The sequence below is a fragment of the Pelodiscus sinensis genome, chromosome 3 (assembly GCF_049634645.1).
Source record: "Pelodiscus sinensis isolate JC-2024 chromosome 3, ASM4963464v1, whole genome shotgun sequence".
Lineage (NCBI taxonomy): Eukaryota > Metazoa > Chordata > Testudines > Trionychidae > Pelodiscus > Pelodiscus sinensis.
The window spans coordinates 153,996,859-154,141,037 of NC_134713.1; the positions used below are offsets into that span (position 1 = coordinate 153,996,859).

At 44.0% G+C, this 144,179-nt stretch overlaps 1 protein-coding gene across 1 annotated transcript; it reads right to left on the reverse strand.

Moving 5' to 3' along the window:
- Positions 1-6,413: 6,413 nt before the first annotated feature.
- DUSP10 (dual specificity phosphatase 10) lies at positions 6,414-46,892 on the reverse strand. The gene is made up of 4 exons (XM_006115588.4): positions 46,320-46,892; positions 43,619-44,467; positions 16,588-16,959; positions 6,414-11,673 (listed from the first exon to the last, which is right to left on the reverse strand). Exons 2-4 carry the CDS (start codon positions 44,421-44,423, stop codon positions 11,408-11,410), a joined length of 1,443 nt encoding a protein of 480 aa, XP_006115650.1. The 5' UTR covers positions 44,424-44,467; positions 46,320-46,892; the 3' UTR covers positions 6,414-11,407.
- Positions 46,893-144,179: the final 97,287 nt, after the last annotated feature.

Sequence of the window (144,179 nt, forward strand, 5' to 3'; positions counted from 1 at the left end):
TGGTACCTTACAGTAGATTATCATAAGTTAAATCAGGTCACCCAGAGGCTTGCCCCCGTTGTGTCAAAGTAACTGGAGATCACGGCAGCCAAAATCAGGCACAGGCGGTTCAGCATTCTGAACCTCTCAAATTCATTCTTCAGTAGCCCTGTGCATGAGTCTCAGCATGACTTCGTATTCACCTTTGAGTCACGAGTCCCCATTCACACAGATCCCTCCGAGCCTACACAATGTCCCATGTAACCGATGACAAAAATATAGAAGGGTCTCAGCTGCCAGGAAGCCATACTGTCAGGTTGGCAACATTCTAATCACATCACAAATTAGGCAAGAACATTGAGGGGTCTTCGTGGTCATTTTGGAAAAAAATCCTAGAACCCAGATTAGTGATAAACCCAGGAAAAGAGCAGCAATCAACACCAGAAGTAGCTTGCTGGGGGATGAAACTGAGGGAGAGAGGAGAAGGCTGGACAAAAGGTGTGGAACTCCTATGTAAGTTAGCCGATCCTCAGGACATCTCCTCTCTCTGTTCATTTCTTTGGCATACTGGGTTTTCCCGCAACTTCATGGAAAACTACGCTGCAATAGCCAGACCCCTCTACTAACTGTATGTTGTTTTTTGGTCTTAATGTTGGAGCCCTGATTTGTTAGGGTGGGGAAAAGAGTGGGAAAGCAGCCATTGTGGGGTGGATATAATTTGCCCAGCAGCCAGGCAGTATTTAAGGACACTCTGCCTGATAGTGGAGGTCTGACCATCCCCAAGGCAGACAGTGAGCCATGGTTTGGTCACATGTGTAGGATACAAAGCTTCCATAGGCTATCTAATAGCTGTAGTCACACCACCATACAGGATGCCACAAAGGGCAGGGAGGAAGGAAAGGTGTAAGGCCTTGGCTCTGACAGTTGGAACCTCACTACATCGAAGGGAACACTGCTTACCTGTCTACGTGGGTGCACCTTGCCTTTACAGCCGTTGCTCCTCCCCAGCCCATTGAGTGCGAATGCAAGAAGCGGTAAAAGGAGACATTGTCCATATGGCATGAGAGTGTACGCCAGTCACAACAGCTGTGTTCATTATCTAGTTCTCTTGTAAAAAAAAAAACCCTGTACCCTGGTTTACTTCATCTTGTTGCCTGTCATGCTGACAGAAGTATAGGCAAGAAACCCTGCCTGTTGCACAGATGTGAGGTAGGGAGATTGTAACAATATGGTTTTTCTGTAACCACGATGGAAAGCCTGAACCCATATTGGCAGCCAAAGCCGCCTTCTGCAGCCAGACTGAAGAGCAGTCATAGCTGTAAGGTCTAGAGTCACAAACTCACATTCCATCTATTTTGTATTAAAATGTCAGACCAAGCTGTGAGAAGGGGATTTTGTCCTGATAGCTCCCCCATGGTCACCAGATAAAGAAACAGATCTCAAGATGGGTAAAGAAAACTTATGTAACACCATTCTGCCTGGAAAGAAACTGCTTATCAATAGAGAATGTGGAATCCGCACTCTATGGTTAAGTATCCTTACTTTTCTATTGTTTGTCTGTATGATCTCTGTCTGGTTTGTAATTGTTTCTGTTTGCTGTATAATACATTTTGCTAGGTGTAACTCAATTAAGGTGGTGGGGTATGATTGGTTAGGTAATTGTTATGATTGGTTAGTAAAATTATACTAAAATAATTGGTTAAGGTATAGCTAAGCAGGACTCAATTTCATTATATAAACTGGGGTCCAAGAAGGAGACCAAGAAGAAGATCAGAAGTAACAGAAGCAGAAGGAAAGAAGCAAAAGGCTGGAAGAAGACCAAAGGGAGACAAGGAACACCAAGGAAAAGGAGGAAGACCTGGAAGAACTCACCTCCGTGACACAGCCTAAGACCAGACCGTTACATGCAGCAGCTAAGATCCAGAGAGACTCAGGGCCAGCCTTAAGCAGATTCGGGCCCCGTGCTGAAGGGGGCCCCACGCCCCTGAACCCGGAAGTGCTGGCGAGTTACAGAGCCGGGGCCCTGCTCCACCAATATCTGCATGGAGCACTTTTTGCGGAAAAGCTTCCGTGCCAATCTAGACGCGGTTTTGTGCAAGAAAGCTCCGATCGCCATTTTCGCGATCGGGGCTTTTTTGCGCAAAACAATACCGCGTTGTCTACACTGGCCCTCTTGCGCAAAAGCATTTACGCAAGAGGGCTTTTGCCTGAACGGGAGCAGCATAGCATTTCTGCAAGAACACTGACAATCTTACATGAGATCGTCAGTGTTCTTGTGGAAATTCAAGCGGCCAGTGTAGACAGCTGGCAAGTTTTTCCGCAAAAGCAGATGATTTTGCGGAAAAACTTGCCAGTCTAAATGCAGCCCTCCTGTTTATTCTTTTCCTAAGCCAGGAGGGCACAGTAGTTCAGATGGGGGCTCTGAAGGAAGGCAGCCTGCACCGCCCCCTGCCTGAAACCTTGTGCAGGTGTTAAACAGTTGTCCAGCCCACCCTAGAGGTAACTGCATTTCAGCATGCCTGAAGCAACACAGCACCAGCAATGGATGGGAGAATGGCTCCCGGGCATGGTTTGCTCATGACTGCTTCAGTCCCGTTGATGGGCCTCGGCCTCTTTCCTTCCACTCCCCCACTTTGCAATGGGGCTGTACATTCTGGGGGAGAGGGGTAGAGGCAGGCAGAAGTGTCTCCCTGCAGCAGATGTAGACATGTCTCTGTATTAATCATTCTCTCATTGAAGTTTTTAGCTTTGTAGTGAGTCCTTTTACATGGAAACTTTGTATTATGTCTTGGTAGAATAGTCACTAGGACAAGTGAGGCAGAGACTGTCCCTGTGGGGTGAATGAGGTGGGAATGTATAAAGCAGAAGGTGAGCACCTCTGGGCAGTTGCAAAGGTTGGAGAGGGGATGGAAGCCAGATCCAAGATCAATGAGCCCTGGGAAGTGGGCCCATTGAAAGACGACTGGACCTGTGGATTCCTTGGGGGTCTGCAGCAAGGGCCTACTTTGGGAAGCCCCTTCTTTGTAGGTGATTGTGGCAGCCTTGAGACACCACCCAAAAGCAGGCACCACAGACACTAACTGCAGATTCATGGAACGGCTCTCACAGATGTTGCACATGCATAAGATGATAGATCTGCAGGGGGGGGCAGTGGTGTAGTGAGGGGGCCGGAGGGGTCAGTTGCCCCTGGGAGAAAAATAATATAAAATTTAGTTAAAAATAGATGTCACACATTTTCAAAAGGAATACCCTATCTCCTGCCTTTTGTCTATTTTTGTCTCTTTAGGCCCCCAGTTAAAATTTTCAAAAGCACTTGAGTGACTAAAGTCATTTTTGAAAATTGGACTTGGAAATCTAAGCTCAGATTTTCAATGGTAATTAAGCTCCTAAAGAGACAGTTGCCAACTCGGATCTTCAAAGATATCTATCTGATCTTTACACACCTTTGAAAATATGGTCATAAGTATCATAGTCAGTTCTGAGCGTAAGATGTAGGAGCCCAGTCCTAATTCCTTCAGGCTTTTTTTTTTAATTTGAACATTTATCTACACTAATTCCCCTCCTTTCTCTTTCACTATCCAATAAATGAATGGATCAAAATTATAGGTGCTTTGTGAATATGCTGACTTGAGAGTGGAAAGATTTCATATTGTCATGTATGATTCCTGATAACCCATCTCAAATATGAAAAACTAGGTTGATACCTGTTCATATCAGGAGCTGTTGAATTCAGTTCACCATTTGCAGTATCTCATTAGGATGTTTAGTTGAGAAGATATTGTTTGTTTTTTTATTTATACTGTGGGGAAAGCATGGGCTCACAAGAATTCCTCCATTGTTTTACCATGAGTCTCAAAACATTTGGTGTTTTTCTAAAGGTCTGGAGAAAATTGATTATGTAGGAATCTCAGCTTCCATTTAAAAAAAAGTTCTCTATACTTCTGGGCCTTACAGCTAAGGAGGAAAGCTTTAAAACATGAATCCTAAATACTCAAGAAATAAAAGGCCAATAAAAATCCAACATGTTTTATTTTTAAAAAAATCTTATGATTTGAAGACCATTCTCATAACTTTGTGTAGGCGTTCCTTGTGATTTTTGGGTTGGCAATACTGCTCTTTGACTGGTGAATTTAGAGAGGTCTCTCCCTTCAGTTTCCTTTTCCACCCTCCTTTTTTGTCACAGGTCATCAGAGAATCAGAGACACAATGAAGGGTAGGGTGAGTCCATGACTATGGTTAATGACTGGTCAGGGTGACTAACTATTATCAGCCAGTGGTCTGAATGAGCTATCTACTGCCATCTGTTAATCAACTGTAGAAAAAGGCTTCACGAGCAGACCGTATTTATATAGACAACCTACTTTGCCTCAGAGATCAGTAGACACAGTTGCTGTGTCAAGGTGATCAATTTTGGCTCTTTTGGGTTGAAATTCACTTAAGACTTGGAGCTGGGAGAATGAAATGTTGTTATCCATATTGTATGATTAAGAAGTAAAAGACCTGAACTTAATATGACCTGGCTTAGGGTCTACCATAACTTGAACACCAAGCAGAGGATAGTGAGTCACATCTAACTGAAAGTCACAGAAGATGGAAACAGGTTTTATTTCTGGTGGTGTAGAGTTGATTTGGGAGACCTCAATTATATCTGACACTTTACATCCAGGCTGCGTCTAGATTGGCAAGTTTTGCGCAAAAGCACTGACGTTCTACTGCCCGAAATCAGTGCTTCTTGTGCAAATGCTTTGACGTTCCCGTTTGGGCAAAAGCCCTTTTCCAGAAATGCTTTTGTGCAAAAGGGCCAGTGTAGACAGCTGAAAAGTGTTTTGCGCAAAAAGGCCCCGATGGCGAAAATGGTCCTTTTGCAGAAAAGCGACCATGCCAATCTAGACGCTCTTTTCCGCAAATGCTTTTAATGGAAACACTTTTCCGTTAAAAGCATTTGCAGAAAATCATGCCAGTCTAGACTAGAATGAATTGAGAGTCCTTGTCTTGTCTCAGTGGTTGCTTCAGCAAAAATCATTGATAAAATCTTCTGTAGACTGACCTGGGACTCAACATGCAGGCAATGTGTTGACGGGCAGTGCAAAGGAGGCAATGGTGGTGAGGTACCATATTACCTAGTGAAATCATTGGTACTGAAATCACTAAGGACTGGAATTTGACCACGGAACTGACACTTTCTTAATTAAGACTCCATTTTTGCTATTTAAAAAGTAAATCAATGTAACACAATTGCAACACTCTCTGGTAACTTTTTTTAAAAAATCACTTCAAACGTTATTGAAAAAATTGGATAGTTTGCAATTGAAAATATTTTTCCTACACTTAAGGCAACTGATTTAATTTTGTGTAAAATTTTACATAATAAAGGATGACTTTTTTTTTTAAATGTTCAACTATATTGATATACATTTTGATCAGATCTACTTCTGATGTGATATTTGTGTGTAGTTGTGGGTTTTTGTGTGGTTTTTTTTGCTCAACAAAAAACCCTGGGGGGAAGAGGAGGCGCCAAAATGGTTCGAATTGGGCCCTGCACTTCCTAAAGCCAGCCCTGGAGAGACTGACCTTGCCTGACCAACAGGGGAAGTCTGCCTGTACCAGGATTGGTGAGCATGACACTGTGTGCTTAGCATGTATATTCTGCTTGTTTGGGAATTATCAATGAACAGAGGATAAGGATATTACAGTAAAACTCCATTAGTCCGGCATCCAATGCTCCGGGACTCCTGATGGTCCGGCACCATAGGAACCTGGAAGTGCTGGGGCAGCCGGACAGGCTTCCCCCAGTCAGCAGCTGAATCGGGGAAGCCGGGAGCAGAGCAGCTGGGGTGCTGCCAGGTTGGTCCCGCAGCGCCAAGGGGCGGTGCTACGGGACCAACCCGGCAGCACCCCAGCTGCTTTGCCCCACGTGTGGGGATTCCACCGCTGCTGAAACTGACCAGCAGCGTCAGTTTCACCAGCAGGCTGAATCCGGACGCCTGGGGCAGAGCAGCTGGGGTGCTGCGGGGTTGGTCTCGTAGCGCCGCCCCTCGGCGCTGTGGGACCAACCCGGCAGCACTCCAGCTGCTCTGCCCCAGGCGTCCCCAAGAGCAGCTGGGGTGCTGCCGGGTTGGTCCCGCAGCCCCGAGGGGCAGCACTACAGGACCAACCGGGCAGTACCCCACCTGCTCTGTCCCAGGCATCGCCAAAAGCAGCTGGAGTGCTGCTGGGTTGGTGCCGTAGCCCCACCCCTCGGCACTGCGGGAGCAACCCGGCAGCACCCCAGCTGCTCTATTGCAGGCATCCCCGATTCAGCTGCTGCTGAAACTGACCAGCAGCGGCTGAATCAGGGACACCTGGGGCAGAGCCGGACTATCGTAAGGGGAGGCTATGAGGGGTCTGGGGTGGCATCCCCTCCCACCCCACTCCAGACCCCTCATAGCCCCCCCTTCTGATAGTCTGGCATATCTGATAATCCGGCACACCCTGGGTCCTACAGGTGCCGGATTATCGGAAGTTTACTGTACTGTGTAAGGCTCTTTCAGTGGCTAAAGATCCTGCCAACCTGCAGGAAGATGTGCCCTGAGCCCTAGGAATTGGATAAGGGTGGGTGTGTAAATTAACAGGGTTGCACTTTGAGCCCTAGGAACTGGGTAAAGGTTTGTGTCCCTACAGTGTGGAAGGGATAGAGAAATTGGTGCGGGTAACAGGATGAACTCAGGGACAGTGCGCCATGGCCTTAAGCTTAATAATCTAATCATAGAGTTCCTGAGTGGGCACTTCCCACCCTAGTCACTCCTAATCCTCTCCTCTCCTGATTTTCCCCCCCTCCAAGCCACATCTGTGAATGTAGCAACACATAGGAGTCACACCATAGACAAGCAACTACACAGAGAAAGGACATACTAGAAAGGAGACAACAGTTTAACTTGGATTGCACCAACATCACCCAAACTCAGTTCACTTGTGAACTGGTATAGTTCTGATCTTATGTCTCAGAGTGGAGATGTTAGCAAAAGCCTGACAAGTTTTAACCTTCACTATTGAACTTTCAGCCACAGAGCTAAAAGCATTTAAGTTCCTTTCCACAACAGTAGTTACAAGTATAGAGAGCAAGGCAAGCCCAAACTAAACATCTCTGGGTGTGACAATAAGGAGAAATTTATCTGCTATCCTCAGAAAAATCTGACAGGTACGTTGTAAAATAATTTGTTTGCTCTACCATCAGTCACCACCACCACATTCTGGGCTGCCAAGAAATTTTTTTTTTTAAAATGGCTTTGAAAAACCCACAATATTAATTTCAATTAGGGATGTCAACATGATTAACTAATTAACAATGGTGCTTAACCAGTCAACCCTTTCAACCGGAGGCCCGCTGCCCAGCCCTGCCACAGCTGTGAGGTTCCACTGCCTGGCCTGCTGTCATTCCTGTGGCTGGAGTTGCTCTGGCCTGGTTTGGCTGGCTGCCACCTGTGTTCACTTGCAAGGGCCAGTTAACCAGTAAGCATACCGATAAGTCTCATGCTCACCAGTTAATCCCTAACCTGAATCTTGTCTAAAACAGCACAGACTGGCTTGCATGAAATCAGTTAGAAGGTGGTGGAAGGTTATACCAAAATAGCTGATCTGCATCTTACTTGTCGAGATTTAAATTAAGTTATTCAGTATTTGGAGCCAGAAAGCTAGAAGAAGAGAATAGCAATTTGAATCTTATGCATACAGGCAGGGAAGGATGTGTATCTATAACAGGGGTCAACAACCTTTTCAAACCAAAGAGCCACCTACATCAAAATTCAGAACAAGTACTCAACAAAGAGACAATATATAAGAGTGCCCATTAGCATGACTGAAAATATACAACTTAATATTATTGATAATTGACATGATTAATAGCATAAATGAAACATTGCACTCATGGATTTTATTTAATGGGACTTCTGCTGCTGCATTTTTTCACAAGTTTTTGAAGTTTACATCATAACTGATCACATTCAGGTTTATGCATGCATTCAGGCTACAAGAGGATAGTAAAACCCGTGTTACCCAGCACGCTTGGGGATTAGATAATGGGAACGCCCTAAAAATTCCAGTTATCTGAGGGTTCTGTCAACCTAGGAAAAACCAATGGACAATAATAGTAAAACTCGAGTTTTTAATATTGGTAGTTTTGTAGCGTGAGGCCATTGGCCTCACATTTCTATTTTGAGTTAAAGATTAGTACAAGAAGCAAAAAAAAAAAAAAAAGAAATTAAAAATTAAGCCAATCATGGTAAACCAAGCCTGAAGATGTGACAGTACTGTGGCTGGGGGCAATGCCAGTTAAAATGTTCTGGTTAACAGAGTGCCGGATAACAAAGGTTTCAGTGTAATTATACATCAAATTGCTAGCAGTGTAGACAAACTAGAACAGGGTCCCAACCTTATTTTCATTTTAATTTTAAAAGTTACATATATTTTTGGGAATGACAACAAAAGCCATATGTGGTTCCACACTGAGCCATATTTGGCTCCGGAGCGATAGGTTGCAGACCCCTGATCTATGTAGGATGTGAAGAATAATTTATTTCAGTAGATATGGGTTTTCACTCACCTGTGACACGGGCTGATTTTGAGCATATTATTGTTATCCCCACTTATTTCGAAAAAAGTGGAGCAAGCCCTAGCAAGCCCATTATTTTGAAATAAGGGGTTGATTATTTCAAAATAATAACCTCTGCTTTCCATAAGGAATAATGCTCTTTTCCAAGTAGTTATTTCGAAACAACAATAATGTGGATGCTCCATTGCTGCTATTTCAAAATAGCTACTCCCCAGAATCATTCAAAGCAATTACACCCCAGTGCTTCCTGAGGCTCTAAGTTGAGGTAGCACATTAAAGGGAGCCTGACTTGGATTAATTTCCATGCTTCCCTGTAGTGTGGACACGCTATTTCAAAATAGTTATTTCAGGAGTTATTTTGAAATAGTTTCCTGCTGTAGACATACCTATGGTGAACCGCAGACACAAGCAGATTTTTACACCAACTGAGTTATGCCTGCAAATAGGTAGTGAAACTCAGCCACAAACAGCTGCTGCCATAGTTGGGGGCACAAAAATGCATCACTGAAAGTTAGGTCCAAGAACAATGAAACATACGCAAGAGGTCTCTTTCCTTAATAGCACCCAAGTGCAAATACACCACTTCACCTTTCAATAGAATGCTCTCTGTTAAAAGAGCTACATTTAATTGGTCCCAGGCATGGCAGCCGCAGATGGGTTTCACTCTACATGCAACAAGGGTGAAATGGAAAGAGGGCTAAATTGTTCAGAGAAGGGGGGGGGGGGGGGAGTCAATTCTAGTAGAAAAATAATTTAATAAAGGGATAAGTTTCAAGAAAATTTTGTATAGTAACAACATTGAAGCAAAAGTCCATAAAAATATACATCTAACATGTTTATACACAAGTTTTGCTGACATGTCCTGTTTTAATTCAGTCCAGTCCATGTAGATTTTGATTTGTGAGGCACCACCACTGCTACTAGGCTTCCTGGGATGTTTCAGTTTGCACAGAAGTCACACCAGACAGTTTTCCTAATCATTCCAGGTTCATACAAACACACAACACATTGGGCTGGCAACAGACCACAGGGACACCAGCTTATACTGGATCATAAAAAAAAAAAAAAGAAAGATTTGTAAGAGGTGATAGCCCATCTAATGAAAAATTAGTGTTAAACATTGAACCTATAGTGCACACCACACTTCTACACTATGATGTGGCCAGGAAGTGAAAGGATCAGTGGGGAAGAGGAGGAGGAAATAAATGCAGCAAAATTGGAAAATAAACCCAACAAGGATTTTGAATTGTGAAATTAGGTACCATTCCTCTTTAGAGGGCAGTACACTGTACAGAAGAGCATGACATAGAAGAGAATAAACTGGGTGTAGGGGGGAAGAAATCAATGGAAACTGCAGAGACAAACAGATCTTCCCCTGTTCTAGTTTAGTGGTTCTCAAACTTCATTGTACCATGACCCCCCCCCTCCCCCCCCAACAACAAAAATTACTACAGCCCCAGGAAGGGGGACCGAAGACAGAGCCCTACCACACTGGCTGGGGGTGGAGAGAGGGCACAAACTGAACCCCCACATGCTTCTGCCCTGGCAAGGGGCATGTATCCTTAACCCTAGGTAGCAGGGGTTGGGCTTCAAACTTGCTAGGCCGCAGGATAAACACCAGCCTTGATGGCCCCATTAAGATAGGGGTTCTCAAACTCTAGGTTTGACCCCTGTTCTAGTTTGTCTAGACTGCTAGAAATTTGATGAATTCTTAAAAGGGGAGAGGAAAGGGGGGAGGGGGAGAGGAGTAAAACAAAGCTAGGGATACCCATTTCATCCCATCCAATTCTGTAATGCAAAAAGCAAAAGAAAAAAAGAGAAATAAAAAAAGTCACACACTTTTCAAAAAAAATTTCATTTTTATAATCAAAATTGTTTACATAGACAGAAACACACCAATATTTTGTGCGAAAAATATCTTAAATAAAACTTTGCTTGTTTTTGATTTTGTACATTCTGATATACATATGTAACAAAGGTTTATGGCACTGTAACCAGAACCAAAGGAAACGAATAAAAAGGAAAATATAATTGCTTTTGTTATTCCTTCTAAACCAAGCCAGCTGCTGACACACTTTAAAATTATTTTTTATTATTGGGCAGCCAGCTGTAATCAGTTTGCACTCAAAATAAACCCCAAATTATTATTGCACAAGAAGCCAGTGAAGGCATATGGCATAGGATGGTCTAAGTCCCTTGCTGTTAAAACCTCTTTACACCCTAACATAGAAAAATAGAACCAGAACATGAAACACGCCAAATAAATGTGAGGTTTTTTTCCTTGAATTTCTGTCAGGAGTGTGAAAAAGTGCCTTGCAGGCATTTTAAGCTGCTCTGATTTTCTTTGCACCCGTGAGCATTTTGCTTTATCTTTAGCAAAGCCTTTGCAGAATCAAGGCCCATATGCTTCAGAAAGTCTTTTCTGCTTTATTTTGGCTGTTTGTGTGTTGTTTTAACATCGCGTTCTTCGGTCTATGAACCTGCACAGACTATATAGCCATAAACTCTACAAGTGGCTAAAAAAAGAAATAAAAAGAAACAAAGAAGCAGTTGTTTTTTTCCTGTGGTGTTGATTTTTAAAAAATCATTTTATTTGGAAGCCTCCCTGCTTTGTCAGTTTTTAGGAAGGGAATCTCAATGGCCATTCCATCAAATGTAGTGAAGTTCTTGGGATTCGTTTTAAAAACCTTTTCCTGTCCTCCCCCCCAAAAAAGTTTAATCGCCAAGTTGGTACAATTAAAAAAAAAAAAAAAAAAAAAAACACAATCCAGCCACACCCACCCCCCATCGAGTGAAGAGTATGATAATCCCTTTATTATACGTCCCCTCTTAACTTCACTATCACACTACAGTCTCTACCCCAATCAGCTTTGGTGTGAGGATTCGTGGTGTAATGCCATTATTTAGATCTTCTTCAAACTCCAGTAATTGTCCCATAAAGTTAAGATTAGGAGAAATGATTGGTCGTTTTCCTTTGACAAATTTGTATGCATCCGTCATGGTCATCCGCGTGTGCTTCATTAAGTAAGCTATGACAATAGTGGCAGAGCGGGACACGCCAGCCTGGCAGTGAATAAGGAGGCCTTTTCCACACTGGTGCGCTTCCTCTGGAAACAAACAAAAACAGAAAAAAAGACAGAAGTAACACATTGCTGGAAAGGGGGAGTGTTTTGTTTTTCAAATAAAAACAAATACAAACAAAATCAGATCTCAATCCAATTTACAATGAATTGGAAGGAAAATCTCAGTGAAAACCCCCTTATTTAGGTTACACACACAGCAAAATTTTTAAAAACTGGGAAATCAACTGGACTGTAAAAAAGTCCTCTACTTTGGCTCAGGTAGACTATTTCTTATCAATTGCTGTTATATGGGCACAACATTACAGTGGTTGTGTTGCAGACACTGCAGAGGACTATTTAAAGATCCTGCTACTTCCTGAATAGTCAAGGCATAGGACTAGGCAGCAGGATATTTATGCTTGAAAGGGAACAGAGTTCAACTCTCCTATTAGGCATGTGACTTAACACCATTTAAATGAGGAAAACGGAGGCCCAGAGGTTAATACCACCTCCCATAAAGGTGTTATAAGCTTACACTCACTACTCATTGTAAGTTACTTGGATGGAAACATTCTATTTTTGGAAAGATTTCTACTGATCTGCACTTTGGATGAACTATTGCCTGACATTCTTTCATAATCTCTTTGCAAAAGCACCAAGTATTAGACCCATTTTGCAAAAGAATAAGCTGTAAAGAAGTTAAATTAATTTGCCCGGGTCACTCAGCAAGTCTCTGGCAAAGTTGGAAAGAGACCCCAGAAATTCTGACTCCCAGTTCCTTACTGTGTAAGACAAGAATGGTATGCTCCAACTTCCCCTCAGCGCCTTGCTCAGTCTTAGTCACCTTTAGCAGTGTAAAGAAAGGTGGTTATGATGAGTCCTATACCCAATTTCGGTTCTAAGGATTAACCGAAGATGTGTGTTCCTTGGTGCAACACAGTAATGGTGAGAGAGGGTACCTCAGTAGTATTTGGGGGGACACTACACTATCTGTCCTCCCTCCCCTGAATATTTTTGGAATGATCAATCCCTAAAGCAAAAGCAATAGAACCATAATGGATGTTCCTAACTTTAGGTTGGTAGTTTTTTTCCCCCACACAAAAATTCACAAACCAGGTACATGCACTTCACATGGGTTTGAGCAAAAGGAAACAGCTAACAAGTGTGAATAAACAAGCATCAAAATCAGGACTTTTATTCTGACAGAACAAATTAGGCTACACTCCCCCAGGATATTTTTTTGCCACTTGGCATCGAAGGAAGTAAAGCTGGAGATTTATAGCTACATGAACTCTTGGGACCTTTTCACATTTTATGACTTCAGCCTGAAAACCCCCAGATCAATGGATTTATTTTAAAAATACACAGTTTAAGATGTTTCCAATTCTTTTCAAACTGACTTTAAAAATTTCCCCCAGGGGAGAAAAAAAAAACAAAAAAAAACGAGCAAGCCCTGACTGGTTACTTAACGGCAAATGTAGCTACCTAATACAAGATAGCTGTTTAATAAACCTGTAAAAGCCTTCAGGCTGCCATTACAAAAAAAAAAAAAAAAGGGAAACACTTTCTGCCAGTGCGAGGCCTTCTTGTACTTCTCTGTGCACTTGGATCAGGTAAGAGACCACATGTAGCCTGGGAATGGTTTCAATGGGCTCTAATCCTGCAATTGATATGAATGCTGAATATAGACCCTCTTCTCAAGAATGGATGAGACCTTCCTAAATTCCACAATATAAACAAGGACTCACTGTGCCTTCTGTTCCTCATGAAAGAGAAATTCAGGGTTTACCTGGTTACATGACCTAGCTTCTCTTTTTAAAAATTAACAATATCAAACAAGATTTCTTCCCTCCCTTGTGTTCACCTCCTCACCTTCCAGTGAGGCCATTTTAGCTTTTCCACCCCTGCTGTAATCCAGGTTTAGTGAAGCTAATTTAGTACAGTTTACAGGAGCATAATTGGTTACATGTGACCAGTTATGTGTGCCAAGTACACAAGGAGACAGTACACTTCAATATCCTTAATCACTGCTCTGCTGCTACTCCTGGTGGAGCCAAGCGTAGGGCTGCCACTATAGGAAGCAGACGGTAAATAAACTGGTGAAATATGGTTGAAGAACAGCAACCCTGAGATCTCTAGGAAGTACCAAGATGTTAACCTTATTGTGCCCTAGCTGAATTCCAACAGTCATAATTACCTTCTGTCTACTTATTTTATTAACAGTCACAAGTAACTTATTTATAGTAACAGTCACAATGATGTAACCATTACGTGAGATTCTTGGTACATTGGCATAATTAAAAAAAAATACATATGGACTGAGCAGAGTGAGAAATTCTCCATTCTCCACACCCTCTCTAAACTGACACTAGCCTTAGCTCTGCCATGAAGGAAAAACCAAGTAGAATAGCACAGTATGCTGAAACGAAGGGCTTGTCTACATGGTCCCACAGTAGAGACGGCAGGGTATGTGTTGCAGCAAGCACTATAGTGTTGCATTGTAACAGCCCCATACAGACCCTGCTAGTGCAAAAAAAAAGGTTTTGTTAATGTAGCCACATTTCAAACAGACCTCTACAGTACAATACAAATTAGGTACCTTTTCATTTGCACTAGCAGGGTCTATGCAGGGCCATTACAACACAACATTTCAGCACGCTTACTTTCACACATGTGCACGCGCACACACACACACACACACACACACACAGTCCACACCATGTGGCCTATTGGCAAATCCTTTGTTAATACATGCAACTTCCAATTGGATCCACTAGTATCAACTCAGCAGAGTCCTAATGGAGCCAACAAGGACCTGGTGTTCAGCACCTCTGACATCCCAACTACAGAGCAAGTCAATTAGAGCTATGAAGATGCAGCTCTTCTGAAACTCACAAGCACTGGGGGAGGGATGGGGAGGACCAGCTAGCAGACCCAACTGTGGGCCTGGGAATATCGACTAAAACAGTGCTACTGTGTGCTCCTAAAGGATATCTTCGCAGCACATTTGTCCCAGGGGACTTACAGCTGGATTAGCAAAGAAAAGCCCTACCACAGTTAGTGCATGCTGACTGGTAACACACTCCCTCAGGTGTCACACTGGGGCTTCTGGTTCTTTGTGCTGCAGTAAGCAGAGGCACTCTAGGATTCATTAGCAGGGACTTGCAGGTGAACTGGTCTATCCTGGGCATGTGAGGAAGAACTGTGGGAAGAGACTGGAAGATCATTAAGACTCAGATTGAACCTATATTCTGACAAAAAAACTGGTGGGCCTTTGGCTGCATTCATTGGCCTTAGGGTGCATTCACAATGCAGCTGGGCGCATGTCCGTCTACTGGAGTTGAGAAACATGACCTAGCTCTACTCAAGCAGAACATAAATAGTAGCATAACCTGAAGTAGCCAAGGCTGTTTGCCAAGAGTAAAAACCTGCCCAAACTCTTCTGGTACGTACTTAAGTGGCTAATTTCAATGTTATTTTTACCATGCTAATGGGAGCAGAGCTAGCGAGTCTCTGCCAACCCGAGCCCAGAGGCACACTGGCCACAGTATGTGCGGACGGGTCCTTTCTGAAAGCAGGCCCTGGACTCCAAACTCTACTCACAGCCTACAAGAATGCTATGAAGATGAATGAGCACAGATAAAGCATTTTGTGCAAGGTCTGCCACGGTTCGAAGGTTGAAGACTATTTTTTAAGAGGAAAAAAAAAAAGACCATCTCTTGTCATTGACACACAACCAGCCAGAACAAGATTTTTAAAGGGGCAGAGCAGAAAAGTGGTAAGTATTTGGCTTCAGAGAAAATAAAATATGGACTGTTCATCCTAAATGAGCGTACCTAGCAAGCATGCTTTTAATCAATATTCTTGTGCAGTCTTCATGGTTTAGCCAGCAAGGATAACAATACAAGAAAAATCTCAGCAAATTACTTTTGACAATGTCAAGATTGTCCATATGGTTAAGTTAAGTAATTAACTGTTAAAAAAATTACAATTCATTCCTACCAAGCATAGGCCTCAAACAAGCCAACCTACTATGATAGGGCTCCAAAACATTACTGCAAGGTGTAGTGTTTTCAATTACTAAAGAATAGGGCAGAGACTAAGGGGTGGGTTAGGGCACCAGAGGCATGTCTACATTAGGAAACTATTTCAAAATAAATAACTCCCAAAATAACTCTTTCGAAATTAGTTCCCTTACTGTGCATGCGCTATCTTGATTCAGAGTCCCAGGAAGCACTGGGGAGTAATTACTCTGAATGACTCTGGGGAGCAGTTATTTCAAAATAGCAGCAGTAGAGCATCCACACTAATGCTATTTTGAAATAAGTGTTATTCCTCATAGAAAGCAGGAGTTGTTATTTTGAAATAATCAGCCCGTTATTTTGAAGTAACGGGCTTGGGAGCGTGGATGCTCTGCCTGTTATTTTGAAATAACTCCCTAGTATAGACCAGGGCTAGGTGAGAAAAATTGAGCTATTCTGTCTACCCTCCCGGTTATCAGGTTGGCATTACAGTGTATTGGGAAAGCTAACAAATGTGGCCACCTCTTAAAATTGTACCACCACAAGTAAAGCCTCCACTTCTGGCATTAGACTCTCAGTTCTTTAAAGAGTGCAAGGTTTTAGCCCTTCTGACTAGTGAGAAAACTGGAAAATGTGACACTTAAGAACTCAGAAGGCAAATACATTTTTTTAAAACCAAATCTCACGATTACTCCTTTGTTTTGAACAGTTGGGGTTTGGTAACATTGCCGCTGTGCGTGGCTAAAGAGGACTTGAAGCCTGAATAAGCAGTGCTACAATTCTGAAGTGAAGGGGCTCTGAAGGTGGTCAGTGTTTCTCACAATAATTCAGGTCAGAAGCTTTCTGTGCTGCCCACAAAGCACTATGTTCATTCAAAGGTTTTCATACAGGTATCAAGGGTTATAACAAGAGCAAATGGCCAAGCAAAGAAAGTTACCGATGAATTCAAAAGCCTCTTCAAAGTACTGCCTGAGATTCTGCTTGTTGCTGTCGGTGGCGGGGAGTCGCTTATAGTTGAACAAGCCTTTCTCATAATGGTAGAGGGGAAGGTGAGTGGTCACGTTGATTACGTAGCCTATGTTCATCCTCTGCATCTTCTCCAAGTCCTGAGCATCGTGCTCGTTTCCGAGGAAGAGGAAGGGCAAAATGGGGGTCAGCTCAGCATTCTCTATGTCTGGAGTGGTGGGGATGGACTGAGGTAGTGTGGCTGGCACCACAGATGCACCTCCTCCTCCTTCGGGGCACTCCTGAAGTTGGAGGGAGTTATCGCAGAGGTTTTCATGGTTCTGTTTAAAACTGCTGAGTCCACCTGAGAGAGGGAGAGAGAAGAGGGAGGAAAAGGGTGAGTGACTGGGAAGAGATTTCAGCTGGAGATAACGGAGGAATATAAATCACTCACATAGATTTTCTTCAGCTCTACACTCTGCCTGAGGGTTTGCCTCCCCCAAACAGGTTTTGCTAACAGTGGTAAGAGTGCCTGATCCCCTATCAGGGCTAATGCTTACATTTTTGCTACCATCCGAGCAGCTGTACCATTGGTAACAGCTGCTGCAATTTATTCCAACTATAGACAAGACATACCAGGAAATAAGTTAACAGACAAACATGTTTTCATGCAACACATCAGTACACAGTCGCACCCCATTTCACTGGAACGTCTAATTCTGTAGGGTGATTGCAAGGAATTGACCTGACCAAAACTGTACAGCATTTAAAGCAAAGTGATTAAAGACTGCAGGATGGGAGGGTTAGACATTTGAGCTGTGATATACAAAAGTTAACTTTATCTGTTCAAGGCCTTTATTGATCTGTTCAGTCGAGACAACCCAGCACAACATTTTCAAAAGTCAACAAATGGAAGGCAACAGAATCCATTAATTCTTCATGCCGGGCAACAGAGTGATGAAGTTTTATTTAAACAGCATATTCCTGATAAAATTATCAAGGCCAAGCAGGTCACTTTATAAACAGCAAACACCAGCCCCCCCCTTTCTCTGCCTAGTCTAGATGCAAATATTCAACAACCTTTATTATTTTACAAAATTAAAAGGGTGAGGAAGTGGCTTGGGAAAAATAGGTTTAAGTTATACTTCCCCTGTGTATGTATTAGCAGTTTGGATTGGAGAAAAAACCACTGCTTTCAAGAGAATGGCACCACAAGACACTAGACGAAAAGCAGAATCATTTTTAAATTCTTTCTACACCTCATTCCCCGATGACATCAGCTCCAGGCTCCCCACCTGCCTGGTTTCCATAGCAATTACACAAAGGCATACAATGACATCAGTTGGCATGACATCAGCTTTTTGCGTGCAAACAATACTAGAAGAACTACTTTGTTTAAGGCCTTTGGTACAACTGTGTTCTTGGGAGTCAATGACGTAATGCTAACAGGTGGCTTGGGACCGCCTTGGCCTAATTGGGGGGGAGGGGAAACTGACATGATACCCCTTTAGTACACATGTAAGATTGTGTGTTTTATTGAAGCCATGTGGAATTACATGCAGCCAATATTTAGAAGCAATCAATCAAAATGTTTGGATTCAAATGAACTTTGTGTTGTTTTTTTTTGGCTTAGTTAAATCTAAGACAAAGATATAAAAAGGTTACCAGAAAAAGCTGCACTAGCCAAAATAAATGCTTAAGCATCATCATCTTGCTAAATTAAGTTTAAATACTTGATTTTTGTCTGCTTAGTATTTTTGTCTGCTTGGTAATTCACTGCTAGGCGAAAAAGATTTTAAATTATGGAAACCTAAACACACAGTCATTTTGACAGTGATAGAAATGTAGCCCTGTTAGTCTAGGGTAGCTGAAACAATGTTTCAGTCATTTTGACAGACTTTGTTCTTCATTTGCTGCCAGATGGTTTCAACAAAAATACCGGACACACTTGACATTACATCATCACGATCTACATGACATCTTATTTAGAAAGTACCGGACATTTATATTCTCAATTTATTTCCCGAACAGAAAGCTCAAATACTGGACTGTCCGGTTCAAAACTGGACGCCTGGCAACCCTACTGGTAAGTTAATTTTGCCTAGAGCTGACAGCAGCATTAGACTGTAAGGGTGCATCTACATTGCACGAGTCGCTTGAAATAAGCTACACAATTTGAGCTATGCCAATTGCATAGTTTATTTCAAGTTAATTTCAAAATAGCTTATTTGGCGCTGCCTACACAGCGCCAAATTGCAAAATAACCTGCTATTCCAAAACATCTCTTACACCTTGTGGAATGAGGTTTACAGGGACGTTGGAATAGCAAGCCCGTTATATTACCTTCTGTATCCCAAAATAGTGCTGCAGAGTGGAAGTAGCCTAAGACACCTTTCCTAACCTTAAACTCCAACTCACACATTCTATTCAGTTGTTTTAAAGACACTTCACTCTAATAGTTCTAGGACAAAAACTGTGTAGAGCAAATCAGGCTCTCTAGCAGGACTTTTACAAGTCTATCTGAGAGGTGAGGTGGATGCAGGAAAGCGAGAAAAATCAACATGGTTTAAATTGTCCAGTGAAAAGAAACAGTTTCGAGGAGTTGTGGCACAAACACTTTTTACTGGTCTTATAAAAGGAACAGGTTTTTGTTTTTTTAAGTAAAAAAGGTAAAGATGGGACATCAGAAGAGACTGGGAGTAAAGGTTAGGCTAGCCTGTTAAGTATTTGAAGTATAATACATGCTTCCAAACTCACCCCTAAGGTTTGGGTTCTGCTAAGATCCAAAGTATTGAAAATTCCTCAGTCCATGCAAGAAAACAACTCCTTTAGCTCAAGATGTCAAAAGACTCATGAGTAGGGCCCTACCAATTTCAGTCATAGGATTTTAACCAGTTTCATAATACTGCATGCAGCTACTACCACCTCCTCCACATTTCTTGCCAGTCTGAAACCAGCAGGTGGAAGCAGAGAGGGAGACACAATCTGAGTGTCCAAAATTCCTCTGCCACAACAGACCTGTTGGTTAGGAGCGGAAACCGCAGGGCAATCCCCAATAAGGCAGTCAGTCCTCCCTCCTCCCAATAATTAGGTGCACATTTCCTCCTTGGCTTGGTTTTTTAAAGAAATTAAAGCAAGCACAATAGCTTTCCAAAGGCATTTTCAGAGTGCATGTTTCCCAAACATACAACGAACCAAATTTTATACAGAATCTCTGTGTGTTTTTACAGCACTTAACACAATGAGTCCTCGATACTAGTAGGTAATTTAAACAAGTGCTTTGTGAAAATGTCGGAGTGCAATTTATACCATTCGATTGCTGGAATAATAAGAGATGCATGACAAGTGAATTTCCTGATTTTCAAAGTTAAGATGGAGTCCCCATCTGCATGTCCGTGTAAGTAAAACCCCTTTCAGAGGAGAGTTGTTATGCCAGAATGTAAAGTCAACCCCAAGACAAGACAAGGTCGATAATGACCTACAGGGGGTTCCAAACTTAGTGATAAGGATCTCACCATGTCATTGCTATCAAGGAAAGAACCTCAGGAAAACTAGGCGGTAGGAGGGGAGGCATTTCAAAAGCTCCATTTTTTTTTAAGCTATAGGAGGAGCTATGGATGACACTGATCTGTACTGTTACACTTCACTTCCAAAGCTTCCCAGGTCATAGTGCAAGAATGGAGGAGTGCGCTGAACAGAGAGGTGAGGGCGGAGAAAAAAAAGGGGGGGGGAAATGCATCATTATATAAAAAGTAAACTGCACATTAAAAAAATATATAGCATTATGCAAAACACACACACGCACGCACACGTGTCCAGATAAGCAAACCTCAAGTCTGAAGAGAAAAAGTGGGTTTGCTGGCATGGGAGTCTATTGCTCAGGTACCACTAAAGACATGTCTATATAATTAGTGTGACTAAGGGTACTGTATCTAGCAGAGTAGTACCTTGTTCCAGGAAAAGAGTTCCAACTCAAGTGAGTGAAATATTCTGGCAGAAGATATACACAGCTATAATAGCAACTATGGCTGGTTTTGATGAGCCTGAGAGCTCTCAGGCTCAACATTATGTAACACCTTATTGCTGGTTTTATCCACCTACCTGCATGCAATGAACAGTACAACCTCATTCTGTTATAATCAGATGCAGCTACTTCATTACAAAGCATTTCTGCAGAGATTGTATGAAACTGCTGGTAGGTACTCTTCTCACCCTACGTGCCTGATGAGCAGATTTTCAGGTCACACCACACCCACATCTAAAGTCAATGGGATTTGCAGGTATGCAGGACACCTAGAAAATCCAGGTATTTGAGTGAAATCAAGGAAGCCATACTCTTAATGACAGACAGGCTGGCACAGGTAGGTCAATGGAGACTTGAGCCTCAGCAATTTTTAAAAACTAGAAAAAAAGCATACTAACAATGTGGCGGACATTCAGTGGGTCTATTCGGAGATTACATTGTATTGTATTCACTAAACAAACAAAATGGTTAGAGCCCTGCATGGACACAAAATTTTCGTCTCTGCATCTGTACCCACAAAAATGAGCCACGGATATCCGCATCCATGGGTGCGGACATCTGCAGATTTACAGGGCTCTAAAAATGATCTCATAACTAATTAGCAGGAATTAGGAAACTTTCATTGGCAGAATCATCTGCAACATGAAGAATTAAGAGCGACTTCATCCTGTGCTGGTGGTGGTAGCGGGGGGGTGGGCGAGGAGTGGGTCACTAAACAGTATCTTAAAGAGCTACCACCATGCAACATCTGTACCCTTTCAGAAAAACAAAAGAATATTTGTTGCTGACTTACAGTTAATGCAGATCTTTACATTCTAATTTTAACAGGAACTGCATGTTCTGGTTGAGTTACAAAACAGGAACATATTTCTGACATCACACCGCCTGTAGATGTAATGTCCAGATTTAGACGGGACATGTGACCCCCTAGTGACAAAACAGACCTTTTACATATATATTTCAGAACTACCCTAGATTATTGTAAGACAACAAAACTTCATTCCATATAAGTGAAGACTACAGGAAAATACTGGCTGAGGTGATTGTCTAGATCTTCATTTCATACTTGCTCCAATCTATGTATTCCACTAGCAGAAAAACTGCAGTAGAGAGTAGTACCAAATTTACGAAAAAACCCTGTAATTTTGTTAATGCAGTCCACTTACACAAACACACACCCCAACTCTTAACTTCAAAGCAGGATTTTGTAATTTCTAAACAAATAAGAGTCTTCAGCAGGTAATATCTGGGGCATGCCAGGAGCAATAATAATGCCATATTGCAACAGGCATGCACACAGGCTACGTCTACACTGGCCCCTTCTCTGGAAGAGGCATGCTAATTTCGAACTTTGGAATAGGGAAATCCGTGGGAGATTTAAATATCCCCCGGGGGATTTAAATAAACATGGCCGCCGCTTTTTTTCCGGCTTGGGGAAAAGCTGGAAAAGAGTGTCTAGACTGGCGCGATCCTCCGGAATAAAGCCCTTTCAAGTAGGAATAAGAGATCCTCCAGAAAAGGGCTTTATTCCGGAGGATCGCGCCAGTCTAGACGCTCTTTTCCAGCTTTTCCCCAAGCCGGAAAAAAAACGGCGGCCATGTTTATTTAAATCCCCCGGGGGATATTTAAATCTCCCACGGATTTCCCTATTCCAAAGTTCGAAATTAGCATGCCTCTTCCGGAGAAGGGGCCAGTGTAGACGTAGCCACATTGTTTAAGAGGACACTTTGGATTTGTGCAAGTACAGCCTGCTCCTTTAAACCAGTGACCTCATTTATTTGCATTACTGCAGAAAAGCCAGAAGCAACAGCTGATGACAGTCTTGTGTATTTTTCCCCACTAAAACCACCATTAAACTGCTTCTGTGTTATTAATGAACAGATGACTTCATGTCAAATTGATTCAAAGTGCAGGATGATTAAAGGGAAAGTCAGTCACACACACACACACACACACACACACACACACACACAGTGGGGCATGCATTGCACTGTTTAATTTTAGTCTGTTCCAACTGCATGAACAATGTCCCAGATCTATTGGAAAAGTCCTCACCTTCCACTATCCCAAGAACTACACTAGCAAAATCATACTTCAGGCTGGCTTCCAAGATCTATAAGAGTTAAAGGACTGTTTTCATAACTATCTGCATGTCTAGGGAATCAAAGTTGTTCCGTGGGGAGGGCTGATTTCTGCTTTTTATCATGATCCATGATCTGGGGCAAGCAGTTCCCAACCACTGGACCGCGGCCTGGACCACTAGGTGCCTGCGGGTGGCAGTCATCTGCGCCAGCGACTGGGGGTGGCAAGGGCTGCAGCCATGGTGGCAGCTCTAAGCAGCCAGGGCTTTGCTGACCCAAAGCTTGCAGGGAAGACAAGCTCTCTTAAGAATTAGGGCAGGCAGGCAGGCAGGCAAGCGAAGGCACTGTTGGAATTTTCCCCACATCCTGGCAAGTTAATTAATTCCAGTAAATCATCCAAAATAATTGTAGTGAATATTAATTTTTGGTGTGAACTTCTCCCTGGCTGCACAGGAGTATCTCTGCCAACAGGGCTCCCTAATTCTGCTAATAGGAACAGATGGGGAATAAACAGGCTCTAGGGGTTAGGGCTGGTACAGGGGGCTCTGGAGGCCAGGGCTTTTGGTGACCAGCAGCATTTTATTTGCATGTTCATTATTTGCATAATAAATATGCAAATAAAATGTTACTGGTCCGCCAAAAGTTTGTGAATGGGTTTGCCGATCCACAGTATCATATATTGTGAGCAGGGAGCATGGGCATTATTTACTTCCCCCTATCAACTTTGCTTCAGTCTTTGATCTCAGAGTCGAGGATCTGGCCACAATGCGTAAATATTGTTGCTGCTACCATAGTTTCAGCCATAATAGGACCAATGCTGCCATTTAACAGTGGGGCCACAAGCACTATGTCTGGGATTAATCTCAATCCACTGCCTTCACAGCTCTCAGCTCGTGCAAAGAGAATGGAAAGAGTCCATAATTCCTCCAGCAGACAGACAGCTAGCAGTCAGCCTCCCTTCCTTGCTCCTTCACCACTGCCCATTGTGCACTAGGGAAGGAGAGCCACTAGGGCAGAAGATAAGCGAGCTAGAACTGTTCTTCTCAAGTTCTCCTCAGGGCCAGGTTATGACATGCTCTTGACATACCTTAGGGCCTGAGAAAGAGAACTCACACTATAAAATCTGCAATTATTTTCACATAAAGGACGTTGAATATATAAACACAAAAGCTATTTGTTCTCACAAGAAAACGAGAAGATACAAATCTTTTTATGCCATGAATAATGAAAAGTATCCTTCATATGAATAAATGAAAAAATGCTCAATTATGTTTTGAAAAAATACAAGGAGTTTAATCCAGACTATATATATGTATATATAAACACATACTTACAAAGGTTTATTCCGATTTAATTTTCACTACAACATAATGAAGTGTTGGGATTTTTATTTTGCCATACTATAAAAACAGTGAAAGTTCTTGAAACCATGGAGGGAAGCCAAGACAAAAATGTATCCTCCTCAAGATCCATAAGATGATCACCTGCAAACTCAATCATGTGAAGCATGAATAGTGCATTAAGCAGGAAGCTGCACACACACTAAAATACACAACAGCACACATGTACAAATCCAAAGAAGAAAGAATACACTAACAAGAAAGAAACTGCAGAAAACAGGAGTGAAGGCCTTACAAGAGCGAATGCGCTGGACCATAAAAAAGATGGTGGCCTTCCAGTTTTTACTGACCAAGGAAGATGCTATACACAACATCACTGCTAAGATGAGTTGCGTTCAGGATTACTTCACAACACTGCATCTCTGACTTCACATTTCCCCCCAATTTTATTGCCGGAGAGATTTATTTAAATAAGTAATGAAGGCAAAGTCAGAATTTTACCAGTAGCAGCTGGCCAACAAAACACTGCCTTAGGAGATGGCTAGCAGACTTATTCATGGAAATACTAATTTTACAAGTGCAATTATTTCTCTCTCAGCCCTGGCCTCCTGCCTATCAATAATGAACAGCTAACAAAGGCTAAGAGTAGGGTAAATGTATTTGTGTAGCCAGATGTGTATAGTTGTCATATTTGAACAAAAATGTCTATATTTAGAGAGAATCTCTCCCCCTCCCTTTCTCCTTTATCGACCAACCCAATTTTGATAAAATTCAAGATGGAAACAATTCTCTTTTTAGAGGCCCCAAACTGTAACTTAACTGTAACTTAACTAGTTTATGCCTTAATCCAGCACTGATTCGCCTCCTGGGCTGTCCGAGGAAGTGCTGCTGGGAGGGCAGACATGCAAGTAAATAGCTCTGTCTGATCCATCACCTATTTTCTCCACCCTTCTTGGTAATACAGCAGTCACTTCCATTCAACCACTGTAGGAGGTGCTGCACAGCTGTAGCAAGGATAGGTCAGCAACTGTTGAGACTTCCAGGGAAGCATTAGGTAGTTCTGCCTCCCAGTTATCCCATATTGACAAGTCTGATTCAAACTACTTCAAATTAAAGGCAGGATTTCCCTCCATCAAATACTTGTTAAGACTTGGACACCATTGCTACAGAAGCCCAAGTCTCCGGAACCTGTACTGCTATTGACATATTTGGCGCTGTGGGGAGTGTGCGATGGCAGGGGATGGAAGGCAGAGCAAGGACAGCTAAAAAAGAGGGACCAATTCTGATCTCCCTTACCCTGGTAAAAACCAGAGTCACTTTGCCTTCCATGGAGTTACACTAGGTTTTACAGAAGACAGATCAAAACTGGGCCCATCTGACTGTATACAGATCGGGGCACAGATACAATAGGACTATTTTAACTACATGTTTGCCCTGTGAACGGAGGGGAAAGAAAATCCAATTTCACAATACAAGTAGATTTTGATGCATCATAATTGCCTCTGAAATCTTTGAAAGAGAATAATAATAAAATTAGAGCCATGATTGATTTACACCTTTCTATTTACATGGGTTACTAAGAAATTAGATGAGTTCTAAAAGCACTTTTTTTTTGCCCCCTCCATACTCAGCGCAAAGTGTCAGTCCTGCCACAAAAAATTAAGCTTAAAAAGAAACGTAACACTAAACAGTTGTTTAAAGAACAACTTTTACCTTGATATACCCAATCTAATCTAGTTTCACCCTCTAATCAAGCTACCAAGGTGAAGGCTTCACAGCATTTACACACACACACACACACACACACACACACACACACACGGCAAAATAAAAGCACATTCCAGAGAACCTGCAAGGTGAGCTCACCCCTGCCCCACCCATATGTGAACTACCTAGAGAGGCTGTTTTATAAACAAACCGTGGCCTACAGGAGGTTAGAGAGTTCAAGCACATCCTCAGCAGCATTGCTTTGAAGTCCTTTCTGGTTTCTAAAGAGGGACCTGGAGTAAGATTCTTACACTTCGGTTGCTTATAGGTGTATTTCGAACATGTCTAACTCTTGCCAACTCCTCACTAACAGACCTCCGGTTCACAGGACATTCTCTCTGACCTACTATAATTTTGTCTACAGTAGATAGACTTTGTACTATTTTGCCAACAATAGTGCAGCTGGCAGACCAAGCTCCATCGCTTTCCTTCTTCAACCATCCAACAATCAGCCAATAAAACAAGCTTCCCTTCCCATTTCTTGCCCTGGTGGCACTCATACCTCAAATCCTCTCTCTGGCACTATACCCACTCAAAAGTGGTGTGCAGATTCACCAACCAGGTGAACCTAAATGCTCAATGTTTAGTTCTATGTCCCCTTCCTTAGGGCAGGCACCCTGATGAAATCAAAAAGACTCAAAATACTTAAGCAAACCAAGACCCTCCCCACTTTTTAGTGTCTGTACAGTACTATGCACAGTTATGATGCTTTATAAAATCAGACACTGAATATTTATGACTGCCCCTCCACACACACACACACACACACACACAAAACCCTAGTTTTGAATCTAGATTACCTGTCAGCATGCCTTTACATGTCATCTTGACCATCTAACAATTTGACCTTAAAAGGTTGATTAAGGTGCTCATTCTACTCCAAAATAGTACGCCAGGGACAATCATTGGTCACAGGCATGTTGTGAAAGACAAAAAACCTACCACTTTTTTATTGGCATTTTATACCCTCACCCTGTGCCTCCAATAGACTATTATGCTATTCTATGATTGCTCAGAACTCCAGTATACAGGCAGTCCCCAGGTTACATACAAGATAGGGACTGTAGGTTTGTTCTTAAGTTGAATTTGTATGTAAGTAGGAACTGGCGTCCAGATTCAGTCGCTGTTGAAACTGACTAGCGGTTGACTACAGGAAGCCCGAGGCAGAGCTGCTCTGCCCCGGGCTTCCTAGAATCAGCCACTGATCAGTTTCAACAGCAGCTGAATCTGGATGCCTGGAACAGAGCAGCTGGGGCACTGCCGGGTAAGTCACCTCGGCACTGCGGGGACCAACCCGGCAGCGCCCCAGCTGCTCTGCCCCAGCTGCTCTACCCCAGGCGTTGGCGAGAAAACCCCGGCCCCTCCCCCTCCAGCAGACCAGGCTTTTCTCGCCAACGCCTGGGGTAGAGCAGCTGGGGCAGAGCAGCTGGGGCGCTGCCGGGTTGGTCCCCGCAGTGCCGAGGTGACTTACCCGGCAGCGCCCCAGCTGCTCTGCCCCAGCTGCTCTACCCCAGGCGTTGGCGAGAAAAGCCTGGTCTGCTGGAGGGGGAGGGGCCGGGGAAGGTGCACTAGCTGCACCCTCCCCCCAGCAAACCAGGGAGACGTGGGCAGCGGGACCGCCAAGACGCGCCGGGGTCCTGCCGCCCGCGTCCTCCGCAGCTTTGTTCCGCATCTCCCTGGTCTGCTGGGGGACTCCCCCCAGCAGACCAGGGAGATGCGGAGCGGCTTTTCTCGCCGCAGAGGACGTGGGCGGCGGGACCGCCCGTCTCCTCCGTGGTGAGAAAAGCCTGGTCTGCTGGGGGGGGGGGGGGAGCAGGCGCACTAGCTGCACCCCCCCTTCCCCAGCAAACCAGGGAGACGCGGGCAGTGGGACCGCCGAGATGCACCACGGTCCCACCGCCCGCGTCCTCCACAGCTTTGCTCCGCGTCTCCCTGGTCTGCTGGGGGGCCTCCCCCAGCAGACCAGGGAGACGTGGAGCGGCTTTTCTTGCCGCGGAGGACGCGGGCGGTGGGACCGCAGCGCGTCTGGGTGGTCCCGCCGCCCGTGTCCTCCGCGGCGAGAAAAGCCCCGTTCGTATGTAGGGATCTGACATAAGTCGGATCCACGTAACTCGGGGACTGCCTGTATAGAGGGAGAAAAACCTGTTGAGAGTCTATGGGTTAAGTTTAGAGGAGCAAACAACAGCAGTGATGATGTGACTGGTGTCTACTACAGGCCACCGAATCAGGTGGATGAGGTAGATGAGGCTTTCTTCAGACAACTGAGAGAAGCTTCCAGATTGCAGGCCCTGGTTCTCGTGGGGGACTTTAAATCACCCTGACATCTGTTGGGAGACCAATACGGCAGTACACAGGAAATCCAGGAAGTTTTTGGAGAATGTTGGGGATATCTTCTTGGTACAAGTGCTAAAGGATCCGACTAGGGGCCATGCGCAGCTTGACCTTCTGCTCACAAACAGGGAGGAACTAATAGGGGAAGCAGAGGTGGGTGACAACCTCGGAAGCAGTGATCATGAGATGGTAGATTTCAGGATCCTGACCAAAGGAAGAAAAGAGTACTAAAATACACACCTTGGAATTCAGAAAAACAGATTTTGACTCCCTCAGAGACCTGATGGGCAGAATCCCCTGGGATACTAACATGAAGGGGAAAGAGTCCAGGATAGCTGGCAGTATTTTAAAGAAGCCTTATTGAAGGCACAGAAAGAAACCATCCCGATGTGTAGAAACCATCCCGATATGTAGCAAGAGAGGCAAACATGGTAGGAGACCAGATTGGCTTACAGGGGAAATCCTTGGTGAACTTAAGCACAAAAAGGGAGCTTACAGAAAGTAGAAACTTGGACAAATGACCAGGGAGGGGTATAAATGTATAGCTCGAGAATGCCAGGGAGTTATCAGGAAGGCGAAAGCACAATTGGAATTGCAACTGGCAAAGGATGTGAAGGATAACAAGAGAGGTTTCTACAGGCATGTTAACAAGAAGGAGGTGATCAGAGAGGGTGTGGGGCCCCTCCTGGATAAAGGAGGTAACCTAGTGATAGATGATGTGGGGAAAGCTGAAGTACTCAATGTTTTCTTTGCCTCTCTATTTATGGACAAAGTCAGCTCCCGGATTAATGCGCTAAGTGACGCAAGATGGGATGAAGATGGACAGCCCTTGGTGGGTAAAGAACAGGTTAGGAACTATTTAGAAAAGCTAAATGTACACAAATCCATGGGTCCGGACTTAATGCTGAGGGAGTTGGCAAGTGTCATTGAGGAGCCTTTGGCCATTATCTTTGAAAAGTTGTGGAGATCGGGAGAGATCCCGGATGATTGGAAAAAGGCAAATGTAGTGCCCATCTTCAAAAAAGGGAAGAAGGACGATCCAGGGAACTATAACCTCGGTCCCTGGAAAAAAATCATGGAAAGGATCCTTAAGGAATCCATTTTGAGGCACTTGGAAGAGAGGAAAGTGATCAGAAATAGTTAGCATGGATTGACAAAGGGCAAGTCGTGACTGACCAATCTGATTAGCTTCTATGATGAGGTAACTGGCTGTGTGTACATGGGAAAGACAGTGGATGCGATATACCTTGATTTTAGCAAAGCTTTTGATACTGTCTCCCACAATATACTTGCCAGCAAGTTAAGAGAATGTGGATTGGATAAATGGACGGTAAGATAGATAGAAAGCTGGCTAGTCAGGATGGTGGTCGGTTTCTAGCGAAGTGCCCCACGGTTCGGTTTTAGGACTCGTTTTGTTCAATATCTTTATTGGATTACACCCTCAGCAAGTTTGCGGATATCACTAAGCTAAGGGGTGAGGTAGATACGCTTGAGGGCAGAGATAGGGTCCAGAGTGACTCAGACAAATTAGAGGATTGGGCCACAAGAAATCTGATGAGGTTCAACAAGGACAAGTGCAGAGTCCTGCACTTGGGACGGAAGAATCCCAAGCATTGTTACAGGCTGGGGACCAACCAGCTAAGTAGTAGTTCTGCAGAAAAGGACCACGGGGTTACAATGGATGAGAAGCTGGATAGGAGTCAGTGTGCCCTTGTAGCCAAGAAGGCTAATGGCATATTAGGTTGAATTAAGAGAAGCAATGCCAGCAGATCCAGAGATGTCATTATTCCCCTTTATTCGGCTCTGGTGAGGCCCCATCTGGAGTAGTGTGTCCAGTTCTGGGCTCCCCTCCCCCACTACAAAAAGGATGTGGATGCATTGGAAAGGGTCCAGGGAGGGCAACCAAAATGATTAGGGGGCTGGAGCACATGACCTATGAGGAGAGACTGAGGGAGTTGGGTCTGTTTAGTCTGCAGAAGTGAAGAGTGAGGGGGGATTTGATAGCAGCCTTCAACTTCCTGAAGGGAGGTTCCAAAGAGGATGGAGAAAGGCTGTTCTCAGTAGTGACAGATGGCAGAACAAGGAGCAATGGTCTCAAGTTGTGGTGGGAGAGGTCCAGGTTGGATATTAGGAAGAACTATTTTGCTGGGAGAGTGGTGAAGCACTTGAATGGGTTACCTAGGAAAGTAGTGGAGTCTCCATCCCTAGAGGTATTTATGTCTCAGTTTGACAAAGCCCTGGCTGGGTTGATTTAGTTGGGATTGGTCCTGCCTTGGGCAGGGGGCTGGACTTGATGACATTCTGAGGTCTCTTCCAGCTCTATGGTTCTATGATTCTATGCTTTGGGTGTATCTGTGGATTCCAAGAAGATTATACTGGCTTTGATTCTGGAAAAATCCCAATATGCTGCTGGAGAGTAAAGTTTGCTTACATGAGAATTCCCTGAAAAATATATTCCTAAGAGCATATTACATGGCACTTTCTTCTAATTCATTCATTTTATGTTGTTCTTAGAGGAAGAGAAGGCAGCGTTCTTTAGTCCAGACGCTTTAGAACAAAACAAACCAAAGACACACTATTGTGATGCTTGGAGAAAGAAGTTCAAGTGAAGACTGCTGTGGGTCACCACCCTTGGATTCTGGGCATTTATAGCAAACACTCAAAATTAGGCCCATCAGCTTCTCAGTGCAAAAGTACACTTTCCACAGGGATTTAAGTTTACATTAAGTCCAATTAAATAGTCACTGGAAATGCCAGAGTAACCCCAACAAAGGTCATCCAGAAACATTTTTCCCTCTTTAGCACATAGTTTAACACAGAAAATAAAAAGGCACCAAAGCTATTACATAAGCTAGTGATGGTCAACCTTGAAAGCAGAGTGAGTGAAAGAGGACTTGGGGGGGGGGGGGGGGGGGGAAGAGAGAAAGACAGTAGGAAAAAAACCTCCATTTGGGATTTTATTGATGATTCTTTCCTATACCTAGCCATCACCATATTTATATCTAAAGCAATAAATGCCCATTTGCCCTTCATGGAGGAAAACATGCACATTAAGGTAATGAAAAAGGCTACTGACTCAGCACATTCAAAATATGGAAGTTAAAGTCACCATGGTAATTCTGGTGATATTTCTGCTTAAACAGTAGATTTTAGAGAAAGCCACAGTTTCTACAACTCATCTAGCTACTTATTCACTTTATGCTTTTAAGTGAAATATTTTCTTAACATCAAACCTGGCTGTTACGCTATGGGAGATATTGCAGTTTGTTTCTTCGGAGGACATAGGCCTCTAATATCAAAATAGATTTCGAAATAACGGGCTCACCATTCCGACGTCCCTGTAACTGTCATTCCACAAGGGTTAAAGGGACATTTTGGAATAGTGGGTTATTTCTAAATTTGGCACTGGGCAGACAGAGCCAAATTTCAGAATAAGCTATTTCAATCTAATTTTGAAATAAGATACACAACTTGTGTAACTCAAAGTGTGTATCTTATTTTGACCTATGGATGTAGGGTAGATGCACCCTTAGTTTATAGGGCACAGTTTGCTTTCATTCACTTAAGTTCTGTGCAAAGTTAAAGAGAAGAAAGCAGGTAGTCCAGCAGCTGCTTCTCTTACAGAAGAGACTTCCCTAGCCCTGGTCCAACTCCTTCAAAGAGTTCTGCCTGCTGCACTCACAAGCTTCCCTGTATCTACCAGCAGTTCCATTGCATATAAAAGCTGTGGGAGCTCGGGCAGGAAGAGAAGACCCCCTCCTTCTCTCTACCCCCCCCCCTCTGGACAGCCAATGCCACTCTTATTACAGAGGGTGCTGACCATAACTGCATTAGTCACCAGGGCCAGCTCTGTGGCTGGCAGGACTGAGTGCATTTTTCTGACCTGTTCCACATAGAGAGCAAGTGTGCCTTGCCACTACAGCTACTAGGGCATCCTCAATCACTGAGCAGCTCAAAGGGATCCAGGCTGTGAACCAACTTCAGATCTCTGCACTCACTCATTTTCCCTACTGGAGTAAGCAAAAAAGGAACAAGAAAAAGAGTTCTGGACCCTAAAATTGTCACATGCACTGGGAACAAACAAATGCCTGTTTCCCTTCTCCTCCTCCCCCCCCCCCCCATTTACAACTTCAAACAGGAGTCCCTCTAACAGAATGTGTCCACAGAGTGGGTCTCTTAAGATGCTTCCCTCAAATACGTAAGGAATCAAAAACGTATTGTGTCTGAACACTGGGCAATGCATTCTCTTCCCCAAACTTGACATCCAAGGGGCCCATCAGGTAGCAATAACTAAGTAGCATGGAGCGGTTCCTCCTCCCCTCCCCCAATTCTTGTGGGAACAGAAGTGGGGCTGTATCATTGCCATCCACGTGAGTATTCATGACTGCTGCTGAAGAAGGCTTTTCTATGGGAAGATGATACTACTCTGCCTGTGAAGCTGGTTCATTTAAGCTTTAATCATAAAAGTGATATATACATAGGACAGGAAGAGAGAGATGGGAAAGAGGAAAAACAAGTAATAGGAGAAAGGCAACAGTGACTGAGAAGGTATGGTCACGCTGCTTTAAATAGATATAATATCTTGCACTAATAGCAGAAACAGAACCCTGAATGCAAGCAAGTGTGGAAGAAAATGTGTCTGCATTATCCAGTCAGTACAGCATGGCACTGGGAACAAGGAAACCCAAAATTCTAATATCTCCCCCAGACTCATGGAATTGCCTTGGTCAAGTCACTTCCATTCAACCTGACTCTCAGGGCCTTGATTCGTGAGGCATTCTGACCCATTTACAAGTGTATTTTGAAGAATGTTTGTAGCATTGTCAGTATTCTACATAGCTCACTATATTTTAAAATTTGAAATTTAAAATGAGCTGCTAGCGATGTCTGATTGTGAAAAGCAGAAAATGTAGGGAAAAAAAATATCAAATTTAGTCTTAAGTGCCAGTGAATTCTAATGGCTTCAGTAGAGAACATAGGAAACACTTGCAATGTCGTTGCAGAGACCAAAACCAAGAGTACTTCATTATTTGAGAGGAGCTAGAAGCTGTCATGGTTGCAGTACAGGTCAATTGCTTAACAATAGCTTTGGTTTTAGAACATTATTGGCCAGTCATTTATATAAGAGCCAGTTGCAGGCTTTAGCACAGTAAACTGACAAAACCATTGCATTCAACTAACGTGGCAGACACTTTCAAGTTACTCCCAATCCTCTGATTTTCTGGATTTCTCCAAGGCATTTTTAATAATAATAATCAAAGTGCATAATTCTTGCAAGGGCAAGGGACAACAATTCCTTTTATTCCAGACATCTTCAGTGTCATCTTCTCCCTTTCAGTGAATCAAAAGGGGGCTAATTCAAATAATCTAAAGATTTTCAAAAGCTTTACTGTAGTAAGAGATTTGAAACAAGTGTGTTGATATCACTCAGTTTCATTTCCTTCTTGGATTCCCACCAGTCTACTATTATTAGAACTAAGTGTTTTATAATCTTCAAAGTGCTCACTAATAGTAACTGGGACAGTAGCTGCCATTTACCCACTGTTGCTCAACTGTGGTAGCTCAGAGGTAGTATTGCCAATTCATGATTTTATTGCAAATCTCACTAAATTTGGGGGGGTTCCCTTATGGTCCAGCTCCTGAAGACAGAACTACATGTAAAGCTCAGTGTATGGTTTTTTAAAAAGGGTTTTTATCCTTCATTGTTGCAGAAAGAAAAATGGGGTGGTGGGAAAAAAGTCCCAGTACATAAATTGCCAACATTTATCACTTGTTTAAAAGTCTTATGATGGACAGAGGTAGGGAGGGAAGAGTTAACATGATTTTCCAAGCTTGCGTTTGGCAAGGCTACAGGTGACATAGTACTAAAGCATAGGAAAAAAATATTGTTGATAATTCTGAGTCCATTATATGTCATAGTAACCAACATAGGCAAAGCATTAGCTCTATTTTACAGATCACGAGCTAGAGAGATTAAAAAGAAAACAGAAAAATTAAAAATGACTCCTCTAAAAATTAACCCTGCAAGTCCTTCATGGAGGTTTAATCACACGGGGTAAAGTTATCATGGCAGTGACTTGGCATTTGTAGCCATTGGCACAGATAACACACCCATGATCTATGCGCACCTATAGATCTCCGTTCCTCTCCACAGAGGAGGATGCCACCTCTACTATGATACGGCCCTTGCACCACAACCATCCCCCATCAGAATCCTAGCAAGGATATTCTACAGGTGCAGGGCCTACCACAGGGTAGGAAAACACATTCTCCTTAGAGTTTAGGAGAGGGGTACTGGATATCAATGGTGAAACTTCCCCACACAGACAGATTTTCCAGGCTTGGTATTGCCCTGAAGGTGAATTTATAGATAATCCTCTGTACAAAACAGTTCCAAAGATATTGGGGGGGGAGCGGGACAAAAAACAAAACAAAACCAAGCTTTAATGATGAAGCATCTTAGGGAAACAATATCATCCTGGCAGACAAGTGCCCCTCATTGACTGTTCTGGAATGCTCCATGGGCAGAATTGGCCAATTGCAAGACTCTGAAAGTTAGCATTGTAAAACATGCACATAATTTTAAAATACCAGCATAGTGTTCTAAGCAATGGCAGGATGCAACTCAGAAATGCATGGCCAATCTAGTAGTGTACCTTAAAAATGCTGGGTTTTTATTGGGGGAGGGAAAGGGTGAGAGTAAAGCTATTATATGCACATTCATAGGATCAGGAGGACCTTAATATGCAGTCAGTGAGGTGTGCAAGAGAGACATACAGGTTGCATTTAGGGTTGCCAGGTGTCCAGTATTCACCTGAAATGTCCAGTATTTTCTGAATTTTTCCCCGGCCAAGAGGCGAAACCCTACAACACTCAGCACCTGCCCCTCTGAACCCCCCCTCCCCCGGCCCTCAACCCCCAACCCATCCAGCCCCCCCAACCCTCATGCTTACCTGGTTCCCCAAAGCTGCCGGCACAAAATGGCTGCCAGCCAAAAGACCTAGGGGAAGCAATGCTTCCCCTGGGTCTTAGTGCTCAACCACTCCCCTGTTCCTAGCCCTGCACTCACTCTTAAAGGGGACATGCTGGGTTTTTTTTGGGGGGGGGGGCTCAATAACTTTGGTCCCCCCATCCTTTCCCCTCCCTCCTTCCCATCAACATAATTTTTCCCTGGTGAGCTTTTGGGGGGGGGGGGGGGGCACAAGAGGGGAAGAGGGGGTGTTGGGTATTTTTGTTTCAAGCATCTGGCAACTCTAGTTGTATTATACCAAAACAGAAATTCAGTGATATGGACGGAACTGTTCTCTCTTTTGTTCAGTATTCCCTGCAACTCTTGCAATTGTATTGTGAGCTTTACAATATTTTGCTTTTTTTTCCCCCCAAAAGCCCAGAGCTGGTACCCTGTTACTGAGAAGCTTCACTTTCATAAAAAAAGAAAGTAGCCTTTACAGTAGCAGAAAAAAAAGCTTGGAACATCCCAAAGGCTCAGAAACAAGGCAGCAAATAAAGTCTCCAAGGTGTTTTTTGGTCAAATTTTAGGTATTTAAGTAAAAAAACAAAAACAAAAAAAAACAAACACACAACCTCATGATTTTTGGAGCTTGCAAATACTGTTCCCCACATTACCTTCTAGAAAGGAACAAAACTGAGACAATGGTAGAGCTGCACAGTTCAAGATGCATGCTTAAGCTTATGTCTGTTGTCTCATGCATCTGTAGTAAAAGATTGTTATGAAGAAGACAATGATCACTTTGTCCTCCATATCCCCTGAGGATACGAAAAGTAGTAATGAGGTTAGTTTGTAGCAAGGGAGTTTTAGCTTCTGCTGGGAGTGAAGAGGACTCTAATTATAAGAATAATTAAGCACTGGAACAAGTTACCTTTGAAGACACTGGAATCCCAGTCATGGGTGGCTTTTTAGGAATAGGCAACAAACATGGGTCAGATAATCTGGGTATACAACTATAGCTTCAGCATGGGAGTGAGGAACCAGATGACCTACTGAGGTCCCTTTCAGCCCTGCATTTACATTAGATGATCACATATTTCCTTAAAACAAGGCCATGCATTTTCTTCTACAACTGGTAAACTGCAACGTGTAGAATGTGTGAAGTAAGTAATTGTCATAGGATGCCTGCATAAACAGAAAATGGCAGCAGGATGTGATCCATTCTGTATCTAAAGTTGCTAAGTTGACTGCTACACTGCATTACTTGACAGAACACTATCATCATGAGAATAAAAAACAAAGTTAAAGTTGCATCCATGCTCCTACTTCGCATATTTTAGGATTCAAATGCCAAATCTTTATATTATTACTCATTCCATTTAAAAAAAAAATCAAGAAGTCACAGCTTCAAGGCAGATGTCCCACAGCACATTTCAGATTCATTATAAAGCCAAGGTAATCTTAAGAGCTTGATACAATGTCAGCTTTGAAGGGGGGAGGAGAACAGACCTGTGTTTAAAACTTAAGAGGCATGATGCAAACCTCTCTGCATCAAACAGTATCCAGGTTACCACTCAAGCCTAGAACATAAAGTTATTTTGTTAGCAGAGTAGATTAGCTTTTGTACCTCCATGTGAAAGAAAAAAACCCCACTAACGCTCATGCTGGAAGTCTCAGTAGTGGCTAAATGAGCCAACAGGTGAAGAGACTCATCTGTCTTTCATTCTTCACTGCTTCAAGAGGCTTCCCTCCCACCACAACCTTTATCATGTTAGTTACCCTGAGAAAGATCTCACAAGGTGGTTTTTTGTTTGTTTGTTTGTTTTTTAAAGCCATACACAGTGAGGACGAGGCTCTGGCTGCTTACCTCATTTCATTGTGTTTTTACCTCAGGACAGCTCACACGGGTTACTTCCGTTCCCCCACCCCACGCTCTCCCCATGGGTTAAAAGCAACAAACCTATTTTTAAGCAGTTAAACAAAAGGCCAAGCAGTGTCTGTAGTGGACATCTTAAGTATGCAATATTACCGAGAACAATGAACTTTAGTAGTAGGTGTTACTGAATATCCCATACCAAAGAGGGTAAAGAGAATGACTGACAGTATTTGCAATTTAGTTATCCATAATCCAACTCAGCAGTCTCTTGCTGTTTCATGCACAGCTATTCTCTTTCTCCCTAATGCCAGCTCTTATCTAATGCTAAACCTGCCATTCACATTGCAGGGCATGTCACACCCAGTATTACAAAGATGGACTAATGGTAAATCCAGATTGTTCCTCCTCAGTACTGCAGGGATGGTTCTTTAAAATAGTTTGCTTTTTTAAATATTCTCTTACTGTGGAATCCTACGACATAACATTGAAAACCTTGGAAAGAGAAAAATTCAGAATTGGAAAAAAAAACAGCTCTTCTTACCTCTAAATAGTCCAACTCATCTGATGAAGTGGGTTTTCCCCACAAAAGCTAATTACCCTATTTTTTTTAAGGCCATGTCTATACTAGGAAGCTATTTTGAAATTACTGAATTTGACAGCTCCTGATTTAACAAATTTGAACTACTGGGAAGCATGAAAATGAGTCTGAGGCAGGTTCTGTTAATGTGGACGCTCTACCTCAGACTTAGAGCCCCAGAAAGCACTCTGGGGAGCTGTGGGAGACCTCCCAGAGGCCATAAATTCAAATTAGCGGCACCAGTGTCTCCACACCAACATTTCAAAATAATAACTTTGAAATTAGCATTACTCTTTGTGATGAGCAGGCATACAGAGTTGAAATAATGGGCTGTGGAATTTGGAAATAATGGGTGTGGTAGTGTGGATGCATGGCTTATAAATTCAAACATTGGGGGAGGAGGGCTATGAATAAGGTCCTATAGTAGACCAGGGCTAAAGTGCCACAGGATTTCCGCTCCACAGAGGTAGTCTCCTGCTTTTTGCAAGGTCAAGTGTGAGATCACCAGCACTGTGCATGCAGACACACTACACACATAAAAAAAAAGGTCAACCTCAGGAAAAAGAGTAGTAGTTTAAACATGCTTACTAATATATGTTAAAATCTTATGGTGAAATCCTGGCCCTAGAAAAGTCATTGGGAGTTTTGCTACTGATCTCAGTGAGGCCAGAATTTCACAAGGCAAGGTTTATGTTTAAAAATCAGACTAGAATTTTCATGTGTTAATTAGCTAAAAAATATACCTGTTTCTTAGTGTAGTTATGGTCTTATTCAGTGGGGATACACAGATTTTTTGAGAGATACATCTACTTATCTAGATAGTCACCTAATTTTACCACAGGCTACATTAAAAGCACTAGCAAAGTCAGTACAAACTAAAATTTCACTTGTTATTACTGTTCTACATACTACAGACTGAAATGTAAGTACAATATTTATATTCCAGTTAGAAATGTGAAAGTAGAACCATGCAAACAATTAACCTTTATGGTTACATGCAGGCTCCTGTCCCACTTAGTAGCAGGTATTACAGAGGCTGCAACATGGGGTGACAGGCCTACAGGTGGGAGGTGAAGTGCACTCAGAGCCAGGGGCTGCCCTGCATTGCTGGTACAGGTAACCGCGGAGATTCCACAGTTATACGTTTACTCAATTACCCACTTTAACATCCTTAATTCCAATCCATTTATGTTAAAATTACATGGCAAAAAAGAGAAAAACAATATTTCAGCAATGTGTTCTGTGCCACTTTTGTATTTTTAGGTCTGATTTTGTAAGCGAGTTGTTTAAAGAGGTGAAACTTCGGGGCACAAAAAAGAATAAAAAATAAAAAATCTGTCCTGAACAGTAGAGTAGGTGGTTCTCAACCTTTCCCATATAACTGACCACAGTACATCAAGATTCCTGACAGATACATGCCAAGTATTCATATACTCTACTGAACAGTAGTTGTGTTCAGTCACCAACAGCAGGATTTGATCCATAATTACACATGTGCAATTGTAAAGTAACTGACATCAGTGGTGTTACTCTACAGTTTCAACAAAACAGAAATCATGTATTTCTCAAGAGAAAGTTAACTAACATCAGGTACAGAGAAAAAGCAGATAGCTATATTTCACAGTCAGTCTGATGTGAATCATTAGGTGGACATTTATAGTCCACAAAGCTCTGCATTCTTTAAGAATTATTTTAAATTTTTTGCTACTTCCTTAAGTTACTAGTCTAGAAATTATTTTTAGATCATGACAATAAGCACAAAGCAGCTTGGGAGCAAGGATTACTCTCATCACTATAACAAGGCCTGAAACACTTCATTTATTCACCCATTAGATCAGGGGCGGGGAACCTTTTTTTGAGTCAGGGTCCTCTGACCCACAAAAAAAATCAGTTGGGAGCCATACACAAGGGAGAAGAAAAAAAAAAAAAAAAAGAGAAAAGCAAGTCTTCACTGACGTGGCTGCTGACTGAGGACACTCCCCACATTCCCCTCACACACCAGAGTCTAGGGGGCCCAGGCTAGTAGATTTTGTGTGTTCCAGCCCCACAGCAAAGCTTTGGATTTAGTCAGGATACGATAAAAAGCATTTCACGTTTATAAACAATTTGACGAGAATGTTAAAAATATTATATGATAAACACTTCTGTAAATATAGAAGTTCTCATGTGTTATTCAAAAGGCACAGCAGCATTTCAAATGTGGCTTTTGAAGTCCTTTAAAATTAAGCTAAGGCTAGCATCGGATTTAAGTGGGGGGAGGTACCCCAAAACCAAAAGAAGTGGCTAAGAAGTAGTGGAGGGAATACAGGTGGGAGGGGAAGAACACTGGAGAGATTAAAATCCCTATGTAAGAGAAAGGCCAATCACATTCAATGCTTCCCAGCTACATGTTTTTGTTAAACCAGGTTGCCTTTGTGTACATGCCAGTGGAGAAATTCAAAGTGTATTTTTTATCAATAGATCAATCTGGTTTTAGATAAGCACACAATATTTCCTCATGCCTTTAAAAAAGATCGACATCTAGAACAAAATACATCATAGACTTAGTTCACCAGCCAGAAGAACTGTAAATTAAGGCAGTAATTTAATCCCCAGGGCCAAGGGCCCTGAGGTTCTGATCAGTTTCTCCTCAGTGTGACACTGCAACACTAAAACGGCAACAAGGCTGCTTGGTTGACAAGCAGCACCATACATGGAGAACATGGCACCAGATCAGGGCGACATAAATTTGGACGGCAAGGTTAGCAACCAGTGTTTACAAACAAACCAGAGGATCAGATGGGCCAGCAATAAATTATGACTGGATTGCGGTGAGCAAAAGAAAAAAAAAAAAAAAAAAAAGCAGAGGCTTTATATTCTCTCTTCAATTTTAGTTCTATCCCTAAACACACATACATACATGCACGCTATTGAAGCAGGATAGAAAAATCCTGAGACCTGGAACTAAATTACAAGCACTTCTGCCACTTTCCATGCACGGAAGCCTAAGCAGAGCCTTATTAGTTACTCTCCAATATCCCCAATGCCACAAGGTCCCTACTTAAACCCCATTTCAAACTGGGGTTTGGGGGGAGGGGAGAAGAGTGCTTAAAAATTCATGGAACTAATTTAAAATCGGAAGGCTCTTGGCCTTACTCCACTAGGTGCATTTTCCCAAGTGAGTTCCATTCCCTCTAGACTACAGTTAACACATGCAATTTTTTTCTTCCGTTGTCCTCAACCCAACCCGCCCCCCGCCACCCCCAGCAGAGGCCATGTGATGGGTGGAGCAGGGAAGGAATCCAAATTTTAATAAGAGAAACTTCTGAGCCAACTACTAAATATTTTTCACCATCTTCAAAATGATCTGCTTCCGAGTGGGATCCAAGCAGTGTGTGTTGGGTGAAGTGCTATGGAATCTCAGCAGAGCAGCCAGCAGGTAGAATCAGGTATTAAAGCCAGGTTTCAAGCATGAAACCAGTGCAGACTTGGTCACTACTGTTACAATTGCCTAACATCTCACTGACATCAAATATCTACACAGATAAACCATAGCTACTGTACATGAGCAGCCTGGAATTGCCAGGATAGGATGCAATGTAACCATATTCTTCCTAAAGAAATAGAAAGAGATCTGGTTTCTATAAACCAATTCTTTGCTGAAAAGGTAGGAGTGCCAAGATAGGGAATGAAGGGGGGAGGAAGCGTGGTTAAAACAGAACTATGGACAACAGTGGTATTAATTTAAAAGGAAGCTTCACTTCATCGTGTACTTCTCTGCCCCTTTGGCACATACATGAATCATCACGGTGACCTAAGGATTCCAGTGAAAGTCTACTGGGAAGTGGTTGCAATTGCCCAAAAAAAAAAAAAAAAAAAAAAAAAAAAAAGGGTCAAATCTATGTCACTGAGTTGCAATTAAATGCAGAAGAAAGCCAAAACAGGATTCTAAGGTTTAAATTTCTGAGTGAAGACTGTCACAAAGTCTTGAATTCAGCTCCACAGTTTTAACCCATTTACTTCCACAAAGTCCTATTGCAACTCTCAGTACTGCAAATTTAGCTGCCATAGTCTTTGGGGTATATTTGCAAGGTTAGAAGTATTGACTTCTGAGGAGGATTAAGGGAGTACTAACATGTATAGTTTGGCTAAACAATGGCTAAAGGGAGGGGAGAAGCAGACAACGGTCAACGAAGTATCTAAAGAATCTAAATATCAAGCAAGGGGAAGACAATTTGGACAGCAAAATGGTTATAAGTAGAAGCAACAGAATGAGGTAAGTATCTTCAGACAGTACTAGAGTGTGGAAAGCTTTTCAAAGTGGTGGAAGCCACATCACTAGAAACACTGAAAGTTAGACTTGACAAACTTATAAACAGTAACTCAAAAATGGTTTTTTCCCTTGCAGACCACTTCAGAACAGAGCAGAGCAACCATTTAATGGGTCCCTTCTCCAACATTCAAACCTTGCACAGCATGAAATATTCTGAGCGCCAAACCATCAGCCAGCCACCAAAACAGATAACATACCATGGTAATTCCCAGATAAGTCTGAGCTCTCAGCTCGGCTAACCTACCAACTCTTCCTCCTCCCCTTTGCTCTATCTCCAACTTCTATCGGCTAAGTTTTATAGAGACTAAAATAACGGACAGCAAGACTTCTAGAAATACATAGTCCCAAAGTATCAATTTGCTCTAAAACATTTGGGTAGAAGTGCAGCATTTTCTTGTGCCTTTGCCCTTCTAATAAGTATTTCTAGCCCAAGTAATAAGAGCTAAGGAAAAATTAAAACTCCACACATCTAGTAAGTCTCAACCATCACCCCCAAGTAGTGATATTCAGTAAAAAACAAAAGCTAACAACAAAAAAACAAAACCACAACAAACCCTAATACTGAGCTCTATAAGCTCCATGTTTTAGATACAGGATACATGTTAAAATATTCCTCCCTTCTCAATCATACACTCATAACAAATGTAGAGGAGAAAGAGCTTGCAGAGGTCAACCCTCTATGGGACTAAGTATCTCTAGACCATCTCCGATAGATGTTTGTCTACCAAACAGCTCTTAAAAGCCTCCAGTAAGGGGGATTCCACAACCTTCCTTAGAAGCCTATTCCAAAGCTTAACTATTCTGATAGGATGTAAGGTTTTCCAAATATCTTCCTAAATCTCCCTTGCTGCAGGTTAAGCCCATCACTGGAGGTAAGGCAAAAAGCAGAATAATTTGATCATCCCCCTCTCTGAAGACTAAACATGCACAAGTTTGTTTGAGATCTTTCCTCAGAGGTGAGGTTGTTTAAACAGTTTATTGTTTTCGTTGCTCTCCTCCCGACTTTCACCAATTCATCTACATCTTTCTGAAGTGGTGCCCAGAACTGGACACAGCACTCCAGATGAGTCCTCATCAGTGCCATGCAGAGCAGGACAAATACGTCCCATGTCTTACATATGATGCCCCCAAATATTATTAGCTTCTTTAGCAGTTGCATCATAGTGTTACCTCATTTGGTTCCTGATCTACTGTATCCTCCAGATACTTTTCAGCAGTTCTATCTATTCTCCATATGTTAGTTCTGCTTTTGATTTTTCCTTCCTAAGCATAGCGCTTGGACTTTCATAATGCTGACTTAAGACAAACTGGAGAATTTGTCAAGGTTGTTTTGAAATCTACTCCTGTTCTCTAAACTGCTTGCAACACCACCCAGCTTGGTGTCACTGGACATTCTGTAAGAATGATCTCCAGATCCATTATCTAAGTGTTTAATAAAAATATTGAATAGTGTCAGCTCCAAGACAGACCCCTGTAGGATCTCACCAGATACATCAACCCCCACCCTCCACCCCCAAAGTTTGACAGCAAGCCATCGAGAAGTACTTTGAGAATGATCTATCAACAGTTGTGCACCCGCCTTATAGTAATTTCACTGAATATTCCTTTTGCTATTGATGAATCTATACATATAGGATTCCCACCCACACAGATTTAAAGTGTACATCTTTCAAGCAAACAAAAGAAATAGGAGGCTTATGGGGGGGCAAGGGAGTGAGAAGAGAACACAAACCAGCAGATTACTTTGTGGTAGCAGGTAGATGTACCTTTCAGAACTAGAGGTTCCTTGCCTTCTCGCTTGAGTGACTCCAGCACTATGTGGAGCGGCTGGGAAGGCATTACTCGGCTTGGCTCATTGGTATTCTCATCATAAACTATAATTTCTTTGGAAAAGATCCTCTTGAAGGAGTCCTTGCCTTCCCGGCAGGAGATCAAGTCCAAGACAGTGATCTTGCCTTGCTGGAGCCTTCGCCTGCTGATCTTGTCAGAACAGTTAATGTGAACAGCCCCTTGAATGTGACTCTTATTGTACTCCATGAACGGCCTGCAGTCAATGATGACAGGCCCTTGGCTCTGTTGGTGGCTCTTGTTGCATTTGGTCATCTTTTTAGCCAGGTCATTAGGGTAGATTATTTTTATGCTGGCTAGTTGCTTGGTTGTTCCTGAGGCCGGACTTCCCACTCCACCTGATGGATTCAGTGTGCCCGTGTTCTCATTGTTGTTGACCATTTGGTTAGCAGGGCAAGTGGTAGAGGTTCCTACGTTGGTGGTGCTACTGGTGCTTGCTTGAGTTTGGGCCTGATTGTCCTTGTCGTAAGTTGCCACAGTGCAGCAACTGGTGCTGCTGCAGCCACAACTCAAGGAGCGTGCAGAGCCGTTGGATGAGGGCATATACGGGAGATTAGCAGCCTTTAAGGACACAACAGCTGTACCAAGGAGACTTGTGCAACTCTCACTGGCAGAAGAAGCAGATTCAAGGTAGCTAGAGTCTAAACAAAGGTTGAGATCCTGAGGTCTTACTGGCCTTGAAAGTGCCACTACTACCCTGTCGTCTAAAGGAGATGGAGGCATGAGGAGGCTGAGAATTGGCAAGTCAAGAAGAACTCAAGATCTGTCTGCAAAGGGAAAAAGAAAAAAGGATCACATTAAACATACAGAGCCAGAGATTTCTAAAAGCAGTTTTCAATACTCATCAGTGATTTTCAGGGGGATCAGCTCAGTGCAATTTATGAAGGCACCAGGTCCTGCAGCAAAAGCTTCAACTCTTATCCTGTACTCAAAGAGAATGCAGAATATGCAATTGGCCTAGACACAGTTAAGAGGAGACATTCATTTACATGCAGATGCGGAGTTATTCTGAAATCTTTGGGCTGCAAAGCATGCAACTGATAAGGGCAATAAGAAGGCATGTTCTTTCGTTTCCTCTGCTTACAGCAAGGGACAGAACTATTGGCATGGCTCAACAACTTATAGAATGCATAGCAGCCAAATATGTCACAGGAAGATGTACAACTTTTCTAGCAAGCCTGAATAAAACTAGCTTTAGAATAAACCCTTGAGAAATCCATTTGAAAACTTAATTTCACACAGACGTAACAAGGAGGTAGAAGATGCCAGAGATTGTTGTGAAAGACACAAACCTGCATCCCAACTGCATCTCCCTTTTCCAGATGCTAGTACAATTCTAATAAAAATAAAAATAAAGCCTGGAAGCTTGAGCAATCCTAGAGGCAGAAGCACCCTCTGCTCCTCAGAACAGTTTTGGAGACTCCAGGAATAAAGGCCCCTTCTGCAGCCCCTAAATTGTGATCTTCACAAGCTTTACCAAGAGACACTATATAAAATTAGAAGCATTTCTCCCTGCCAAAAAAAAAACAAACAAAAAAAACCACACCAAAACAAAACCCACCTTCAGAGCATTGGAAGCTCCTCTTCAAAATACATTCCATCAACCAGCTAACAGATTAAATAACTCTAACTAGAAGCGACCAAACACTCCTAAAATCAGTTTTTCTCCGTCCAATTATATCATCCCAGTCTACAATCCCTATTATAGTATCCTTTTTTACACTAAGGAGCTATCCCAAGGCAGGCCCTCCACTCTTATTTTCTTTAAAAATCTCTTTACTAGGTGAATTTGAAAATAGCTGAACAAGGAAAAAATGTTTACCATCCACAGATGAAAATCAGCATGGACTCACATAGCAGAAAATTATATTGTAGGGTAGAGACAGATCAACCTTTGCAAAATGACCCAGTAGATTGCCTAGCCTATCCCTTCTCCCCCCCTTTAGAAAACCAGCACCCAACAGAAAACTGAAAAGCAATATCCTTCTGCTTGTAAAGAAAAAACAGCAACACAATTAAAAATAAAAGGCAAATAAACATATAAACCAGTAATGTTACAAAAACACGTCATAGGATTTGATCCCAAGTACAGATGATTGTTTTCCTTCTAGAGACAAGAAAATATGCAGTTTTGGAAGGTCTGCATCTATGCAGCAGAGGGTTGTATATTTCCAGCAAAACCATGAAGTCAGAATAGAACTAGCACTGCCCTGTATAGGACCGTTCGCCGCCACTTTCTCTTCACCCAGGACCATACGAAAATGAAGTGTGTGTCTGGGGTGGAGCGATAAAGCCAAGGAAGAAGATGCAAGGAAAGCCCTCCGAGCACTCTAGTCCCTCACCTTTTCCCCCTCCCGACACACTGCAGCAATCCCAAGACGAGAAAAGCCTTTTCTCCCATCCCACCAACACTCACTAGAAATAACAGAGGTTGCAATCAGAGGCAGTAGAAGCACAACACTGTTGGCCAAGCTTCCTACACCGACCCCTCCAAAAGTAGCATTGCGTACAGATGAAAGTATGTCCTTCTCCGTTACTAGGTATCTTATAGGTGCTACTTCGATGCAGCTATAGACCCGCTGCCCTCCCCTATCACTATAAGCATAGCCTTTCACTTACTTCATAAATAAGTAGATCCCTTCAGCATCTGGCGCTCATCTGTGGCTACAGAGTTCTACGCTAAGCCCCCATTCACGCGGCTTCATTGATCTCCAGCGGCAACAGAGTTACTTTCTCTTTTGCTACACTGTAAATGTAAGGTTCGAAAGGGGCGGGACAGACGGTGTCCGCGCCCAATAGGGGCTCTTTCCAGGAAGTGGGCGTGCTTCCAGCGCCGGGGGGCCAATGGCTGGAGGTGGGAGAGTGGAAGGAGGCGGGGACCTGAGCTCCCCGCCGCTTGGGGATGGTTTATCCGACGTAGCTTCAGGTCCGCTGTTGGTATAACACAGGAGGGGCAGGGGTGATGTCATTGGCAGCCAATCAGACGGTTGGAGGAGCCGGCCGGAGCCGGAGAGGAGCAGCTGTTCTGTATTTACATGTCCACTGAGCCAGCGGCGTGTCCTTAACCCTTTCCTAGGCTGGACTGTCAATGGGGCTCGCTCGCCCCCCAGCCGTCCCGCCTCACTCGCTTCCCTGTCTCCAGTCCTGCTTCTCTCCCCTACTCTCGCGGCAGCTTCTTCCACCCAGCCCGCCGCGCCGGCAGGTGGATTTGTTCCTGTTCATCCCCCTTCTCACGTAAGCTGCCCTTAGCCAAAAGACGGGGGAGGGGGAAAGGGAGCCCGATCCAGCATCAGCTCCAGCTGCCCCGCTGGGGCTCCCCGGCACGCTGGAAAAGGCAAAGGCTGGGTCCGAGCCCACGCGGGCTGGAGCTGCGGGTGATGAGCGCGGAGAGCCAGCTTCCAGGTCCGGTGCTGCATCCCCGCACTCGCTGCTCAGGCTCCGCAGCGTCCCCCGCTGCAGCCCTGCCGGGGTCCCCCAGGCAGGGAGGGAGGCCTCCTGTCACGCCAGAGGCATTGGCCAAACTTCTCCAGCTCACGCTGTTGGCTTCGGCACCCATGCAACTCCGGAGCCCTGCCCAGTACGGCAGGAGGCAATCAAATAGCAGCGCATACCTCCGGCAGCAGGCTCTCGGAGAGTGTCTATCAACACCACGCCGAGCCCCGTCCCTCGCCCGCATCTCCCCCAGCAGGGAGCCCCGTGACCTTGGTTGGATCTTAACCACGACAGACGGGGTCTGTGCGATTATTGTTGTTAAACGGGTAATAAAGATTGAAGCGGGCATAGGGACAACAGTGCTGCCTGCCACTGTAGCAGCCTGCCAGCAGGGGTTCCAAGCAGTAAGCCAGTGTGCCTGGGATGGCAGAGACCTTAACAAACGAATGGGAGAGGACTTTACCAAACACCATTTAATAAGTCCGTGTACAAAGCTGCGTCACACAACATCGCGTTTCAAAACTTGCCTTTGCCAATTGGTTTTAAAAAGCCTGGCGCCCCACTTTGGCTGCCTTTCCAGCCGTTGGCTATATCAGTCACTTTCCTGTTATGGAGTTTGATACTGAAACGATGGGATTATCACAGCTGGGGTAATTTTAAGTCAATCTGTTCCAAAAATATTTTATAAACATTACACATACATAAGGAAGCACTTCACCCACCACTGGAAAGCAGCCAGCGCTAGAGCAAAGCCTGGTTAATGTTTCACAGGGCTGAGCAACACTACACAATGGTTTTAGATACTGTATCGAATTGAAGATACAGGGGAATTCAGGTAACTGCAAGGTAATTAACAAGACTAGAATTTGACTAGGACACTAGAGGTTTCCCTATTGCAGAGAATTCTAGCATCCAGAGCATCAGCAATGCTTGTAACACACCCCATTGCCTCGCACAAAAAGTGTTTGCAACAGCATACAAACAGACCCAGACAGCACTAGACACCTTGATTCACTTGGACATGGTCAGCCAGTGATGAGAGAATGTTTAAAGAGCACCTAACCAGGAGCTAAGCCTACTCCTAAAAATTAAGTGCCTTTAAAAGCTGTCTCTGTTGACTACTAACGCATGTCAGCTCCCATCTCTCCAGTTGCACTTGCTATGAGTGATCTTATTTAGGAAACATTAAACTCCATAATTCAGTCACCAGTGGAAGTTATAGTTTAGACAAGACTCACACCCTTTTTATCATGGTGTCATTTCACTAAGTAGTTTTAGGTAACACTGACAGGGTGGTGGAAATGCCTGAGTTATCTCTGAAATACAGTCACCACGACTGCTACCATCATTGGAGCTGATTGGTGGGAATAAGTCTGAATTTTCCTTCTTTGGATACAGCCAGCAAACAATTTGCATGACTATAAACTGTGAAAATTTCATTTTTATATATAGAAACTGCACAACCAGTCTGTTTACAAATGTTAGAAATATATTTTTCCATCCATACAAAATGTTCTAGGGATAATCTGTATGGTCCGGATTATATACAGACTCAGACTATAAAATCAGAAGAGACAATCTGGATCAACTACTTATAAAAGTCAAGCATTTATGTGCCGTACAAGCTTATCTGGAAAATAATAATTTCCAAAGATGAAGATTTCAGCATTCATTTCCAACCCACTGCAGAACAAATCCAAGATTTTTCATTGGGGAAGGGGAGCACAAAGAGAAATCAACACTCCAACACAGTCAGTATCTAGGGAACAAGGGTCAAGTCCCTGCTTTCAATACAGAAGAGCAGTGACTTGAAACAAGGTTTTTGACAGCCCAGGTGAATGCCCTACTTGGTTATTGGTTATGCCAAGATGGAGGTCTCTCTCTCAATTTCACACTCAATTATAAAGTTCAGGGAAACATTTTGATTTCTCCCACTCAGCACTTCCCAGTGAAAAACTAATAAATGAAACCTCTGCTCAGTTCTACTTACACTTTTATACATGGAAAATGAGACAATATAGTGAGTGAGGTCAGCGCTGTTACCTGTGAGATAAATATCCATGCTACCATGCTACCATGTACTGCTCCCTGCACTGAGTATTCCAAAGGTGCTAGGGGACCATGTCATGCCCCACAAATGGTCAGGGAATTGGTTGTGCATCTCATGCAATGGACAGCTCATTCATCATCTTGCATCTGACAAAGTGGGTCTTTGCCCACGAAAGCTTATGCTCCTACACTTCAGTTAGTCTATAAGGTGCCACAGGACTCCTTGCCGCTTTTGCAGATTCAGACTAACACAGCTACCCTTCTGATACTTGTCATCATCCCAGGACTCCCAAACTTCGTGCCAGGGCATTGTGTCAGTACCAACTGTGAAAGGAGTGTCATCCGTTGAGGCTCCAGCACCAAAAAGAATAAACATTCAGTAAAAAAAAAAATCCTGTGGTGATGACTAACTTATGGAATTTCTCTTTTTAGATAGTTTCCTAACAGTCCTGTTCCCTCAAAACTAATCATGTGTTAGTGCGAGCAGCATCAAGTGGAAAACACAATCATATCTGGGAATGGAAGCCATAAATCACTAAGTGAAGCACAAGGTCCTAGTGTAACACAGAGCCTGACACCTTATATCTGTAAGTCTCTACTTTCTTTACTTCCAAGTTAACTGTGAGGGCAGCTGCAACCTGCCCCATAGTATGCAAATTAGGATCAACCCTAAGGCTCCTGGTAGGTAACCAGTGCAATGTTCAGACTGAGGTCAAAGGAATCCAAAGTTTGCCAATTAAAATATCCTATGGAAAAGGAAAGCAAAGTGGGTGCAAGGGAAGTGAGAGAGAGAAATTAAGTTTCAGAGACAAATTACCAGGGTAAAGCAGATGAAAGAATCAGACTTTCTGGCAATATATTTAGACACTGAGTTCTGAAGAGGTCCAATAATCAATGTGGTCCCCTAATGTGGGCAGGCATTCAGAAACTATATAAGATTTTAAAATGATTTTTCCCCATTTCGACCCTTGTGAAATCCTCTTAGTTTTTCCTATTCCACTGACAATCTCTCAATCAGAAATACCTCAGCTGTCATTGCAACCCAAGCTATCTGGTGAGTCAACAAAACAATGCCATTTTAAGTATCTTCACTGATCAAAGATGTGTCCATAGAATTTAACTGACAAATCTGAATCCCTTTGATTTTCCTGGGTGTAAGGTGGGACAGGCATTATGCAGATTTGAAATCTGAATCCAAATTAAAGAAGCTTTGGTTGACTCCAAAGCTGGAAAAGACCTTTTTTCCAGATCCATTTTCAGGATGAAGGAAACTTCACGAGACTATTTGGTAAAATCAAATGTCCATGTTTTGGAGTAAAAAACTCATGAGGACAGGTTGTCAGAGTTTGACAGCACTGAACTCAAGCCATTTGATTCTGTCCATAATCCCAAACCTGGTCTATACCTAACCAAGATCCAGATTCAGACCACCTCCTCAGCCTATCTCTACAGAAAAACACCTCTCCTGGATGCCTGTCAAGTTAGTGGGTTCTGCGATAGCCTTAGTCAAGCTTCCCTGGTGGGCACACACTGGGCTATTTTGGATCCCAACACTGGACCAACGTGCTTTTCACTTGCAGAGTCTAAGCAGAGCCAAGGGATTGCCTATTGTTTTGGGTCTCTCTTCAGAGTCTCCATTTATCACTCCCTTCTGAGAGTAGAACCTTATCATTCAGCTGCCTAGGTCCCAAGACTACACTGTCCCTCCTCTCCCTTCCCCCGATTCCCAGAAACACACCATTCCCAGAGCTCTAAACTTGAGGGCACTTTGGTACAAGGTTGTCCCTTAGGGTGTTACCCCAAAATAGAATTAAGGTACCCTCACAATAGCTGGCCCATCCCTCCTCCCACCCCCGGTTTATAAAAACAGTCCACCTGTTTTTCTGTTATAACCAATCTGTTCTCACTGGGTATACATCTTGGCTACGTCTACACTGGCATGATTTTGCGCAAGAACTCTTTTGCGGAAGAGTTCTTGTGCAAAAACTCTTCCAGAAGAGAGCATCTACACTGGCATGTTCCTTTGTGCAAGAGATGTGCTTTTGCACAAGAGCACCCATGCCAGTGTAGACACTCTCTTGCACAAGAAAGCTCTGATGGCCATTTTAACCATAGGGCTTTCTTGTGCAAGAAATTCATGTTGCCTGTCTACACTGGCCTCTTGTGCAAGAACACTTGCACGAGAGGGCTTATTCCTGAGCAGTAGCATCATAGTTCTTGTGCAAGAAGCACTGATTTCATACATTAGAACATCAGTGTTCTTGTGCAAGAACTCGCAGCCAGTGTAGACAGGCAGCAAGTTTTGGCGCAAAAGCAATTGCTTTTGCGCAAGATTGCACCAATGTAGATACAGCCCTTCAGAATGGCTAAGGAATATCATAAACTTGCATGAGTTCCCTGTTTTAGAAACTCCCTTGAATAGCTTGAATCTGTTACCACAGAGAACACCAGTACTGCCTGCCAATACATGATTGACATAACAGGTATTCTTTCCAAAACAAAGCACTTTTTTGTGGGGTGTAAATAATAATCCCTGATACAATAATAATCTAAAACCCAAATCCCTAACCACATGTTAGAGAGTACCCAAACCACAGTAACTTACAGTTAAGATGATTCTATGTGGCCACATCCTGTTTCAGATGGTCAGTCTCTCACAGGTCACTGACAGTTCCTGGTAACTCTTGAAGTGTCATACAGAGAGATTCCAGTTACCATTAACATAATCCACCCACACTCTAACACTAAACTGTGCTGTAATCATAACTAACGGGCTTAGTGATAGAAATGTAGCCGTGTTAGTCTGGGGTAGCCGAAGCAAAATGCAGGACAATGTAGCACTTTAAAGACTAACAAGATGGTTTATTAGATGATGAGCTTTCGTGGGCCAGACCCACTTCCTCAGATCAAATAGTGGAAGAAAATAGTCACAACAATATATACCAAAGGATACAATTGTGTTCATTTTTTTTAATTGTATCCTTTGGTATATATGGTTGTGACTATTTTCTTCCACTATTTGATCTGAGGAAGTGGGTCTGGCCCACGAAAGCTCATCATCTAATAAACCATCTTGTTAGTCTTAACAGGCTTACTCCCTCCAATGTATTCTGCTGCTGCTTCTTCAGACTTTCTGCTACAGTCTGCTCTACTTTGACCCTCAGCTCAGCTTCACCATGGCTCCCCACGGTCAGGTCAGCTATCTGCTCACTCCTCCTTCACTATCTATCCAGTCCTGATAGTCTCTCTTGTCCTTTGCTTCTCTAACTCTTTCTGCTTCCCACTGGCACACTGACTTTTATATGATTTTTAAATTCTATTTTTAGACATGACAGCATCAGATCTTTACTGCACATGCTCGCATATGCGTTCATCTCACTCCTGAAAGTTAGTGTGTTCCAGCTCCTGTCTAGTTTGTCAGTCAGAATGGTTCCCTCTCACTTGAGAAATCTGTCCCTCCTTTTCCCTTCTGGGAAATTCTTCTCCTTCTCCACTGGATATCTGGTTTTCCTAGGCTTCAGACTCCTCTCCTCCCCTTCCCCCCCCCCCCCCAGCATTGTTCTGTTCAGACATGGCCCATTCACTTTTTGATAGTCTTTAATGCCTATCACAAGGCATTGTGATAAGAATAGAGTAAAAATAATCATGAGGGCTTAAACACAGAACTCACAATATCAACCAGAAATCATCAATTGCACATAGACAGATTCCCTAAACAGGCACAGAGCCATTCAGCACAAACCTGGATTCAATTCAGTCTCTAGTTTTTGTTTGCACCTCTACAACAGCAGCAATTCCAGACCACCTGACGTGGGAGTGGGGGTACCAGGGAATCTTCATAGATCCAAGAACTTGGCTTCCCACAGTCTTTTCCTCTTGAATAGTCAGCTTTCCACTGAGTGCAATTGCTTCACTGTTCTGCAAACATTTTGATTAACAGAGCCAGGGAACAGAACAGCTGCTTCATTTTTATATTAGAAAACACAGCAATCCTATTTGGAGGTTGAATACTCACTGGTAGCTTGTGAATTATAGATTATTTGCGATTCTGAATACGAGTAAGATTTTTACAGACGTAAAGTTACTGATTATTAAATGCCTTTTCCAAACAATAGGCTAGATTGAAGTGGAGAAGGAGTGATGGTGCTCACCCAAATTTTGGGCACAAACATGGCTTGGTACCCTTGAAAATGCCAAAGTGAGACTCCATTCACTGATTTTCTTAATAGGATCGACTGTCCTTGTTCTGTTCAGCAATGTAGAGTTGATGTTGCTGAGGGAAAGATAGTCAATTTATACCTCCCTTCCCAAAGCACTGCATTGGTTTTCTAACACCTTCACATTTAGAAGGTGCTTTCTCAACCATAAGGATTCTAAAATATATAGAACTGTGGGCATCGTCCTGAAAAATTATCAATCCAGTGGACTGCTTTGCTGTGAGGTGGTCACGTCTGACATGTAGCCAAAGCAAAATTATTTAAAAAATACATGACTTGGATAATTGATTTAATGGGCCAGTTGTCTTACACTTTCCTGCCAAACTATTCTATACTAACTTAAGCTGAGCAAAATTATTTATTGTGGATTTTTTTTATGAACTTACCTTATGGAAAAGTTCTATAGAATTTAATCAAGCATAAGTTTTCTATAGGTTATTTTGAACCATCCAGTAATATTTAATTCATGAATGTATCTCTGCTTAGAATTCATACCTTACAAAGAGGGCATAAATGTACAATACTGTTTTATAACATGTACAGCTTTCTATTGAAGTTAGCTTTGGTTTTTTTTCTCCTTATTGCAGTGTAATTGTTATTGCTTTCTGTCCTTATACAATAGAAACACCAAGAAATGTCCTTTGTGTTCAGTCAAATCATGCAGCAATAAGAGGACTTACTGTAGAACCTTATTGACTTCTTTATTACCTTTCATTGGATTCTTCCATAAAGCTAATCTTTTATCCTTGCTCACAGAATATACATAACCCACTTGTGATTGCCTCACATGTATTTAATAAATATCTTTTTTGAATTTTTAAACCATCTGGTTCCACTGGTATTCAAATATTTAACCTGTGTTGTTTACTTGTGACATGACAAATAGGTCACAGTATAGTTTCTAAGTCATGACTGGATGAACATAATATAAGAACATAAGAATGGCCATGCTGGGTCAGACCACAGATCCAGCTAGCCCAGTATCCTGTCTGCCGACAGTGGCCAATGCCAGATGCCCCAGAAGGAGTGAACAGAAACAGGTAATCATCAAGTGATCTCTTCCCAGTCATCCATTTTTAGCTCCTGACAAACTGAGGCTAGGGACACCATTCCTATCCATTGTGGCTGCTGGCATCTAGATAACTACAGGCAGTCCCCGGGTTACATGGATCCGACTTACATCGGATCCCTACTTACAAACGCGGTGAGGCAACCCCGCACTAGCTGCTTCCCCCCAGCAGACCAGGGAGACGCGAAGCTAGCATCCCCCCCCCCAGCAGACCAGGGAGACGTGGAGCGGCTTTTCTCAGCAGACACCTCAGCTTGACTGAGGGAAGTGAGGTGTGGGAGAATAAAGGACTGAGGGAAGTGAGGTGTGGGAGAATAAAACTGAGCTCTGGAGAAATGTTTGGCTAGAGTTTCCCCTACAATATGTACCAGTTCCGACTTACATACAAATTCAACTTAAGAACAAACCTACAGTCCCTGTCTTGTACGTAACCCGGGGACTGCCTGTACTGACATAAGTGCCTGCACATGTTTATTTAAATTTCTGTTTCCACAGATAGTTGTGGGCATGATTTTGAAGTCTGTTTGGGCAAAAAATGTTTACTATTAAAATGTAGTTGTTCAGATATTTTCCAGAAAGCAAAAATGAAAGGATTGAGAATGAGGCCCAAATGAATGTACAGTGAAAGCTTTGTTATCTGGCACTCTGTTAACTGGAAAACTTTGTTAACTACCATTGCCTGCAGCCACAATACCACCATGTCTTCAGCCACATGCACCTGACCCCCGCCTATCCAACTGGCCGTTGTGTGGCTTCTGACAGCCAGCACTGGTAGCTAACATCAGCAACAGGAGCCTTCTTCCTCCTCAGCCTGTCTCAATCTGCTGAATCTATCAGTAGGTGGCAGGGGCAGGGCAGTAAGCTTTGTTATCCGGCACATTCAATTAACCAGCAACTCCCATTCCCCATAAGTGCTGGATAAAGCTTTCACTGTATAAAAATAAAATGAAACATGCACAAAATGTTTGCATTTCACATCACATTAACTGAGCTAAATATTTAATCCGTTAAAGTTAACATGTAATTAACCTGGTAAATGCTGATACATGGTTTTAGTAATAGTTTATACAAGAATACCAGTAGATGCCCTTTAAGCGTGGCCCCTTAAGAAGAGTCCCTCTGTATTGAAGATTTTGTTCTGTGTCTCATTCTAATCTTGTGCCGAACGATAGGTGACTTTGTCCCTTGTTTGGAACCAGACACAGAAATTCTATCTAAAATACTTCCCTGGCTGTTTATATTTTTAGTACCAGTCTGCCAATGGCTATGTGCAATACCTGACCTGTGTGCAAATAAAGATTAAAGCCTACAGAGCTGGCAGACCTTAGCTTTCAAAACTACTCCTAAGAAATGTGCCAGGGAAGATTAACAGACTGACTGGGCCTGATCTGGCAAACAATTTGAAAAGTGCTTTCCACCAGGATAAAAACAGCTGTGAGGACTGTACTTGGTAATGCTTGCAAGGTCAGGTCCTTAAGGTTTCAACTTCTGACACTTGAGTTCTGATGCATTTGCCTCAATGATCGTTATTTATGTTACATTAGAACTTGAAGGCCACAGCCAAGATTAGGTCTCTATTGTGCAGGGTGATGTATAGACATATTAAGACATAGCTCCTGCCGCCTGAGGGTACGTCTAAACTACATGGCTCCATTGACAGAGCCATGTAGATTTGTTTGTTTGGCAAAGGGAGATGAAGCCGCGATTTAAATAATCGCTCCGCGCCGACCCGAAAGCCTTTTATCGACATCCCCGGTAAACCTCATCCTACGAGGCATAACGGGGATGTCGATAAAAGGCTTTCAGGTTGGTGCGGAGCATCCAGACTAGCGCACTGAGCCGACAAACAGCTAATTAGCTGTTTGTCGGCGCAGCGTGGCAGCCATGTAAATTTAAATGAAGCCACGATTATTTAAATCGCAGCTTCATTTCCCTTTGCCGATCTGTCTAATCTACATGGCTCCATCGATGGAGCCATGTAGTCTAGACACACCCTATGAGAGCTCATAATCTAAGTCTCAGAGGGATAGCTGTGTTTGGTTTTGCAGATACAGACTATGAGGAGTCCCATGACACCTTAAAAACTAATAGATTTATTTGTGGGTAAGCTTCATCATGCATTTGACAAAGTGGTTTTTACCAACAAAAAAAGCTTGTGTCCAAATAAAGCTGTTAGTTTTTAAGGTGCCACAGAATGCCTTGCTTTTTTCTGATAATTTAAACAGACCAGATGGAGAAAGGAAGGATGGTCCCCTTTTTACATATGGTCAACTGAGGCAGGAGATCTTGGTTTTGATGAGATCCACCATCCATACACAGCAAGTTGTAGCAGAACCAGGAATTCAATTCTAAGATCCTGTACCTTAAAAAGATCTTTTTTCCTGTTAAGGAATCTTCTTCCCTTCTGAGACCATTGCCATTAGTGTAGTTTATATTGTACAGCTACACTGGGAAATGAATGGGCTCCCATGCAGGTCTCTGCATGACCAAATCATGCCTTTCTGTAGCACCTTTCTTCCAAGGGCTCAAAGCAAGTTACAAAGCCAGTAGCGATCCCAGTTACACAGACAAGGAATTCAAGGCACAGAGTTTGACTGGCTTACCCAGCACTTACAAAACAAGTCCATGGCAGAGCAGGCGAAAAACTGGGGAGTCAAATGACAGATTCCAATCAGAAATCCAAAATGCTATTTATATTTTTCATTTAGGCCCCTGTGCCTCGTCAGATGGATTAACTAATAGGCATGTGTGTAAATTTGCCTGCAGTTGAAAGGGTAATGTTTTGGAACTCCATCTGCTAGTGATGGAGCTCTCTCATAGGGTCAAAAGATGTCTATAATCTCACCAAATTCATGAAGGACATGGTGTTCACTGTGGTGAAATGAATAAAAGTAATTTGAATAGTTTCTTTATCTATATATTTCAGTTAGACTTTTGCAAAAGTAGAATACCATTTTTAAAAAACAAAATAAACCTCCTGTCCTCATGACACCAAGCTCAGTTATCTCCAAACTTCCTCCTTGAAATTCTCTACTAGCAGGAGAGCAAACATGACAAGTTCACCCAGAAATTGGGGCTTAAAATAATATCTGAAACTGAGTTTACAGTGAAAAGCTGCTCCCAGACCATACATTGAAAGGGTTCTGTCTGCCTTTTAGAAACCTATAAACAACAGTAACAAAATGATGGTCTTAGCTCTCTGCTTCAGACCCAATTCACCTCAATGTGGTGTTAACTGAAAAGCCTGACCTGCGGACTTTGCAGTACTATGAAAGACACTTCATACCCATTCTGGCAGCCTATTGTATTATTTTCACTTTTCATACCAGAATAAACTCTCTAAATACTATGGTAAATGGTAAAATTGAAATATCATAAGTGGTCAAACAGAAAAGGATTTGTCTACATGCCTGCTTGCACAGTTTATGTAAAAGTTAACTACAGTTTTAAATCTATTTTGTTACACTGAGGCAACTATGAGTTGACACTTCCCACTTTAAACTCCAGTATAGACACTTCTGTATACTTCTGGTTTAATACTGATTTATAGCAGTGGAGCTTGTCACAGTATAAGCCAATTAAAGAAAGATCTACAAGAACATTCATGTATGGGTTTGCTCTAGTTTATGTAAGCTCATTTTAAAAGGTGCTTTAATTTAAATTAGAGCAACTTCTGTTTTTAAACAAGACCAAACTTTCTTGTCCAATAACCTCACCTTGTGCAGTAATGACGGTTCTTCGAGATGTGTGACCCGGTGGGTGCTCCACTGTAGATGTCGAGTCATCCTGGTGGGACACCACTTGAAGAAAGAGGCAGATTTTTTTTTATTTCAGCCCCTTGAAATATCTTCTTTTAAGCAACTGCTGTGGAGGATGGACAAATGTTTATTTTTATCCACTTCTGCAAACTTGTCTATATAGCTTGGAGAGAGAAAAGATGGTCCAGTCAGAAAGCCTTAACTTTACCTCTGGAGCCTCAGCAGATAGCTAGGTATCAGAATGATGGGAACAGGGGCGGCCCGTGAGCCTAGGCAAACTAGGCAGTTGCCTAGGGTGCCGCTGGCCCAGGTGCCCAATGATAACGTCCCCGGCGCCCCGTGATTACATCACGGTCATTGACAGCTGTGCAGGCAGGGGCGCCAATCGCGCCTTCCACCTGGGGCGCCAGCTGCCACAGCCAGCCTCGGGCCACTCCTGTTTGGGAATAACCATGTCAAAGAGGCTAAATGTTATGGACCCAAGGTCCTCCCTTCACAGAGCTTTACAAGCTAAATTATAAATGTAACAAGAAACAACAAACATACCATACAAACCAGGAAAGGAGGGGATGCAAAGAAAATCCAGAAGAAAGAGGAAACTGCCCTTCAAAGAGCTTTATAACCCAAATTCTAGTCATTCATATTGTCTCCATTCTATTTTATTAGTGTGGGGTGAATACTTTCACAAGCACCTATTATTTTGACATATGTCATTCCAACATAATGTGAGCATCAACACAGCCATTCCATTGTTTTGAAATAATTTCAAAATAACAAACATCTTATTTTGAAATCTGTAAACTTCATTCTACGAGGAATGACACCTATTCCAAAATAGCTATTTCAAAATAAGGCATGTGTAGATGTTCAACGGCTGCTATTTCGAAATAGCCCCTCAGCAGAGCCATTCTAAGTTATTCTTCCCCAGTGCCTCCTGGGGCTCTACATTGAAATAGCACATCTACATTAGCAGCGCCTGCCTTGGACTAATTTTGAGGCTTCCCTGCAGTGTAGACAAGCTATTTTGGAATAAGCTATTTCAGAATATTTACCCTCAGTACCCTCAGTGTTGCTGGAACAGAAGTAGGCAATGATGTAAGGGAGAACAGAAAAAGAACACAAGTAGAAAGGAACAGTCCCAGTTAGAGTTATCTTTATGTCTCCACTTAACAATTTGGTTTCATCAAGACTATATTTTCCCAGGCTTTATCGTTGAATCACTGTGTCAACTGTAAGAAAATAAGTAAATGGATAATTACTGCTACCACTAGTAATAAACATGAGCCGAGAAAGCAATACACAGTAATTGATAGCTGCATGGGCCAAATTCCACTCTCAGTTAGACCCATGCAACCTTACTGACTTCCATGAGAACAAAATCTGGCTGTGTGTGTTGGTACAAAGTCTCTTTCCCAGAGGCAGATATCCAATTGTCCCGACCTCGCAGTCAGCACTCTGTGAACTACAAATAAATGTGTGAGAGATGGGAGGATCTGTACAAATCCCAGAAACACTCCTTATACCCTCTCCCAAGCCCCAATAGAAAAAAAACCTGGAAATTTTGGGAAAAACTGAAAGGAAACTTTTATGTGAAATATTTTCTCTCAGAGTGAAGAGTGAAATAATTTTTCAAGTAATATTTAAAGTTGTGTAATTACTCCTGCACTTTAGTCCTATAAAATGATTACTAATGACTAATTAATAAGTTTTTCTAATGAACTTACTTTATTTCATAACTTCTAATATTAGGCAGTTAAAATTCCTGTATACTTTAGGCCTATATGTCAATCTCTGTAACTCCCTGGGGGATATTATTATAGTAGCATCTTTACAAGAGAACAGGAGTAAAGGGACCTTCCTTTGGGAATGACTGCCTGCTTCTCTTACATCTGTCCCAGAAGTGGCGTTTGGTGTGGAGACAACACGAGCAGGAGGGAGAAACAGCTGATACTTTGAAGCTACTCTCCTGACTGGTCCTGGTGAGCAGCCCATTCATCCCAAAGACATCATCTTTCCTCAGATGGAGGGGAGCAAAGTCTAATGCCTGCTTGTGTGGAGTCACTGGGGCTGGTAGTAAGAGGTCTGTGACTTCAAAGCACTGGAGAAGAACTGTGAGGGACTGGAATTGATCCTGCCTGAGTCCTGACCCCAACTCCACAGGAGGAACAAACCACACCAGCACAGAGGAGCTTGTATTATCTTTTTTTTTCTTCTCCATCAGCAAAAACAGTGTAACCACCTTCTAACAAATGACAATGTCATTCAGACAAAAAAGGAACTATATTTTGCATATACTGCCAAATGAAATACGCATTTCCAAGTGCTCACAGCAAACACACCCTTACATGTATGAAGTGTCCTACAGATATTAAATAAGTCCTTCAGGAATAGAAATGAAAGTCAAGAAGAAGAGCATGAGCATGAGTTAGCTGGCACTGACAACACACCTCACCTCTGTTCCTTCAGAGGGTCCCTTATCCTGCTTTCCAAATGTGCTCCCCAGGTGAATGCTGTGTCCCTTATGCTACTCAAGAACCCACCCCACCTCCCTACCTTCAGCAGGTCCCTTATCCGTATGGTTATGGATGAACCAGGCACCCTGGGAAACAAAGGAAGCATAGGGGGGCCCAGAATGTAGGTACATAGTGAGGCTAAGCTACCCTGTGGCACAGTCGCTAAGCTACCTGCCTCCAAAGCCGGGGTTCAAGCCCCACCCACCCAACCTGGGGTCAACCAACTTGCAACAATTGTTTTTGATCCAGAGGTCCTTCTGCTTCTGTGATGTCAGCATCTAGAAGTGCTGAATACTCAACTACCAGGAGAACAACAGGCATCTCAACCAATTACATCCAAATGACTTAATGTGTAGACAAGTTGATTTTGAAAAAGAAAATTGACTAAGCTCTTGCAACAATGATATTCCATTATCAGGCACAGAAAACAGTTATTTGTAGGCAGCATTAGAACTATTAAGGCCATCATACCAATTACCCAGCAGCCATTCTCTCAGCAACCCTCTTGTATCGTCAGACTATTCATATGCAATGCAAGCTGTGTAAGAAAAGAAAAAAAATCATTGAAGCCCTTCATCTGGCAGTGTTTGCAGACCCACGGAAAAATGTATGGGGGAAGAACCAGATGAACTTTGTTACAACAGCCTAATATTTACAAAAGCATTGAAACAGGAGAGAACAGATATACTGCAGAGTATATCAGTGTTGAAATCTATGAAGTACTAGAAAAGATGGAAGAGGGAAAGTATTTGGTCTGCTGTCAACTTCAGTAATATACAAACAACATGGGACATGATAATGGACAAATATCCACATGTTATTGCAAAAGGATGGGCTTTTGCTTCTCTTGCATCAGTCATAGTTGGCACATGTGGAAACAAGGCTGAGCATACCCAGGCCTTTATTATATTACTTGGACCTGGAAATAAAAAATAAATGCCATAGAATTGCAAAACATTTCTAAGCCTAATTGGAAAATTTGTTTCCTGGTCCCACACTTCTGGGCAGGGAAATAAGACCCACTTTTTCTCTGACATAAAAGGACTGCTTCATTCAGAGCTTGGGTGATAGGTTGGGAAGGAGAGAAAGAGGGCTACAGAATCCATGGTCCATCCTTCCCACCATCTCTTTCCCTCACAGGCAAAAGGTGGTCAGAGGGATGGAAGAGAAAGAGCAGAGCTATTGGACAGTCCCCTTATTTATAGTCTCAGTTACAGATTGGAAACCACCCCGAGGAAGAAAGATATCGCTTAGTTTCTTTCCCTTTCTACCATCCCATGAGCAAAAGTATACCAAAGTAGCTATTCTGGAATATTTCTGTACAAGCCATGTGAGCACTTGTTCTAGGGTAAAAGATTTTATTAAGCTAAATCAGAAAAAGGCACGTTTATTCCAGAAGACAACTGTCCATTTGGGGCTTACACAGAAATAACTAGACTAGAATAACAAATTCAATGACTGGGAAAACTTAAAAAACAACAAATAGTCTTGCAGCACCTTAAAGACTAACAAAATATGTAGATGGTATCATGAGCTTTCGTGGGCATAACCCACTTCTTCAGATGAATTATCATTACCATTCATTTGAAGAAGTGGGCTGTGCCCATGAAAACTCATGGTACCATCTACAGGTTTTATTAGTCTTTAAGGTGCTGCAAGACTATTTGTTGTTTTTTAAGTTTTTCCAGTTACAGACTAACTCAGCTACCCTTCTGAAGCTTTTGAATTCAGTAATGTTTTCCAACTGTAGAAAAACCACCACAGGTTGAACCTCCTTGGTCTGGCACCCGTGGGACTTGATTGGTCCTGGAGGACAGATTTTGCAGGACCAGGGAGGTCTTATTGTCCTCCCTGCTATTGGTCCCCCCAACCGTGGTTTAGCTACCAGCCAGAGGCCGGATTCCTCCCTGCTGCTGGACCCGCTGCTGCGCTCCGGGCTTCCCAGTGATCTCAGTGTCTGTGTGTCTCTGCTGTGGACTGTGATCCCACCTCTGTGTCATTGCTAGAGGAGACTGGAGAAGCTAGCTGAGCAGGACAGGGTGCTAGAGTGCCCAGGAAGGAGGTGGTAATTCAGCACATCAAGTGACAGTCTCAAGGGGATCTCTGTGACCAAATCTGTCACAGTCAGTTCAGCCCTAATTTAGCATCTCAAACTACCTTTGCACTCCTCTATCCAATAGACAAATCAAAGCAAGAAGATGATGACAATATATGCAGTATATTACAAGGAACATCTGTGATCTGTCAGCAGTGCTGAGATTTTGGATTTTGCAGGTGTGTCAGAGACTTGACTAAAATATCACTAAAAGAAAAACGCTTACTGCTTGTCCTAACAAATACCCTAACACATTTGTATTTATAGTATATGCTGTACATTATATGTCGCTTAATTTAAATTAGCATTCTGTTCTCATTTCTACCCCACCCTAGTTTCCTCCTATACTATACAGAGATGTCAGCAACTCTCCACCAATTAAATTAGCAGAAACATCATTAATCTAGTGCTTTAATAGTCCAAAGGAGATTTTAGGAAGCTAGGAAAATTTTCATTAAGATAGATTAGCTTGAAATACTATTTTCCTTCATCCAGAGCAAAAAAAGGAGCCTGAAGCAGAGGGACCTGAATCTCTTCTCATTTATACCTGTTTACCAATGGAAACTTTAGTGCAATTACTCCCATTGGAGTAACAGGAATTTACACCAGTAGAAGAGTTCAGAATCAGTTGTGGTCCAGAAATTCAGTTTGTTAAAATATCCATTTACATAATCCCTCTCCCCTGCCATGGTTACATGGCTCCCAGCAATAATTTCTCTTCCTCTGAGAAATTTGATTATTGCCACCTTACATTTGGAAATTAAATGTTAACTGAATTTCAGGCCCTGACTTTTACTGAGGTCAACTCTATTTCTGTCACCTCAACTGAAATAAGCTGTTGACTTTTCTCTGCTTATGGCTACATTGGTGCAAGTCGCAGCTTTCCATAGCACAAATGGCTGTATGTGGCGAACACAAATCCCACTCTCACATTGACCAGTTTAGGCTGCTTTAGACAGGTATTATTGCACACACAGACACTACATGACTGAGGAAGAGCAACAGTATAAAAGTCTAGACAGAGAGGCTCTGGAAGCCTTGTGCTTGGAAAGAGGAATTGCCTTTAGTGACGAAGAGTCTAAGCCAGAACTGAGATCTTTGTTAGTGGCCAGAAATGCTGCAGAAGAAATGAATGTGCAGGATCCAGTGAGGAGAATGCAACTTAAATATAAGCGAGAACTGAAGGAATTTCGTCTGCTAGCAGAACAGAGAAGACGGAAGCTAGACCAAGAAACTGTTGAGAAAAGGCAGAAGCTGGAATGAGAACTTGCAAAGAGAGAGGCAGAACATGCAGAGAAAATAGCAGAGTTGGACAGAAGAATCAGACAAGCCAAGGAGAGGACTGCCAGACTTGAACTTCAGCTTAAGAGAATAAAAGAACAAAAGATACTATAGCCTTCTGGGAGTTCAATGTATGGTGTTTGTGAAGGGGGTGTATGTGATACTGGGCAGTTGTTTGTGGCTAGTCGGTCCTATTACAACCAAGGGGAAAGTGTCTCTAAGGGTATGTCTACACTACAGCACTAATTCGAACTAACTTAATTCGAATTAGTTAATTTGAACTAAGCTAATTCGAACTAGTGCATCTAGACCTAAAAACTAATTCAAATTAGCATTTTGCTAATTCGAACTAGCATGTCCACATTCAGTGGACCCTGAACCGGGGTTAAGGATGGCCAGAAGCAGTGCCGGCAGGGCATCAGGTTAGGACTTAGAGCATGGAGCTGCTGTCTCAGGCTAGCCGAGGGCTGTGCTTAAAGGGTCCCGACCTCCACCCCGGACAGACAGTTCTCAGGGTTCCCCACTTGCTTGTCTACCTCAATGAGGGACAGCAAAGCAGTCCTGGCTTGGAGTGCCCTGAGTGCCCTCACTCGGCACATCACAGTACTCGGCCATCAGCCCAGCTGCACTTGCCGCAGGCTGCCATCTGAGGGGGTCAATCGGGGGGCTGCAGGAGAGTTTCCACCCCGAGGAGCCCACAGAGCCACCCCAGTCCTCCTCATCGGGGGCTCGTGCCCCATTTCTCCCTCACATCCATCCACTTACCCCTCCCTAGCCCCCCTTCCTGATGTACAAAATAAAGGACACGTGTGGTCAAAAATAGAAACTCTCTTTATTTAAAAAACTGGGGGAGACTGGGAAAAGGAGGTGGGAGAGGGGAAGAGAGAGGATGAGAGAGGTGAGGGGGAAAAATGGGAGGAGGGAGCTGGAAGGGGGAAGCAAGGGGAACAAGGAGGAGGGGAAGTATCAAACTATGGTACGCCCTATCTTCAGTACTGTGTACAGATGTGATCTCCGCACTCCAGAAAAGTTATTTTGGCCTTGGAAAGGGTTCAGAAAAGGGCAACTAAAATGATCAGGGGTTTGGAACAGGTCCCATATGAAGAGAGGCTAAAGAGATTGGGACTTTTCAGCTTAGAAAAGAGGAGACGGAGGGGGGATATGATAGAGGTCTATAAAAGCATGCGTGGTGTAAAGAGGGTGCATAAGAAAAAGTTCTTCATTAGTTCCTATAATAGAAGGACTAGAGGACACCAAATGAAATGAATGGGTAGCAGGCTTCAAACTAATAAAAGACGGTTCTTCTTCACAAAGCAAATAGTCAACCTGTGGAACTCCTTGCCGCAGGCGGCTGTGAAGGCTAGAACTATCACAGAGTTTAAAGAGAAGTTAAATAAAGTCATGGAGATTAGGTCCATGGGGTGGTATTAGCAGGGAAAGAGAAATGGTGTCCCTGGCCTCTGTTTGTGGAAGGTTGGAGATGGATGGCACAAGACAAATGGCTTGGTCATTGTCTTCGGTCCATCCCCTCCAGGGTACCTAGTGTGGGCCGCTGTCGGCAGACAGGTTACTGGGCTAGATGGACCTTTGGTCTGATCCAGTATGGCCATTCTTATATTCTTATGTTCTAAGCTCAGGGATCAGGGTCGGGGGTCTCACTGGACCACCTTGATTTTCATGCAAACCTGCTCCTGGGTGGCCAGGCTGGCAGATATCCTGCCCTAGATGGCCACTTTCCTGTGCCTAGTGTGAAGGTCGTGGACGTTGGACGCCTCCCCCCAAACCTGGATGAGGTCCACGATCTCCGCACTAGACCAGGCAGGCGCCCGCCTCTTGAGGCCCCGGGCAGGCTCCTGGGAGCCGCCAGCCTGGTCCCGGGAAGAGGCGGAGGGCTGGGTGGCAGCTGGTGGCTGGCTTGTGCCGTGCCAGGTGCAGGGTCTGCTGCCTGGGTGCTGACAGGCTTGTACCTGGCACGGGCACCGTAGCCAGACCGGTCGCCATTTTGAAATTTCACTAGCCCAAACTCACTGCCAGGCGGCTACACACGGCATTGAAACATTAATTCATACTAAGTCCTTAGTTTGAATTAACTGTTACTCCTTCTTCCACGAGGACTTAGTTCGAATTAACGTTTCACTGCCGTGTGTAGCCACGCGGCAGTGAGTTCGGGCTAGTAAAATTTCAAAATGAAGACCGGACGGGAACATGCAAATAAAGCCCAGGATATTTAAATCCAGGATATTTAAATCCTGGGCTTCATTTACAACTCCGGTCACCTCATTTGCCTACCTAGTTTGAATTAATGAGCTAATGTAGACATACCCGAAGAGAGTAGAAGTTTCTGGCTTGGGGATGATCAGGAAAAAGTTCTTCCTGTAAAAGGCAATAGCTTGATGTGTGGGACACTTGTTTCAGTGCCTGATAGACAGTTTTTCTGTTAGCAGTGACTCCACTGACTTGGATTTAAGAAGATCCAGTGTGGATGGTTTTGGAGAGGTCTCAGATGGTGTGTCTGGACTACAGGGTTTTTTCAGGGGAAAAAAATGGCTTTTTTCATAAAAACTTCCCCTGCGTCTAGACTGCTGCTGCATTCTTTCAAAAATAAATCAAAAGAACGCGGCAGTTTTTTTGACTGCAAAAAATATCATTTTATGAGGAAGAATGCCTTTTTTCGAAAGTGCTTTTTCGAAAAAAGGTGCTATGGAATGCAAACTGTGCTTTTTTGAAAGAGCATCCACACTGCCTGAGTGCTCTCTTTCGAAAAAGCAGCTTACTTTTTCGAAAGTACTGATTGTAGTCTAGATGCTCTTTTTTGAAAGAGGCTTTTTCGAAGGTATCTTTCGAAAAAGCCTCTTTCAAAAGAATAGTAATAGAGATGTAGCTGTGTTAGTCTGGTCTAGCTGAAACAAAAGAGAGGACTATGTAGCGCTTTAAAGACTAACAAGATGGTTTATTAGGTAATGAGCTTTCGTGGGCCAGACCCACTTCCTCAGATCAAATTGTGGAAGAAAATTGGCACAACCATATATACCAAAGGGCTACAATCAAAAAAAGTGAACACATATAAAAAGGACAAATCATATTTCAGAATAGAGGAGGGATGTGGGGGGGAGATTATTGTCTGTGAGTTAATGATATTAGAGGTGATAATTGGGGAAGCTATCTTTGTAATGGGTAAGGTAATTCGCATCTTTGTTAAACCTCTGAACTGTCATTCATGCTTAAATTTGACACTTTACAACTGGGTCTCAACAAAGATGCGAATTACCTTACCCATTACAAAGATAGCTTCCGAGTTTTGAGCAATTTACCCTGAGCAGACGCCCTCAGCTGTGCTGAGACCCAGCTCAGTCCATCACAGTGGAGTAAAACATGGGGAGGACTATGATGCCCTCAGTGATGTTACTAGCATCACTTCCTGCATCAAGTTTGTGTTTGGGGTGTCATATTATTGGATTTTAAAGGTGATTGCTGCACCCATGGGGGGGTTGCCTCCAAAGTCTATACAAAGGGGGCCGTGTGAGGTGTCACATGAAAGCTTATGTTCTACTGATTCTTATATGCTATTCATGTATTTGTATAATATCTGTATGTAGAGTTATAAATATGTACTCTGTGTTGATGCTGGAAAATTCCATGAGGAGTAACAGTTAATTCGAACTAAGGACTTAGTTCGAATTACCATTTCACTGCCGCATGTACCCGCGGGCAGTTACTTCGGACTAATGGAATTTCAAAATGGCGACCGGACAGGAACATGCAAATAAAGCCCAGTATATTTAAATCCTGGGCTTCATTTGCAAATTTGAATGCCTACATTAGCCTCCCTAGTTTGAACTAGAGGGCTAGTGTAGACATGCCATTAGGGTATGTCTACACATCAAAGTTAATTCAAAATAACAGCCATTATGTTGAATTAACTTCCATAGCGTCTACACAAGGAAACTGCTATTTTGAAAAAAATTCAAAATAGCAGGCCACTTAATTCGAGTTTGGTAAACCTCATTCTACGAGGAGTAACACCAAACTCAAATTAACTAATTCGGAATAAGCGCTGTATAGACGCTTATTCCGAATTAGCTGGCCTCCAGCCTTTCCCAGTTGCCTCTGGTGGCCACTCTGGGCCAAACCAGGAAAACTCTTCTGCTCCCCCACAGCTGCAGGGGGTAGACACTGGCCACACTGCTGCTGTCAGAGCCAGGCCTGCAAGCCAGTCCCAGACCCTCACCAGTGGCCACAGCATGAGCCACACAGCCAGGGGCAGTGAACTGTCCCTCACCCAGTCCCCGTCCCCCAGAACCCAGGGGCCAGCCAGGGGCCGTAGATGCTGCGTGCCCTCCTGGACTGGTGCAGAGATCATGGACCTCATTGAGGTTTGGGGGAGGCCCCAATGTCCATGATCTCCAAACCAGGTGGAGGAATGTGGCCGTCTACTGCCACGTAGCAGCCACCATGACCAGGAAGGGCCACAGGTGCACCCAGGAGCAGGTGCACCTCAAAATCAAGGAGCTGCGGCAGGTGTACGCAAGGGCCATGAAGGGTAGCTCTGCAGCAGGGGCTGACACCTGCCCCTACTTCCACGCCCTCTACCACATCCTGGGGGGGGGACGGTCTGCCCCTTCTTCCCCTTGATTCCCCCTTCTAGCTCCCTCCTCCAAGTTTTCCCCTCCCCTCTCCCACCACCCTTCCCCGGTTTCCACAAAGGTTCATCGCCCCCCCCAAGTTTTGTTCAATAAACCCAATTTCTATTTTTGAACATACGTGTCTTTTATTTGACATCAGGAAGGGGGGCTAGGGAGGAGTAAGTGGAAGGACGTGAGGGAGGAATGGGGCATGAGCCCCTGCTTGGGAGGACTGGGGAGGCTCTGAGGGCTCCTCGGGGTGGATGCTTTCCCTCAGGGCCTCCTGGATCCTGACAGCCCCCTAATGAGCCCCCCGGATGGCAGCCTGCAGCAAGTGCAGCCGGGCTGATGGCAACGACCCCACGAGATGGACCAGTGAGCCCAAGGGCAGCTCTAGCTCCATGTGGCCGAGTGCTATGGTGTCTCGAGTGATGACACTCAGGGCACTCCAAGACAGGACTGCTTTGCTGTTCCTCATCGAGGTAGACAAGCAAGCGGGGAACCCTGAGAACTGTCTGTCCAGGGTGGTGGTAGGTTCCCTTTAAGCACAAAGCTCAGGCAGCCTCAGGCAGCAGCCCCACACACTAAGTACTAACCTGATGTCCTGCCGGCACTGGTTCCGGCCAGCCTTAACTTTGGTTCAGGGTCCACTCAGTGTGGATGTGCTATTCCAAAATAGCAAAATGCTATTTTGAAATAGATTTTGTGTATAGGTGCGTTATTTCGAATTAGCTTATTTCGAATTAACTATTTTGAAATAAGATAATTCGAAACAGCGCTGTAGTGCAGACATACCCTTACTCTGTAACCAAACAAATCCAGTTAAAACTGGAGTAAGGCAGCTGTTAGTCAAACTCTTACATCTCAGAGCCAAAGACAAACTTTGGAAAACGTTGGGTCCCATCTCTACTGATGATGCAGCCTCGTTCAAAGTGTTCTATCAGTGACCACTCACTAAGGATGGGACATCTGGGTGGGCTTTCCAAAAACACTCCCTGAGGCCTCACTCTTCTCTGCCTGAAGTCAATAGAAACATTTCCACTAGCTGCAGTGAGCTCAGTTAAGCCAACACACTGAGTGCTTTTCAAAATCCAGCCCTATCTTTTAATGAAATCTGCACTGCTTGAACTTTCAGCTTAGGCATCATGTATGTTTGACTAAACTGCTTGTGACTAAAATAGATGGTAAGCTCCATGGGCCTTAATGACTGCCCTCTGTGTAAAGCATGGAGAACACATATAGGTAGGGTCCAATAAATACTAGTGAAATCATTACTCCATTAAGTTATGGCTGTATGCAAATAGCACTGTATGGAACATGATGGACATGTAAATAACAGGCATTTCATCAGCTGTTCCATTTCTCATTGATGGTTTTTGTTGGGAGGGGTGGAGTTTCAAGCAGAACTTGAACACTACAAATAAAAGTTTGCATTATCCAATAAGACGATATATCCTTTCAAAATACATAAACGCAAAGCTTTCTGACCATGTGAGCTTTCTGACATCTTCTTCAAGACTCCCACATTTCTTTGGCACACCTTGACTAAATGAAACTCTAATTTGCTGTCAGGGTATCTGAGCTTTCTGTCATCTTCCTGAATGTGACCTACTGCCTCATGGAGAAACAGCTCAAAGGCCTGTGAGTAAGAACCTCAGAAATGGTTTTCCAAAGCAAATTCGAGATCAGTGCCACTTGAAAAGACTAGAAATGGACTTAAACTGCAAATATTTGGAGTATGATTTTAGACAATGCCAAATTTGGGGAAATTTGTGTTCAGGTTTTATTCAGTACAGACACAGACTTATTCACAAATTTCAGATCTAGCTAGGGATTTAGGACTTCCAAAATTCAAGGATGCTCATATCCCAGGTTTTATTTTTCCTCAGGTCTGCATATAAGTGGATCTATAGACAGAGAGATGGGGTATGTCTACACTACCCCGCTAGTGCGAACTAGCGGGGTAATGTATGCATACCGAACGTGCAAATGAAGCCCGGGATTTGAATTTCCCGGGCTTTATTTGCATAAGCCGGCCGGCGCCATTTTTAAATGCCGGCTTGTTCGAACCCCGTGCCGCGCGGCTACACACGGCACGGGATAGATAGTTCGGACTAGCAAGCCATTCCGAACTATCTGTACACCTCGTTCCTCGTTCCACGAGGCGTACAGATAGTTCGGAATGGCTTGCTAGTCCGAACTATCTAGCCCATGCCGCGTGTAGCCACGCGGCACGGGGTTCGAACAAGCCGGCATTTAAAAATGGCGCCGGCCGGCTTATGCAAATAAAGCCCGGGAAATTCAAATCCCGGGCTTCATTTGCACGTTCGGTATGCATACATTACCCCGCTAGTTCGCACTAGCGGGGTAGCGTAGACATACCCATGGTGAACATATATATAATGTTGTGTCTTATGACCTTCACACAAAAATAATGCTATTAGGAAACCCACATGTATAGTGGGCTCCAAATAACAATGTTTACTAAATATATTTACACAACAAAATGGAAGGCCTATTATATAATATATAGACTATTCTAATCTATATCTATCTATCTATCTATCTATCTATCTATCTATACACATACTGCTGCTCAGGCTGGTTTCTAAAATTCCTGTATTGTATAGATAGTAATTGCTTGTGATTTCTGTTTGTGTCACAGAAAGCTTATTCTCATAGTACTTCTCTCATTATGAAGTATCAGAAATCTTGCAAGAAAACCTGCTTTTGCAAGACTTTTGGTTCAATTAGCAGACTCAAAAAGGTCAAATAATTTCATGTTTTCAATTTTTTTATAGAAAACTGTTTGGTTTCAGTAAAATTCTCTAGTCTTTGAAAACAAAAAGATTCTATAAAACCCACACATTTGTGTTTCACCAGTTCATTTTTTGTTTCTTGTTCATGTCAAACTTTAGACTTACAGGAAAACATTCCATACAAAATTCATTTTGATTGATAACTTATTTATAGCTGAAAAAACATGTGCACAAAATAATTCCAACCAGCTTCAGTACTCTAAAATGTCATTTATTTTTGACTAGATTGTGCCTTGGACTGTACACTTAAACAGAGGAGCAGCAGAGGAGCCAGCTCCTATTTCCATGAGCCAGCTACCTAGATCTTGGGTCTGATGGGCAGGTGTGGGGAATGGGCAGGAGCTTATTTGCATCTCCCTCTTCCCACCCTCATCGTGCTGCGCTTGTACAGGATTTTCATAATTCGTTACTGGACTAGTCCAGAATCAACCCTGCCTTGCAGAGTGATGGGAAAGCAAGGAGAGTTTTGTGACTTCAAGGGTATGTGTACACTACAGAGTTTTTTCAGAAAAAACAGCCGTTTTTCTGAAAAAAAATCCCTTCACTTACGTCCACACTGCAATCGCGTTCTTTCACCATTGGGAATCTCTTTCTATGAGGAAGAAGCCTTTTTCCAAAAGTGCTCTTTCAGAAAAAGGTGTGTGTGGACGGGGAAGAGGGAGTTCTTTCAGAAGAAGAGGAAAGAGGAAAAAGCACAGGTGCCCTGGTAGCCACTGGTCCATAGTAATCACAGCTTACATATGAGATAGCATCCACACTGAATGGACGCTATCTTTCGAAAAAGCAGATCACTTTTTCAATGTGCGTTGGCAGTGTGGATGCTCTCTTTCAAAGGAAGTTTTTTCAGAAGATCTCTTCCGGAAAAGCTTCTGAAAGAAGCCTGCAGTCTAGACGTAGCCTAAGGTATGGGATAAATCTGCTTTTCCAGACCCTCTTACTAAGGGCTGTGTCTCAGAACACAGTTTAGTTCTAGGGGCACTAACTTGGACCAAACCGCTAAAGCTTTTGGGACTTGCCCATCACTTGTATTAAAAGCAACTGCACTTTAGAAAGGGAGGCTGTTTCTTGCCTGAAGGGTGAGTTTGGAGGACATCTTCCTTAAATGCTAGGAAATGATATAATTTCCCCCGAAATTACTTTACTTTGCCAGTACAGCGTAGGCTTAATTAGCTCAGAAGGATCAAAGGAGTTGTCATTTGTGTTTCCAAATCGAGCATGATGCAGTTCAGGATCAAATGCCAGTTCTTGCCTGTGTAACTAATGCATCTAACAAAGACGCGAGAGGAAGAGATGAAGATCATGTTAATCAGAAAATTAATCTAAGAATCCTCTGGAAGATTGGAACAGAAATTCCAGACCCCTCTGGAAACATTTTTTTCCTCCATTGGGTGATTGTTTTGCATAAATTAGTCCATCAGGTCATCAGCAAAGTATTACATTATATGTTATGCATATGCTCTGTTCTACAGTAAGAGCTAATTCTGGTGCACATGAATGTGAGTATATGTGGTAAACCTGTTTGACCTTGACAATACATATCAACCCTGACTTTTGATATCTTCTGTTATCTTAATCTTGGATCTGTCCTTTGCAGTGGTTGTCAATCACACACTAATTTTAGGACATGGGTTGTGGACCTTGGGCAAATATTCACTAGAAATTCGGAGAACATCATGACTGAATCACACTAGCACTCTGAAGACACTGTCCCTTTCAAAGCCTCTTCCAGGGCTTGTTCAAACCATTCTGGGGCTCTGTATGATTCCATCCACATACATGCCATTTGCAAAGCACATATGCCAAAGGATAGCCTTTCTCCCTCATTTTGTCTGCTCTGTTTCTTCCCAGGTACAATTCTAGGTGAGCAGAACATTGTCACTTCTCTCCCAGCACTGGCAAGCCAATCAAGACTCAGATCACCCTAAATGAAAATCTTTTCTCCTTGAATCCCATTAAGTAGTGCAAAGAAAAGTTTCCTGAGAAGGTGTCATGATAGCCTCTAGGCCTGCTAGCTTCCATATTTGAAAGAGCTTTAAGGTAAAGCCACAGGGGAATGTTGGTTAACACCATGATGCTGATTACTATGCTGGAGACTAAATGTAATCCTCTGTACTGACAGGAGACAGGGTTTCCCATTGCAAAGTGCTAATGCATTAGCTTTTAATGCTAGCAGCTGTATAGCCAAACATTTAAAGAAAGCCCTCTGTTTAGTGGGCAAGATTCTCTCTTCTCCCAGACTTGATTTGGTACAGAGGAGGGGGTATTTGTCAGGGAGCTGAAACTAGCTTCCTTATTTTTAAGTTGCCTTGCTGTAAGCCCTGCTATAATGTTACAGCAGCCTCAGGGCTGCACTAAATTATGGCAACTGGCTAAGGTGCCTATCAGGACATAAGCAATCTGAGACTTGCCCTAGGGAGCTTCAATTCACCCTTTTGCTGCCCAATGATACCTATGGTCTCCCTAATGCGCCCCTTATGTAGGATTGAGGGTGGGCACTGGGCATGGGAGTTAACTCTGCTAGTTTTATGCAAGTGGAATAATGTTTAACATGGTAGCTGTGGCCAGATTACATCCCCTTTGCACAATTCAAACAATACAAGAGGCCTGGAAGAGGACCAGAGAATTGTGTCCATTTAACCTAATTCTTTCTCTTTTCATCTGATTTATTCTAGTAGAACAATTTATGCCAATTGAGAGTATGTTTAATTTTTTCCTATCTCCTTCAGCCAGTACTTTTCCTTATCTTGGATGCCAAAAATATCCCCTGCCTCTTCTCCCTTTCAAATGTTGTTCATGCCAGATTGGCCTTGAAACAGACATACAAGAGTAATGCACATATCTCTGAGTCAGCTCCATAGACAAAGAGGACTCAGCTCCAGCATTTGGGGAATTACCATCCAAGGGACTCACCTACAATTACTGTGGGTGGAAAGGAGGGGGATTTGAACAGGATGAATCCATGGTGAAAGGTTTTTTGTTTGTGGATTTTATTTTCTGTTTTAGTGGCTGTCACTGCATGACCAATGTGTTTCCAGAGTTGTGACACTCCAACAAACTTTCAGTGCACTGCATCCCAGGGCAGGGACAAACAATCTTCAAAAGACACAGCTAAGATATTGTGATAAAAAATAAAATCCCTTTCCTTTTCAGGACAAATTTTATTACTGTTCTCCTAGCTCTTGTCTCCTCTCCTGTCATATGGTGTTCTTGCTCATGAGTGCTGTATGCAGGCATTGACAGGAATATCAAAGCACTTGTGTGGAAACAACTTGTGTTTATAAACAGAGAATTAGATGAGGTATAAACAGTCAAGGAGTGTGTGGCATTAATGGGACCAAGCACCACTTTCTGGGGATCTGGCTCAGAAAAGATAAATCAAGTTGAGCCAAAATGACAACTTTCCTTATAAGGGGGCTGCTCTCCAGTCACTGTACTGCTGTTTGCAAGTATCAGAGGGGTAGCCATGTTAGTCTGAATCTTCATAAACAACGAGAAGTCCTGTGGCACCTTATAGACTAAGGGTATGTCTACACTACCCCACTAGTTCGAACTAGCGGGGTAATGTATGCATACCGAACATGCAAATGAAGCCCGGGATTTGAATTTCCCGGGCTTCATTTGCATAAGCCGGCCGGCGCCAGTTTTAAATGCCGGCTTGTTCGAACCCCGTGCCGCACGGCTACATGCGGCACGGGCTAGATAGTTCGAAGCCGAGGCGTACAGATAGTTCGGAATGGCTTGCTAGTTTGAACTATCTAGCCCGTCCCGCGTGTAGCCGCGCGGCACGGGGTTCGAACAAGCCGGCATTTAAAAATGGCGCCGGCCGGCTTATGCAAATGAAGCCCGGGAAATTCAAATCCCGGGCTTTATTTGCACGTTCGGTATGCATACATTACCCCGATAGTTCGAACTAGCGGGGTAGTGTAGACATACAACCCTAACAGATTTATTGGAGCATAAGCTTTCGTGGGCAAAGACCCACTTCGTCAGTGATTGTATGCCACACAATGTCAACCCCAGAGTCCTTCAGCTCTTTTCAAACCAAGCTCTAATTCCTGTCTGCATATTATGAGAGTATCATAGGAAGCAATATTCCTGGGGAGTGTTTGTATGTTGCCACTTGTATTCTGTTAACTCCTGGAAGCCCCACTCCGGGATGGAAGCTTCTTTGTGCTAAGTACACACATTTAATGTCCCTGCCTGCAAAGAGTTTACAGGCTAAGCATCTGATGTGAGATACAACAAATGGGAGAGCACAAGATAGCAGTGAGATGATTAGGACTGATATAATCAGCAGCAGTCACTGCAGAGCTGCCTAGGGATTTGCAGCACAGCACTGGGGCACGCTCAGGAGTAAGTTAAGAACGTAGTCGCTCTGTAGAGTTGTACCATAGCACGATAGATGACAGAGAGGAGCCAGAACACCATGAGAAAGATTGTCCTTGTGGGGCTTCTATCCCATCCAGAAGCAGGAAATAGTTGGAATACTTAGCAGCAAACTGACCATCAAAATCTGACCATGTTATTATTTACTGTTCTTTCTTATTATGAACTAGCCGATAGCCCATCATAAGACAGGATTTTCAGGTATCTCTCTCATTCTCCCTCCCTCCCCCCCTGTCTCTCAGCTTTTGTCCCCCTCCTGCCTTTCATTTGGGGGACCATGGAGCCCAAATGGCCATTTGGGCTCCACGCTCCCAGTGCGGGAGCAAGTAGCACAAGCGGCCGTTTGGGCACCATGCTCCCCGTGCTGCATGGGGAGTGCGGCGCCCAAACAGCCACTTGCACCTCTTGCTCCCACGCGGCGGCCCGGTTGAGCGGCACAGAAGTCAGCCGAACACCACGGCGGGAGGCAAAGGGGGGTGAGGCAGTGACATTCACAGCCGGGGGCGGGGCCTGGAGCCGCTGTCACGGCACATGTCACTGCTCTACCCCCCTTCGCCTCCCGCCGTGGTGCTCAGCTGACTTTTGCACCACTCAGCCGGGCTGCCGCAGGGGAGCAAGCAGAGCAAGCAGCCGTTTGGGCTCCCCCATGGTGGCCCAGCTGAGCGGTGCAGAAGTCAGCCGAGCGCCATGGCAGGTGGTGATAGAGGGCGGGGCGGGGATGTACACGGCCAGGCCCTGACCCCTGGCCATGTACGTCATCGCTCTGCCTCCCTTCCCCTCCCGCCATGGCGCTCAGCAGACTTCTGCGCCGCTAAGCCAGGCCGCCACAGGGGAGCAAGCGGCACAAGCGGCCGTTTGGGCCCCGCACTCCCTATGCAGCACGGGCTTCGCAGAGGGAACTGTCAGCATTTCAGCAACAGCGCCGCCCAGAGGGAACAGCCAGCATTTCAGGGTTACAGACTCTCAGACACTGGGCTACCATATATATGACTAGCCAATTAGCCCGTCATAAGACGGGATATTCAGGTCTCTCCTTCACATCGGTCTTCTCTCCTGAGCTTCCTGTCTCTTGCTCCGTCTCTCTCTCTCTCTCTCTCTCTCCTCCTCCTCCTACTGCCTCCCCGTCTCTCTCTCTCAGCTCTCCTCCTCCTCCTGCCTCTCTCTTTCTCTTCTCCTTCACCTCCTGCCTCTCGCTTGGGGGACCTCGGAGCCCAAATGGCTGTTTGGGCTCTGCACTCCCTGTGCTGCATGGGGGGAGCGGAGCCAAAACGGTCACTTGCGCCGCTTGCTCCCACGCAGCAGCCTGGCTGAGCAGCGCAGAAGTCAGCCGAATGCCATGGCGGGAGGTGAAGGGGGGGGCGGGGCGGTGACATTCACGACCAGGGGCAGGGCCTGGAGCCGCTGTCACGCCACATGTCACCGCCCCGTCTCCCTTCACCTCCTGCCATGGTGCTCGGCTGACTTCTGCGCTGCTCAGCTGGGCCACCGCGGGGGAGCAAGCGGCGCAAGCAGCCGTTTGGGCCCCGCACTCCCCATGCAGCACAGGCCGCCCAGAGGGAACAGCCAGCATTTCAGCAACAGCAAGGCCCAGAGGGAACAGCCAGCATTTCAGGCAACAGCGCCCCCCACAGGGAACAGCCAGCATTTTGGCGTTACAGACTCTCGGACACTGGGCTACTATGTATATGATTATTTGTATTACCACAGTGCCTCGAAGCCTCAATCATGGATCGACTCACTCTGCTAAATGAACTGCCATTTCACAGTCTTCAGATGGTGTGAATTGATATCGCTCCATTGATGCCAACTGAATGGGGCTGATTTACGTCAGCTGAGAATCTGGCCCATGGTTTCCTTGATGTAGCTTTTCCAGATTCCTAATCAGAACTGGTAGCACATCAATGATTTTAAATGGATTAACTATACTGTCTAGTTTACGATGCAGTTTGTGTGGTTGGTTGAATGAGTCTCATTGGTTCATTAGTAGTTTATGTTGATAAGTCAGTTTTTCTTTTTTTTTAATGCTTGTTTAAGAAAATAAATCCTTGCTTTTGAAATCTGGTAGGAGAGACTGAATATTTGACTTTATAAGGAGATATCTTCCTTTACTCTAAAATCAACTTGCAAGCAGACTTGCCAATGTTTATTATTTCAAATGCAGCTACACTGAGCTGGATTTGATGATCTAGTGGAAGATAATGCACCCATGTCTTTGGGAGTAAAAGGCTTTGAATAATCAAATATATTCATATATCTTCCCCATATTGACCAAGTACATATGGCTAGACTGTGGGATTTAGCCACTCGCATCAATAGTGACACTCATCTGCATGTGCCCCCTCCTGGAGTTGGGGCACAAGCTCATCTCAATGTTTTTAGTGTATAAGGGGAATGCACATGATATCCTGTGATGGTGGGTTCATCATAGTTCCCTCTTTGTAGCTGGGCAACAGTGCACAGTAAATCTGTGGTAGATCATGGAGTAGAAACCAGGAGTCCTGGTTTTCTGCCCCCTGCTCTAACCGCCATGCAATATCCGTTTGATATCTGTGACACAAACATTGAGCTTCTGGTCTTTGTTGTGTTTGAAAGGTGAAGATCAATATTTTCAAATCATTGGCCTGATTTCCAATAAATTCTATACTTATTTGATCCTTAAAGTGTTAGTTTGAGATTTGGGGGAGATCTAAGGCTTTTCTTACTTTATCCAGGCCTGATTCTCCCTGTTCTGATTAATATGGTAACAGGTCTTTGTTTGGGACCATTATTTCACTCATTTTAAGTAGCTTATAAACAACCACAGGTCCTTTTTCTTTAAGGCTGCCCTAGGACAGGGACATTTTTAAAGATCAAGTAAGTTATTTTTCTCCCTTACCTAGCTAGGGTTTATTTATTGAGCCTGTCAACACGTGAATATAACAGGCGGTAGTGACAGGTTCAAATATGAGAAAAAAAAGCCATGGGAGACAAAGTGAGGAACATGATAAGTAAGACAGAATGGGTGAAATCCTAGTCCCCCTTTATGTCAATGGAAAAACACTGACATAAAAAAGGAGAACAAGATTTCAGCCTCCATTTTAGTTTAATCGAGTTTTCTGGAACTGTCTGCCCCAAAAAATTGGCAGTCAGGAAAGCAGATTACAGCTCAGTTTACCCCAAACTGGTTTCTAAAAGGGCTCTAACTGGTAAATTTGAGTATACCTTAAATTGTGCAAAAGTATTGGTGTGACCACCCCGAGTATTTCACTACATCACACCAGCTTCGCTACAGTTACAAGTGTTTCATGTGACACCGGGGTATGCCCAGGTAAGTAGCATGGAAAGTCATGTGTGCTATCATACAGGTAGGAATCATATTATTATAACATAGCAAGGGGACAATCAGGATATAACTGTGTCTCCTGCTTTGGGGTCCTTAAACTAGAATTCTATCCTGTGCTATCAGGTAGCACAAGGTTTATGCCTCAGTTAAGTCCCACTTAATCCTGAATTAGAAAGACGAAAGTGGTACACAGGGATCTGTTATATTCATGCATATAAACAGAGACAGATAAAAGCTAACACTCTTGCTGGAAGATTGCAATATAACCCCACTTCATTCCTTCAAGTCTTGGTGTGACCACCCCGAGTATTGCACTGCACCATAAAATAACACTACCCAGGAGCCCAAAACCAGAGCGTGTCAGTGAAAGCTGCTCTCTAAAACAGAGAAGCACAACTCACCCCACCTTCCTCTAGGCTCTGTGCAGCAGAACTGATTCTGATCACACACTTCCCTACAGAGCCCCTCCCCTAGACTACCCTTAGAATTTGGAGTGGCCAGTGACTACTTATGGTTTTCAATACCCCACAGCCTGTGCTAGCCCTCTGCCCAGGGATAAATTTCCTTCCGCTGGAGTAAGCATTAACACAGAGATAAAGCTGCTAACCTGAGACCTCTCATTCCAATTTGGCCATCCAGTTTTGCAGGCTCATTGAAAATGGCTAGACTCCCATAGCCCTTACAAGAGGATAGTTTCAGACAAGCAGCTCATCAGTTTAATCTGTCCTTAAGAATATTATCTGTGCATCTGCCCTATGCAGCAATGCACATTGATAAAGAAAAGGTCTCTTCTGTGAGACAAGAAAAAATGGGCTTTGAAAATTGATTTAAAGGGACTACAGAATTTACCTTCCATATTGGGGAGCACTAGAAGGTAATTAATAAGCATGCAGTCATTACATTTCCTTTGTCTTAGTAGCTCATGGATAAGGGAAAGGCATTTCTTAGCATGAGGAATCATCAGAACAATATATTTACAACAGTCTCAGGCACTAAAGCTGGTGTTGCTAGTGAGTAGTATTAATTCATTCTTCCTTGTGAGTCTGTTCCATTTCATGTGTGATAAAGTAACTGGAGACATAGTACTGCTTTCTCCTTACTGTTTTAATGGAGAATGAAGTCCAGTCAATTTAAATACTGCAGATAACTTAAAAAATAATTATTAGGGAAGTCAGCAATCACATCCACTCCAGCACTATTGGTTGTTTTTTAAGTTTATCCACTCCAGTGCTTTCCCTTGTGCCGTGGCAGAGGCAGTTAATTAAAGGGCACTGATGAGAAGACAAACAATGCCTTTTCACCCAGGCTATTGTTCCCCAGCTGCCCACAGTAATCAGATCAAAAGCATGCTGCCTGGATAGTTAGGCCTGGAAGGCCTGCCTGACTTTGCACTGCAGCGGTTGCAGTTCCAAGGGGTGGAGGGTGAACTGTATTCACCTCTTAGTGCTTAGCCATGTTTTCTGACATCACTGTTAGGATCTAGTTCAAGGGAATGTCATATGCAAGGTTGATGTAGCTTTTCCAGGGGACCTGGAGGGGGAGATAGAGAGAGAAAATAGACACAGAACCCAAGAGAAAATAAGACACACAAATCAGAGTAAGAGAGAATTTGGCAAGAAGAGAAGGCAGCCCTGGTTACGGACCCTAAAGAGAATTCAATAGATTTTAACAAAGACAAGCTGAGGAGATGACTTTTGAACCTGGGGGCTCAGTCAGGGCAAGGAGCTGGTTTCAAGGCAGAATCAGAGTTAGGGTTCCGATGTGAGGCCCCATCTAGGCTAGGATGTATACAACAGGTGCACTGGGAGGTACTGTACCTCAGGACAACACAGTGTCATGCAGTGATCTGGCACACAGGGGAAATACACTTGCTGCAAACACACACACACAGGCAATGTGTAGCATGAGCATTCCCCTCCCTCACTGGCTAGCTCCATCAGGGGGATTGGAACCATTAACCTACTTCCTCCCCATCATTCCCTTCTCTCTGCTGACAACTAGTGCAACAGGGGGGCTTTCACAGGGCAGTCCTGGTCTCAGGAGACCAAAGATAGTGAAAATGCAGCTGGTTGTGGTGAGTACAGTGGGGGTGGGTATGGTCAAAGGTGGGGAAGGGGACAGACTCTTTATAGCATGTCCCTAATCCCATAGCCTATTCCATTTGCATGCTCACATAAATCCACTACAATTTGACTCTCTAGCTTTTTAGCTGTGAACCGAGGAATTGTTGTGTTTTCAAGATTGCACAAGTAGTATGCTGTGCACATGACACTTGTGCCTGTGATTTATTGTGGCTGGGTTCCCAAATCCACTCCCCCCCCCCCCCCCCAAAATGAGACTTTTGGATTTTAGGGTCATTTTATTTGCCTTCCGGTTCGAGCCTTTAGAGTATGCATTTTCAAGGTTTTTTCAGTAACCCTGGGGGCTAGAAACTTAGCTTGAAATAAAATTGAGATTTTTCATGTATTCATGTGGCTCCAGCTGCATGAGCTTTAAGATAAACACCAAACATAGTGATATGTGATACAAATGACAAGAGCTGACAGTCCTACGCTGGGTAGTTGTAACCTGGGGCATTTTCCTGTTGCAGCCTACTTCATGAAATGGCCAAATTTTGTTTCATTGTGTCTCATTAATGGAAATGAGCCTGGAGAAATAGGCCAAAGGTACATTTTTATAAAAACTAATTAAATGAAACACATCACGTGATTTGGTTTAGAAATCGTGATGGGTATTAGCTTCCAGCTCTGGTTAAAACAGGAAAGGCAGTGCAAACTCTATAGTTGGTCAGAAAATGGATTTTCCATTCCACTGGAAATTCTGATATTTTGAAATCATTTCCAAATCAAAACACAAAAACCTGGACATTTCAAAATATGCAGAATAATCATAATGTTTCATTTCACTCATGCAGAATCATTTTGTTTCAGTAAAGTAAAACCATTTTATTTAGATGTCATAGTATAATCAAATAAATCTAATAATGAATATTTTATTTTAAAACTAATATGTTAGTAGAAAGTTGAAAGACAGAGAATTAAAATGCAAGTCGAAATAAAACATTTTCACCATATTGAAACAAAATTAGCATCAAAATGATTTATCTTGACTTTCTTCCATTGAAAATGTCTTTGAAATTGACATGGTCCTACAAAACATTTCAGTTTTGACAAAACTGCATTTTCTGATGGCAAACTGCTCTGTTGATTTTTTTTTTTACCTCAGTACATACATCTGATGAGAGAACACACACAAAAAAGTGGTCAGAACTTTCTCACATCACAAAAAAGATCCAAATTCACTATAGTGATGATCAAAATTTTGGATTGGTTCCTATCACCTATACAACAAAATCTCTAGTCTGATATACCTCTATGTAACATAATTTCTCCTGATACACTTACACTGCATGGTAGGATTTTTATATGTTGGATATGTAGCACAATGCAGCCCCAATCTCTGACTGGAGCTTCTTGATGCTATTCCAATATAAACACTCACTTTAAACCTGCTATAATCATGCAAGGATGCACTGCTTGTCATGTGTTGCTTTGCTTAATAAAGCTGTTACCCAGCCAAGTGGAGAATGCTTGAAATGTTAACAAACCTACATCCTTGAAACACATCCTGAGCACAGTAGGACTCCTCAGACACAGAGATTTCAGTTTCAAGTGTAGAGACAGCTTCGAAGTTGGAGGATACAGAAGTTAGAAACAAGAGGTTATTTTCTTATTATCCAACCAGTGAGGATTCACATTAAAAACAGCCTGATCTCAAAGGAGTCCCAACCACAGAACCCAGAAGATTAACAAAAATAAGCCTAAAATACCTTCCTCACAATGTCATACATTTCTTTCCTAACAGTAAGTAGTGATGGGTGAACCTCAAAAGATCCAGAGGTTTGCCTATATATCCAGAAGTTCAGATGGCATTTTTCCACAAACAAAGCCTGAAAAGAGATTAAAACCATTAAGAGACACAAAGTAAAGGTATAACATAAGGCATAAAGTTTCTGCTTGGTATTTTCTTTGTCATATTGTATTTGTAAAGGGACTACGAATTGTTGGTTGTGTTTACACAACATGCAGGCTGTGACTGGCTTTTTAAATTACTATTTACTTTGAATTACACATTGTCTAATGCAGGTCTTGCAACTAGGCAAAAAAATCAGTTGTGACAGCTCACAAATCAGTTAACCTTCATGCTTCAGTCAACAGAGATCTTTAATAAAGGCATTGAACTACTCAGTTTCTGGTGAACACACATATCCTGCAGCAACTTCACATATTTGGGTTGTAACATTGTCTTTCTGATTTGAAACTAGGTGTCTCCTCCTCTTCTTGATGTTGTCTTCCTAAGCATTTAATAGGTATCTGGCAATGGCTTCATGTGGAATGACAAAAAATGCTGACACAGCTTTATCCTTCAACATGCTATTGTCATGTTGTCTGGAGTGGTTCATAACTAAGCTACCTCAGAGCAGACTGTCAAAAATAGGCCCGATACCCCAAGCTAGGGATGTGTTCTAGGGTTATATTTCACCAAGCCAGTAACAAAATTGAACTCCTGGATCACTATCCCAGTCTTCTCATGGAATCACAGACAGGCCCCTCAGACTCTCCCACCTGTCTTGCCACACAGCCAACCTGAACTTTGTGATAAAGCAGTTACTTAAACCCAAAATTACACCACATTAGGTATCTCCTAGTCCCAATAAACCAGTCACTTAACCCAGATCAATGGGTATTCCAGATCTTACAGTGCTGACAGGCAGCACTATATAGGGTTGCCTAGTGACCGGTATTCTACCAAACAGTCCAGTTTTTGCACCCTTTGTCTGGTAAAAAAATCCAGAAAATTCAGGACATGTGCAAGGTCCGGTATTTTCTGTTTTTCCAGCTGGGCACCAGACGGAAACCTGGCGAGGGCAGGGGGAGTGGCTGAGAGGCAGGGCTGCGATCGGTGCTAGAAGCCTGTGGTAGTGTGTAAAAGCTTGGTGGGGGCAGGAGGAGTGGCTGGAACTCCCCCACCAGGCTTCTGCACGCAACCAGAAGGAGTCCCAGGCTGGGAGACGGGGCTGCGATCGGCGCTGGGAGTCTCCAGTTGTGTGCAGAAGCCAGGCAGGGGGAGTGGCTGGGAGGCGGGGCACAATCGGTGCTGGGAGCCCTCAGCTGATTGTGTCTGAGGAGGAGTGATGCCTTGGGGAGGAGGAGAAGCCCTGTCCCTGCTCTTGAGCACTGTTCAAGCGTGTTGTGGCGCCGCAGTCCAAGAGAGAAGCCCACAGGTGCTTTATAGTTGCGTTTAGGCGCCTTCCATGGGTTCTCAGCCAAAATTGACTGGGGTGGAATTTCTGCTTCTTCCCACTGGGACACTCAAAGACCTGGCTATGGGAGAAGTCACCTTCCTACACCTTCGTCGTCCCCCCCAGCCCTGCCATTGTGTGGCCCCAGGGTCTGCCTCTCTCTGCTTTGGGTAGCCAGCGGCTGCTTTGCAGAGCAGGCTCTGCTGCCTCCCCCTTTGTTCCCAGTTTGGTGGCTCTTGGTAGTAGCCACCCAGGATGTGTTCAGTGTGGGTGGGGTTTTTTCTGGGGGCGGTTTTTTTTGCTCAACAAATTTTTAGCCTGTGTGTTTGGTATTTTTGGGGAGACCATCTGGCAACCCTACCTCTATATATAGTAAATTCACTAAAGAATTATTAGCCAAGAAAAAAAGAATTATTGAGGTTAAAGCAGGTAAAATCAGGGCTGTCCATAGCATTTATGGAGCCCTGTGCAGTATTACTAAAATGGTGTCCCTATGCCTGATGGCAGCAGGGGTGGGAGAAGATTTTTTTAGAGATGTAATTTTATAATCTTCAGCAATGAACTAATTAATTATTTTTAAAACCAATTTTAAACTAAGGTCCTGTGGACTAATACAGTAAATTTAGAAACTGACAATATATACCTAGGGTTAGCAAATGCCCATTAAATCGCTTTATTTCCACTTGAATGGCTCTTTAACAGGTTGGATGTACTGCTGATAGATCTGGCAGCCTTTTTCACTCTTAACTAGATCCTCTCTGGAGGAAGTGAAGCCACAGAACAGGAATAGGAAGCAGTGTGTGGGTGGGTGGACCTAAAGACCCAGTGGTTCCCCAAATTTTCAGGTGCCCTACGCAGCTGCATATTCTGTCTATGGGTAAGAATAGGCGTGGGTAAGATATATGTACAGGTGAATCCATTTTTAACTCCAAAGTGTGGCAATGTTGTAGTAGACTGCCAAATTCCCAAAAGTTTTTCAGGGTCCCCAAATTACCAAATGTAAACTGTAGAGCCCCAGAAACACTCTTCCCTGTAAGAGTTCAAGCAGTTCAGAGATAAAGGATCTTTTTCAGAAACCATATTTATGGTATTTTCACACAAAGCAAACTTTGATGACAGTGAGTGAGGAATGCATTTAGCCTTTTGACCTCCATCCAACAAACATAATGACCACTTGCTTTGAAATTTTCTGTTAAAGTCCTTAAACCCCTCATGATGCCACAAGATTTCTTTGATGGGTTATTTAGTCACAGAGGTAACACAGCGTAAATGTTTTCTATTTCCTTGTAACAGGAACAGATAGGTGAAAACAATAAAAATAACATACCACTACTGTTCATGAAGTTTAAACATCTGAGTGCACACTTATGCATTCAACTCTGATCTATTCTTACACAAATGACATGACCCGGGGTTCTGGTAACTATGCATGTAATGTATCATGCCCATCCTATTTAATCCAGCTCATCAGATTTCAGGAGACACTACTTGAATATTAACTAAAAGTCATTGATTATTAGGCAACATACTCATGGATGAAAAACAAGTAAACAGTTGATAAACATCTAGGAGTGAGATGATAAGTGTTATTAAATGTTTTAGTAAATTGTTTGTATTTTGAGTAACATATAGTAACTAAATACAGCTGAAACTTAATAAACAACAAATGGTCTGGTAACACTTTATAGACTAACAAAACATGTAGGCTGTGTCTTGACTGCATCCCTTTTCCGTAAAAGGGATGCAAGTTAGACATATTGCAATTGCAAATGAAGCGGGGATTTAAATCCCCCCGCTTCATTAGCATAAAAATGGCTGCCGCTTTTTTCTGGCTCGGAGCTTTGCCGGAAAAAAGCGCCAGTCTAGACGCAGATCTTTCAGAAAATAAAGCCTTTTCCGAAAGATCCCTTATCCCTCTTAAATCGTCTAGACTGGCGCTTTTTTCCGGCAAAGCTCTGAGCCGGGAAAAAGCGGCAGCCATTTTTATGCTAATGAAGCGGAGGGATTTAAATCCCCGCTTCATTTGCAATTCCAATATGTCTAATTTGCATCCCTTTTATGGAAAAGGGATGCAGTCTAGACACAGCCGTAGATCGTATCATGAGCTTTCGTGGGCACAGCCCACTTCTTCAGATGACTGGAGTTTTGAGTTTAGGATGTGCAGACCCAAACTAAATAGGGGAGAAGGGAGAGGAAGGAAGGGGAAAAAGGAAGGGAGCAGGAAACAAGGAGGGAATGAAAATATCAAAGGGAAAAACAAGTAGACAGAACTGGTGGGTATGATACAGCTGGAATGTGAAGCTGAATTTACTAAAACACTTAGTTCAAACTGTCTTTGAATATGTACATACAGTTTTGATCTCTCTTTAATAACAAATAAACCCATTTATTTGCTATAGAAGTCCCAATAGACCAGTCACTTAAGCCAGCTCAATGGGTATTCCAGATCTTACAGTGCTAGCAGGCAGATCTACATATAGTAAATTCACTAAAGAATTTAGTGAATTTATTTTCTATAGCAAATAAACCCATTTATTTTCTATAGTAAATAAACCCATTTATTTTCTATAGTAAATAAACCCATTTATTTTCTATAATCTACAGAAAAATATAAATCAGAACCCATTTTCCAATGTAACAGACAAAACATGGATTATATCTGAATGGGAGGCAGTGTGGCCCAGTGAATAGAGCCCTAGCTTGAGAACAAGGTGGCCTGGCTTCTTTTACCAGTTGTGCCACTGCCTTGGTGTTTGACCTTGGACAAGATGCTCTGGGACAGATTAACAATATATTCCGGTGCCTAATGATGTGGATAGGCACCTAATGAATAGTCTAGGTGCCAAACTCCAATTGAAATAATGAAGAGAGTCAGGCAATTAATTTGCTTAGGAACTTCTGAAAATCTTACTAGGTTTCTATGTGCATTTTTAGATAACAAACACCTTTGTAATCCTGGCCCTTCATCTCTCCTTTCCCCACCTGTAAAATGGGAACAAGGATACTTTATTTTCAAAGTGCTTTGAGATCTATAGGTGAAAGCCAGTATATAAAAGCCAAGTATTATTGGATGCTGGCAACCGGATGTTCTATCAAAACCCTAGCTTGTGTGTTTAAAGCTCAAATCAAAGCTTTGTTTTGGTGGACTAAAACAAACGGACTGTAAGAAAATACATGTAGGGGACTGTAATAAATCTGAATGGTTTTCTGACTGTTATAGTTCTGGTGTGGACTAAAGATTAAATGGATAATATTAAAATGCAACAAATATCAACTCATTAAAGAGCTATCCAGTATTTTATTCTAAGTATTGTATTTTATAAAGCCAGGCATGAGATCCATTGTTTGGAAGGTACTTACAGGATGAGGGTTTGATCCAAAGCCCATTCAAATAAATGGGAATTTTTCCATTGACCCCAGCAGGCTTAGGATCAGGTTGCTAATGCTGCACTACTGCTCACCAGCAGTAGTGTCAAATCTTGTATCACTACCATGTTATTGCTAATAAAGTTTCAGCCACAAGTGCATGTCCATGTTTCTTGTTCTTATTTGTACCATAAAACAATTAATGTGTCTCAGAGAGGAAGCAGTGTCAGTCTGTAACTTTAAAAACAATGAGTAGTCCTATGGCACCTTAGGCTATGTCTACGCTAACAGGTTATTTCGAAAAAATAGCTCCCTAAATAACTATTTCAAAATAGCGCATCCACACTGCAGGGAAGCCTCAAAATTAGTCTGAGGCTGTTCCCCTTAATGTGGACGCGCTATCTCAACTTAGATCTCCAGGACGCATTGGGGAGTAATTACTCTGAATGACTCTGGGGAGCAGTTATTTTGAAATAACAGCAGCTGAGTGTCCACTTTAATCCTATTTTGACATTGCAGTCTAGAAATAGGCATTATTCCTCATAGAATGAGGGGCTATTATTTTGAAATAACAAGCCTGTTATTTTAAAATAATTTCAAAATAATGGGCTTGCTGTGTGGATGCTCACCTTGTTATTTCAAAATAAGGAGAGTTATTTTGAAATAACTCTAGTGTAGACATGTCCTTAGAGACTAACAAATATATAGAATCATAAGTTCTCGTGGCTAAAAACCACTTTATCAGATGATTTGGAGTAAAAATAACAGAATCTAAGGTATATAAACAGCAAAAGCAGTTATCTGTCAGTTGTAGGACCCATGATAATGAAGCTAATTAAGTAGGCTGGCTATCTCCCATTCATAGCTTTTGATGTGAAAATGTGAATGTCAAAGGCAGGGGAAATTTGTTTTGTAGTACGGTAACCAGTTGATATATTTATTCAAGCCCAGGGTGACAATGTCAAATTTGTAAAAGAATTCCAGTTCAGCAATCTCTCTCTATAATTGGGTGATACATAAAAACAGTCATACTGGGTCAGACCAAAGCTCCATCAAGACAAGTATTCTGTCTGCCAACAGTGGCCAATGCCAGATGCCCCAGAGGAAGGGAAAACAACCAGTAATCCTCACGTGATCCCTCTCTTATCACCCATTTCCAGACAAAATTCCTTTGTAGAAGAATGATGACTTTAAATCCAGTATTAAGTGTCCAAGTAGATTAAAATGTTCCCCTAGACAGAACTTTGTGTGTGTTACCATTCCTGATGTCTGATTTGTGTCCATTTATCTTTTGTCACAAACTGCCTAGTCTGGCCAATATACATGGCAGGGGCATTGCTAACGCTTGATGACATATGTCATAATGTGGTTAAGATACCTACATAAGCAAGCAAGCCATTAGGTCTGGACTACACTAAAGGGAAAAGTTGACTTAAGATACACAACTCCAGCCATGTTAATTACATAGCTGGAGTCGACATATCTTAAATTGTGTTTTCAGGCCATTCGCACAGTGGGAGATTGATGGGAGCAAATGCCCCCGTTGACTTCCTTTACTCAGGGTTGATCTCCTCTGTAGTGTAGACAAGCCCTTAGAGTGCTCTCCATTAGATAGTCAAGATTTACCACAAAAGGAGCATCTGAGGTAAAAGGTTTTTTCCAATAATAAGCATGGATTTTTTAACTATAGAAGTTTCTGTGTACTATGCTTTAAAATCTTTAATGACTGCTGTCTTCAGAGACAGGCAGCCATTTTGCATTCACTTCATTGTAGAGTGCCATCTTCCTCCAGATTTTACTTTTGTTCTTTCTTGTTTGGCTATTGTTTCAGGACACGTCTACACAGCAGAGCAACAATTGAATTAAGCTACACAACTTGAGCTACGTCAATTGCATGGCTTAAGTCGAAATACTTTAATTTGGCATTTGGCACTGTCTATACAGCAGGAAGTTGAAGGAAGAACACTCTTCTTTTGACTTCCCTTATTCCTTGTAAAATGAGTTACAGGAGTCAGAGTAAGAAGTCCTTCAGTTTGCCATCATTTCGAAATAATGGCTTGCAGTGTAGACACACTCTTTTTTATTTCAGAATAGCATCAGATATTCTGAAATAACACTACTGTGTTGCCATAGCCTCAAGTAAAAATGAATAGCCTTGTAGTTGAAACCATCCGTTTGCTCTTTGTACACAAAAAACATAATGCATATCAGGAAACAACTGTCATATCAGATATCACTGTATGGCAACTGTGGTAAAATGATGAGTTTCTAACTGTGACATCCTTATAAAGTTTTGGCAAAGTCACAAAAATGAGCAATCTCTCTCCCACCCCTCTTTTTTTTTTTTTTTTTTTTTTTTTTTGAGCCAAAATGACAGTTTTCCCAAGATGATCAGCCCATTCATAGACAGGGTATGCAGAAAGTATTTAGCACTGCAAAAATAATATGACAATCTATTTATAATGATACTGAATGCTAGGCTGAGAGGAAACTTGCAGCTGCTGTGTATGGATTATAAATGACTGTTTCTAACAAAATGTATTGACACATCAGAAGGAAGTACAAGCACAGGAGTATGTCTGATTCTTTTCTTATTGTTTACGTGCAATCCTTGGTTGAAAGAAATGGGGCACATATATAAAACTATGTTCCATTTAATGTTTTCTCCCTTGATGTGCACATATAAACTTCACTTTAACAGGAGCCTCTGTGCATGATCAAGTTCCCATGAAAATCTATGGAAAGACACCATCTGGATCAGGCCCTATGTGAACATCAAGGAGAGAATCATCTCCTAAATACTGGCTAACAACCTACTTCCTGCAGCAGTTTCAGGGACTACAGAACCTTTCTTCACTTGCTCTAATTGGTTGTTCAGGGCTGCTCTGGCCTGCTCAGTAAAATTGCCATTGAGAGAGCTGCTTTTCCATGGTAAGTTAAATTATTGCTATACAGTATTCCAGAAGATTTATCCAGCATTGTTCGGGTTCTTAACTCAGTTAACTTTCATTTTTTGAAAAATAAAATGCAAATGTCCATGCTTTATTTAAATCATTGCTCTAGAGTGAAGGTGGGGAGGAGGGGTTCAGTATACAGGCTGCCCTAGGGAGAGAAGACTACCCCAGCCCTTTCTCATTGCGGCAGCTTGGGGCCACGGATGAGAAGCAGCTTAGGGCCAGTCCATGACTACTGCAGCTCCAGTTGGCACAGCCGGGGAAAGGGTGCATGTCCTCCAGCTGGGACAGGTCCAGGTTCATGTGCCCCCTGCACTCCCCGGTCAGAGTGAGGAATGCAGCAAACTGTGTACTTTCCCCTCATTTGCTGATGAAGGGGAACAGCCAGCAATGGGGGGATGGAAGGAGCTTCAGCACCTCCAAACCCTCTCTAAAGAATACTTGGGCAAGTGGGAAACTCAGGGCTGGGGCACCCCTACACAACCCCTTTCACCTGTCTGGTGAGTCTGTTTCTTTTCTGTGTGGTTTTATGAGACACCAGTCCCATTCCAGACACATCCCGTTGTCCCAGCACAACCAATTCTTACTTCGTTTTAAGTTATGAGAAAAGGAAGTTGCATACCGAATTTGTGGTCTTAGCTCTTACCATGTAGGAAGAGTGCTTGAACAAACAAACAGACAGACAGACAGATGGACAGACAAACTTTCTCAAATATGTAGTAGATATAGTATATTACACAGGCACAAAAGTTACAAGAACATTAAAGACCCAGAGTCAAGCATACATAAGTTAGCTACTGGCAGACCTGCAAGACCTTTGGCTCCCTTGTGCATTATGATACAGTCTTTAATTACATGATCATATACCATTTCTCCATATTCAGTGTCTTAGGCTATGTCTAGACTGCAAGCCTCTTTCGAAAGAGGCTCTTTCGAAAGATACTTTCGAAAGAGCCTCTTTCGAAAGAGCGTCTAGACTGCACGTTGAACTTTCGAAAAAGCGGCTTGCTTTTTTGAAAGAAAGCATCCAGTGAGTCTGGATGCTCTCTTTCGAAGAAGCCCTATTTACATTGAAGAATGCCTTCTTTCGAAAGAGGAACTTTCGAAAGAAGGCGTTCTTCCTCGTGAAATGAGGTTTACCGCCATCGAAAGAAAAGCCGCGTTCTTTCGATTTAATTTCGAAAGAACGCGGCTTGAGTCTGGATGCAGGTGAAGTTTTTTCGAAAAAAGGCTACTTTTTTCAAAAAAAAACCCTGAGTCTGGACACAGCCTTAGATAGATGGTGCCCACTGAATGAGCAGCTATTCAATGTCTTTTTTTAGCTTCACTATTCAATGCGAGGCCTTTTTACTGCACATTATTCAAATGCTGCTCTGATGATTGAATTATGTATTTGCTCCTGGGCTTTTCTATGGTGCCCCTTGCTATATTGCCCCAAATTATTCACAAACAGTAATGAATTAGTATTCACAATACCTGTGAGATAAAGTGGTATTATCCATGTTTTGCAGAAAGGAAACTGAGGCACAGAGAGGGTTTTTTTTTTAATTTTAAGATCAAAAGTGTTCACTAGTTCTGAAGGCCTGATTTGAGGAACTTGGTTTTTTCAACATATTTAGCATTCATTAGTATTTCATATGTTCAAAACTCTGCTTTGATGGATTTCACTGGCAGTGTGACTGCTCACCATTTCTGAAAAGCAAACCTCAGGGGCTTAAATCAGGTACCCAGAAGATGAGAAACACAGAATTGGTGACTAGAACTGAGTGAAAAGACATAAAAAGATCTTTAAGGTTGCAAGCCAAGTAATATAAAGTTAGGAAATGCCCCCCCTGTGAATATGCATGATGATACAGTCTTTAATTACAGGATTTCAGACTATTTTTCCATGGGACTCCTACCTCATTCAGTGCACAAGCTGATTTGGTCCACAGGGATGTGATAAATCCATCTAGTAAACCAAGAGCATCCACTCTTCAGAGCGGAAGGTCCAGAAAACACACAATAATCAACTAATTCTGGGGGGACAACAAATGATAAAACAGGGATAAGAATGAAGATTGAAGGGCTAAAACAAGGAATCCAAAAGGCGGCACCAAGCAAAGAATCCTAGACAGCACCCACCACTCCTCAGTGGAGTTAGAGGAACCAGTGAATGCTGCCCAAAGAAATTCTGCCCAAATATGTGAAATAACAAGGGATCTGACACAGGTCCTCCAGTTGCAGAATGCTCCCTATCAAGCTTTCTCCACCTGGTTTGGTGGATGGCCATCTTAGCCAATGCCAGTGGGAGGTTGACAAGAAGGTCTCATGACTCTAAGTCCAGTTAGGGTGCGCAAGGATGAACCAGTGATGTGAGTAAGTGCAATCACAATTTCAGTCAGAGCTTGTGGAGAAGCCAGAAGCGAGGCTGTGGCCCGACATCCAGAAAAATCATGGACGGGAGCCTCAAGGAATCCATTTTGAAGTACTTGGAAGAGGGAAAAGTGATCAGGAACAGCCAACGTGGATTCACAAAGGGCAAGTCATGCCTGACCAATCTGATTAGCTTCTATGATGAGGTAACAGGCTCTGTGGATATGGAAAAGTCAGTGGATGTTATATACCTTGACTTTAGCAAGGCTTTTGATATGGTCTCCCACGATATTCTTGCCTGCAAGTTAAGGGAGTATGGATTGATAAATGGATAGAAAGCTGGCTAGACTGTAGGGCCCAACGGGTAGTGATCAACAGCTTGATGTCAGGATGGCGGTGGTTTCTAGTGGAGTGCCCCAAGGATCTATTCTAGGACCAGTTTTGTTCAACATCTTTATTAATGACCTGGATGAGGGGATGGATTGCACCCTCAGCAAATTCACAGATGACACTAAGCTAGGGAAAGAGGTAGATATGCTGGTGGGCAGAGATAGGGTCCAGAGTGACCTGGACAGATTAGAGAATTGGGCCAAAAGAAATCTGATGAGGTTCAACAAGGACAAGTATAGAGTCCTGCACTTGGGACAGAAGAATCCCAAGTATTGTTATAGGCTGGGAACCGAATGGCTAAGTAGCAGTTCTGCAGAACATGACCTGGGGATTACAGTGGATGAGAAGCTGGATGTGAGTCAACAGTGTGCCCATGTAGTCAAGAAGGCTAATGGCATATTAGGGTGCATTAGGAGGAGCACTGCCAGCAGATCCAGAAAAGTGATTATTCCCCTTTATTCGGCTCTGGTGAGGCCACATCTGGAGTATTGTGTCCAGTTCTGCCCTCTCCCCCCACCCCCCCCCCACCCCACTATAGAAAGGATGTGGAAGCATTGGAGTGGGTCCAGCGGAGGGCAACCAAAATGATTAGGGTGTTGGAGAGCATGACCGATGAGGAGAGACAGAGGGATTTGGGTTTGTTTAGTCTGCGGAAACGAAGAGTGAGGGGGGATTTGATAGGTCTAGGTTGGATATTAGGAAAAACTGTTTCACTAGAGATATGTCTAGACCACATAGTAAACTAGTTTACCCAGCAGAGGCAAAGAAGTGGGGATTTAAATAATCCCTGCTTCATTAAAATAAACATGGCCACCGCACTGTGCCGATGATCAGCTGATCCGGCACAGCGCGACAGTCTAGATGCGGATCTGTCGGCTGGGGAAGCCTTTGCCGACCGATCCTATAAACCTCATTTCACGAGGCATAAGGGGTTCTTTGCTTCTTTGGCATAGGCTTCTTTGCCTATGCTGGGTAAACTAGTTTACATGGCTCCATTGATGGAGCCATGTAGTCTAGACATACCCTAGGAGGGTGGTGAAGCACTGGAATGGGTTACCTAGGGTGGTGGTGGAATCTCCATCCCTAGAAGTGTTTAAGTCTCGGCTTGACAAAGCTCTGGCTGGGTTGATTTAACTGGGATTGGTCCTGCCTTGGGCAGGGGGCTGGACTTGATGACCTTCTGAAATCTCTTCCAGCTTTAGGATTCTATGACATACTCTGTATAGAAGTGTGCAAGGGTCCTATCTCACCACAGAAGGGACAAGTGTCAAGAGATTCCATGAACCATGCCTGGTACATGCTTGTCCTTATAGCTCCATGAAGTTGCTGCCAACTAACATCTTTGATGAACTGGGGAAGTATAGACTGGCCTTCTGGGGCTCCCCACCCTTAACAAGTGGCAGCAGGTCCTGACACTTGGTGTCTTGGCAGGATACAAGGGCAAGGAATCAGAGCACTTCTGTGTAGCGATGTGCGTGGAGTGTGGTTTGGAGATGGACTCGCTGGCTGGTGTTCAGCCTGCTCAAGTTGTGTGTTGGGAATAGGTGGGGTGGCTTGAGGAACAGGAGTCCAAAGATGAGATCTAAAAGGCCTGGACCAGGGGTAGGCAAGAGTGCCTTCCTGCAGGACCCAGTTGAGATTTGGATGGTGAATAGTGAATGAGGCAGAGGCTATTAACCACCCAAGACTCTCCTAGCTTCTGCCAGCCAGCAGATGGGTGGACATACCCTTCCCTTTTAGTACCCCTTTTTGCCTAATATAATGAGACCTGCACTAGGGCTTCTCTAACCCTGAGTCTCCTATCTATTGCCCCAACCTGAGACTCAGGAAGGTTTGTGTCTGGCTTCCTATAGGTTGTATGCTTATTCATAGTCACGTGCCCTGTGTAACAGACTGAGGCCATGCCAGTACCAAACTGTGCCCTCCACATTGTTTGGAAAACGCATTTTGTCTGAGAAGCGGGCACACAGCAATTTAGAGTCATCATCTCTGATGGTCTCTCAACTATCAAACTCCCTATACAAGAAACCTGACTGGGGGCAGGGATGGAGTTTCTCAACTTTGACATGTGGCCAAAGGGGTCAGAGACTAAATGTAAGGAGGAAAGTGGTCTGTGAAAGTGACCACACGAAAGAAGATGGGAAAGAGAAGGAAAGAGAAGTTGTTGGCCTGGGCACTCACCAAATACATGACTCACAAGCAAAGTGAGATTGGACAGAGGGGGCTGTATTAAGGATGGTGTAGCTCTAGTGCTATTGAAGAGTAAAGTGTCTGTGTTTAAGAAATTCCTTTACTGTATTTCTTGCTTACCTGCTAAGGGTTAACAGAGAAGCTCAGAGCACCTATAGCCAGATGGACTCTGGTGGAATATGTATAAGTAACCGGGGGCACAGAAGGGCTGGAACACGTAGGCAGCCAGATTGCATGCTTCTCTGGTCATAAGATCTCCACCTTGGAGTGTGCCTGAGACACCCTAAGTTAGGAACTGTTACCAGTCACTACCAACACCTAGGAAACTTAAAAGCATGGGGGATCCAGCAGTAGGCTTGACTCACAAAAGACTGGTGTCCATTCACATAGGGGAATAGAGACAGGTTGTGATACCCTTTAACTACAGCTCCCAAAGGCCACAGCAGGCACCCTGGTACATGACCACATACTCCAAGGCCCAGTGCCCTCTAACAGGCCTTGCCTATCCTGAGAAAACACATCAGAAAGTGTTAACTAACACACTTGTCTACTTGACGTTACATATTTTGATTTTAATAGGGAAAGAATGGTCATGTATAAGTCAGTATTTATAGTTGTGGTTAACTCTGGTGCAGGACAGATCTATATTTATGTCTGTTCTTTCCTAACTGGGGCCTCATTCTCCATGGCTATGTCTACACTAGCAGGTTCTTGCGCAAGAAAATCTTATGCAAGGGTTCTTGTGCAAGAACACGTCCACAGTGCCATGTGCTTTGCGCAAGAGCATCCATGGCAGTGTGGATGCTCTCTTGGGCAAGGAAGTTCTGATGGCCATTTTAGCCATAGGGCTTTCTTGCGCAAGAAACCCCTTTTGCCCATCCACACTACCTTCTTGTGCAAGAGCTCTTGCACAAGAGGGCTTATTCCTCAAGTTGTGTGTTGGCATTAGGTGGGGTGGCTTGGGGAGAGGAAAAACTTGTGTGCAAGAAGCCCTCAATTCTGATGCTTTACTGTAAATTTACTTGTGCAAGAATGCGTGTGCAGTGTAGACACTCTGCAAGTTTTTGTGCAAGAATGGCTGTTCTTGCACAAGAAGACTGCAGTGTAAACATAGCCCATGTGTCTGTATCTTGTATAGTTATTTGTAGCTCTGCAAAATAAGTGCAGAGTAGATGTAAAACCCTTGAATTTTTACTCCCATAGTGCATGGGCATGAACAAGTATACATGGGGGAAGACAAGGGAGAAGCCGGTCCCCGAACTAAATCTTTCCACAAGGCAACATTGACAGAAATGATTTAATTTTTTTGGTTCACACCAACTTCAAAAACTATACAGTGAAAAAAATAAAAAGCCCTGTAATACCAGCCCTCATCTGCTTTGCAGCTCCAGTTAGCACAGGACCATTTCCGAGCTCAGTCACAAAATAGGTCTGATGCACACTGATAAGAAGTGACTGTTTGTGGTTAGTTTGTCAAGCTGTTCTCATCCAGCATCATACACTCTCTGTATGAACCATTTCCTTAATACTTCTGCTTCGATGTAAGAGGAAAAAACCCATTTCAACTTCAGAGGAAGTTCTGTACCTTAACATTTACATACAGTGTTCATAACATTTCATTAAAGACTCAGTGGCTTTGGGACAAGACTCGAGTGAAGGGCAGTTCATACTTACATGCCTCCAATAGCACACCAAGAGCCAGCTAACACCTCATAATGTGATCTCTGGTATCTCCCCCTGCTCTGGGGTAGGAAATAATCCGCACAAGCCCTATGTCCTTCATAGCCTAGTTGGTCTTCCATAATAGTCTGTGTGGGCTGGCTGGCACAGAGCTATGTCATGCTAAGGCTCTACCATTTCCTTAACCTTACCTACCACTCCCTGCCCACAAGCCCAGAAGAGGGAGTAGTAGTCTCATGAAAGTTGTTGTGTCTCTCCCCCACCACACACACAATTGCTGTCCACTACATGGGCACCCAGTGCATGGAAGTAAGGTGTATGGGCTCCAAGGGCAAGTTAAAATTTGGGTGAAAAAAATTATCATAATAATATTCTGCGCTTATACCACAACTTGCATCTGAGAGGGCTAGAAGGGACCTGAAGAGGTTATTTGGTTCCTCCTTCCTTGCTGGTTCCTCCCTTCTTGCTGAGAATCTCAAAGCACTTTAAAAATATTTAAACATCACACAACTCCTGTGAGATGGAGCTTGGGATCCTCTCTCTTAGTAAGGTTTCAAAGCCTAGGCTATGTCTAGACTGCAGGCTTCTTTCGAAAGAGGCTCTTTCGAAAGCATCTTTCGAAAGAGCATCTTTCGAAAGATCGTGTCTAGACTGCAGGCGGATCTTTCGAAAGAGCAATCCGCTTTTTCGAAAGAGAGCACCCAGCGAGTCTGGATGCTCTCTTTCGAGGAAGCCCTATTTACATTGAAGAACGCCTTCTTTCGAAAGAGGAACTTTCGAAAGAAGGCGTTCTTCCTCGTGAAACGAGGTTTACCGCCATCGAAAGAAAAGCCACGTTCTTTCGAAATAATTTCGAAAGAACGCGGCTTGAGTCTGGATGCAGGGGAAGTTTTTTCGGGAAAAGGCTACTTTTCCCGAAAAAAACCCTGAGTCTGGACACAGCCCTTGTGTTTAGCCTGAACCCAAACATCTTCATTGCAATTTTATAGCCCCACAATCACAGCCCTGCAGGCAAAGCTGGTCTTAGGGGTAGTCCATGACCGCATTTCAGCCCGACCTCCCGAATCCTCCCCCAGGTTTCCCCCAGTTACTCCCTGACACTCCCCACCCCCTTTTTTTTGCTTGACAAATTTTTGTCTGGTATTTTTTTTAAACCATCTGGCAACCCCTATGGGCGAGCTGGGCAAGCAGGCCTGAGTCAGCTGGCCTGGCCAGATGTGGGTCTTTTATTGCAATGTAAACATACCCTCTGGCCAAGTCTACACTGCGCGGAAGATTGATGCTGCCACAGTTGATCTTCCACGGTTTGATTTAATGGGTCTAATAAAGACCTGCTAAATTAAAATCAGAGCGCACCCCTGTTGGCATCAGTTTTCCTGCTCTTCACAAGGAGTTAGGGAAGCCGACAGGAGTATTTGCTCTCATCGGCCTCCCACTGTGTGGATGGCATGGAAGCTTAATTTAAGATACATCGACTATAGTCACATAATTAATATAGCTGGGGTTGCACATCTTAATTCAACCTTCTGCCCACAGGAAACAGAAAGGTGGGGCCGGAGGTACAAAAAGAGGAGCCACATGCTCAGTTGAAGCCTGGCTGCTGAGCAGGCCAGAGGCTGTACCCTAGCCCCAGAAGAGAAAGGCCCTGCCACGCTGCCCTCAGAGGACTGGGTCGGGCCACCAGGGCCACTGCCAGCCCCTGAGAACTGGACAAGGCTGTGGAGGCCACTGCTCAGGCATCAGGACCCCCGAGACCCTTGCCAAGCCCAGATGAGTGGGCTGGACCACCTGGACCCCTACCCGAGAGGACCCAGAGCCTATGGGCACAGTGCCAGCACTTCCCTCCCCAGCTGAACCTGAGGCGCAGCGCCCGAGCCAGATAGGCCCCCCAGGGAAACAGGGAAGTGGTCCAGGGACAGCGAACCCCAGGGTGGCTGAGGAGATAGAGGTCAGTTGGGCAGCGTGTTGCAGCTTGGATCCCCACTGACCCACGGACCTGGCCAGCGTGTTGCGGCTTGGATCCCCACTGACCCAGTAGCTGCCCACTGCCACTGCTAGGGCCCTGGGCTAAGACGCAGTGGAGTGGGTGGGACTGTGTCCCCCTGCCACCCTTTTCCTTGGGTGGCAGGTTCCCCCTGTAGGGAGAGAAACCCCTGCTCTTGTCAGTTCTCTGCCAGCAAGGAGACCAGACCCCTGGCTCACCCCGCAGAAAGGCCTGGGCTTTGAATTCTTTGGACTGTTTAGCCATTTATGGACTGCTTGTTTATGGATTGCAGGCCCACCCTTACGACGGGCCCGGCCATCCAAATTGTGGCCTGGCCTGCAGTCAGGCCTGAGCCCTTAACCTGTTGCTCAGCTTATAAATATACTGTTTAACTGTTTGTTTGTCACCCTGCCCCGATCCAGGGCCTGGGCTCCTACACTCTAGCACAGGATACACGAATACCGCTTAATTGTTGATTTGCTGCCCCACCCTGAACCAGGGTGTGGCCTCTATAACTGTGGTTCAACCTGCAGTCAGGCCTGAGGCCCTGAACTTCAGCAGCTCGTAGTGAGTCAGCATGGCCTCCCCCAACAAGAACCATTACAGAGCCTTATCAACAAATGATAACCAGATCCAACAGGCTTACAGGAATTAAATAAAATATTTGCTACAAGTAAGGATCCTCTGGCATGCACACTTCAACACCACAAGCTAGAATAGAATAATGCTACAGTCCCTTCACCACACACACACTGATCAGTTGAGATAGCAGGTCATTTGCAGACTGTGGTAAGCAAGTACTCGGTAAACACTCAGGCACATTACAGCTCTATGCACTGGTGAGATGACGAAAGTTGGTTTTCGTTGCCGTGGCTATAGCCCTTTAGTAGTCTGCACTTCTCACGTGATCATAAATGCTTTCTGAAGATGCTCCCCATACCCTTCTTCTTACATTCAGGTCAACTGGAGGTGGGGAGGGAGAAGGGCTTTCACCTACCTCTTCATACTGAGCTACTCATTCACCCTAGGAAATCCTTCTCTGTATTCCATTCTCTTCAGGGCATTAGGCGCCCTGGCCAAAAAGGCTGGTGAAGCTCTCAGTGCATAAAACCACTGGGAAATATAGCATGTACTATCCCAGTGGAGTGCAAGAGCTTCACCTGAACTTTTTCTCCAACTGTCTACTGAGAGAAAGGCAGACCATTAAGGACCAAGTTTTTCACTGGCATAAAATGGTGCAGTTTGATTAGATTCGGTGTAGCTGTGCCTCTTTGCACAAAGACAGAATTTTCCCTTGGACTCAAATCCTTGAACCCAGCTACACTTTAAAGTTTAAACTAGTGAAGGTTGCCATGAATAACATTACTACTAATTGTAGTGCATCAGGAGTTAAACCCAAGTCAATAGGATTGACTTCATGCTGGAGGCTAGGCCAATTCTGTACAAAGATGGAGGATGCCAGCACCAAGATGAAAGGGATATTTTACATAGCAGAACTTGGGAGCTGCATCATTTTTGGTAACTGGATGCTGCTCATAGATATCTAAATCCACATACATCTCTACAAGTCTAGCTGTTTTGTTAGTCACATTTCAAGAATTTAGTTACAAGGACCAAGAGACATGGAAAAATTGAGCTTCTGTGGTATCACACTAAAACCCACTTCCCTTCCTGCAATTGCAAAGCAAGAAAGCGTAGGTTGTCAAGTTTATCAGTCACTGTATCGATGAATTCACAAGTACAAGGTTGCAACTTCAAAAATGTAGGGGTCATGGTTCAAATTCTGCTCTCATTTATACAGATGTAAATCTGAAACAGCTACTATAGCTTCAGTGGTGTTACTCTGGATTTACGCTGGTGGAAAGGAGAAAGAATAGCACCCTGTCTTTCTTTTTTATTCAAGAAGCAACATTTTTTTCCTCCAAAAAATTCTCATTGATTTCAGTAGGACAAAGATTTAGCCTTAAAACATATAGGCCATCTTAGATTTCTAGGGGAAATGCCACCACGCTGCCATGGATGGAATCTGATGATGGGTTCTGAGCTATCTTCAGCTGTCTATGCTTAGGGGGCTTATAGCTCTGAAGAAGCAGCAGTCTCACTGCATAAAGGAGAACCATTTAGAGACACTCTCAGATGAACCTTTCTAGCTGGCACTCCATAGAACTGTTCCTACAGGAATGTTGCAGCGATTCTATCTTGCTTGGCTGGTCACTTCAATGTCTAATGTTTTCTTTCTAATAGGTCATGCTTTTTCACCACAGTAATAACTATCTGTTGAACATGGAGAGATCTCTGGACATGGAGAGATCACAGATGAGTAAAAAGATATAGCATTACAGTACCCAGACATACCCATTTACCTCCTTATTCAGGGACAGATGAGGTACTCTTCAGTGCTTTTTCCATGCAGTGATCTATGGCCACTCTTTACTTTCTGACTAGCTATACAGGCAGTCCCTGAGTTACGCGGATCCGACTTATGTCGGATCCGCAGATACGAACGGGGATTTTCTCGCCCCGGAGGACTGGAGCGGCGGGACGCCTGGTCCCGCCGCCCGCCTCCTCCGGGGCAAGAAAAGCTGCTCCCCGTCTCCCTGGTCTGCTGCGGGAGCCAGCAGACCAGGGAGACGGGGAGCAAAGCGGCCCAGGACCCGGGGCCGGACCCGCGGCCGCTTCCAGATCAGCTGGAAGCGCCAGGGGTCCGGCCCCGGGTTCTGCGCCGCTTTGCTCAGCGTCTCTCTGGTCTGCAGACCAGGGAGACGCTGAACAAAGCTGCGCAGGACCCGGGGCCGGACCCCCGGCGCTTCCAGCTGATCTGGAAGCACAGCGGGTCCGGCCCGGGTCCTCCGCCGCTTTGCTCCGCGTTTCTCTGGTCTGCTGGGGGGGACGCAGCTAGTGCCCCCCTCAGCAGACCAGGGAGATGTGTAGCAAAGCCCGGAGCCTGTGGTAGAGCAGGTGGGGTGCTGCCAGTTGGACCAACCCGGCTACTGGACCAACCCAGCAGCACCCCAGCTACTTTGCCCCAGAAGTCCTGATTCAGCCGCTGCTGATCAGTTTCAGCAGTGGCTGAATCAGGACGCCTGGGGCAGAGCAGCTGGGGTGCTGCTGGGTTGGTCCAGTAGCGCCGAGGAGCGTCCGCGCTACTGGACCAACCCAGCAGCACCCGAGCTGCTCTGCCGCAGGCGTCCCCAAGTTAGCCGCTGCTGAAACTGACCAGCGGTTGCTCTGCCCCGGGCTTCCTGGAATCAGCTGCTGATCAGTTTCAGCAGCAGCTGACTTGGGGACGCCTGGGGTTCTTAAGTTGAATCTGTATGTAAGTCAGAACTGGTGACCAGATTCAGCGGCTGAATCTGGATGCCAGTTCCGACTTACATACAGATTCAACTTAAGAACAAACCTACAGTCCCTATCTTGTACGTAACCCGGGGACTGCCTGTATAGACATTTCCATGGTGTGCAGCTTTCCCTTGCCTTTCCTTTTAGTCTTTTGTGGATGGCATCATAAAGCTCAACTAAAGGTGACATGATAGAGCATATGCTTTGCTTCCATAGTAGATATGATAGGAATAGGCATGACAGTAAGGCCACCAGCAAGACTCCTTATGGAGAAAAAAATCAGTGAAGAAAGACAGCATCCTCCCAAAATGTACATCTTGCAATTACTCCTAACTTAGGATATATCTACACAGCAAAGTTATTTCGCAATAACAGCAATTATTTCAAAATAACTATACTAGCATCTACACAAGCCAACCGCTATTTCGAAATTAATTCGAAATAGCAGAGGGCTTATTTCAAAATTGGTAAACCTCATTCTATGAGGAATAACACCTATTTTGAAATTGCTATTTCGAAATAAGTGCAGTGTAGATGCAGAATAGGGGCTATTTTGGAAGAGGGGTCCTCCAGCTCTTTCCATGGTACCCTGATGGCCACTCTGGCCCCAACCAAGAAAACTCCTCTCCTCCTGACCTCCCCAGAGCCCTTAAAGGGGTAGAGACTGGCCACAGTGCCTGTGCCAGCTCCAAGCCTGCCAGCCCAGAGCCAGCAGTCACTGCCCCAACCCAGTGGCTCCAGCATGAGCCAGGCAGCCAGTGCCAGCCCACCCTCTACCGCTCCCTGTGCCCAGTCCCCCAGCTCCCAGGAGCCTGCCAGGGGCCAGAGAAGGCAAGCACCTTCCTGGTCCAGTGCGGAGATCATGGACCTGATCGAGGTTTGGGGGGATGCCTCCAACATCCATGATCTCCACACTAGATGGAGGAACGCGGTCATCTATGGCAGGATAGCTGCCAGCCTGGCCACCAAAGGCCACATGCAAACCCAGGAGCAGGTTCAGATGAAAATTAAGGAGCTGTGGCAGGCCTATGACATGGCCACAGGGGAAGCTCCCAAACAGGGGCAGACCCAGAGAGTTGCCCCTATTTGGACGCCCTGGATCGCATCCTGGGGGGCCGGACAGTCCGTGCCTCTCAGGTGGTCATCGACCCTGGGACAGAGGGCCCTTACTAGGGCATGCAGGAGGAGCAGGAGGAAGGCCAGGAGCCACAGGAGCCCATAGGGAGCGTGCTGTACAGCCAGGACCCCTGAGCCGTCCCAGCGAGCCTGTCACCAGTGTCATCCGGGGAGGCAACAACATGTGAGTGCCATCACTGGCCCCTTATGGTGAGGGGGGGAGACCAGGGACCGTGCGCATGAGCCTTGCTGATCACAGATCACACAGCAACCTGTGCACATGCGAGCACATGCCGTGCCACCCCTGGGCACGTGGCCCCTACTGGCTGCCACACAGGAACCTTGGCCTGTTAGCCACACGCATGTGGAAAGAGACATGACATGCTCCTGACCCTGGGGTGGAACACAGCAGGATGCCCTCCTCTACACAGAGGCAGGGGACATCTCCCCACACACAAACACCCACACTATATACAGCACAGGGGCATGGGTGCAGTCCCCGGGGCAACTCCCACTCCCGGGGATAGCAGGACATCCTGAACATGGTCTCTGTGCAAGCACATCAGCTCTGATGGTGCAGAGAACTGTCGTCCTTGCCTTGCAGAGGGGGGCTGGGCTTCACCCACTGTGTCCCCAGGGATAACTGACCACTTCTCTTGTTTCTCCACAGCTTCACCAGCTGCAAGTGCAGAGCGCACCACCCCACCCGGGACATCCTCCCGCACCTGAGGACTCCACAGGCCCACCCGTGCAGTGGAGGGGTATCAGCACAAGCACATGGGGGCACTGTGAGCCCTGCACCTCACCCTTGACCACTGGATGCAGGAAGACCTGCAGCTCCAGCAGGAGCAGCTTGCCCAGGGCCATGCCATCTGCGAGCACCTGCAGACCCTGGTGCAGAGTTGCTGCCTCCTGCCACTCCAGCCCCTGCTGCCTCCCCAGCTGCCGCTCCTCTTCCCACTCCTTCTCCCCCTCCTGCTTCTTCCTCCATGCCCTCCCCACACCCCCCTCCTCCCAGGGATGCTGAGGCCCCCACACCCACAGTGCTGGGAGAGAGTTGGGCTGGCGAGACCCCCAACCCTGAGCACTGAGCTTTTCCTCCCTCTTCCTCCCCTTGCTTCCCCCTGCCAGCTCCCTCCTCCCAGATTTCCCCCTCCCCTCTCCCACCGTCCCTCCTCCCCTCTCCCACCTTCTTACCCCAGTCTCTCCTCAGTTTCATCCCTCACACACCCCAGTTTTGTTCAATAAAGAGACTTTGTTGTAATGAACACATGTGTCTTTTATTGCACAGCAGGAAGGGGGGTTAGGGACGGGGTAAGTGGAAGGACATGAGGGAGAAATGAGCCTCAAGCCCCCAGTAGGTCACACCAGGGAGGCTGTTACTGCCTGCAGAATGTGCTGCCAGGCTCGCAGCAACACGTCCAGGAGAAGCACCAGAGTACCCAGGGGCAGCTCCAGCTCCATGATGCAGAGTGCTGTGGTGTCCTGAGTAAGGGCAACCAGAGCACACAGAGAAAAAAAATGCTTTGCTGTCCCTCAGCAAGGTAGGCAAGCAAGCAGGGACACCTGAGAACTGGCTGTCCAGGGGAGGAGGTCCCCTTTAAGCACAGGCCTCAGATAGCCTCAGGCAGCAGCCACACAAGGTAACTCCTGACCTGATGTCCTTCCAAAACCAGTTCCGGCCAGACTTAAATGCGATTCAGCGATCAATCAGTGTGGACGCGCTATTTTGAAATAGCAAAACGCTACTTTGAAATGCATTTTGTGTCTAGACGTGTTATTTCAAAATAAGATATTTCAAAATAATGCTATAGTGTAGACATGCCCTTAGGGAGGAGTATATAGAAGGTTTTCAGGGTATCAATATCAATAAGTGGTAGACATTTGGAATAGAGACTTTAAATATAAAGTAGGCTAGAAATATGGTATTGTAATTACACATCTCTTAGGGTATGTCTACACTACCCCCCTAGTTCGAACTAGGGGGGGTAATGTAGTCATACGGAGTTGCAAATGAAGCCCAGGATTTGAATTTCCCGGGCTTCATTTGCATAAAGCCGGCTGGCGCCATTTTTAAATGCCGGCTAGTTCGGACCCTGTGCTGCACAGCTACACGCGGCACGGACTAGCTAGTTCGGATTAGGCTTCCTAATCTGAACTAGCTGTACACCTCGTTCCACGATTAGTTCGGCTAATCCGAACTAGCCGGCATTTAAAAATGGCGCCGGCCGGCTTTATGCAAATGAAGCCCGGGAAATTCAAATCCCGGGCTTCATTTGCAACTCCATATGACTACATTACCCCCCCTAGTTCGAACTAGGGGGGTAGTGTAGACATACCCTAACTATATATTTTAGAAATGTGCATCAGTCTGTCTGTCCATCCATTTGTTCAAGAACTCCTCCTAAATGGTAAGAGCTAGGACCCCCACATTTGGGGTGTGTCTAGACTACATGGCTCCGTTGACGGAGCCATGTAAATGAGTTTACTAGACATAGCAAAATGAAGCAGCAATTATTTACATAAAAATGGCCGCCACGCTGTGCCGATCAGCTGATTGTCAGCACAGCACGGTAGTCTAGACGGGGATCAGCCAACTCCAGATCCCTTTGTCATCAGATCTTGTAAGCCTTGTTTCACTGAAAGATTTTGCTGAACAAAAAGCAAGGAGATGGGGACCAGGACATCTATAACCCTACTGGGCCAGCAGAGGGCTGGGTGGAGAAAGGGGCTGTTATTTATTATGTACTTCACATATTTTGTTTGTGTGTCTGTCTGTTTGTGTGCCTGTCTGTCCCCCAACCGGGGGACATACATCCATTCCCATGTTGTGCTGCAGTGGCCATGGAGAAGCATTTTTCACTTGACTGCAAGCTGCTGCAGCAAGAGAAGGCTGGGGTTGTCCCCTCTCCCAGAGCCAGCCTACATACTGAACCCATCCTCTCCAGCCCCACCCCAGAATGACAACTTAAATGAAGAAAAACAAAACTTATTTGAATTGAGGACTCGAGCAACACCAGATACATCTTCTAGTTGTACTTATATTGGACTTCCCGCTTAAGAATCTCAAAGTGCTTTATATAAAACCTATGAATGACTAGAAGCAAGCCCTTTGGAGGTGGGCGAGCATTATTATATCTATTTTACCAGTGGAGAATCTGACTCACAAAGTGGTGAGCAGAAGTCATGGCTTTCAGTCCCCTACTTTGAGTAGTAGACTGGTCCTTTCCTAGGATGCTAATGACAGGGCTATAATAATTTTGGTAAAATGAAAAGTTTAATTAATCTATGTTGATGAACTATGACAATAACAGGAGAAACTACCCCAGATATAATACCACCATCAATATTCATCCTACCTAAGTCATCCAGTTTCCCCAGGGCTAGTGAAAACAAAATTCCAGCATTTCCAAATGAGACTCTCAGTGATGAACCTCTGCTATTCCATAAAGCTGGGATATTCTATCGCCAACCTTTTCCCAGGCGTTTCCTACATAAGAATTCACAGACACTTTCTAAAGCCTAACATTTAGGTAGGGTCTTTCTTTGTCCATTTGTGAGCTGATTTAAAGTGTCATTGTAGTAAGAGTCTATTACTAATAGTAGGCAAGAGTACTTGTGCCCCTCTGAAACATCACAAGTGTTTCCAGAAGGGAAAAGGTTCTTCATAAACAAATGAAGAGACATAGGGGGTGAGAATGGACCAAACAGAATTCAACCTTTTCTAGGTGATGCATATGTCCAAAGCCGTAAAGAGGATCTTGTCTCCCCACTGCTGATGGATACAGTGGAAAATCTGAATAGAGACACCATTCCATAGGTAATGTGCATGTTTGGTAGCATCTTGCAGGGATGTCTGATTAACACCCGCTACAACTAACATTGCAAACATTTCAGTTATGACCCCTCACAGCAAACTCAACTTACCCCAAACTCCCCGGTCCTCAGCTGGTGTACCACTGACTCAACTTCCCTCCTCCTATGACCCCAGGGGATGCACACAAAGCATCCTACATTAAAATCTCCCCTCCCAGGTCTGGTTTATTAATATTAAGTAAAAGGAGTTTGCTCCTTTCACATCTGTGTCCAGGTTCTTTGAGCAACTGTACTTCCGTGTCAGGAAGGAGCCATCTCTTTCCTATTCCTTTGTTTCTCCACAAGTGAGCAACAAATCCTGTCTTTTATTGCTGGCCTTGCTCCATGATCAGTCATTTGGCATCCCTTCTCAGCACTGTAGGATTATATCTCCTAGATTTCATAGACTTGTAGGACTAAGGTCTTGTAAGCAGCAGGGCTGACCATATCCATGCATCCACAAATGAGCTCCCTGTTACACCTTTCTTCTTACACCTTCATCATTTTATCACTAAGGGTATGTCTACACTACAGAGTTTTGTCAGAAAAACGTCCGTTTGTCTGACAAAACTTGAGGAACGTCCACGCTGCCATCACGTTCTTCCACAAAAAAATCAAAAAAACAGAGGGGTTTTTCCAGCAATGGAAATCCTCGTTCTACGAGGAAGAACCCTTTTGGCAAAAGAGCTTTTTCACAAAAAGGCATCTGTGGATGGGGAAGAGGGAGTTCATTCAGAAGAAGAGTTAAGAGGAAAAAGCACAGGTGCCCTGGTGGCCATTCCGTCCATAGCAATCACAGCTTACATGCGAGAGAGCGTCCATTCGGTGTAGATGCTCTCTTTCGAAAAAGCAGATGGCTTTTTCGATGCACTTTTGCAGTGTGGATGCTCTCTTTTGAAAGAAGTTTTTTCGGAAGATCTCATCCGAAAAAAGCTTCTTCCGAAAGAAGCCTGCAGTCTAGACATAACCAAAGAAGCTTCGGGTCTGAATGTTTTTTCCACATTTAGTTTTTCCCCAGAGAAGAATTTTCGGGCAAAGCAGAAGCAAAACCTTTCAGCCATCATTGAGCTGAGTGAAAATTTTTCCAAAACTTTTTTTTTTTTTTTTTCAAATTTTAAACAAGTACAGCCAATTACAGCCTGATCATAAGGCAGTGAAATTCTTTGGCACTGATAGAGGCTCCGGAGTTGTGAAAATCCAGCTATTTTTAGACTCTTAAATAAGGACCTTGGGGACCAGCCCAAAAGCCCAATGAGGTTAACAGGAAACTTTCCAATTACTTCCATACAGTTCATGCCTTTAGCAGCTTACATTTAGGCACCCTTTTTTTAAAATTATGGCCTATGATGACTGTGTACAACATAGATTGGTAGATTAAATAGGTCTCAAATTATGCAGAGAGAATAGCTACCGAAAAAGGAATGTACGATCTCTATCAATATGATTAGCTCACACACTATACGGTAATTTCTATTCTTTTCCTTATTAAATATAAATCTGAACCTACTATTTCATGTTATAAATGTGCACTGCAAATTATAGCATGCCGGATGTTCAGTATGGAACATAGCCAGGTCAGCCTTCAGTTCTGGAAGTCCCTGACTACGGAGAGTTTGATCTCATAATATTTAATCAAGATGCTATGTATTCTGTGGTAATTCTGGAGTAAGTTCTCCGGATTCTGCAATGTACACTGCAGGATACTGGAAAGTCCAAAGCAGCTTCAATTAAACATAGGTTTTGTAATGAAAATGGACATCAGAATCCAGGTCTTCAAATAAATTCAATTTATTTTATGCTGCCCCCATGTTTCTAGTTTTTGGCTAGTTTTAGTACAAAGTATATTTGCATTGTAAAAGACAGTCAAGGGAAAAGGTGGAGTAAACGCTAACAAGTACAAATCCAATTTGTATTTCATGTTAAACTGCACTCTGATTTTTGCACGATTAAGGAATAGTTGTAAGATAGTTGTAGAGTTGATGTCTACAATATTATTTGTGCTTGAGAAACTATGAGGTCAATGCAAAAAAATTTGCACTTGAGCATAAATTCCAAGAATAGAATTTTTGCATAATGGGCCTGACCCAAAGCCAGTGGAGTAGGTTTGTTTTGGAAGTGAAAAGGAGTTTATGAAATGAAGCATCTGTGAATGAGAGCTAAGACAATGTTTAGGGGGGAGAAATATGTGAGCTGAGGTCAGAGTGGATGTGAATATTGGCTGAGCTGATGATTTCCTAGATTTGTAATTACTGCGTTGGCAGGTTTGCACATGGATAACCGTAACTCTAAGTTATTTATGTGTTCTTTCATTTGTGCTATACTTATATTTGGGTGAGAGAATTAGTGAAAGTAAAAGGATGACATTCTCTCCTCCAACATACACTGCGCCCTGACCTACCGACCAAACCTTTTCTGAACTTTGAAAAAGTTCACCTTTTTCCATTATCTTTCAAGTCTGCGCACTGGCTGATTCTTCCAGGCACAAGTGTCAAAACATGATAAGAAAAACTGTTGTTTCATGACTGCTCAGGGGAAATCCAAGACCTTCTGCTTTGGACTGCTTCTCCACAGTCACAACTGGGTGAGTTTCACCCATCACTGGTACAGCTACCTATAGCTAATCTACTACTTAAATTCTCATTGAAATAGGATTTTTTTAATGGAATCATTTTTCTTTCACTTAAGGTAATTGCTTTGCAGCTAATTTAAGTCTCATGGGGAGCAATTTTGATCTCCCCCACTGAGTTGTATCTAAAGAAGGTTGGCGTATAATTTAATGCGTGCCTGAACGTCTGGCAGCAAATGTTGTGATTCAACATTTTTTTGAAAGATATGGTGCAGAATTAAAAACACACAGAGGATTTTACTGTGCTTTAGACAAAAGCATGTCCCATGTGAGCCCCGGATTTTCTTCATAATGAAAAGTAAATGTATTCAGTGAGATGAAACAGGACACAAGGCACAGGCACTTGCAATATATTGCAGTGGTCTGACAACATTCAGGAATGAATGAATGAATGAATGAATGAATGAATGAATGAATGAATGAATGATCGATCAACTCTGAAAGAGTAATGTAGTGGCATAAAGCATCTTAACTGGCTACATCCTGAAAGAATGAGCTATGGAATTAAAACAACAGCTGAGTAAGAGCCTGTGAAGTACCAATAGACAAGAAGGGAGACTATCAAGTTACAACATAAATAGTTAGTATACGGTCCATACAAGGTTAAAATTATAAAACTGACTTAGTAGGAGATGAGAAAATCTGAATCAACAATAGGTGTTTTTATAGAGTGCCATGTCAGGAAACACTGAGCATAATGCTACAAATTGGAGCTTGATGAGAAAGGAATCGAGCAGTCAAAGTTCATAGAACCAAGGCCTATTTCACCCTATAATTTCCTACCATTGCTAGCACCGGAGCAACCCCACTGTTGGGAGCACAATTGCAGACTGGGCCCTGGCATCTTAATCACCCTAAGTAAATGTAGACAACAGTTAAAATGCTGGTGTGCATCTCTGTTTACTCAACATTGTTAGCATCTGGGGAATTACATCATTGGTAGCAATAGTGAGAAATGCTAGGGGAAAAGTTAATGTAAACAAGGCCAAAAGAATATTGACTGGCAGGCAGAGAGGAATATCACCAAACTGGAACAATGAAATGACTATGAATTCTACCCAGTGAAATCTAGGCTCATTTGCCACTGCCATGGGAGCTTGAAGGTCAGTCTCATACTACAATTAGAGTCTGCCTTAGAGACTTGTTAATCACTTCTCACTCTGGTTAAATATTGCAGACGTTCTTGTAGTGCTGGATTTGTCTGTCACTTACCACAGAGTGGATGATGGAATCAGGATGACGGGGCTAACGTGGACAGCTGGATCTGATTCATACTACATTGATGTGTACACTAGGGTGTAGTGTAACTCCTTTGGCTTTAGAGACATTACCCATCATCCACACTGGTAGGAGTATGGAATCAGTCCCAACAAAATGACTAGACAGGCTAGTTCTTTCCTCACTAATTTACTGCCATTGGCTACTGTTGCTACTTTAATTAGCATACCTTGAGATCCCACAGGGTTTGATTCTTATTTCTATGCTTTTCAACAGATTTCTTTTACCTGCTCTTCTAATAATAGTTCACACTGCAGTTCTTAGGACTAGTATCTAATTCTTCATTCAATCCAAGTCCTACTTCTTTGTTTGTTTGGAGCTCAATCCTAGCTGTCTAGCATTTGCCACAAATGAAATTCAGATGAAAACTAAGCCATGGTTCATTGAGCATTTATTTATGAGCAATTTATTCTCCAGCTCCCTGCTAATAGTACATATAACTCAATTATCAGCTGCTACTCATGTCATAGAGCTAGATGTGAATGATCACAAACTTTAACGTGACCTTAAAGGAAACATATTCACTGTGGCTATGTCTAGACTGCAAGCCTCTTTCGAAAGAGGCTCTTTCGAAAGATACTTTCGAGAGAGCCTCTTTCGAAAGAGAGCGTCTAGACTGCATGCGGAACTTTCGAAAGAGCAAGCCGCTTTTTCGAAAGAAAGCACCCAGTGAGTCTGGATGCTCTCTTTCGAAGAAGCCCTATTTACATTCAAGAACGCCTTCTTCCTCGTGAAATGAGGTTTACCACCGTTGAAAGAAAAGCCACGTTCTTTCAATTTAATTTCGAAAGAACGCGGCTGCAGTCTAGACGCAGGTGAAGTTTTTTTCGGAAAAAGGCTACTTTTCCCGAAAAAACCCCTGAGTCTGGACACAGCCTGAGTGGCTAGATATGCTTCTTTCATCCTGAAACCTCTGTACCTTTCTTTCTCTATGTTAGTTCATTCTTTTCTCATAACCACACCTGATTTACAATTTTTATTTTTTTATTTTTTTTTTTTTTGTTCTGTGGATTATAAGACATACAAATGTTTCTTCTAGATATTAGGCTGGTGCTACTGTCTATCCACCTATGCGACTGACTATCATTTTTAAATCTCCAGTAGCTTATCCCCTATATATTGGGATGAGTTGATGTAACCTTAAATGTATGTTGCACTGCAATCAGAGAGGATTCAAAGAATGATCTCGCCTGTTATTCCCAGCCCACACAAGGCATAGCTGTACAGTCCTGCATTTAGAGAATGATCTTCCAGCAGACATGTTCGATTGGTCACCACAAGGTCTACACCTAGAACCTATGTGTTTGCATTGACTCTTGCCTGAGCACTCTCAACTATTTTGTTGTTAAATATGTCAGTGGTGCATCTGTATTTCTAAAAAGTGCCCAGAGGCACTTCTTATGAAGGATGCCATGGAGTTAGGCAGACTAACTGACTGACCTTTTTATAAGGCTGTTGTTAGCATTCTTTGGCAAGTCACCAAGGGTATGTCTACACTACAAAGTTAGTTCGAACTAACGGACGTTAGTTCGAACTAACTTTCCTATGCGCTACACTAGCGCTCCGCTAGTTCGAATTTGAATCGAACTAGCGGAGCGCTTAGTTCGAACTAGGTAAACCTCATTTTACGAGGACTAACGCCTAGTTCGAACTAGCTAGTTCGAACTAAGGGCTGTGTAGCCCTTTAGTTCGAACTAGTGGGAGGCTAGCCCTCCCCAGGTTTCCCTGGTGGCCACTCTGGCCAACACCAGGGAAACTCTATGCCCCCCTCCCGGCCCCGGACCCCTTAAAGGGGCACGGGCTGGCTACGGTGCCCGTGCCAGGTGCAAGCCTGCCAGCACCCAGCTAGCAGACCCTGCACCTGGCACAGCACAGAGCCACCCACCCGATGCCCCCCAGCCCACCCCCTCTTGCCGGGACCAGGCTGGCGGCTCCCAGGAGCTTGCCCTGGACCGCAAGAGGCGGGCACCTTCCTGGGCTAGTGCGGACATCGTGGACCTCGTCCACGATCTCCGCACTAGGCACAGGAAAGTGGCCGTCTAGGGCAGGAGAGCTGCCAGCCTGGCCACCCAGGAGCAGGTGTGCATGAAAATCAAGGGGGTCCACTGAGACCCCCGACACTGAGCCCTGAGCTTACAATGGCCGTACTGGGTCAGACCAAAGGTCCATCTAGCCCAGTAGCCTGTCTGCCAACAGCGGCCAACCCTAGGGACCCTGGAGGGGATGGACCGAAGACAATGACCAAGCCATTTGTCTCGTGCCATCCCTCTCCAGCCTTCCACAAACTTTGGGCAGGGATACCACTCCTACCCTCTGGCTAATAGGACTCCATGGACCCAACCTCCATCACTTTATCTCACTTCCCTTTCAACTCTGTTCTAGTTCTAGCCTTCACAGCCTCCTGCAGCAAGGAGTTCCACAGGTTAACTATTTGCTTTGTCAACAACAACAACTTTCTCTTACTAGTTTCAAGCCTGCTACCCATTCCTTTCCTTTGGTGTCCTCTAGTCCTTCTTTATGGGAACTCAGGAAGAACTTTTCTGAATGCACCCTCTCCACCCAACCCCTGCTTTTAGAGACCTCTATCCTGTCCCCCCTCCGTCTCCTCTTTTCTAAGCTGAACAGTCCCAGTCTCTGTAGCCTCTCTTCATCTGGGACCTGTTCCCAACCCCTGATCATGTTAGTTGCCCTCCCCTCTCCCAGCCTTTCTCTTCCCCTCTCCCACCTCCTTTTCCCAGTCTCCCCCAGTTTTGTTCAATAAAGACAGAGTCAATGTTGGAAGAAACGTTATCTTTATTTTGTACATCAATAAGAAGGGGGGCTAGGGAAGGGCAAGTGGAAGGAGGTGAGGGAGGAATGGGGTACGAGCCCCCGATGGGGAGGACTGGGCTGGCTCTGCGGGCTTCTGGGGGTGGAAGCTCTCCTGCAGCCCCCCAATTACTCCCTCTCCCCAGATGGCAGCCTGCGGCAAGTGCAGCCGGGCTGATGGCCGAGTGGTGTGATGTGCCCAGTGTGGGCACTCAGGGCACTCCAAGCCAGAACTTCTTTGCAAGCGGGGCACCCCTTAGAACTGTGTGTCCGGGGTGGGGGTCGGGACCCTTTAAGCGCAGCCCTCGGCTAGCCTGAGACAGCATCTCCATGCTCTAAGTCCTCCTTTTATGCCCTGCCGGCACTGCTTCCGGCCATCCTTAAGCCCTGTTCAGAGTCCACTCAATGTGGACTTACTAGTTCGAACTAGCAAAACGCTAGTTCGAACTAGTTTTTAGTTCTAGATGCGTTAGTTCGAACTAGCTTAGTTCGAATTAACTAATTCGAACTAAGTTAGTTCGAACTAGCGCTGTAGTGTAGACGTACCCCAAGAGACATAGAACAATACCATCTACGTCCTCCTCCACCAGAGATTGAACCACTTTCCTCATGTGCTCAGCCTCAGTATGTTTATGAATCCCAAGGTCACAATGGCTAAATCTCCCCCACTCGCTGTCTCACTTTCCCCTGGTGATTGCTGTGCAGGCTGACCAGCAAAAGTGATGGACTGTTTTTTTCCTCACGTGTCATGAGGCTACACAAAAGGATGGAAGCGATGAACATTTGATGTGTTTTCTGAGTTAACATTTACACATTACTTTAAAACACCTCCCTTATGTACAATGCTGGAAAGTAAATGAGAATGAGGGCACGTCTAGACTATGTTTTTCTTTCAAAAGAAGATATGCAAATTCATGCTGAATTTGCATATCTTCTTCCAATCACTTTTTTGAAAGAGGTTTTTTTGAAAAAGCAAGCAGTCTAGATGCAGTTCTTTCAAAAAAAAACCACAACCCTTTTTTGAAAGAACTCTGTAAACCTCATTTTTTGAGGAAGAAGGGTTCTTTTGAAAAAGGGATTTTTTTTTGAAAGAGCCGCGTCTAGACTGCTTGCTTTTTCAAAAAAACCTCTTTTGAGGTTTTCACACCAAATTTGTAAATCTTCTTTCAAAAGAAAAACGTAGTCTAGACGTGCCCAGAGTGCCAGGCAGCTTTCAGGACCAGGCTTTTTGGTTATAAACTTTCCAAAAGCACCTAAGTCCTTTGGACTCTAAGGGTATGTCTAGACTACATGGCTCTGTCGACAGAGCCATGAAGATTAGGTTTCTAGACATAGGAAAATGAAGTGGAGATTTAAATAATCGCCACTTCATTTACATCAAAATGGCTGCCGTGCTGAGCCGATCAGCTATTTGGCAGCATAGCGCAGTAGTCTGGATGCTCCGCAGTCACAATGGGGCCCTTGTCGACCGCCCCATTGTGCCCCGTGGAATAAGGTTTACCGGGGCAGTCGACAAGTGCTTCCCTTGTTGACCGTGGAGCATCCAGACTACCACGCTGTGCCACCAAAGCTGATCAGTACAGTGCGGCAGCCATTTTGATGTAAATGAAGCAGCGATTATTTAAATTGCCACTTCATTTTCCTACATCTAATAAACTAATCTACATGGCTCTGTCGATGGAGCCATGTAGTCTAGACATACCCTAAGTCCCCTAGACTTTCAAGAGGGATTAGAGCTAGCATGGGGTCATCTGAGCTAGCATAAGTATGTCTACCTGATCTGGGAATTATCCCCAATAACTTGCAATATATATTTCAATTTTTCAACATCCTTTTTAAAATGTGGACACCAGAATTTTACACAAGTACAAGTTGAATCTCTGAAAACTGGTACTCTCTGATCCGGCATGGATGCTCCTGGACCAGAGAACATGGGAGCTTAATTGTAGGAGGATGGGGGCACTGGGGTCAGAGCCCCACAAAAGTGCTCGGGCCAGGCCGGAGAATCCCAACAACCCACTGCAGCATGAGGCCAGAGAACCTTGGTCAATCATGATAGCACGGGGCCAGAGAACCTTGGCAGCCCGCAGCAGCACAAGGTTGGGGACCAAAGAACTCAGAAAGCTCAGGTCAGTGCGAGGCCAGGGACTGGAGAACCCTGGCCACCCATGGCAGCCCGAGGTCAGGGGGGCCAGCAGCATCAGGGTGGACAGTCTGTTTGAGGTGAGGGTAGAAGAGGCCGGTGGTGGGGGACACCTCTCCTGGTTTGGAAAATTCTCTCGTTCGGGACCAGTTAGGTCCTGATGGTGCTGGACCAGGGAGGTCCAACCTGTATTCCATTATCAGTCTGATCTATGCCATAGACAGAGGTAAAAATCACCCTCCCACTCCTAAGTCTTACTCCTTGGTTCATATATCAAAGGATCACAGTACCCCTTTTCACCACAACATCAGATTAAACACTCAAATTCAGTTGCTTGACCACCAAGACCCCTAAATCCTTTTCAAAGTCCTGGCTTTCTAGGATGGAGTCTCACATTCTACATGCACTCCATGTTTGTAGATGTATACGTTTCCATTCAGCTGTATTAAAATGAATGGTGTTAGAATGAAACGGGCTTACATTTCATTTATTTTCCATCAGAATTTTTCAGTTCATCTATATCAAAACCTTCTGCAGAGATGGATAGATTACAATGAAATTCCAGTGGAACCCAAGCTTCATGAGAAAAAGAGCAATGCTAAGAGGTTACGAGCTCCTAGAGTGGCCAGGCATCCAGGCTGGGAGGGTATTTTGACACATGCACACCTTTAACAAGTATGCAAAACATGGGGTAATGCCATGAAAAACAGGTCAATCCACATTTCTTCTGGTAGAAAGATAGCCCATAAGGAAGAGTCACTAACTTCAAAATCTACTCTTTGTTACTTGACTCTCATTGTTTCCCTTTCTTAGCATGCACCATCTCGCTTCATTTGTGCCACAACCATAGTTCACTTTTGAATTATGAATATTAAAATCATTAAGCACCGTTTTCCATAATATCCCTCTATTTCCTTCTGACAAGCCTAATATGAACAAGTTCTGTTAAGCTGCATCAGTTCAGGATGTGATTAAGCAGCCTACGGTTAATTAAAATAAAGACAAAAGCTAGTTTGGAAAGGAAGGATGACTTTGTGGTTAAGCAACTAAAATGAGACTCAAGAGAACTGTATTCAAGTCCCAACTCTATCACAGATCTCCTGTGTGACACTGGGAAAGTCCCTTAGGGCCAGAACCATAAAGTTACTTAGGTGCCTTAGTGCCAGACCAGACATCTAAACCCCCAGGTTTTTAAAGATCCAGTTTGGGCTCTACTGCAGTCCACAGAAACCTTGAATAATCCTGTGGGTGCCTAAACTCACTTGGCACTATGGTAAAGTCCCCTCAGTGCCTAAGTCACTTTGTGGATTCCTCCCTTAGCCTCTCTGTCCCTCACTGCCACTAAATTAGGCATGATAATGTTCCTCTGACTCGTCTATTTAGCTTGTCAGGTTTTTGAGACAGCCTATTACTGTGTGTTTGTACGTGTGACTTTGAATTCAGCTAGGGCTTCTAAGCACCACCCTAATTAATACACATAGTAAATAAAATAGGAACCTCAATAAATACAGCACTACAGCCTGATCCAATCCCATCACAGCTAATGGAAAGTCTCCTATTGATTTTAGTGGTTTCTGAATCAGGCCAAATCTATATAATATAAATAAATAGTTTTTAAAATACAGTAAAAGCTCTGATACGTGGCATGTTGGGGAAATAGAGGGTGCTGGTTAATGGAACATTCTGGATAACTGAGAGTTATACTTTACCAATGAAATGCCAATTTTCAAAGAATTAGAATACAATTGCAGAATGTACAATTGCAGAACACGCTGGGCAGTATATTAGTCCTAGCTGCTAGACTGAAAATGTGTATTGGGAGATATCAGAAATGCCGATTAATTGAACTTTCTGGTTCATTGAGAGCCAGATAACAGCTTTTTACTATATATTTGAGACTGACAAAAGCAGACAGTAACATAGCCAATTATCCTCAGCATGGGAAATGGGTTTAGTAAACATAGAGAGCAATGGCTGCTATTTTCTTATTAGTACACCATGACTGACAATGTCAGGGGACTGTAGGACTTGGGTGAAACTTAAATGGTAGAAACCCTTGTGCTGGCCGGTGCGAGGGGGAGGGACGTTCCCTCAGAGAGAAGAGCTGAGGGAGGGGTAGAAGGATATTGATTCTAAAAGGATTTGTATATCAAATATATTGTCTGTGAAACAGATTCTGTCTCCTTTAAAAGACTGAAAGAATCTGAACCCAGTTTCAATGACTGAGCTTCCTTGTAACTTTACAATGTGTTCTGAAAGTGATCTTACAGGTTAGGGAACCTCTTCAGCTCAGGAGCAGAGGTCAACAAACCTGGAGGAGTATGACAGAGTCTGCTTGAACTATTCATTGTCAACAGTTTATTTGACAAAGTTGTATTTTTTTCTTCCCTATTTGCAAAGTGGCGGTGACCAGGAAATCATGGTCATTTTTTAAGGGCGGGTAAAATCATGTGCATGTGAAAACAGAACTCAAATCCTCACTTAAAAATAACCCCTTAATACAAACCCACTTCTTCTAATTTGTTACCCTATTCTCTACCCAGTTTTAGCTGACATATTGTTTAATTTGAGGTGATTGGTAGAAATTCCTGAATTGACTTTCACCATCACTGTGAGGAACTTTGGGAAGGGGAAATAAAGGAATCCAGGAAGCTATCACACATACCATTTACCGCCTATACACCTTTATTGATTTATGTATGCAAAATTTACCTTTGGCTGTGGGCTGGTGAACTTTGTTTGTATTTATTGTGCGATAACTGACAAGGTAGTTTCACGTATTAGATGATTCCTATTCAGCTGTCCCCGATAAAATCATGAGAGAATGCATGAAGCAGACATGAAAGTCACTAGACCAGTACGGCAGCAATACAGTGGGATGTAGCTATGTTGCAGTCAGGCATAACATCAATGAAATAACATGGTGTGGCCAAGCACAGAACGAAACCCATCTTAAGACTAAGGTGGACAGTTCTAGGGAGGGCATATGCTGAAAATAAATTTTGAAAACTGTCTTTTCAGTCATCATACAAATGTTCAGAGCATGTTAATTAGCCATGATAATACTTTATCTCTGCTGTATTTTAAGGATAGGATTTTCCAAAGAAAACTTGGTCTAATTTTTCTCCAGTCGAAGTACATAAGGCTTAGGTCCTGGAGCCATAGTAAAATTACAGATTTCCCACCTACCTCCAGTCCTTATTAAGGGTTTTCATCCTTGACTTCAATAGAAGTGGAGTTAGGCCAAGACGTAGTGCTTTTAAAAATCACATTCTTAAAATACATGTAAAACACACAGTCAAATAATATGACACATATAGGCCTGCCTTCATTTACCCTATGGAAATTCCATACAAGTGGGATTATGCCAGTCATGCAAAATTACTGAACGGTACATGAAAGTACTATAAAAAGTGTTATATTATCAACAAACAATAAAATAAAAGACATCTGAGCCTGAGTCTGATAAATGGTTTCATATTATTATTTCCAAGCAATGTGGCTATACTGTCCTCATCAGCGTCAGATGAGTGATCACATATATGTAAGGTCAATATTAGGGTCACATTTAAGGTCATTTGAGAGCAACCCTCTCACATGATTCTGTCACCCTTATTGTTTTCAATTAAAACTGTGCCACCGCAAACATCTATCTCCCCATCTAGGACCTGACTAATGGAAAGTGCCATGGGATAAAGCTGAGATGGGCCTAATTTTTAAATTCAGGTCTTAGCCAAGATCCAAATCAAAACCCAAAAGTGAAGGGGAAGGTTGGATTCAGAGTTCTGGTTTCAGTCCATCTCTATTGCAAAGGCATTTTAGGGTAGAAACATAAATTACAGCATCATACAAACAATAATTGAGGGAGCTAAAAATGAAGATGCGTAGACAAGGAAGAGCAAATCTGACTGAAGAGAAGACTTGATATGAGATGGAGAGTCAGTGAAGAGAAGAGATTCAGGAAGTCTGAGACTGGAGAGAAGAAGGCTTTACCTAATAGTCATGATGCTTGGAGAAGAGCCAGACAGAAGAGAGATTACAGAGAAGCAAAGAAAGGGTCAGGGAAGGGCAAAATTCCTGCACTAGGATGGAGATTGTCCATGGAAAAAGGAATGACCACATTGGATAAGGCCAATGGTCCATTTAATCTAATCCTCTGTCTTTGACAGCGGCCAGTACTGAATGCCTCAGAGCATGGCAAGGAATGTTTTACACCCTAGACAATTATACAATGACAGGCAGATGGGAAAACTTTCATCCTAACCCCAGGAGGCTTGATCTATCTAGGTACTTTTGTACCACCCTCAGCCTGATATTGCCTGACAAAAAAATTAGGGGCTTTCCAGTGAGAATGGGACTACACATGGGAAACTCATTCTACATTCTTCATTCTACACATGGGAAACTCAGGAACAAGTGACTTGCCAAATGTCCTAGAGTGGTAGTTTTCAGCCCCAGGGTCCAGTGCCCCACTGTGGTGAAAGGGGCTGTGAGCAGAAAACCAAAGCCTCAGCCCCGCCACCCCCGGTGGAATTCGAAGCCTTAGCAACTGAGCTTCACAGGCTCCAGGCAACTGTCTGGCTTGCCACCCCCTAATGCCAACCCGGGCAATGGTTTTTAATTCCCTGATAATGCAGAAAAATAATTATTGTGGCACAGCTGGCCCATGGAATTTTATAGCATGCTGCAAAGGGAACCTCCAAAAGCAAAAGATTGAAAATCCTTGTCCTTCAAGAAGTCTATGGCTGAGCAATGAATTGGTTGGAAGCGGCCTAGGTGTTTATCCAGTATCCCAGCCACTAGCCATTACCACAGGTAGTGATTGGTTTATATTAGCTCAGCCTAGGTAACTAAAGCAAAATACAGGACTATGTAGCACTTTAAAGACTAACAAAATGGTTTATTAGATGATGAGCTTTCGTGGGCCAGACCCACTTCCTCAGATCAAATAGTGGAAGAAAATAGTCACAACCATATATACCAAATGATACAATTTTAAAAAAATGAACACATATGAAAAGGACAAATCAAAATTCAGAACAGAAGGAGGATGCGGGGAAGGGGGGGAAGGTAGATGTCTGTGAGCTAATGGTATTAGAGGTGATAATTGGGGTAGCTATCTTTGTAATGGGTAAGATAACTAGATTGTTTGTTGAGACCAAGGCGTAAAGTGTCAAATTTTAGCATGAATGACAGTTCAGAGGATTCCCTTTCAAGTGTAGATTTGAAAGGTCTTTGAAGCAGGATGCAGGTGAGTAAGTCATTGAGACAATGTCCTTTCTGGTTGAAATGGTAAGAAACTGTTTTTTCTTTGTAATCCTGTCTAATATCTGTTTTATGGACATCGATCCTTTGGCGAAGTGTCTGAGACGTTTGTCCAATGTACATAGCAGATGGACACTTTTGGCACATGATTGCATAAATTATATTTCTGGATTCGCAGGAATATGTGTTCATGATCTTATAACTCACTTGGGGTATGTCTACACTACAAAGTTAATTCAAACTAACGGACGTTTGTTCAAATTAACTTTGATAGGCGCTACACTAGCGCTCCGCTAGTTCGAACTTAATTCGAACTAGCGGAGCGCTTAGTTCGAACTAGGTAAACCTCATTCCACGAGGACTAAGCCTAGTTCGAACTTACTAGTTCGAATTAAGGGCTGTGTAGCCCCTTAATTCGAACTACTGGGAGGCTAACCCTTCCCAGCTTTCCCTGGTGGCCAACACCAGGAAAACTCTACTGCCCCCCTCCCGGCCCCGGACTCCTTAAAGGGGCACGGGCTGGCTACAGTGCCCGTGCCAGGTGCAAGCCTGCCAGCACCCAGCCAGCAGACTCTCCACCTGGCACGGCTCGAGCCAGCCACCCGATGCCCCCCAGCCCTCCCCCTCTTCCCGGGACCAGGCTGGCGGCTCCTGGGAGCCTGCCCTGGTCCACAAGAGGCGGGCACCCGCCTGGTCCAGAGCAGACATCGTGGACCTCGTCCATGACCTCTGCACTAGGCACAGGAAAGTGGCCATCTAGGGCAGGAGAGCTGCCAGCCTGGCCACCCAGGAGCAGGTTTGCATGAAAATCAAGGTGGTCCAGTGAGACCCCCGACCCTGAGCCCTGAGCTTACAATGGCTGTCCTGGGTCAGACCAAAGGTCCAGCTAGCCCAGTAGCCTGTCTGCCGACAGCGGCCAACACTAGGGACCCTGGAGGGGATGGACCAAAGACAGTGACCAAGCCATTTGTCTGGTGCCATCCCTCTCCAGCCTTTCACAAACTTTGGCCAGGGACAACATTCCTACCCTCTGGCTAATAGCACTCCATGGACCCAACCTCCATGACTTTCTATAAGATCCCTTTAAACTCTGTTCTAGTTGTAGCCTTCACAGCCTCCTGCAGCAAGGAGTTCCACAGGTTGACTCTTTGCTTTGTGAAGAAGAACTTTCTGTTATTAGTTTGAAGCCTGCTACCCATTCCTTTCCTTTGGTTTCCTCTAGTCCTTTTATTATGGGAACTAATGAAGAACTTTTCTGTATTCACTCTCTCCACACCACTCATACTTTTAGAGACCTCTATCATATCCCCCCTCAGTCTCTTCTTTTTTAAGCTGAAAAGTCCCAGTCTCTTTAGCCTCTCTTCATATGGGACCTGTTCCCAGCCCCTGATCATTGTAGTTGCCCTCCCCTCTCCCACCCTCTCTCTTCCCCTCTCCCACCTCCTTTTCCCAGTCTCCCCCAGTTTTGTTCAATAAAGAGAGTTTCTATTTTTGACCACACATTTTCTTTATTTTGTACATCAGGAAGGGGGGCTAGGGAAGGGTAAGTGGAAGGAGGTGAGGGAGGAATGGGGTACGAGCCCCCGATGGGGAGGACTGGGCTGGCTCTGCGGGCTTCTGGGGGTGGAAGCTCTCCTGCAGCCCCCCAATTGTCCCATCTTCCCAGATGGCAGCCTGCAGCAAGTGCAGCTGGGCTGATGGCCAAGTGCTGTGATGTGCCCAGTGTGGGTACTCCGGGCACTCCAAGCCAGGACTGCTTTGCAAGCGGGGCACCCCTGAGAACTGTCTGTCCAGGGTTGGGGTCAGGACCTTTTAAGCACAGCCCTTGGCTAGCCTGAGACAGCAGCTCCATGCTCTAAGTCCTCATCTGATGCCCTGCCGGCACTGCTTCTGGCCATCCTTAGCCTCTGTTCAGGGTCCACTCTGTGTGGACATGCTAGTTCGAATTAGCAAAACGCTAATTCGAACTAGTTTTTAAGTCTAGCTGCGCTAATTCGAATTAGCTTAGTTCAAATTAACTAATTCGAACTAAGTTAGTTCAAATTAGCGCTGTAGTGTAGACATATCCTTGGTTAGGTCCAATAATGGTATCAGCAGAGTCAATATGTGGACAAAGCTGGCAACGGGGTTTGTTGCAAGGGAAGGTACCAGGGTTGGTATTAGTGTGGTATGTCCTGTGGTTGTTGCTAAGAATCCCATGGCTGTGTTGCTGATCTGGAGGTATATTGTGGGTGAGAACAAATTCCTACAGCCACTCGGGAACAAATCCACACAGAAACACCTTCTGACCCCCGACCAGGATTGTTCTATCTGCTTCCCAAGATCCATAAACCTGGACACCCCGGATGTCCCATCATCTCTGGTATTGGAACGCTCACTACTGGTCTATCCAGCTATGTAGACTCTCTTCTCAAACCCTTCACAACCAACACCCCCAGCAATCTCCGAGACACTACTGACTTCCTAAGGAAACTACAAAACATCGATAACCTCCCCAATAACACCATCCTTGCCACCATGGATGTAGAAGCTATATACACCAACATCCCACATGAAGACGGATTACAAGCAATTAGAAACACTTTCCCAGAGGACACCACTGCCAACCTCATAGCAGACCTATGTAACTTTGTTCTCACCCACAATTATTTCCAGTTTAAGAACAACTTATACCTCCAGATCAGCGGCACAGCCACGGGTACATGCATGGCCCCACAGTAGGCTAACATCTTTATGGCTGACCTAGAACAACGTTTCCTCAACTCCCGTCCCCTCTTACCACTTCTCTACTTACGCTACATCAATGACATCTTTATGATCTGGACGCATGGCCAAGAAACACTGGAGACATTCCACAGAGATTTCAACAACCTACACCCCACCATCAACCTCAGCCTGGACCATTCTACACGAGAGATCCATTTCCTGGACACCACAGTACACATCAACAATGGAAAATTAGACACCACTCTCTGCAGAAAACCCACTGACTCATACAGTTACCTACATGCTTCCAGCTCCCATCCAGAACACACCATACGATCCATCATCTATAGCCAAGCCCTTCGATACAACCGCATCTGCTCTAATCCCACTGACAGAGACCAGAAACTTCAGGATCTCTACCAAGCATTTATAAACCTCAACTACCCACCCGGAGAAATAAAAAAGCAAATTGAAAGAGCCAGACAAATACCTAGAAACCATCTACTTCAAGACAGACCCAAGAAAACCAACAGTAGAACACCACTTGTCATCACCTACAACCCCCAACTTAAACCTGTCCAACAAATTATCAATAAACTGCAGCCTATACTAGAACAGGATACCAAACTCCAAGAGGCTCTGGGAGACAGACCCATAGTCTCCTATACACAACCACCTAACCTCAAGATAATTCTTACCAACAACCACAGGACATACCACACTAATACCAACCCTGGTACCTTCTCTTGCAACAAACCCCACTGCCAGCTTTGTCCACATATTCACTCTGCTGATACCATTATTGGACCTAACCAAGTGAGTTATAAGATCACGAACACATATTCCTGCGCATCCAGAAATATAATGTATGCTATCATGTGCCAAAAGTGTCCATCTGCTATGTACATTGGACAAACGTCTCAGACACTTCACCAAAGGATCAATGCCTATAAAACAGATATTAGACAGGATTACAAAGAAAAAACAGTTTCTTGCCATTTCAACCAGAAAGGACATTGTCTCAACGACTTACTCACCTGCATCCTGCTTCAAAGACCTTTCAAATCTGCACTTGACAGGAAATCCTCTGAACTGTCATTCATGCTAAAATTCGACACTTTACACCTTGGTCTCAACAAACAATCTAGTTATCTTACCCATTACAAAGATAGCTACCCCAATTATCTCCTCTAATACCATTAGCTCACAGACATCTACCTTCCCCCCCCCCCCCCCCCCGCATCCCTCTTTGGTTCTGAAATTTGATTTGTCCTTTTCATGTGTGTTCATTTTTTTAAAATTGTATCCTTTGGTATATATGGTTGTGACTATTTTCTTCCACTATTTGATCTGAGGAAGTGGGTCTGGCCCACAAAAGCTCATCATATAATAAACCATCTTGTTAGTCTTTAAAGTGCTACATAATCCTGTATTTTGCTTCAGCTACACCAGACTAACATGGCTACTTTTCTATCACTATCCTAGGTAACTAAACAGTCTTATCACTGAAAACAATAACAGGTTTGGCGGGGGTTGTTGCAGGGATAGGTTCTTGTATTCGTGTTTCTGTTGTGGGGTGTGTAGCTGGTGAGAGGGCTGTCTGGGAGCAAGGACTGACCTGCCTCCCAAAGCCTGTGAGAGCAAGGGGTAGTCATCCAGGATAGGTTGTAGACCCTCGCTGGTGTGCTGGAGAGGTTTTAGCTGGAGTATCTGGGCAATGGCCAGGGGCATTCTGCTGCTTTGTTTGTTGGGTCTGTCCTTAATAGGAAACTCCTGATGCCTGGCTCTGTCAATCTGTTCCTTCACTTCTCCAGGTGGGCATTGTAGTATTAAGCATGTTTAAAAGTAACAGTGTAGACGAGCTCTTAGTAACCAGGTCACCAGAACATCATTACAACCAGCGGTAAGGACTGAGACAGGTTACGGAGGTAGTATATGGAAGGACTTCAATCTCCAGGGTTGTCTAGCATTGTCTATTTGGTCTGCCAACCAGTTAGCAGAGAGAGAGAAGGAGGGGGAGAGCAGTTATTGTATACATGACTCTGAAAAGCTGATCATACAGGGGTGCAGCACAAAGAGATAACATGGTAAATTAGAAAAATGTTGGATTTCTTTTGGGGTCAATTTCTTTCCATTGGAAAAAATGCAAATGGGCTGAAGGGGGATGTGAGAGATGGCATGTGAATGTCACTATGAATTACAATGTGAATCCTTCAGCAGCTCCTGGCTTCTTAGCAATGCTCAGCTTTGGATACCTTCCCCCCACCACTCCATCACCTCCTGTGCTTAGTTTTGGCAAATTTGCTCGCTCAGATTCACATTTTACCATTTTCACCTTTCACACCAAAGTCTGCTGCTAAAAGGCTGTTTTCCCCATACATATTTCTGCTTGTTTTGCCAGCCACAACAAATTTTCTACACAGCTCTACTACGATACACTACCATGTCTGTGTGGTAAGGCCAAGAGTACACAATAAAATAATACGACAAAAAGGGGGTCAAGAAAGAAGGGAATTATTTACCTGCTCTTGAAAAAATGATCTTTTCTATCAGTAAAAATAGAACAAAACAAAATAAAAGCTGGAAGGTGGCACACAAGACAAATGGTAAATAATTTGCTTTTGTCGAACATAGCATCTTTCCGGCAAGGATTTCAGAGCAATTTGTAAACGTGATTAAGTCTCACAATGTTGCCGTCAGTCAGCTATGCAGTTTTAGTCCTGTTGTACTCATGAAAGGTTATGGGCTGGATTAGCAACTGACACAAACCAACATAGTGCCATTCACTGGAGACCTACACCAGTTTGAGCTAGATGAGGAGTTAGCCTCACCTGATTTTGTACAGGAATATAATGGCAGACACACAAATATACACCACTTGCCCTTTAATGCAGTTTCTGTGTTAGTAATAATTAACAACATTAGAGAACATCCTGCAGGGGAAACAGACATGATGATCTAATAGGGCTTTTCCATCTCTGATGTATGCGAACATCACTGATAACGAAACTGACAAAACAAAGGATCTGGAATGACTCATCCTGATTCACTGTTGTTATCACATCAGGGTAAAGTGGCTAGCCTGTGAACACAAGTACGCAACTGAGTCAGACCAAAGGTCCATCTAGCCCAGTATCCTGTCTTTCGACAGTGCCCCAGAGCGAGGGATCACAAGAAGTAATCCTCACATGATCCCTCCCGTCACCCACCTTCAGAGAAAAAGAGGCTAGGGACACCATTCCTACCTATCCTGGCTAATAGCCATTGATGGACCTAACCTCCATGAATCTATCTAGCTCTTTTTTGAACCCTGTTAGGCTGTGTCTAGACTGCAGGGTTTTTTCGGAAAAAGTAGCCTTTTTTCGAAAAAACTTCACCTGCGTCTAGACTACAGCCGCGTTCTTTTGAAATTAAATCGAAAGAATGCAGCTTTTCTTTCAACGGCGGTACTCCTCATTTCACGAAGAAAAACGCCTTTTTTCGAAAGTGCTCTTTCGAAAAAAGGCGTTCTTGAATGCAAACAGGGCTTTTTCGAAAGAGAGCATCCAGACTGCCTGGGTGCTCTCTTTCGAAAAAGCGGCTTGCTTTTTCAAAAGTACTGCTTGCAGTCTAGATGCTCTTTTTCAAAAGAGTATGTTTCGAAAGAGGCTTGCAGTCTAGACGTAGCCTTAGAGTCCTAGCCTTCACCACATCCTCTGTCAATTAGTTCCAGAGCTTGACTGTGTGGTGAGTGAAAAAAACCTTCCTTTTGTTTGTTTTAAAGCTGCTGCCTATTAATTTCATTTGGTGACCTCTAGTTCTTATATTGTAGGAAAAAGTAAATACCTTTTCCTTATTCACTTTTTCCACACCACTCATGATTTTGTAGACCTCTATCATATCCCCCCTTAGTCTCCTCTGTTCTAAGCTGAAAAGTCCAAGTCTTTTTAATCTCTCTTCATATTGGATCCCTTCCAAACCCCTAATCATTTTTGTTGTCCCTTTTTGAACTTTTTCTAATATATATATATATGAGGCAACCACATCTGTATGCAGTATTCAAGATGTGGACATACCATGGGATTATATAGAGGCAATACACTATTTTCTGTCTTATTCTCTATCCCTTTTTTAATGACTCCTAACATTCTATTTGCTTTTTCAACAGCCGCTGCACATTGAGTTGATGTTTTCAGAGAACTATCCACGATGACTCTATGCACGTGCTCGTTAACACAAGGCAATACATTTCTCTATCCCAAGGTTTCAAGTTCTTTTTAAATGTGTTGATATTTTCAGTGTAAAAGAGGAATATTTAAAATGGATGTGCACCTTGTAAGGCAGGGCTACTCAATATGCAGCCCACAGACCACATGTGGCCCACAGCGCCTTGAGCCACTTCCCAGGCTGCCTGCCTGCCTCATTGCTGGGGCTCCAGGGGGAGCGCCAAGCCGAGTGCTGAGCCGCGCGGCTTTGAGCCAAGCCATGTGCGCAGGAGCTGCCGGCCGGTGGGGGGGCGGCAAGAGGCAGCAGCAGAGCACGCCTGCCACATCTGCCACAGCGGCAGCACCTCCTCACAAGCAGAGCTGTGCAACATGGCACTGACACCTCCCCGAGCCAGACCACACTGGCGCATGTGCAGGAGCTGCCAAGGGCGACAGGAGGCACGTGGCAAGGCAGTGGCAGAGCTGGGCAGTGAGACAGTGAGGGAGTGGTGGAGTCAGGCAGCAAGGTCAGGATGAGAAAGGTCTGCGCTGGGGCTTGGGTACGGTTACCATACGTCTGTTTTTTCCCGGACACGTCCTTGTTTTTACATGTTAACCTGTTGTCCGGTCAAATTTTTTAATAGGAGAAAGATGTCTGGGATTTTTCACCCTGCAAAGGGGATTGGGGTGGGGCAGTGGCACATGCCTTCAATATAGGTGGGAATCGGGTAAATATTGCATTTTATTAATATCAGCAGATTGGACTTAAATGGGGCTGCATGTTGTGTAGTCTTGCCTTAATCTTTGTATTCATGCCCATCAGTATGAAAGAAGCTATTTGCATACATTTACATATATTTGCAAATCTGTGCAACCACGCTTAAGTTGCAGCCTTTGGCATGTGCTTTGGGCTTCATTGTGGCCCCTGGGGCTTCCAAAATTGAGTAGCCCTGTTGTATGGGATGCCTGCAAAACATGGGGCTTCTAACCCCTCACTAAAGCATTAAAGATTAGAGTTTTCAAGGCAGCTACAAATACTCGCTTACTTCGCTCACCATGGCTATGCTCAGAAGCTAAAGAGAATCTAAGGAGTGGGAAGACAGTCATTTTAGTTTTGAAATAATTTGGGGATGCTAGACGTTGCAAATCTTTTTCTCTTTTATATTTTCCCACAGTAATGTACATTTGTCTGCTCTCCTCCCTCCCCTCGGCACACGGCGAGGAGTAAGTATGCCACAGGGATTTACGGTAAGTTTCTGTTACACCCAAGCAGTAATTCCAGAGTCATTCCACTGAAGTCAACTGAGATCATAATCTGGCCTTTAATGACAATCTGGGACTAACACACAGAGCAAAAAGTTATAAGGCTGTCCTCATCGCCACCACCACCCAGATTTTAAATGGGATCCAATCTGGTAGGTGGCCTCTGAACAGACCTACTCCATCAGACCCCAAGTGGCAAAAACTTGCTTCCCTGTTTCATGAATCACTCATGAAATGGGCATCCAGATTCCTAGGAGGCAGCAGTGAACATGCTCAAAGACAGATACTTATGTGCCCGGAGAAATGTGACCCTGAAAATTTAGGCGGCAAGAGAATGGAGGTGCCTACAGGGATTAGAAGGAATGCTGTGAATCATAATTGAGCCTAAAACTGGAATTTAGGCTCTGAAATCCAAGATTTGGGCACCTAATTCTGAGGACTAGGTACTGAAGTAACTGTGTGAATCTAGCCCTTAGCAAATCAACAGCACCATTACTTGCCTTGTAATGGTGACTATCAGATGACCACATGTACTTTGGTTAAATCTTTCCAAATAGCATGTGCAGTGACTCATGAAATGCCTTTACCAGGGCATCATAATAGAGGATAAAAAAGAAGAGATTTTCCTCCCTGTTAGCAGAGCCTAATTAGAATTTCAGATAGTCATCAGGGTTAGGTCAGCACAGAATAAACAAACAGTTGTGAGGTAAATTGTATTCCCATAGAGCCCATTCCTGCAATCTCTTAGGGTATGTTTACACTATAAAGTTAATTCGAACTGTTAATTCGAACTAACAGACGTTAGTTCGAATTAACTTTGAATTAACTTTGATAGGCGCTACACTAGCGCTCCGCTAGTTTGAACTTAATTCGAACTAGCGGAGCGCTTAATTCGAACTAGGTAAACCTCATTCTACGAGGACTAATGCCTAGTTTGAATTAGCTTAGTTAACTAATTCGAACTAAGTTGGTTCGAATTAGAGCTGTAGTGTAGACATACCCTTACTGATATGTAGTCTGTAATCTAATAAAACTGTTTCTTTCTCCCAGGTCTTCAAGGAGTGCACATTGGCATAGCTTCATGGACTACAACAGAGCTCACCAATCTTTACGTGATGATTATCTGGCCCTTTAACACTATTGACACCTCTTACAAAAGCAAAGGTTTTCAGGATTGATTTAGTAAACGTGTTGCTCTGCTTGGATATCCAAATTTGTTCCAATTCACAAAACAGGCGGTAGACCTTGCACCATATTTAATGAAAGGACAGTAGCACGCAGATGCTTCATCCACTTATGATATACAGAAGAGATTTTGTGGCATTAGAATAATGCACCTGTGAGTAGGCAGTCAGACAGAAGCAGGCTCAGCTGAATTTTCATTCCACATCTCTTTTGAAATGAAATGAGAGCTCTTTTTGCAAAACCGACTCTTTATGTTCTTAAAAGCAGAGATGTGCTACAGTCCACACTTCAGTACTGTTGCAGGCATAGAAGGGTCCGTGCTAGCTTTTATACTCCTCAATCTTCGGATGGCTTTTCACGCTGCTTGCAATTTTCTGCTTAGTGAAACTTATTTGGATGGTAAGTTTTCCATAGGGAGAAGCATTTTTTCACTTTCTCATTCCCCTTCCTCATAGCTGTCCTACCTCAGTCCTCTTTTCATATTCACTCAGCATCATACCTCCAGTGGGCACGACTTTGTCCTTGCAGCTTTCACCCCCCAAAAATAAACTTGTAAAAATACCTTTGAGGCTCATGTAAAATGTATTATGAAGTGACACCTCAGGCCACAGCTCAAGGATTTCAGCACCAAACATGGAAATTGTAACTGACATGAGAGTTTCTGGCCTCTTAGAAGGCTCTTTGAGGATTACTGTATTTAAAAACATGTTTCTGCTTAGGCTCAATCAGGAAGGAAGTTTTGAGTCAATGATATTAATTTCTTTCAGAATATAGTGGCTTGCTGCCCTAGCTCTCTCAGCACAAATCCAACACCCTACACCATTTTGAAAAACTGGACTGGTTCTCCTCTGACAATTCAACCCTTAATGCCTGATTTACTGTATATGTAGGAGCTACGCTGTTTCCAAATCTCATCCTCGTCCCCTGCATGTTTCCCTCATGCAAAATCCCAATTAAAACCACCAGCTGTGTATTTAAATTGGCACCAGACTGTCACAAACAGAATAAAAATTACCCTCTTCCCCAACACACATAAACACACCCTTCCCCATTACAGTTTCCTGGATCTTATCTGGGTGGAAAGAGCTCATGGGCTCCATGCCAGATGCTCTCTCACACACCTCTGCCAGCCAATGGAACTGAGTGTTTCTATAGTAGGTGAATATTGCACTCAAAAAACAATAATCACAAATTGCTGCCCCCAAAGTGCTGAGGAGAGTAAGGGGGTTTGTGAGGTGTCCCATGGGGGCGATGTATGTACACAGAGCCTTTTGCCAAGGACTGTGGCTAACAGCATAATCTGCTTGTTATTTAGCATGTAGGGTATTTCACAGCCCCCAGCAGTGTCTAGGGTACCACAGGGCACGTCTACACAGCAGGCTAAAGCCAAAATAAGGTATGCGCACTTGAGCTACGTCAATTGCGTAGCTTAAGTTGAAATAGCTTATTTCGGCTTTTGGTTCTGTCTACACAGCAGTAAGTCCGAGATAGAGCGCTCTTCCTCTAACTTCCCTTACTCCTCATGAAATGAGGGTTACAGGAGTCAGAGTAAGAAGTCCTCCAGCTTGACATTATTTCAACATTATGGTGAAATAACTGCTTGTACTGTAGACGCAGACTATGCTATTTCAGAATAATATCAGTTATTCCAAAATAACACTGCTGTGTAGACATAACCTCTCAGAATGGAAAAGGACACATGCTGCCTGCCTCAGAAAGCTTACAATAATTTCAAGAAAGCACAGGAGCAACTAGAAGAATGGGATGAGAATGCTGTAGGAAAAAGAGGGGTATCTGGAATAAGAGAATAAAATTACTCTTCTGTGTGCCCAACATGATTCTACCACACCCGTGCAGGCACACAATTTATACTACTGGTTGAAGCTCTCTAGTTGGACACTCTCTGGTCTGGCAACATTCATGGTCCGGCATGATTTTAGTTAGCTGGATGTCCACTTACCATGAGTGTGGCTGAGTTTCCCATAAAATTTGTTTACAGTCACCAGTCCTGGTTCTCAGTCTTCTGTGCTGTTATTTAGCTCTAATTCACCCCTAACTGTCTTCTAAGAGCCCAGGAACCAGTGGAAGTGTTGGTAATGCTCTAGAGAACACTGACCTCTGGTACCAGTAAGTTCCTGAGGGTACCAGACAAGACAGGTCCAACCTGTAGTTATAATGAATAAAGCAGAGTATGAAGAAAATACCCGACAAACATTAACTACTTATGTGTTGACTGCTGGGGGGTGCATAGTACTCCATCCTGTACAAGATTCCTTATAAACACCCCTGCAAGATACCATTATTCTTATTTTACATATAGGGAAACAGTCAGGGTATGTCTACACTAGCTTGTTAGTTTGAGCTAGGTAGGTAATGAGGGCAAGTGGAGTTGAAAATGAAGCCCTGGATTTAAATATCCCAGGCTTCATTTGCATGTTCCCGGGCACCGCCATTTTTAAATCCCCCTTAGTCCGAACTCCATGCTCACAGTTCCATGAGGAGTAACGGTAGTTCGAATTAGGATCTTTAATTCGAACTACCTAGTCTGTGCCACATGTAGCCGTGGGCACGGAGTTCGGACTAAGGGGGTTTGAAAAATGGCGGCGCCCAGGAACATGCAAATGAAGCCTGGGATATTTAAATCCCGGGCTTCATTTGCAACTCCACTTGCCCTCATTACCCTACCTAGCTCAAACTAACAAGCTAGTGTAGCCGTATCCTCAGAGATTTGATGCTACCAGCAAGGCAAGAGAGGGAGTCTGAGTCAGAGCTCAGATTAGAACTCAGGAGTCCAAGTTTCCCAGTCATGTGTGCTGTGCATGAGACTCAGCTCCCTCTCCCTGCATCTGCTTCTTTTAGCACTTCTTCACCGTCATTTGGTACACCGATTTTTTTTAAGAGCTTTCTTTGGCGGCTTCTTCTGCATGACAACCAATGCATGAAAAACGCAGCATAAATAATAGAAAACTTCACTTCTCCTGAAACAGAGGGAGAGAGTCTCTGTTCCTTGGGGGCTGTGATGACTACAGGATAGGGATAGGGAGGCAGAAAAGGGCTAGAAGCCTCCCACAATTCTCCCTAGGAGTGCGTCTACACTGCACCCTTACCTTATAGCTTATTTTGGGATAATTTCAAAAGAGCTTATTTTGAAATTTGGCACTGTCTATACAGCACCAAATTTCGAAATAAAGTGCTATTCCAAAATGTCCCCTAACTCTCGTGGAATAAGGGTTACAGGGACGCCGGAATAGTGTGCCTGTTATTTCGAAATCGATTTCTGCTTTAAAGATGCAGAATAGCTATTTTGGGATACTTCCAGTAGTACAGCTCCTCAGTGTAGACATAGCCTAAATCTTTGCCCTGGCTGGGGTTTTCTCTAGTGAAATTTCCAATTTGCCAGTTTGTAACAGCCCTCTAGAGCCAATACACCAGCGCATCATAGCATTAAGTGTAAGGCCACTCCTTCCATACTAAGGCTACAAAGGAGCCTGGTATATAATTGTGATATCAGCTGTATGCTAGGTGGGGATCTGATGATGGGGTGTTCTGATGGCACCATTTCCACCCCCTTTACTGACAGCATAAAGAGGCCACACGGGAGGTAGAATCTGTCCCAGAGAGGCTCATATTTTTATGTACTAATGTGACTTATTACATATGTTTCTGCTTTTATTTTTAAAAGGCTCCTCTGAGGACTGGTTGAGCATACCAGAATGTCTAATCCAATTCTCCCTGCAAAACTGGCTGTGTTGCCATTCCTGGTTAGAGAAGTCTTTAAAAGCTCCTGCTGACCTTTGGTCTCCTTACTCTGCCTGCCCTGCCAAAAACACAGTCTAATGCCCCCTTTGGCAGCGGCTTTGTGTGTCATGTTGTTGTGTGATGTCATTTTTAACCCCCCCGCATGGTGCTTTAGTGTCTGAATTGTCTGGCCCCAATTTAGTGTTTACAACCGCATCAGCCCACAAAAAATATCCTCACAGGGAATGAGGTTCCCATTAACACAACAATAAAATCAAAACATTTGTACTCAAGGAAGGCGCTATGCCAAGAGACCCATCCAAGAACTACCTGTTGAACTCCCTAATCTAAGTTGGCAGGACATCAAGTCCCAAAAGGGGGAAAATGACCTGTCATGTTCTTCAGAAACAGAGATGGAACACAAACAATTCTCCCTTGCCCAGTGGCCTGCAAGCAAAGCTCCATAATTATTTATACTCCTAAGACATCTAGTGCAGTGAAAGTTTTCTTGCTCTGTGTCTGTAAGATACCTAACACTGTAGCTATGTCTACACAGCTTTCCTCTTCCACAAAAGCCTATGCAAATGAAGCGTGGATTAGCAAATTGCCACGCTTCATTTGCATAATTAATTAGGAGCCATTTTTGCGCAAGACGTTTTTGCGCAAAAAGGCACTGTGTACACAGTGCACTTTTGCACAAAAACCCCCTCTTGCACAAGAGCTGTTCTTCCTGAAAAAATGTACAAAAACCTCTTGCGCAAAAATGGCGCCTAATTAGTTATGTAAATGAAGCATGGCAATATGCTAATCCATGCTTCATTTGCATAGGCTTTTGCAGAAGAGGGAAGCTATGTAGACGTAGCCTATGAGGCCCTGGTCCATGATTGGACCAGCTAGGTGCTATTGCAACATGAATAAGATATGGATAGCACTATTATTTCCCTGCAACTAGCTGGTTCTGGAAGAGATTTCTAAGAGTTCCTAAGGATTTAGAAGCACAAGTGCCTTTAAAGGGACTCATGGCTCTGTATCACGGTAGGCATATTTGAAAATTTCTTCTTCTACTTTTCAGAGCTCAGGGTTCCCTTTGTGAAATTATTTACATTTTTGTTTTTGTTTTTTTGGTGAGCCCCAGGATTCTCCCTACAAATCATGGCTCTGATGGCCAAATGTAAAGAAGCATTTGTAAAATACAAATAACTTGAGTTCCCATGTAAAAGGGGCATTTAATAAAAGATCTTGCACTTATCTATAATCAGCCCTTGTGATAGTGGAGAGAGAGGATTCAGTTATAAATAAAATAAAGGAAGTTCTTCACTGAGGCTATGTCTAGACTACAGGCTTCTTGAGCAAGAAGCTTTTATCTGAAGAGATTTCTGCAAAAACTTCTTGCGCAAGAGCATGTGCACATTGCAAAACCTCATTGAAAAAGCAATGTGCTTTTGTGAAAGAGAGCATCCAGACTGCATGGACACTCTCTTGAAAGTAAGCACTGATTGCTATGCACAAAATGGCCACCAGAGCACATGTGCCTTTTTCTTTTTCCTCTTTTTGTGCAAAAATCCCTTCTTCCTTGTCCCCACACAAAACATGCTTGAGGTAGGGACATGCTTGAGGTGTGGATGCTCCGTATATTTTTTCGGAAAAATGGCCGTTTTTCCGAAAAAAACTGTAGTATAAACATAGGCCCAGGCAGGCCCTTTAGTTCTCTGGCTCCCATTTTAACTATGGTCTGAACTTCTTGGTGTTACCACAGAAGAATCCTGAGTCTGTTCTAACTTGCCCTAATGTTACAGTGTGGTTACACTATTATCTCCTGTGGAGTTACCCTGATCTACATCACTATGAGGGATATCAGAATCAGGCCTAAGGTCTCCTTAAGCATTCACTTATGTACAGTGCCCCACTGCTGAAGAATTGCAGAAAGAAAACATTGGATTCTTAATGAATCATACGTACCAAGAAAGACAAGAGGATGGGCTAAGCAACGTTCTGCAGCTGTGTAATGGGCTTACACTAACACCCTGGTGTGTTGTAGAGCATAGAAATAATAATTGGATGCAAGAAAGGAGTCTCATCTCTCTGGTGTAAATCAAATTGACTCCATGGAATTTAGACAATAGTGTTAAATTGGTGTAAAACAAAAGGTGAAAGCAGAACAAGGGCTTGATTTTTTGCCATGTCATAGTTATTAATAGATCATTACCCTATAGTTCATTAGTTATTGTAATGCTTTAGCACATTCAGCCATTTATTCTGGATGCATTGGGATTCATCATCTACTAGAAGATTTACCCGGCGTTGCTCGGGTCCTGAACTCAAATACGGGTTTTTTTCTTAATTTAATCATTGCTCTGGGGTGGGGCAGGGGAGGAGGGGTTCTGTAGGCAGATTGACCCAGGGAGAGAGGATTACCCCAGCCCTCTCTCACCGCAGCAACTTGGGGCTAGGTGAAAAGTGCCTCTCCGTGGCTGCTGCAGCTGCAATAAGCAAGCTGGGAGATGGGGGCATGTTCCCCAGCTGGGGGACAGACAGATACACAGACAGATGCACAGACAAACTCTCTGAAATATATAGTAGATAGCTGTCCCTTTATCCACCCCTGCCACCCAATGAGGTTATAACTGTCCCACTCCCCAACTCTGGCCACTTGCTGGCCCCCTGTGGTTATTCTCCGGTATAACTGTCCCTCCTACCAGACCCCTTCCTTTCCATTTTATGAGAAATTATTGAATGCCAAACACATCCCATTGTCTTGGCACAACCAACCTCTTCCTTTGCTTTAAGTTATGATAAGAGGAAGCTGCGTACCAAATTCAGTGGTCCTAGCTCTTACCATTTAGGAGGAGTTCTTGAACAAACAGATTCATAGATGGATGGACGGACAGAAAGACACACATTTCTAAAATATATAGTAAGGTTTGCACAGATTGCTTTCCAAAACATGGCCATTTTGTTTATCCCACTATACAAAAGAACTATAGAATTGCAGGGGAGGAAGGATTCATTTCTTCAGGCAAATTCTTCTAGAATGATTTTTTCTACTCTGTCTTTTAAAGATACACAGACAAACCAGTCAAATGTCTGGCTACCCATTGTATATATGCAAATTCTGTTTGTTTGCAAATACTCTGTTATACACATCAAGCCTGAGTGGAGGCCACTTTGAAAATCTTGTTCTGTCTAATGCAGTCTTTAGCAAAATATTTTTTAGTAAACTTTTATTTATGGTATCTGTTTGAGACATTCTAGCACAAAGATTAATGGGCACTTGGCTCTGCTTGTTTTTTTCCCATGGTATGTGACATTTTGGAGGGCGACCTTGTGTCTATAGGTTTGATCCAAAGCCAACTGAAGCCAATGGAAAGATTCTTATTAACTTCAGCAGGCTTTGGATCATATCCCATGAGTTTTCCATTAAGCTTCTTGACAAAAGTAAGTGTAAACTGAGGGTACTGTGTGCTTTTCTTTTGCTAAATATAGATTGTTAAATCATAGATCTGAAAAAAAAAAAAAACCTTGCAGGGCCAAATTATGAAGTGATTCTAATGCTTTCGTTTTTTTCATCAGGGAACTAATGGATGTCAGGAAGTATGATGTTCTGAGAACCTACCAAACTGTTATGTTCAACTTAGGAACCTGATTCTAGTTCACGTACCTTTTCATCCTGTTATATTAAACCTCGATTTTCCTGAAATGCGATTCAATTTTTCAACACGATACAAACTAAATTAACACTAAAACACAAGCAGCAGCACTCCATATCCTAGATCCCCCAGACTCAAATGCACTCCCCTTCCTCCCACCCCTGTGCAATGAGGCCATGAACCAGTTGGCTTCAGTGAGATTTGGATTAAGGCAGAGATGGAAGTAAGGGGGCGCACCCCAGTGTGCAACTTTGGCAAGAACTGGCTGAGATGCAGCAAAAGCCAGCAAGCAGTTATTTGAAGAGCAGGCAGAAACCTAGCTTGCCATAGGACAGTATCTGTAAGAAATATAAGTGACTTTCACCCCTGGATCAAGGCCTGTATTACAAATGCAAAGACTCTCTGTAACGCTAGGGTTAGCATAAGGACTCCTCCAAGCACAGGGCCCAGATCTATGTTTATATGAAGCCTAACTTAATCAGTCACATAAGGGAGCAAAACCCTGATGAGTCAATCTATCCCTCATATATTTTTTTTCAGTGTTGAGGAAGGATGATTGTACAGTGAAGGTACTGGACTGGGATTCAGGCAGCTACAGATTTCTGTTCCTGGAACCGCCATAAACTTTGCCTGTGACATTCTCTGTGCTTTGCATGAGGAAGAGGGAGAGGAGAGGAATACTGTTGCCTTTGGCCTATCCTTTTGCCCTGTTTAGATTGTAAATTCTTCGGGGGCAGGGATCCTGATCTCATTTGGGACTGCTAGGCACTACTGCATTACAAAATTATTTCAGGGCCTATCTTAGCAGGGCATTGGTTTATTTTGTGTAGCCCTCGTTTCAGGAAGCCACCCAGCGAACATATTATAGCAGCTACTCCAGCTGGCGTCAGACATTGCCAGCTGTAATCATTTAAGATGATGGGAAGGTTTGCTCCTGGCTTAGCGACAGCAAGGCAAGCAATATGCTCTTGACTTGCTCTTTCTATGATAAAATATATCATCATCCACATGGGTGTCAAGCCTTGAGAGAGATGAATACGCACATATACCTCCCCCCCCCCCAAGGCTGAATTCATCTTTCATTCTTTGGGCCTGCTGGGAAACGTCAGCATCAGCACTGCTTCACTAGGGAACGCGGCAGAGTGTGGTGATTCTTTGGAGATACTTGACACTTGCGGTGGTGTTGTCTAGATAACAATTGATATTTACCTCGGTTTTGTCTCCTTTCTTGTGATTCACATGCCATGCTGAGTGAACAGCACCTGAGAAATACGCCATCATTACTGGCAGCTCAGGAGTCTGTCAGTTTTGCTGCAGTTTTACTGGGGAATTTGAGGGGAGGGGATAATATCCTCTGAGCTGCGGGCTAGTGCTAATGAGGTATATAGAATGCAGCCAAGGCCATAAAGCAAAGCACTAATACCTCACCCTGAACAGCCAAACAAACAAACAAAAAATACTCAAGCACAGAGGTGAAAAACGAGTCTCTTATGCACAACTATAGACATCTGGTTACTTCAGATCTCCACTCTCCTGGCTGCTGTTTCAGGCATGCTGGATCTTTAATAGAGTGACATCTGATGTTGCATGTTACACCTCCCACACCATACCTACCCCCACTCACAGCTCCCTGGCAATGGCATCATTATTCATTAAAATCAAACATAATATTATGGGCTGGGTGTCTCAGGAGATCCATAATTGGGCTACAGATTCTGTCACTTCAAGGTTCCTAGGCTGACTCTACCCTAGGTCATTAATGACTGAGATTTAAGCTCAGTTTCAAAAACCCGTCATCACCAATAGCTGCACTAGTCTGCAGAGACCAAGGTCTGGATGGGTGAGGTAGACCACACTGTCCTCTCGCCCCTACAGATGGTCACTGTTGCTCAGTGCTGAGGAATGCTGATGGAGCACTATGAGGATGCTTGTACTACTGTGCTCATTCTGTAGGCCAGTGGTCATCAACCTGTAGATCGGGATCTACCGGTAGATCTTGGAGCCTCTGACAGATGATCCTGACTGGTTTGGCCAACAGGCTATCAAGCACTAGCACTTCAGCTGCCCCTCCCCCTACTGCTGCACACCTCCTGCCTTTTGCTTTGGAGCTGCCTCCCTCCACCCTAGAAGCCTCCTGCTTGCTGTGCAGAGCAAAGGAGGGGGAAGAGGGGTGCTGATGTTAAGGTGCCCCCTCTCCCACCCTGTGCCCTTTCTCCACAGAGCAGAGACGGGGGCACAAGAGGACTTGGGATGCAGTTTGCTGGCTGCTTTTGGGAGTGGTGCAGAGCCAAGGCAGGGGTGAGCCTGCCTTAGCCCCAATGCACCACCAATCAGGAGCCACCTGAAGTAAGCAGTGCCCAGTCAGGCTTTGTCTACATTGCAGGGTTTTTGCAGAAGAAGCTTTTTGTGGAAGAGATCTTCCACAAAAACTTCTTGCACAAAAGTGCATCCACACCTCAAAAGCACATCACAAAAGTGATGTGCTTTTGCCCAAGAGAACATCCACACAGCATGGATGCAAGAAAGGTCTTCAAGAAAGTTCTGATTGACATTAACAAAATGGCCATCAGAGCACCTGTGCTTTCTGCGATAGGCTCTTTGTGCGCAAGAAACCTCTGTTGAGCTTCCACACACACCTTTTTGCACAATAATTCTTGTGCAAAAAGGAGTTATGCCTCGTAGAAGGAGGTATACCTACACCACAAAAAGCCCTCTGTTCTGTCAATTGACTTTGGATTTTTGTAGTATAGACATAGCCTCAGAGCTCACATCCTGAAACCCTATCCCAGTTTTGAACGCCCTCCTGCAGCTCAGGCTCCTGACCTAATCCTCAGAACCCCCACAGCCAAAAACTCTCCCAGAGCCTGCACCTAGAATCCCCTCTGGCACCCCAACTGCCTGCCCCAAGCTCAGCTCAAAGCCCCTCTCACATTCCAAATCCCTTAATTCAAGACCAGAGCCTGCACTCCAATCCGCTGCCTCTGCCTGGTGAAAGTGAGGGAGGATGGGAGAGGGATCCGGGTATGTCTACACTACAAAGTTAGTTCGAACTAACAGACGTTAGTTCGAACTAACTTTCATAGGTGCTACACTAGCGCTCCATTAGTTCGAATTTAATTCGAACTAACGGAGCGCTTAGTTCGAACTAGGTAATCCTCATTCCACGAGGATTAAGCCTAGTTCGAACTAGCTAGTTCGAATTAAGGGCTGTGTAGCCCCTTAATTCGAACTAGTGGGAGGCTAGCCCTCCCCAGGTTTCCCTGGTGGCCACTCTGGCCAACACCAGGGAAACTCGTCTGCCCCCCTCCCGGCCCCGGATCCCTTAAAGGGGCACGGGCTGGCTACGGTGCCCGTGCCAGGTGCAAGCCTGCCAGCACCCAGCCAACAGACCCTGCACCTGGTACGGCTTGAGCCACCCACCCGATGCCCCCCAGCCCTTCCCCTCTTCCCGGGACCAGGCTGGTGGCTCCCGGGAGCTTGCCCGGGACCGCAAGAGGCGGGCACCCGCCTGGGCTAGTGCGGACATCGTGGACCTCGTCCACGATCTCCACACTAGGCACAGGAAAGTGGCCGGCTTGGGCATGAGAGCTGCCAGCCTGGCCACCCAGGAGCAGGTGTGCAAGAGAATCAAGGGGGTCCACTGAGACCCCCAACCCTGAGCCCTGAGCTTACAATGGCCGTCCTGGGTCAGACCAAAGGTCCATCTAGCCCAGTAGCCTGTCTGCCGACAGCGGCCAACACTAGGTACCCTGAAAGGGATGGACCGAAGACAGTGACCAAGCCATTTGTTTTGTGCCATCCCTCTCCAGCCTTCTACAAACCTTGGGCAGGGACACCACTCCTACCCCCTGCCTAATAGCACTCCATGGACCCAACCTCCATGACTTGATCTCACTTCCCTTTAAACTCTGTTCCAGTTCTAGCCTTCACAGCCTCCTGCAGCAAGGAGTTCTACAGGTTGACTCTTTGCTTTGTGAAGAACAACTTTCTGTTACTAGTTTGAAGCCTGCTACCCATTCCTTTCCTTTGGTGTCCTCTAGTCCTTCTTTATAGGAACTAATGAAGAACTTTTCTGTATGCACCCTCTCCACCTAACTCCTGCTTTTAGAGACCTCTATCCTGTCCCCCCTCCGTCTCCTCTTTTCTAAGCTGAAAAGTCCCAGTATCTTTAGCCTCTCTTCATATGGGACCTGTTCCCAACCCCTGATCATTGTAGTTGCCCTCCCCTCTCCCAGCCTCTCTCTTCCCCTCTCCCACCTCCTTTTCCCAGTCTCCCCCAGTTTTGTTCAATAAAGACAGATTCCATTTTGTGAGACATGTTATCTTTATTTTGTACATCAAGAAGAGGGGCTAGGGAAGGGTAAGTGGAAGGAGGTGAGGGAGGAATGGGGCACGAGCCCCCGATGGGGAGGACTGGGCTGGCTCTGTGGGCTTCTGGGGGTGGAAGCTCTCCTGCAGCCCCCCAATTGTTCCCTCTCCCCAGATGGCAGCCTGCGGCAAGTGCAGCTGGGCTGATGGCCGAGTGCAGTGATGTGCCCAGTGTGGGCACTCCGGGCACTCCAAGCCAGGACTGGTTTGCAAGCGGGGCACCCCTGAGAACTGTCTGTCCGGGGTGGGGGTCGGGACCCTTTAAGCACAGCCCTCGGCTAGCCTGAGACAGCATCTCCACACTCTAAGTCCTCCTCTGATGCCCTGCCGGCACTGCTTCCGGCCATCCTTAAGCCCTGTTCAGGGTCCACTTAATGTGGACATGCTAGTTCGAATTAGCAAAACGCTAATTCGAACTAGTTTTTTAGTCTGGATCCATTAGTTCGAATTATCTTAGTTCAAATTAACCAATTCGAACTATGTTAGTTCGAATTAATGATGTAGTGTAGACATACCAGGAGGGAGGATGGAGCGAGCAGGGGTGGGACCTCGGAGAAGGGGCACAAGGAGGCAGGATACAGGTATTTGGGTTTGAGGTAGATCTTAAATTGTGCTTAAATTCAAAAAGTGATCTCGTGCTTAAAAAGGTTGGAGACTACTCCTGTAGGTAAATGGAGGTCTTCAGTCTCCTGGGCAAATTAGGATAGTGAGTGGACCGCATGAGTGGCCCTCTATCTCAGTGGGCCACAAAATTGTCAGAACCAGGAGAGTCTCCCAGAAGAAAGTAGTTTTTCTAACTGCACTTTCATGCCTAGCATTGTAGGCTGTGCCGATTGAACCATAGCAGTGCGTTGATTGGATGCAATGGGAGCGTATGGTTCTTGCTGCCAATGTTGTGTACAATTACAATGCACTGCACTTCAGGTGCCCTTGCTTTATGTGGCTGTCATTTTAGCAATACTGGTAGGAAAGAAACCTAAGTGGATGGAAACCAGCAAAATCTGGCAACTCTATGCTTGGGCAATGGCAAACAATATGTCTCATGGGCCACACATAGAAACCTGATGGACCACATGCTCCAGGGACTGGTCAAATTAGTAGTAAATCAGCTGCATTCATTTAATTAAAAAGGAGAAAAAAGAAACATAATGAAGTGTTAAAATAAATGTGCCTG

What these genes read in the sequence shown, in the direction of transcription:
- DUSP10 (XM_006115588.4), bottom strand. Translation starts at nt 44,423, where the DNA reads ATGCCTCCATCTCCTTTAGACGACAGGGTAGTAGTGGCACTTTCAAGG. An exon ending in GGAACCTCTAGTTCTGAAAG is followed by an intron (nt 16,960 to 43,618) that starts GTACATCTACCT and finishes TCCCTCTCTCAG; the next exon opens with GTGGACTCAGCAGTTTTAAA. An exon ending in AGAGGCTTTTGAATTCATCG is followed by an intron (nt 11,674 to 16,587) that starts GTAACTTTCTTT and finishes GTTTGTTTCCAG; the next exon opens with AGGAAGCGCACCAGTGTGGA.